This window comes from Cyprinodon tularosa, unplaced genomic scaffold, assembly GCF_016077235.1.
Source record: "Cyprinodon tularosa strain WSP-4 unplaced genomic scaffold, ASM1607723v1 ctg193, whole genome shotgun sequence".
Lineage (NCBI taxonomy): Eukaryota > Metazoa > Chordata > Actinopteri > Cyprinodontiformes > Cyprinodontidae > Cyprinodon > Cyprinodon tularosa.
In genome coordinates, this window is record NW_024038694.1 from 5,328 (window position 1) to 148,543 (window position 143,216).

General features: G+C 38.3%; 8 protein-coding genes across 10 annotated transcripts; 3 read left to right on the plus strand and 5 right to left on the minus strand.

Annotated features, from left to right (window-relative positions):
• Positions 1-5,978: 5,978 nt before the first annotated feature.
• On the plus strand, positions 5,979-8,249 carry mibp2 (muscle-specific beta 1 integrin binding protein 2). 2 transcript variants are annotated; one of them, XM_038283413.1, is made up of 8 exons: positions 5,980-6,260; positions 6,651-6,741; positions 6,916-6,964; positions 7,158-7,347; positions 7,432-7,503; positions 7,613-7,719; positions 7,813-7,903; positions 7,991-8,249. In XM_038283413.1, the coding sequence occupies exons 1-7, from the start codon at positions 6,235-6,237 to the stop codon at positions 7,896-7,898; spliced, it is 621 nt and encodes a 206-aa protein (XP_038139341.1). In that variant the 5' UTR covers positions 5,980-6,234; the 3' UTR covers positions 7,899-7,903; positions 7,991-8,249. The 2 variants fall into 2 exon arrangements, with proteins under 2 accessions (XP_038139342.1, XP_038139341.1); XM_038283414.1 differs by lacking the exon at positions 6,916-6,964 and having other exon boundaries at positions 5,979-6,260.
• A 10,622-nt stretch (positions 8,250-18,871) lies between these two features.
• bloc1s6 (biogenesis of lysosomal organelles complex-1, subunit 6, pallidin) lies at positions 18,872-25,756 on the minus strand. Its single transcript, XM_038283408.1, has 6 exons — positions 25,607-25,756; positions 25,316-25,435; positions 23,311-23,485; positions 21,586-21,673; positions 21,430-21,516; positions 18,872-21,348 (listed from the first exon to the last, which is right to left on the minus strand). The coding sequence occupies exons 2-6, from the start codon at positions 25,368-25,370 to the stop codon at positions 21,229-21,231; spliced, it is 525 nt and encodes a 174-aa protein (XP_038139336.1). The 5' UTR covers positions 25,371-25,435; positions 25,607-25,756; the 3' UTR covers positions 18,872-21,228.
• A 3,655-nt stretch (positions 25,757-29,411) lies between these two features.
• slc30a4 (solute carrier family 30 member 4) lies at positions 29,412-39,881 on the plus strand. Its single transcript, XM_038283409.1, has 8 exons — positions 29,412-29,572; positions 29,880-30,372; positions 33,376-33,522; positions 34,504-34,657; positions 34,887-35,097; positions 36,056-36,161; positions 36,244-36,378; positions 39,389-39,881. Exons 2-8 carry the CDS (start codon positions 29,958-29,960, stop codon positions 39,541-39,543), a joined length of 1,323 nt encoding a protein of 440 aa, XP_038139337.1. The 5' UTR covers positions 29,412-29,572; positions 29,880-29,957; the 3' UTR covers positions 39,544-39,881.
• Positions 39,882-51,512: 11,631 nt separating this feature from the next.
• On the minus strand, positions 51,513-52,824 carry cunh15orf48 (chromosome unknown C15orf48 homolog). The gene is made up of 5 exons (XM_038283412.1): positions 52,688-52,824; positions 52,535-52,595; positions 52,360-52,448; positions 52,212-52,272; positions 51,513-51,980 (listed from the first exon to the last, which is right to left on the minus strand). The coding sequence occupies exons 2-5, from the start codon at positions 52,571-52,573 to the stop codon at positions 51,912-51,914; spliced, it is 258 nt and encodes an 85-aa protein (XP_038139340.1). The 5' UTR covers positions 52,574-52,595; positions 52,688-52,824; the 3' UTR covers positions 51,513-51,911.
• Positions 52,825-52,955: 131 nt separating this feature from the next.
• Positions 52,956-60,816, minus strand: spata5l1 (spermatogenesis associated 5-like 1). Of its 2 annotated transcripts, none has more exons than XM_038283411.1 (10): positions 60,025-60,816; positions 59,762-59,947; positions 57,599-57,883; positions 57,320-57,505; positions 55,345-55,503; positions 55,005-55,214; positions 54,703-54,927; positions 54,482-54,616; positions 53,278-53,403; positions 52,956-53,164 (listed from the first exon to the last, which is right to left on the minus strand). In XM_038283411.1, the coding sequence occupies exons 1-10, from the start codon at positions 60,619-60,621 to the stop codon at positions 53,027-53,029; spliced, it is 2,247 nt and encodes a 748-aa protein (XP_038139339.1). In that variant the 5' UTR covers positions 60,622-60,816; the 3' UTR covers positions 52,956-53,026. The 2 variants fall into 2 exon arrangements, with proteins under 2 accessions (XP_038139339.1, XP_038139338.1); XM_038283410.1 differs by having other exon boundaries at positions 54,700-54,927.
• A 3,769-nt stretch (positions 60,817-64,585) lies between these two features.
• Positions 64,586-85,746, plus strand: LOC119782425 (NAD(P) transhydrogenase, mitochondrial-like). Its single transcript, XM_038283389.1, has 21 exons — positions 64,586-64,715; positions 65,409-65,638; positions 65,736-65,935; positions 67,889-67,976; positions 68,061-68,149; positions 68,247-68,434; positions 71,767-71,900; positions 72,010-72,201; positions 72,698-72,848; positions 73,922-74,083; positions 74,164-74,274; positions 74,374-74,519; positions 76,738-76,933; positions 77,381-77,614; positions 79,427-79,587; positions 79,752-79,931; positions 80,016-80,175; positions 83,465-83,546; positions 84,784-84,902; positions 85,242-85,357; positions 85,448-85,746. Exons 1-21 carry the CDS (start codon positions 64,586-64,588, stop codon positions 85,592-85,594), a joined length of 3,216 nt encoding a protein of 1,071 aa, XP_038139317.1. The 3' UTR covers positions 85,595-85,746.
• Positions 85,747-88,716: 2,970 nt separating this feature from the next.
• On the minus strand, positions 88,717-97,476 carry dtwd1 (DTW domain containing 1). The gene is made up of 5 exons (XM_038283390.1): positions 97,440-97,476; positions 92,020-92,341; positions 91,711-91,848; positions 89,262-89,547; positions 88,717-89,121 (listed from the first exon to the last, which is right to left on the minus strand). The coding sequence occupies exons 2-5, from the start codon at positions 92,335-92,337 to the stop codon at positions 88,892-88,894; spliced, it is 972 nt and encodes a 323-aa protein (XP_038139318.1). The 5' UTR covers positions 92,338-92,341; positions 97,440-97,476; the 3' UTR covers positions 88,717-88,891.
• A 21,323-nt stretch (positions 97,477-118,799) lies between these two features.
• fgf7 (fibroblast growth factor 7) lies at positions 118,800-124,772 on the minus strand. Its single transcript, XM_038283417.1, has 4 exons — positions 124,504-124,772; positions 123,565-124,195; positions 120,687-120,793; positions 118,800-120,571 (listed from the first exon to the last, which is right to left on the minus strand). Exons 2-4 carry the CDS (start codon positions 123,848-123,850, stop codon positions 120,362-120,364), a joined length of 603 nt encoding a protein of 200 aa, XP_038139345.1. The 5' UTR covers positions 123,851-124,195; positions 124,504-124,772; the 3' UTR covers positions 118,800-120,361.
• Positions 124,773-143,216: the final 18,444 nt, after the last annotated feature.

Sequence of the window (143,216 nt, forward strand, 5' to 3'; positions counted from 1 at the left end):
GCATTCAGAGATGCTCTTCTGCCCACCATGGTTGTAACGGGTGGTTATTTGAGTCACTGTTGCCCTTCTATCAGCTCGAACCAGTCTGGCCATTCTTCTCTGACCTCTGGCATCAACAAGGCAATTTCACCCACAGAACTGCCGCTCACTGGATGTTTTTTCTTTTTCGGACCATTCTCTGTAAACCCTAGAGATGGTTGTGCGTGAAAATCCCAGTAGATCAGCAGTTTCTGAAATACTCAGACCAGCCCTTCTGGCACCAACAATCATGCCACATTCAAAGTCACTCAAATCACCTTTCTTCCTCATACTGATGCTCGGTTTGAACTGCAGGAGATTGTCTTGACCATGTCTACATGCCTAAATGCACTGAGTTGCCACCATGTGATTGGCTGCTTAGAAAGTATGTGTTAAAGAGCAGTTGGACAGGTGTACCTAATAAAGTGGCCGGTGAGCGTATACTCTCCCTCTGCTGTCACTCCTTGGTGGTTCTTTGTTGTTGCTGGTTTCTCAATGCTGTTGTCTTCCTACCACGTCTCTCCCTGGTTCCTTGTGTTTGGTTTCCTCTGATGTCTCCATGGTTCTGGTTTGCTTTACATTCTAAGTTGGATTTTGGATTCATACCTTTTGTTTACTGTTTTCATCAATGTGACGTCCAATGTGGAGCCAGATCTGAGGTTGGGATTTGTCGACAAGCACCTAGTGATCAGGCTCCTTCTCACTGAATGTATGTGGGCCCAGCCCAAACAAGAAATATTAGGCCATCCCCAATAGAGCCCACCACCCGCAAGGGATTCCATTAAGGACCGCTATTAAGATGACTGGGCAGCAGTCAGAGGTGGAGGCAACTTGTTCCACAGACGCTAAATAAAATAACATCTTAAATATCATCTAACACCAGAAATGCTTCACAACACCAGCAAAAAAAAAAACAAGCCTTAAATTAGACTGCATTTCATAATTTTTTTTTTACCTTTCAAGTTTCCCATTCTGATTCTTATTTTTTTTTACAACAGCCAAAAGTTCTGCTTTACTTCTTTTCGTTTCAACCGCATTTGAGGTGCACAATGGAGCGTAATCACAGCTCCTTCTTCCCAGCAGCTGTTAGGCTATGAAACTTCTCCAAACAAACTCAGTTACTGTATTAATTTCTGCTGTTTTTCATTTTTATTTTCACACTTTTCAGTTACCCCTTTATTTCGTTATTAATACTTTTACTTATAACTGTGCAGCACTTATCTTATATTGTAAATTTGTCCTCACTCTACATTCTCTGCTTATACATTTTTTTCTCTATTTTTTTTACCCTAGTGTGTATCTGCATGCTTCCATCTGCCTTTCACTTTGATGCTGGTTATTTCTTTTTTAAAGGCTGTCATTTATGAATACAATAAATCTGTTAGCTGATAATTCTATAGCAACCTGCATCTAAAATGAAAAAAAAAGGTTTTGTAGAAATTATGGAGGACAATGTGGTGTGTCCATATAAACAGTTGAAGTTGAAATAACAAATAAATCTTTGCCTTAGTTGTTTTGGTATCTAATCCCAGACACTGTCTGCATTAAACTGGCAGAATAACAGTCAGTAAATCTATTTATAGAAATCCTACAAACTGAGCTCAATCCCTCATTTGGCCACTTCCTCCTCATACTTGAGGGCTGTGGAGGGTGTAAACCCCAGCATGGGCAATACTTTGGTGCAACCTCAGGAAACTGGGTCATGGAACTAGAAACATCTGAACAAAGCAGAGAGAGGTAGGCATGATGCTTGTGAAACAAACACCATTGCAACAGGAATGTGCTCAGAGATGCTTGTTTATTTTGTGTCTGGCAGCACTGACAATGGCATCTTATACATGATGCTTATAACGGGGTGTGTCGTGGTTTATTGGATGTTATTTCCAGTTTTTCCAGTTTGATCCAGAATGCTGTTACATTAGTTGCATTTGCCCTGTAACAAATTTTTAGTTGGTTTGATTAGTTTAAAGTTTTCGAGAAATATTCTTAACACCTTCTGTTCGAAGTCTCATGACTGTCACTGGGGTCCCAACCTCCATCTTGCTTAGAGGTGGTTTGGAGAGTACAGATATTATCATGCTGCATGCAACAACAAGGTTGACAGAAAGTCAATAAGTGTGAAAAACTGCGTCACGGCTTAGTCAGCAGAGATCATGTCTTCGTTGATTAGATTAGTATAGTAGTAACCATGACGTCCAAATGAAACACTCTTTATTTGGTTTGGTTTCTGAAATCTAAATTTTTTTGCATAAAACCGACGCTGTCTTTTGAAACCTCTGGCAGAGTTTCCTCCAGTATTGTGCTGGTGAAGATTCTCAGTCATCCAGGTCATAGTCCTTCCAAAAAAGTAAAAAAAATAAATAAATAAAAAAAAATCCACTGGACTTTGTTTCCAAGCTTAAAGACATTTTGCTTCCCATCCAGGAAGCTTTTACAATTCAAAATGTCAGAATTAGTAGCCAGACAAATCCTTGTTTTTGCTTAGACATCATGGAAATTGAAACGGACAAACGGGTCCATATCAATTTGCAGATTGAAACAGACCCCAAAGGGTGGACCCGTTCGTCCAGTTCAATTTGCATGTTTTCTAAGCCGAAAAAAAGGCTTTGTTTTTGGTCCACTCATAAAAGACTAAACGCTATTTGTGACATTTTAAAGCAAAACCTCTTCAAACTTGGAAACAAAGTTCAGTGGATAATTTTTTTTGCTGTTTTGGAATTTCTTCCAGTATTGCCTTGCATTTAGCTCCATGCATCCTTCTTAACCAATTTACTGCTCTATCCCTGCTGAAAAAACCCTACAGTATGATGCTGCAACCATAGTATTGATGCTGTGCTTGTCTACCTTCAACCTTGATGATTTCACCCCCAAAAAAGATTTATTTTGGTCTCATCTGGGCAGGGCAAACTTTTCTACTCATTTGCTGGGTCCTTCGTGTGGTTTGTTGCAAATTACAAACAAGGCTTTCACATTTCTGTCTCAGCAATGGCTTTGTTCTTACCACTCTTCCATAAAATACATTTACCCAGCCCATGAATGATTGTTCAGATGACAGATTATCCTATTAAAGTAGTAGATCATTGGGCCACTTGGATGTGTCTCTGATGAATCTGCTCCTAGCCCAAGCTTTGTTTTTAGGTGGACTGTCATGTCTTGCTAGGCTTGCAGTTATACCTTGACATGATGGATTGAAGAGTAGGTCTACACAGTTAGATAGAGAAAGTTTGGTATTTATTTTTTTCACCTTGTCCTGTTTTAAACATCATCTCTATTTAGCTGTATGGTCTGTCTGCTGTTTTCCTGTCTCTTTATCTTGCTGTGCTTCACTACAGTTCTCTTACAAACCTCTGAGGACTTCACAGAACAGCTGTTTATTTCTGAGATTAAGTTATACACGTGTTGTGTCTGCTCACCAATGAGGTAACTTCTGAAGGTAATTGGTTGCTCATGGTTTGTATTTAAATGTATCCGAGTAAATGAGGCTTAATAAAACCGCATTTTAACACTTCTTCAGATATTTATTTGTTCAATAATATGGATTCCTAAAAACAGGTTATTTCAACCAGTAGCGGCTCTATGTGAAATTTACAAAGGGGGCCAGGGTGGGGTCCATTGTTTTTTCAAGGGGCCACAGAACAAAAGACTAACAAGCACAAAAAAATCCAAGGCAAGATCATATTATTTTGTATATTAAGTGAGCCAAAAAGCCAAGGTTTCGGACCCCTGATGTTACAAATGAAACTGTGATCGGATCTAAATATAGCTGGAGCTTAAAGCTGACTGTAATTTCTAAATAATGACTAAAGTACATCAAAAAATAAAGTTAATAATAAAGTATGTTATTCGAAATAAGAAATTTTCCAGCAGAAAAAATCAATTATGGTCTCTTCTCTCAGCCAATGTCATCACAAAAAGTTGATTTAGTGTCATACAGAAAGAACTGATCTATATACCGGTAGGTAGAAACAATTTTAAGAAGTGCATTTACCCTTGAATCCAACAGATAAATAAAATGATCTGCCAACAGAATGTGCATTTTTACCCTTATAATAGGATAATTACAATATATATGATAGACTTGATATACTATTAGATATTAAAGTTGTTTTTTTCTTATTTTTAATCTAAATTACCTGATTCTATTGGTTAAAATGTCTTATACAACACCTAGGAAGAATACACTTAATTCAAGAAAAACTGGTTCACTAATATTTAATTTCTGTTACAGCACAGGGGCCATGGCCGGTTCTACAACCCCACTCCTGTAACTTCACAACAATTAACAACTGTTTGTTGGTGTGTTTCAAAAGAACCCTAAATGAAAATTATATTGAAGCTTGTGGCAGGGACAAACTGTCGGCAGTTGTTGGTTGAATACAAAAGAAAACTAACGTGCACCATGACGTTAGATTTTTTTTTTTGTATTTAGAAACTATGTGCTGTCATAAAACATATGGCATCATAATTTTCAGTCATTACAAACAGATACATTTGGAACATGTAACAATTACTTTATATCTGCCCATTACTTACGTATCATAACCATTTTAGTTCGTTATATAAAAAAAGATTTGTTAATACTTTAACACACAACTAATGTGATGCATCTAAGACTTCCAGGAAGATAACAGCATAAACATTCAGATTAAAATCAGCATACAGTATGGTTATTTACTAACAGGAGGGGTATTAAAGGCAGGCTTGATGCAGATATCTTAAAAGTAAAATAATAAATATTCTTGTATAATCTTCCACATATATAATTGAAATATAATAGCTTTACTTGTTAACCTCTTACTACTAATGATTCCCTGGTCACGTTAATTAGCTGACCATATGCATCACATCATGGTGGTTTTTAAGAGAAAACTTCATTTGGAAGCAAAAATTTCACATGACTGGTTACTGATGCCCAGGAACTGAAAGGTTCATTGCGGCCTGGTCTACTCATCTTTGGTTTGCTCATGTGAGGCACAAGATTTTGTTTGAGATTTGTCAGAACTGTAGCTCACCATTCAGGGGTAAAATATCCTAAAACATCAAAGGACCAGTCTACAGAAAAACTGTAGTTTTTCTATGAAATGTTTTACTCTTTTATTAGCAAAATACAATTTGTGTAAGCAGTCCTCCAGGCTGGGAAGATTAGCAACAATTCACATATTTTTATGCTGCATAGAGATGGCCAGAGTATTGGGCAGCAGCAACCATTGTTCTATAACTGATGTTTTTCCACTTTAATATTTTTTTTTATACACACCTGCATTTAAGGCCAGCAATTGCTGATCAATTATTATTTTTGTATTTTTTGTGCACATCACATTCATTATTCGGTTTTATACACTGATTATTAGTAATTTTTTTGTACAATTGGTATTAAAACAAATATTCTAAAACTCAATAAGGACCACATGGCTATATGCATGAACACTAGAATTATTTAAAGAGTTTTACAGTTACTGTATCTATATATTGACTCACATTGTGCATACTGAGCAATTTTATTATTATTTTTATCTGCCTGTATAAGACTTTACCATTTCGTAGGTAATCACTATGTTTTATCTATTCATGGAGCTCTAATATTGTAATTTCAAAGCTGCAAATAAAGATGTCTGCCTAATTTGCACAGCGTTGGGTCTACTTTCTTAAAACAGTACAAACAATGTTATCTGCATGTTATGTTATCATTGATTTCCTAGCTTCACCATGTCTCTTCTGCAACCGTTTAACAGAAAGAAATTAAGACTCAAATAAATGATTTGTTTTTATTCTTAGCGTTTTTTTCATAGTTTTCCTTCTGTTTGTTTACCAATCCACTTTTTTTGTTATTCAGTTTTCTATTTCCTCCCTAAAACCGTGCCGTGGTTTGGTAGGAGGAGCGAGCATGACCCACAGGAAAGCTCATCCGTGATTGGTTGCTCGCCAAGCCTCATAGTCTTTAAATATCCAATCACGGGCCTTTTCTCAGTATGTGTGGAAGCAACGGAACAACGAGGTTCTCTCTCGGTGGAAGACCGCGGTACGAGTGACAGCCCGTCTCTGCTCTTACCTTACTCTCTAAACTCAAGTACCATGGAGGAGTCAAGTAGTTGACGTTTCCTGCTGCAGCCTTTCTCTTTTAAGCTTTCTTCCCGTCAGATCATTGTGCTCCTGACCCGGTTTTTATTGACGTTTTGAACTCTCAACGACCGACTCAAGCCTTACCCATCCGACACCATGAAGTACATCATCGGCATTGGCGGGTGAGTCTCGATGCTAAGCTAGGCTACTTCCTTACAGGCCTTTAAAGGACGCTACACGTGGAGGCTTGGCAGATAAAATAAAACGTTGCTCTATTTGGTATGTTGGATGTATACTTCACACAAAAATACGGTAAACAAAACGCATCGGTTTGAAGTATGTTCTTATTTCCGAGTTTGATTTATATGCGTAAGCTAGCTGCTTATAAGAGTGTAACAGATGGGCCATCCGCTTCCTTGATTCATTCTTTGCACGTGATTCTATTGAAAAGCAAAATTAAACACACTATTTCAATACATTTCATGTAGTTATCGATCTTGGATTGTTATAAATGTGTATCTTTACAATGTTTTTTGTTTAATTAGATTTTTCCCCTTCATTTTTCCACACAGAGTTACCAACGGAGGGAAAACCACCCTCACCAACCGACTGATCCGAAGTCTTCCCAACTGCTGTGTGGTCCACCAGGATGACTTCTTCAAGGTGAGCACCATTCCCACAAATCTCCATGTTTAGTGAACCAAAGGGACCACTCAATGGTTTGTCTCTCCTCGGTCTCTTCCATTAATAGACCTAGTATATCTGTTAAACTTCCATATAGCAGAGTGTAGGTGTAGAAGAATGTACCTGGGTACATCTTATCAATGTATGTTTCAGCCCCAAGATCAGATTGAAGTTGGTGAAGATGGCTTTAAGCAGTATGATGGTAAGCCTGGGTTTTTATGGCGGGGTTGTGTGTGGGAGCTTGTGTGTGTGTGTGTCTGCAATTGCTTAAAAATGGAACGCAGTTTCATTTGTAACCTGCATGCAATAAGGAAAAACTTGTTATGCAATGACTTTTACTTACAATGCGACCTCTGCTACATTTCTTTTCCCTTCCCACCCACTTCTCTGTGTAGTCATCACCGCTCTGGATATGGATGCCATGATGAGCACCATCTACGCATGGCTGGAGAATCCCGTGAAGTTTGAGAAGTCTCATGGCGTCAATAACACCCTGGACTCTGAGATTATCCCGAAGTCTGACCGCAGCAAGGATGAGGAGGTTCACATCCTTATTGTGGAGGGCTTTCTGCTTTACACCTATCAGTAAGGGCATAGCTGGCATCCAGACAGGTCATTAGCTTGACCTTTGCCTAAATTGCTAATCAAATTTTTTACTTTTCCCTGCAGGCCTTTGATCGACGTGTTTAACCAGCGCTACTTTATGTCCATCCCATATGAAGAATGCAAAAAGAGGAGGTGGTAAGTGTCTAATATCATCCTGAGCTTAGTTTCTAAGTTTTTTTTTTTTTTTTTTTTTTTTTTTCTCCTTCCAAATTAAGCTTTGTTTTTGTTTTTTTTATCTGTGTAGCTCTAGGAACTACAAGGTGCCTGACCCACCGGGTCTGTTTGATGGCCATGTCTGGCCCATGTATCAGAAACACACAAAAATCATGGAGGAATCAGGTGTTGATGTTTGTAAGTATGACATCTGGGGAAGATTATCCTCTTTTGAACGTAAACCAGCTTGCAGAGGTGCCAGTTTAATATATTGTCCGTATGTATTTACAGTGCAGCTAGATGGAACCATGACGAAGGAGAAGTTGTTCAACCTAGTCTATGGTGACATCCTGAATAAAATCCAAAAATCTTTCTAACAAAGGTACTAAATCATCTGTTTGTGTGTGGTGTGAAGTACTGTAATCCATAATAATAAGTTGCTGATTATTATTATTTTTTTCTGTTTCAGGTCATGCGATCGGCTAAGGAAATCATGTACTCGGTGTGCAAGCAGAAGACCATCTTGCCTTAATATCTTTTATACCTGGCAATTAATTGTCAAGATTTTTTTTTTTATATATAAAATGCTTTACAGCATGCAATGTTGGCATGAATTTATCTTTCGTATTTATTGCTTTGTTACAGCCTACACTCCAAAGAGATCTTTTGGAATTTTTTAAGAGATGGTTGCACTATGAGGCATGTGTCAATAAATGATTCTTCTGCCATCTTGGAGTTATTTTTCATTTACTTGAAATGATTGGTCTGAAATTATGAAATCTCTCATCTGAGGCCCCTGATGGTTAAGTTAGAGGCCAACAAGGTCACTCTAAGAACATGACGTTCACTATCTGCCTCTGCGCAGCAGCTGGTGTGGGTGATAAGTGACGTCACAAGTCAACCTCGTGACCAGAAGTTATGAGTGCCCACAAATTCAGACTTGGGGCCCGGTTTCCCTAGTAGTCATAGCAGAAACCTGCAGTTTATGTAATCCTGAACATCCAAGTGAAATGGGAGACTTGCTGTTGGGCTATACATACCCCCTCTGTTAAAGAAAATGATAAATTCAGACTAGTAATTCAAATGATACAAAACTGATTAAATGCATTTAAAATATAGATGATTTAGTAAAATATAAACAAATTAAAGCACCTTACTCATGAACAGTTAACTAAATTCTTAACTAAAATGCTGTCACAGGCTCTGGGTTCTTTAAGCACACCGATAACCTATTCCTTAAGATCTGATTGACCAATTTAAGGCTTAAGGTTAATTTTTTTTTGTGCAAAACACATGAAATTCAAACTTTGCTTTAAAATCACCCTGAATAAGTGTACATTTCGTTCCTTGCAATTATATATATGTTTTTCAAAATGTGTTTTGACCTGAATCTAACTGTTCAGGCATTAGACCTATTAAGGTAGGGTATTGGATTAATGCAACACATTCTTACCTAAAGGTAAATCCACCAAATTACAGAAGTAAAAAGATGGTGTTTTTGGTATAATGGAACATTTAATAAAAAGTTCTATTTAATTTATATTTTTAACATAAGATTTTATGTGTAATAAACAATGTATACATAAAAGAACTTATGAAAGCAATACAGTATGTCATAAATTAAACTTTATTGATCTCACATTGGAGAGTGGGCTGCCATTGTAGGGCGCCCGGGGAGCAGTGTGGGGTTAAGGGTCTTGCTCAGGGAGCCAGAGTGGAAGTCTGTAGGAGCGGGCTTTGAACTCATAACCTCAGGATTCCAAGCTTAATGCCCTAACCACGAGGCCTCCATATAATGTGTTTGTATAGATGCAAATAGTATAGGTTATTGCCAGCAACAACATAATTACATTTTCATTTAGTTTATTTAGCACTAATTCACAACACATGTATCTCAAGGCACTTTACAGAGTTTTCTATCTGTGGAAAACTAGCTGATTGCATTGACTCATTGACTCTACAGCAATCTCACACAGCAATCATGCAGTGACAGTAGAGATACAGTTTATGTTAGTTCATCTCTAAATGACAACAAATAAATTGAATTGAAACGTTTAGTACAAATATGTGTAAAATAGAAAAATAAAAATAGAAACTGGATGTGTCTCTCTGGTGTATTGCTTCAAGTAAGTTTGTTCAATATTGAGCAAAGTTACTCACAATGGGTTGAGTGTCCAAAAAATGTACTCTACTGATAGAGGTGCCAACTTTTTTTATTCTGGTTAAAAAAATGGCTCCTCAATGTGAACTCATAAATATAACTAGTTACTACCCACACTTGATTATTAGGCAGGATCAACCTTTTTAAATATATATTTTTTTAATATTTAGAAAACCGGCCACAGATGTGTGCCAGCTGCCTCGATGTTCACTACGTTACGTCTTTGCTTTATTTGTGTGACAGTAACTGCAGTGGAGCTAATCTAGGCACAAATCTGATTCATACTTCCATGGAAGTCTGGAGAAATGGGCGTGTCGCTGTAGAGTGAAATCAATTTCACTTTTTTCCCTCCTCGTGCCGCTATGATAACACATTATGTAATGCAGCTAGGCATATATGGCAGTGGGTCAGATGTTTGCATTCGGTTTGTTTTAAAGCCTCCCCCTGACCTACATTTGAGGTTATTTCCTCTATGCATTTCTGCAAGATGTTTTTAATTCCTGCACTGCAGTACTTTTGCGTATCATATACGTTTATTTTCAGTTAAAATACTCCAACTATGACGTATTAAACCAAATCCTCTGCTGTTTTAAAACAAGGTGATATATTTAGTAGAATTTTCCACCTCACGTGTCTTTAGATGTTGATAATAATTCAGCACGCATGTGTGGATGTCTGCAAAACAAGCATGGGTGGATGTCTGTTATTCACACACCACAGAGCAGTTGAAATGTCCCTCTGGCTGCAAGACTGAGACAGACTGTGCACGGTAACAGCAGAAACAGATAAATACGCTGTTAAACGAGGAATAAACCTTTTTAAACAGGATCATTATGGCAGCCTTAACAACTATGGGCCAAAATTATTTTTGGGTCTCAAAACTACAGGAACATTTGCAAACGAGATTTCAAAGTGGAAAAAAACAAAACCAACACTTTGAACTCCCAAAAAAATCACTAAATCCTAACCCATTTGAGAATCTGTGGTTAGCTCCCTTTAAGATCTAGTTAGAAAACACTGTCATCAACTCAAAACCTGTTTAAGAAAAAAATTGGTCTCAAAAAGCATGATTTAGATCCAAAGTTAATGCTGGAAAGCAAAAGTTAAATTGCAGAGATGTGACAAATTATGCATATCTACATGCATTGAATGCATCGAAATTTAAAGCTCTTGGAAAATATAAGGATCTTGAATTATTCGGTATTTAAAAATAGAAAAGACAAATCCTAAAACAAACTTTTTAGCCATGACTCTAAAAGAAGAGTACCCCCCCCCCCCACCCCCACCCACCCCAATACCTCATGCTTCTTACTCTAATGTTTTAGCTCATTAATAATACAGTTTCACATATTTTCTCTAGTTATTAAACCAAAGAAAAGGCAACCTCACCGACACACCTCTGTCTGGATTTCAGATGACTATCTCACAAAGCTGACTTTGTTTTTAAGCTAAAAAAAAAGTCGGTTTAGCTGAAAAAAGCATGAAGCGCTGGGGGTTTTAATTTGTGCTTTTTAAAACTGATGTTTTGTTCTTTTGTTGTTTCGTTTCATGTCTCCTTTGTGCCCACATCCTCAGTTACGTCAAACTTTAACAGTTGTTCCTTGTAAAGTCCCACCTCCAAAACAAACAAAAGCTTTAAAAATTTATATGAAGGGGGTGTTAATTTATTTTCGGGGTGCAGCTGGGGGAAAGTAACTTTAGATCGGGGTTTTACTTGCAGTGAGCAAGCTTAGCAGTCTGGCATAAGAGATAAGTAATTATTAAACAATGACTATTGCAGGTAAACCTGATTCTTTCTGCTTAATTTTAGTTTTCTCATGTTAAACAGAAAATATCTCATAAAAATCTTTTTGTAAAAATTAGAAACAGTGTTATTTGCAGAATAAATTGCTGTACTCAGATTAAAATCTTAATATGGAAACATTTTTGTTGTATGACTGGACAATGAAAATCCCGGCATTTTTCTGAACCACACCAACCACCTCATTGCGGGTGACGAGGGAGCAGTACCGGCCCTGACTGGATCTTGTTTGCTGTTTTTCCTCCTGCCTGTGTCTGAGTGTGCGCCCGCGTGCACAAGTGTCTAACTTGCACCCATCTGCAAAGCACCTCTCTCAGTCTGTCCCAAGCAGAGGAAGCAAGAGTCTGCACTGCGGCTGACTCAAATAGAGCATATAAACAACCCTATAAAAACTACCTCAGACCTCTAACTCCATAGAGTTACGGTTTGGATTATCACATCTCCACCTCACGCAGGTCAGACAGGACATGGCCGTGTAACCGCTAACCATCCCTATGCGGCTGTCTGTCTCAAAACAATATCTCTGTCCTGCTAACAGAATCCCAGTGTGCTCTTTAACATGTTCTAACCAAAGAAAACAACAGGGATAGGGCCCATTTATTCAGGCAAAACACCCTTTCACCCACAACTCCTCATTTCCAGCTTACCAGTTGTTTCTATATTTGTCCCTTTTACTGCAGCCTTACTGGAGCCAGTTTTTTTTTTTTCATTTATAAAATGTGTCAAGACAAAAAAAATTGGCTGTAGAGATTTGTTTTGGAAAGTTTTAACATCTGTGACCCACTGTGGCAGTGAGCTGAGCAGGTCTCAACGCCTTACCTGTGTGAGGTTGAAGTAAAAATATCTCACCCACTCTGTCTGTGTTTATTCTGAGTGGACACAGTCTGGGGAGATCTGATCGCAAGGCCGACACAACAGCACACTGCATCTCCCAACATGGCATTAGATATTAAACTGGCCGCACTGCAGTGTTGTTGTTGTTGTTGCAGCTCAACAGACACTGAAAGAAGTATTTAGATTGTCATCCAAAATAGAAATAATGGCATGTACAAATGGCAGCAGAGGGACCAGTGTGCAACATGGTCTGCAAGGTCAACTCTTGCCATTTGGATACATTAAATACTATAAACTATTGTAGGATCTAAAATTAACTAACAATGAATCATTAAAGTTGAAACCAGATGTGTACCTTTTTTTTTGGATTTTCTGCCATTAATCGGGCTATTTCTGCGTTTTGAAATAGCTATAAATCTTATTTCTTTTCAACTAATATAGACATTCACTCTCCTCTAGGATAAAACTCCTTTGAACAGTTAAGGAACGTCCAGATGAGGTAGTAACTGCTTTGGAAACCCTTGCTAATCCACAGGGTACGATACATATTTGAAAAACCTTTTTAGGCTTACCTCTCCAACACAATGAAACATGAAAAATAAAAATCCACAGAAAACATGAAGGAGATTAGAAGGTGATTTGTGACCTCTAAGCTGGGTCAACTTTATCCCATAAACATCTGCTTAGTAATATGCAAACTTTATGGAAATATGTTTTGATGTGAAATGTGCATTTCAACCTCCCGAAAAGTTGAAAAAATGTCTTTGTGTTTTTAATGTCTCTCTGTCAGCAGGAAGGTTCAGGTGGACAACATTCCTGATCCCCTACAGGATGTAGTGGATGTTGCCTGGGCGGGTGCTGGCTTATTCCTGGCGGCTGCTCAGTGGGGCCTGGTCCCCCGGGGCCCAGTTGGGGCTCCCGCTGGGGGGCAGGGCACCCCTGGGGCCTCGGGATCCACTTTGGGGGGGGCTTTGGGTCCCCCGGCGCTCACCTCAGTGCTCTGGAGGGGTGCCTCTTTGGCTTTGCACAACCACTATTGAGCATTTTTTCTTTGGATAAACTTTACATGCACAAATGCACTCTCACAAACAACACCAGGTGCTTGGTTCTACATACTTTGAAATTCACTTCCATACATAATATTACATTCAATAATACATCCCATATTCTTATCTACAGCTACCACAGTGTACATGTCAGATTAAATAATACTACTTACATTTCAGCGATAGTATCAAAGTGTTACTTTATTGTATCTTTTATGCTATATCCGTTGGTTGTGCTGTTCTTTTTACATCTCTTTGCAGATGATGAAGCAGACTGAATATATTTTATCATTATCTCCCTTTTATCTCCTCTTTTTTCCTGTGTTTCTTTTCCTGTTCTACTTACATTGAAGTGTCCATAAAATCTGTACTACTCCCTGCATGAATTATATAAAAGCTATTTATATGCATAAATCAACGGGATCACTATGGCGATAGTGCTCCACTGCGAAAGTAAAATCTGTTGGGCTCTATTTGGCATCAAGACAATTATTCTTATTGCCACTTTGCCAGACAGGACCGTGTTAAAAAAAAAAAAAAGGAAAGAAGTTAGGTTCGATATAGAGCTACATTACAAATCAAATAAATCACCACTGTTTGAAAGCACAGAGACACCACGATGCTTTATTACCCATCTTCACCAAGTTGTACATTTTGATGTATAATTTGATGTATAATGAAGTATGTTTTGACCTCATTTGATCCAATAAATCACCACTGTTTGCAAGCACAGAGACACCATGATGCTGTATCGTCCATCTTCACCAATCAGTAAACTTTGATGTATAATTTGATGTATAATAATTTATATTTTGATGTATTTGATCTTAAAGGGCTATTGGTCCTCTGATTGTACGGCTTCATTTTACGCCCAGATCATCAGCCATTCATCATCATGGAAAACAGTTGGTGTTTTTGTGCTAAAAAAATGTAGCCTTTTCAGCCAAACATGGTTCCCCGCCTTAAGTCTGTATTTTTTACTCCATGTAAAGCAGTGGTCTCATACTCATATCCATAAAGCCTATGTACTGAAGTTCAAACTGTCATTTATCCTACACACCTGAAACGAATGGTTAAACTACCTCACTGACATGCAGCAAATCTCTGCAGATCTCTGCTAATTAGCTCATACTGTAGTCAGGTGTTGAAGCAGAGACATGTCTAGGAACCTGGCCCTCTAGCACTGGAGTTAGAGACTGCTGGTCTAAATGGACACTCTTTCAGAGGTTTTAAAGGTCCTGTGGTTAACATTTCTTTTTTTCTTTAATGAAAAACAGATTTTACATTTTGGCAACTTTTAAAAATAGACCAGATTTGTTATCAATTAATATGTCATGAACTTGAGCCTTTATTATTCTACCTGCAGCCCATACCATCTAAAATGCAGTTCTTATTGTAACTTAGGGATTAATGCTTTCTGCAAATAATCCCTCTCGCTATAAAGGTATAGAATATTACATATTATTCCAGAATGCTGTGCAGCAACAGATATATTTTTGAGACCATTGCTGTCCTTTTCCATTGTCATTATATAAGAATACCCTGGCCTGCTCTGAATCAGCCGACTTTGATTTTGTGGAGTTGGTTTCTTTAGCTGGTTAATGGTTATTTAAATGCATGCTCAAACTGTATTGAGGTAGTATGTTATTCAATGAGGATGCGAGTGAAAGAGAAAACATATTTCTGACCTGGAAATGTAAAATTACTGTTTTGGAAAGTTGTTTTGGTTACGTGGGGAATTGGTAAACTGTTCCATCCCATCTGCTGCGTCACAGAAACCTAATTACAAATGTTCTTCATTCCCACAGCACCCACTCATCCAGACACGAATGTGAAAAGTTACATAAGGGATGGTGGAGAAGGGAAAATCACCTAATTCACTGATGTCTTCGACAAAAACACTGTAGAAATAAGTTTTCCAGAACTGCGGGTGAACTTTTCACACGGCACAGAGCGTGCTCAATCTCCACCACTCAAACCAAATGGTAAAACCTAAAGAGAATAATAATATCATGCGTTTATGCTTAGTGAGAGCCCGAGGACCATATCCTGTTATAGAGGGTCTGGGAGAGGCCTGGAGCTGCCAGTCTGGTGCAGACCACAGCCTCCCACTCCTCACCCCGCCTGAATCACTGTTTACTCAGACTAGAAGGCTACAACATCATCTGTTTCTTCTGCTCTGTGTCTGTGACTCGCCTGCGGCTTTAGTGAGGGGAGACTGTGTTTTCCCTGACGGGTGACTTTCTAAAAGTAGAGACAAGTCTCCAACCGAATGCTTTGAGACGACGCTGGCCGGGCCTCTGAAAACATTGTGCCTCTTTAGCTGACTTCCCTCACCAGGCTGTAATGCCTCCACCTGCTGGGTGAACAAAACCCATTTTGAATCAAATAATTAGCTTCATAAAAACAAAAAGATTTAGTTTGAGATTGAACCAACAGAAAAGGGAGGCATCAATGAGTGCAGAATGAACAGATTTATACACAGTAATCCTGGTTCTAATGCATAAAGACCTTAATTTTACCTGTTGTGTTAGTACAGGGTTGAGGTCAAAGGATTGGTCAGGTGGTTCAGTTATCTGCCTGTAATGCCAAAGAGTTATATTTTTAAAACATTTGCCACATTACGAAACAAGATGAAAGTCATTTGCCGTACAGGGTAAGGAAAAACAATCCTTTCTTTCCAAAAACAGCTTTGGGTTAAAAAACACAAAACTGAGAGATGTGCTGCAGTTCAAGTTTGCTGGAATTATATTCAAACCATGTGAACATTTCATCCAGTTTTTATAACCTGATAATGAATCAACATTATTATATTGTATAATTCTTATTGTTAATTTACTTTGTTTTTATAGTTGTGGACAAACACAGTGTGTAGATAGAGAAGAAAAGACATCTTGAGGAAGATTTCAGAAAAACAACTGTTCTTTTTTCTCGGATTATCTTCTGGCTGATATGAAGTCATCAGCAAATCTCTAGTGGTTCAATACATAGTAGATATATGTTTGTAAAGTGTCCAGAAGGAATCTGAGACCCTCAGCTTCTTCCAGGTGAACCAGAGGCATTTTCGGGCCAGAAGGTGTAAGCTCTTCGCCACTTCAATGATTTGAACCCAGTTTCAAATTCCTAGAAAACCGCTAAAGGAGCCTTCCATTTTAATCCTGAGCCTGGGTTATCTCAGCTGCCCCCTCTCTAAACATGAAGGTACTGATAGGTACCAACGAACCTTGTCCAGGATTCAGAGACCCTGAATAAAACTCCTGAAGCTAAACCAATAGTGGTGGGACAGGAATGAGAACATCCAAGGCTTGGCCCAGTTAGGCAGGAAAAATCTACAGGTATCCTCTTCCATATGGGCCAAGGATCAACATAGAAGAGCAGTGGAGGGGGGTTAAAAATGGGTGCTGTGAAAACCGACAAAGACTCAGCCTGTCAGTTCCTGTCTGGCTTCTGGGAAATAGAATGTAATATTTTACTCTTTTAAAGGTTTACAGCATTTTAGAGTCATTACATGCAGTCTCCCTGTATCACCAAATTATCCATCCATCCAGTTTCTGCCACGCTTTTCCCTGCTTGGATGCTGGTGCCTATCTCCAGCTGTCTACGGACAAAAGGCGGGGTACACCCTGGACAGGTCGCCAGTCCATCGCAGGGCAACACAGAGACAAACAGGACAAACAACCATTCACACAAACTCACAGCTAAGGAGAATTTAGAGAGACTAATTAATCTAACAGTCATGTTTTTGGACTGTGGGAGGAAGCTGGAGTACCCGGAGAGAACCCACGCATGCTCAGGGAGAACATGCAAACTCCATGCAGAAAGACCCCGGGCTGGGAATCGAACCCGGAACCTTCTTGCTACCCACTATGCAGCCTCTTAAAAAATTACTATAATGAAAAAATATCATATAAAGCATATCAGCTTTAACTGAAAATAACTAGATCAAAATAACTTTTAACAATTTTTGTCGTATTATTTTATTACTTTAAAAAGAAGAAGAAATCTTAAGTGAACACCAAATAAAAGGTTTAAAGCTACACTTTTACTGTTTGCACGTGATTCTTTTATTATTTTTGCTACTTCACCTCATCCTGACCTGAGCATTTAACATTAATGGTCCCCCTGGAATCCAGTCCAAGACAAACCAGGCAGGGCGGTCAGAGTCTTGTGGTGTTTGATTCAGCTTCCTACTATAGTAGCTGAGGATAAGTTGGAGTTTAATATGAAATGTGAGCGGGTGTAGCAAGCAATGTTGGTGTAAGAATTGAGAGGAATGTAACCTGCTAAATTTCTGTTTGTGTGGCAGGTCAATGTTGCACCTGAGTTTAACAACTGATTTAAAACGAACTGTCAATTTTACCATTCAGTTATAAAAAAAAATAATTACTGTTACATAAAAGGCATCCGGTAAATACAATTAGTGTTTTGGTAAATGTGCTTTGACTGATGCAGAAGATTAAAACCCACGTTAAAAAAGCACATATGAAACTGATCTCTGCTGCCATCTTGTGGCCTAACCGCTTAATGCAGTCCAGAGTTCGTCAGGGCGTCTAGTTTTATTGGAAAATAAAACTAGAATAATACATACCGGTACATAGATGTAGATTTTAAAAAATGCTTTCCTTCTTCTCTTGCTCTAAAGAATGAGCTACAGTTGTTCAAGAGGTGTCTGAGAAAGATGCAATACAATAATGCAATGAAATTTAAAAAAGATATTTGAAGAATTTTCCTTATCAACCCCTAAGGTTTTCCTTTCTATTATTTATTTTCCTGTTCCTTTTTTGAAACTCCCTTTTGAAAATGAAAGTGTATGAAATGAGTTTTTTTTATGCATTTTAAGGGCTCAAGTCATAATTGTATGTTTATAAAATATAAACTTTGATAAGAAGTACTAAAGTGTAATAGAAAGTTTATATCAGTTATTCAAAGGGGAAGCTAAATTCACAAAGTAATGTGTTAGATTAATGTTCATTTTAAAGATCATGGCTTATAGCCAGTTTAAAAAAAAAACAAGAAAATGTTTTTTAGAAATCTAATAGGCTATATCCAATTTTCTGTAGCCACTCCAGAATGACGGACAATTTTAAATGCATCACCCCCCTGGGTTCAGGTCAGCAGAGAAAAAGCTTATTGTCTCTTCCCCCCCAGATGAAAGCATAATTAGCAGTTAGTTTGGAGATTAAAATCCAATAGGCTGAACAGAATTATATTCTAGGCTGCTTGAGGTCCAGACTTAACCTATAACACAGTAAATATTTGGTAAGCTGTGTCAGGTAGTGCAGCCATCTACCAGGAATCAGATCTGGAACTGAAGACTGCTGGCCTTAAATATCTTATAATAGCCATTTCTCCATTTATTTTAAATACACTTCCAAATAATTGCATCCATTACAATTAACAAAAAATAAATGCCTAATATAACACTGCATTGCAGAACAAACAATGTATAAACAAACTTTTCTTTTGAAATGAATGGATGAACTTATTGATCAGATTCCTGCTGGTATATTATTTTACTCAGACACATTTATTGACAAAATAAATCACACAACAAGCAGAGAAAACCTCATATTTAATTTAGTCCAAGCCAGCGATTGTGTTGCTTTTATTATTAACTCAACAACAGCGATCCCAACTCCAGTTCTTGAGGGCCAGTGTCCTGCAACTTTAAGATGTCTCCACTTCAACATACCGAGTCCAACAGCAGCTCATTAATAGAGCTCTACATAGCTGGACTGCATGCTAGTGAGGTAGTTTAGGCATCTGATGCAGGTGCATCGGAAGAGGAACAAATTTAAAGTCGTAGCACACCAGCCCTAATAATTATAGAGTTTGAGACCACTGAGCTACAAACTCTGGAATTTCAGACATAACTAGTGCATAGAAGGGTTTAAGAAAAAAACAACAACATTGAGTTTGGCAGGTAATGTTTACAGCTTTGTACATTTTACCATCTACTACCAAAGCACACAACCCTCAGACAGATTTAGTGCAGAAAAAAAGGCTTACACTTATTTTGTAACATTCAACACTAATACAGCCCAAGGAAAAAAAAAACACTTATTAAAACATTTCTCCAAGACTTATCTGTAAAAATGGCAACAGATGATTTGTTCTGCTCTCAGGGAGTAAAAAAAAAACCAAAGTATCAGAGTTCAAACAGCGTCTTTGGTTCAAGTTGTTCTTAGTCGAGTCAGAATCGACAGAATGAACCAAACGTAATGTTCTGCAAGCTTTTGATCTACTCCTACCTTTGAGTGTTTATCAAGGAAACCATTTTCCAAAGCACACTGAACAGACGCAAGCTGTGGGGCTTAAATATACAGTTCTAAGACTAGTCCGTTTAGCAGAGCTTTTTCTGTTGGATCAGATGTATAATCAAAAGGAAAAATTCATATTTTAGACAGAAAAATAAAAGAAAGGACGTAGGCATTTAAGTGATTGTAAAAAGGCTCCGATAAACAGCTGTAAAAAGGCCCCAAATAAAGCTTACTTTCATCTCGCCACCTAACTGTTCCCCTAACTATTCACACCCCTAAAAATAAAGATAAATTTAATCTTTCTTAAATTATTTTTCATACTATAAAAGGACATTTACTTACAAATCTTAGACGTTCTGTTTTTCTGGGTAATAAATATAATGAAATTCAGACCGTTTCAGCAAAAACTAGGAAACATTTAATAACAGGACATTCTGGCAAAGCATTGATGTGTTTGTATTTAGATTCCATTAAACTGCAGCATTAACTGAACAGACGGAGCAACTTTGAATGAAGTGGAAGCATATCAGATAAGGCTGGACAAGGAGGAAGTTTATCTGGCCTCACAGCAAAAACTAAAAATGAAAAAGATTAGAGAACTGAAACAATCTTCACTAACAATCTCCTAAGCTTGCTTTTAGAGAACTGCAGCTAGAGGCGGTGTTTAGGGTTCACCAATTTTCCATGACAACATCTTCAGTGTGGGTTTGTGCTGCGGTACTTTTGGTTGATGACTGAGAATCTGAGAAGATGTTGACGAGGTATTTAAATTAAGAAAAAAAACACACCAAGTATAAAAATTAGGCAAAACTTTGTGTCTGACTATTTCTTAGTTGGACCAATTATCCTTTCTTCATATTCTGAGAAAGATTTTTTTTTTTATTTCCTCTTAAATGTTGCCACATTTGTAAGCAAAATTCATGTTTTCATGGAGTTTCAGAGCCGTCCATATCATCTGTGGTCACAAGCTTGGGCACGCTGCTACGGGATGACGGCCCATTCCCCAACGTATGTTGGTCGCTCTGATGCGAACCACATTGGATCCTCTAAGTGGTCAACCGGGGTAGAGGTCAGCACTGAGAAGGACAGTCTAGATCTCTGAGAACTCTCACTTTGTAGCAGCTTTGCATGTGCATGAACCATATAATTAAGTCTCCTTCTTAACCCACCAACACATTTTATTCCCTTAGAAATAATGCATCATTTAGATGGATATAAACAGGCTTTTCAGTGGTGCAGGGTTCACTGCCAGGCAGAGAAACCAACCTTACATTTAATATCCTTTGTCTTCAGATGCAGCTTCAAGGAGAAACTAACTGTTAGAACATTTACTAGAGACGGGGAATCACAGTTACCATAACATATGAGGACGTCATTAAGTATAAATAATAACTACTACTAATATTTGGAAGGTTCAAATTTAATGAAAGGCATCCTTCAAAAACCAAACCAGGAACTAATATTAGCTAGCTTATGTTACTCGTCTGATTATCTAATTTGCACTTTGGAAAATGGTTAAAGTTTGAGCGATTGATTGGAGATATGCGGTAAACACTAAGAGCCCCTCGGAGTGGTTCTGTAATACAGCAGACATGGATGGCGGCGTTACGTTCTCTTTGCCGGTTTGGCGATGAGCTGCCTCTCCCTCTCGAGCTCCCGCTCACGCTGCTGCTCCTTCTCCAGCAGCTCCTTCTGCTTCTGCTGCTGCAGCTTCAAAGCTCTTTTCTGGAAACCAAACAACCCAGGATGTTAGCAGCTGGCATTTAAAATCCCATGGTGCTCCCCGCTGAGCGACACGCCACGTACCTTTAGTTTAGTCGTTTTTTCATGAAGCATGATCATCTCTTTTCTGATGTTGACTAGTTTATTCTGATAAACTTTGGCTTCTGTAAACTGAAGAGAACAGACTGGGTCAGTCCTCTGAAATGCAAAGTGACAGAACGTTAAAAGCCTGAACCGTACCAGCGAGTTTAGATCCAGCAAGGTGTTGCACTCTCTGAACTTGGTGACTTCTTGATCCAGGGTGTCCAACAGTATCAGCTGATTTTGTCTGGTTGTCACAAAAAAAAGAGAAATTAAATAGAGAGCGATTAAATATTTGTTAAAATATACATACAATATACAGACAACCAGATCACTGATCACTAATGGTCAAATAGAGAAATGTAGCTCAGACAGCTAAAGAATGATGTCACTTTGCCACATATAGGGATGGTTTCTATACAGATCGTTAATCCAGACTTAATACGAGTGTTCCTTTAAATCTGCTGCCCATCAGACATTTTTTAATGTTCAAACAATAACTCAGAAGGCTGCTTTAGGGATTAATGCAGACCTCAACTGCTTTCTTGGTTATCACCTTGGGTTTCTAACAGTTGTTTTTTTTTTTACTATCAGAAATATTAACGGTATAACACTGGTCCATATGACACCTGCTTAGGTAAGTTTACTTCCAGGAATAAAACCAGCAGAAGCTTTCTGTCTCACGGAAATTGATTTCATTTGCTCCTTAATAAGCTCAGCGCTCTTCCTTGCTTGCAGGGTCCACCTAAAATAGACGTAGATCAAATGTATGTCTCTATTAAGGGCCCAGAGGCATGCAGTCATGAAAATGTTGTTGATTCCTTCCATTCTTAATTATTCTTATCATTAGACCTGAAAAAATATATATATTTTCATACAAAAACAAACCCTGCATAAACTCATACATTTAGTAGTTAGATAGTTAGATTTAGATATAGTTTTCAAATCACAAAAGTTATGAGACCCAACCTCTAAGGGGAGAGTGGAGTTCCCCTCCACGTCTCTTTTACTCAAAAACCACATAGCATCCACAGCTGACCGCCAGAGGAGTGGAATAAAGAAATAACTCAAATAGAAGCTTTCTGAACCCGTCTGTCACTGTAAAAGCGATACATTTCTGAAGAACTACAGAACAAACCTGCCTCATGATTCCAGGATAAAAAGAGACTGAGAAATAAATGGCACATCTGCCAGGTTCAGAGCTAAAGAAAACGAATATGCTGACTAAACAGAGCACAAAGGAAGGTTTGCTGTTTCCTTAAAAACATTTTAATGATCCCCAAGATTTTTGTGGAAACTATTCTACGGACAAATGGGAGAAAAGTGAAACATCTTCGGAACATGCGAACCGAGAGTAGAACTAACAGGATTTTTTAAAAAGAACCTCCTGACTCAGAAGCATGTGGTTGGTAGTGTGATGATTTGCTGCTTTTTGGTGCTCCAGAACCTGGAAAAACTTTATAATTATAAAATTTATAAAACTGTTCTCTAGCAGAACCTCCTGAAAGAGATCTGCAGGCCATCAGGTTGTGGCTTTTAGCTTAAGAACATTTAAGCTGTGCAGCCAAAATCAGAAAGCACCTCAAAAAGCCTTTCTTTGATTAAAAAATTGATTTCAGAATGGCCTAGTCAAAGTCTGGACTGATTAATGAGCTGCAACAGGAACTTAAATATACCATCTAAAAATCTGAAAACTGGTTATTTATTTAATTAGTTATTTTTGTAAACTAATCATGGCACATATTCAGGTTCTGTTTTCCACCAGGATCATTTCTGACAGCTTCTACCCCTTGATAAATTGATTAAAGTAATTTCATTTATATAAACGTTATCTCCAAAAAGAGGTGTATGCATCAAAACACAGGAAAAAAAGAAAGCACTAACGTGAGCTCCTGTAGGGATCGTTTAGAGTTCTGTAGGTCTGGTAGGTAGTGGGAAAGGAACCCTTCTGTCAGTTTGTCCACTGCTTTGTGATCCACGTAGACATTCTCTACAAGCATGGAGCTGTGAACATCTGGCTGCTGCTGCTGCTGCTGCTGCTGCTGTGCTGCTTGGAGATCTGTCACAACAGTTCAGATAAAAAAACAAGTTCAACATTTTATATAGATACATGGATGATAGATAGCTAGATAGAAAGATATATGGAAGCTAGATAGAAAGATATATGGAAGCTAGACAGACGTGTATGTATATATATATATATATACAGTATATATATATATATATATATATATATATATATATATATATATATATATGCAAGCTAGACAGACAGCTAGATATATGGAAGCTAGATAGCTAGATAGAAAGATATATGGAAGCTAGACAGCCATGTGTATGTATGTATGTATATATATATATATATATATATATATATATATATATATATATATATATATATGCAAGCTAGACAGACAGCTAGATATATGGAAGCTAGACAGCTAGACAGACAGCTAGATATACGGAAGCTAGACAGACAGCTAGATATATGGAAGCTAGACAGCTAGACAGACAGCTAGATATACGGAAGCTAGACAGACAGCTAGATATATGGAAGCTAGACAGCTAGATAGATATATGGAAGCTAGACAGACAGATATATCGAAGCTAGACAGACAGCTAGATATATGGAAGCTAGACAGACAGATATATGGAAGCTAGACAGACAGATAGATATATGAAAGCTAGACAGACAGATAGATATATGGAAGCTAGACAGCTAGATAGATATATGGAAGCTAGATTAATAAATTAATGAAATAATTAATAATTAATTAATTGCTTAATGTGCTGCAATAATAAACTGTTCTACATCAGCAGGGTAGCTGTGACCCATCGTAAGGCAACCGTAAACCAGACATGGATAAATGTTTTTTAGTATGTCATCTGGTTACCAGGTCCTCATGTGGTTTATGGTACATAAATAGTCCCAGCCCTTGATCACTGCCACATTTTTAATCACAAACGATGCATTCTATTAGGACTTGGTAGTAAAACACAGACATAAAGTGGCGAAAAACTGTTAAGTTGAAGGAAAATGATACAGATAAGTATAGCAGGCACTGATATTACTGAGAATCTTTTACAAAAAAATTAATTCTTGTGAGAGGTGCTGGTGCCTATCTCCAACTGTCTACGGGCGAGAGGCAGAGGACACCCTGGACAGGTCGCAAGTCCATCGCAGGGCAACACAGACAAACAGGACAAACAACCAAATTAATGCACACACTCACACCTAAGGAGAATTTAGAGAAGCCAATTAACCTAACAGTCATATTTTTGGACTGTGGTAAGAAGCCGGAGTACCCGGAGAGAACCCACGCATGCGCAGGGAGAACATGCAAACTCCATGCAGAAAGAACCCGGGCCGGAAACCGAACCCAGAATCTCTTGCCACAAAGCAGCAGTGCTACCCACTGCATGTTAAATAATTTTATGAAGTATTTCATCTCTGAGCCTTAAATGCATGTTTCTGAGCTTCATTAGGCTTAACTAGATTCCTGATGGTTGATTTTTGTGCTGACAGCAAAAAAAAAAAAAAAAGTCTGCAAACTGTGCATGGATTTGAGCAACAGTTAGGCATTTGTTTGCACACAAGCAGCTCACTTAGACTTTAATCTGCCCTGGAATCTCACATACGGGTTAGTTTAGTGCCTGCCTTTACTTTCATGAAAGACAACCTAAAGACATGGCTACCTGAAAACGGCTATGGTGTCTTCCTGAAGGTTTCTTCTTTAGATTTACAGAAACACACTGCAAATCATGTTTTAAATTAAGCCTATTTTTTATTGCTACTTAAATCGTCATTGTTTTTTTGCTTCCTGGCCCATTCCCTGTCCTCCTGCAGGAGGAGATCTGAGGGATGGACAATGGAGAGTAACCATCATACCTGGAAGTTCACTCTGGGACGAAGGTCCTTCGTCTTCTATCCCCTCTACCTCCATCTGGAGCTGCTCGGTTGACCCAGTTTCTCTGTTTGGCGCCCAGTAGTCGGATCCCACACTCTTATCTGATGGAAATAACGAGTTAAACGCCTGCATACGAGTCACAAAGAAACGCAGTGTCTCCTGACTTTGTGTCCAGGAAGACTCGCTAGCTCACTGTGAGCCTCTTTAAACGGCTGGAACACGATAAACCATGAGTGATCCGTGAATCGGAATGACTGGAGACAATAAATTACCTGTTTAAACTTCGGCTGAATGGCGAGTGTAGGTTGGATTGTGTGTTGTGGAGATTGGACATTAAAAACAGGGAAATTTACAATTTGTTATAGCATGAGACAGCGTCATGTGACTTCTGCGTCATCACGTGATCACGTTTAAGGAGGCTAACGCGAAGGATTCGGCTCTATAGGCCAACTCATTTATAGGAACGATTAAAACCAACGGAAACAACTCTACACAGGGGAAATGTTGGCAATATTATTAGCTTTACAATGGGGACAAGATATTAAACCATTAAAAACAGTAATTTGTTCAGATTCAAGCTCTGCATTATTAACTTTAAAATATAATCAGTTTTATCTGTAAAACTAATAGGATTTTGAATTGCCCTCTTTGCCATATTATCTGCCCTCTCATTTCCTTCTACTCTAATATATGCTGGAACCCACACAAATACAACCATCAAACCCATATTTATTATTCTGAAAAATGTATTAAATATTTCTAATAGAAACTGATGAAAAAATGGCCGAAAAGGTGGGATGAAGAAAAAAAAGGAAGATGGTTTTATAAAATTCAGAAGATGGTAGGAAAAAGAAGAAATGGAAGACGAAATAGAAAGGAGGAAAGAGTAATAACAAGGTTAGATTTGGGCATAGAGGACTTAATTATATACTTTTTAAAATTCAAAAGCAAACTACTGGCAAAGCAAACTACTGGCAAATGTGACAATAAAACATGTTATACTGGAATATCATAAATATGAAAGCAAGAGAAGATATACAAGGAGAGAGTTTGAATGTATTTAGGAAAAGATTAATTTAGTAGATATTATGAGGAAGAATTTGGGGAGTAAACATATACAAATAATTATTCGATTTTTAAAGAAAACTAAATCAAGTCATAGAATTTGATTATAGAGAGGGGGATTGTGTGTATGATATAGACATGTAGAATACAAAGTTAGGTATAAGTATGTCGTTTTTTTTTTCCCTTAGAAATTACATATATACATGTTTATTAGTAGATAGTCCATCACGATCTACATATTTAGACTTATTTCAAATGAAAATCACTAGTTTAAATTTTTTTAATTAGTTTTCAAAATAATATTTGACGGATGATCCTATCTCAATATGACAATAATCTTGATTTTTGAATTATAATAAAAACAGAACCTTAATGCTAAAAGGAAATGTGTTGAAAGGACTATGTCTGTCCCAGCACAATCAGCATTAGAACTTTTTTAGTATACTAAAACAGGTACCTGTCCATGAAGATATAACAGATTATGTCTTCAGGTACAGGTACCTGTCCAGACCCCCATGAGTGCAGATGTTCTAAGATGAAGAAGATAGAGTTGAGAGTGTTGGCCCAGTGGTTAGAGCAGTGCGCTTGTGTGTTGAGAAGGTTGCATGTACCCAGTTCAGTCCAAACAGCCTGCACTCTGGTCCCTAAGCAAGACCCTAACCCCACACTGCTCCTCGGCTGTCGCACAATAGCAGCCCACTGCTCCTCAAGGGGATGGGTTAAATGCAGAGTTAAATTTCTCCAGTGTGAGATCAATAAAGTTCAATTATTAACTGTTATCCATAGCATTAGAATGTAATCATTAATCAGTTATAACTTGTAAGAAACTGAAATAATAATAATACCAAAACAACAAAGAACAACTAAAACACCAATCATAATAATAATGAAAAAAATATATCTAGATATGCTTTAAGAGTTGTACTTCATCTTACTAACTACACGTTGCAGGTCAGGAAATGCAGCATAGGTGGTGAAGACAGCACAAGCATTTGTGAGATGCTATAAGAGGTGTAACTTACACCTGGACCAATCCACAGTGCCATCATGCTTCAAGTCTGCCACCATCATTTCGGCCCCAAATAAACCTCAGGTCACCTCAGTAAATAACTACCGGCCTGCCGCACTGACTCTAATCATGATAAAGTGAAGGCCGGTTAAAGAACTCCTCTGCTCTTCACGTGAGCCTAGCACACATGGAGGAGAAGAACATCCATGTGCGGATACTGTTCCTGGACTTCAGTTCAGCTTTCAACACCATCATCCCACAGCATCTGATGGGCAAACTGGTACAGGTCAACTTCAATACACCCCTTCAAAATTGGCTGTTAGACTTCCTCACCAACAGACCTCAATCAGTTCGGGTCGGACAGAACGCCTCTGATGTCATCAGTCTAAGGACAGACTCCCCTCAGGGCTGCGTCCTGAGCCCCCTGCTGTTCACCCTGATGACACATGACTGCGTCCCCAGTTTCACCACCAATGACATAGTGAAGTTTGCAGAGGGCACCACGGTGGTGGGCCTCATCAGTGAAGACAACGACCTGGACTACAGAGAGGAGGTGGAGCTTCATTAAAGACATTTCATCCCAGAGCTGCGTGTCCCTAGCGCAATCATTGACCCCTGACACCCCCACCATGGACTGTTCTTCCTGCTTCCCTCTGGGAAGAGGCTTCACAGCATTCGATGCAGGTGAAGCAGGTTCTGCAACAGCTTCTTCCCCACCACCATAAAACAGCTGAACAGTTGAGAAAACTCTAAATCATGTCACAGACTCTGCATCAGATAACACCAAACCAAAACCCTGCCTTTTGCACCATATATATTTAATGCTCCGAACTTCCATATCATGTGTTTTTTGCACATTTTTTCCCCCTCCCACACTGTTTACATTTGATCACTGCAGCACTTTGAGAAATGGAAATGTCATGAAAGCTGTACAAAACACAATTTTTTTATAGGATCTGTATATACAAAATGACAATAAAAGTTGCCTAAGTCGAAGTCTTAATAGAGATACTTATTTAAGTACTTCAGTAGGTTTTTCAGTATCTGCACTTTACTTGAATATTTATTTGCGTGTGGATTTACGTTTACTTACTTTATTAGAACACAATTATCTGTCCTTTTTTTCCCCTGCTTTTTTAAAACTGGCTTGTTACATCCATACATGGTGATGAGGACATGGCGCAACAGTTGCAACATAGCAGAGCGTAAGCAAGAACATAAAGAGAATTGGTTCAGTTGAGCACAGTTTGTTTATAGAAAAACATTGACAGTGGACGAACATAGGGGTCTGGAACTGGATCAGATTCTGAGATCCAAGACACTCCCCATTCATTGGGGTTTAAATGTATGTGTTTATTATGTTTCAAGTTTTCTATAATGATTTTCTGTAATATAATGCTATTTTTTCTAATGTTATGCTGTTAATACCAAAGCTTTAAAAATATCAAAGTGGTCATGCAGAACCTATATGTTCAGTTCAGTCTACATTATCCTGTGTAAAATTTTAATTTAGAACAGAAGTGGACAGGAAAGACAGTATTTTTTGTGTTTTTTTTTTTTACCAATACAGCGAGTAAAAGAGGGAAACAAATCATTTTTCTATGCTTTCTTTTTTTTTTTAGGAATTAATTTGTTTATTTTTGTATAATTCAAATGAAAAGGTTACAATGTAAAACCTCTACTTTTTACATTTTAACTAAATAAATTATTTTAGTCAGTACTTGTACTAATCAGGGTTAATCTATACTATATATATAGTATATATATCTATGCATACTATATACATCTATATGTACCGTGTCAAAATTACTATATATATATACACTTTATATACAGTTCAACAAACAAACATTAGTCTTTACACTTAACAGGTAGGTAATATTAGGGTTTAACAAGCACATATGAATAATAAAAACAATCCACTCTGGTGGAAATCTGCAGAGCAACTCGGCCCTGCAGAACGACTCTGACGATCTGAGCCAACTGATGTGGATCCCAGAAAAACAGTCGAGAGTCCCATGACGTTGATCAACTGCATAGAAGCAAACCTGCGGGTCCTCGCGCGGAGCTAAGGTGGTGTCAAGACTCGGATGTTTGCTGAACATGACAGCTTTCACTTTGGCAGCAGAATAATAAGTTTGTACAACTGAAAGCAGTTCTATCGGTGAGCTTTTCTCATTTGTTTGTTTGTTTATTTTAACTAGCGGTCACTTTAGAGGAGATGCCTTTTAGTCTGAAACTGACAGGAAAGCTAACCTGTGCTCGCTAGCTTGTTACTGTTTGACCAGCTCTCTTGTTTTTTTTATGAGGGCTAATGGACTTTCTAGGATAATGTGGAAACAATAAAGATGTAAAAATGATTGCTGGTTAAGTTTATCTGATTCAGCTATGTATTTTCTTCGAACTGCCGAGTTGTACACATTTAAAACGCCTTTCAGCTGGTGTTTAACTTCACTTTTTCTTCTGGACAGGTCGGAGTAAAAATGCAGTCTTACCATCGCGGTCCGTTATAAAGATGTGAGTGATCGAAACCCCGGTGATTATTAAACATGTCCGGTGGAAAGCTCTTCGGTAAGGTTCGGTCCGCCTTCAGGAGGGATCGCAGCGGCTGGGACCTGAACGACACCGCTCCGTTTGACTTTTCTGATGACCTGGTGGAAGATGACGAGGGCCCCAAATTTAACAAACTGAAGGTGGTCGTCTCCGGAGAGATGTCCGATTACTCTGCCGGGGCTCCGTCCAACGGGGTGGCGGTGAGCACCGTGGTGGTCCCTCCAGATGTAGGCGGTCAGGATGATGATGACTCCCTGTTGGACTCCTCCAGCCTGGGCAGCCCGGGTTTGAACATGGACCCCTGTGATAACTGTACGAAGAAGAGGGAGAGGATCAAACACAGGAGGGTGATGAAGAGGCTTATCATTGCAGCTGTGTTGTATTTCCTGTTCATGACAGGGGAAATTATAGGTAAAAACATTAAAACCCACATTTCTGTCTGATTATGTCAAACAATGCAGCCTACATTGCCATTTAATTTGTTCCTTAAACCAATTAACTCTTTATTTCCATCACATTTTCTTACAAATCATTCAAACTGCTTCCCCAAAGTTTATTTAACATTTAGATTGTTAACTTAATATACTGTATGCAAGCAGTTTGGACTCAAATTATGAATTATATTTGCTAATGCTTGTACTGCCCCTCCCTTCCTTATTAGCTAGTAGATCTGTGAAACAGGACACTCTGTTTTAAAGCAGATGCATCAACTATTCTTGTTGTTTCCAGTTATATAAGCATAACTTGTGCCTGTAAGCATCATATAAACATAAAGAATCCTGCAGCGGGCATTGTTGGTTTAGTTAAAGAACTAAATGTAAGCTGGGGATACTGCATGTGCTTCTAGTACTCGTATAGGTATTTAAACATTTTGCCAAAGTATTTTTTTTTGCTTACAAAATTGCATACATGCTGAAAATATTCTCAATAATAAAGTATGTTAAATAAAAAAAAACAGTAATACTATTTAAAATTATTTTTACTTAAATAATGCTTCAAAATACATAAAAATTAGGGCTCAAACAATTGGATTACTAGATTATTGAAATAATCGTCAACTAATATAGTAATCGTTTGATCATTAACTGGAGTATAGACTCTAAAATGTGCCTTTAGCTGACAGAGTGACCCACTTAGAGCACCCATTAACCAAAACTGTAAAATAAAATTATGTAAACATTTTGCATTTAAGTTTGAAATATTTTTAGTTTGTCAATATACCCTATCCAGAACTCCTCAAGTGGAAAAGTTTGTTTCATCTGGTTTAGTTTCGCAAAAAAAATCTTTAACAAACCTTTGGCTATCCGATTGTTAATTGATTAATCAAAAAAAAAAAAAAAAATCAACAAATTAATCGATTTGCAAAATAGTCTTTAATTGCAGCATGAATTAAAATACAGTTTTATTCTTTTCTTAAAATACTCTTAGTGGAGAAATAGTACAGAAATTCCTCCTGTTTATATTTTACTAACTTGGTTGGTTGGACTGAATACTGTTGCTGACTGTCATAATAACCAAACTGCCCAGAATTTTGAGTTTTAAAACAATACTTTGAATTTAAATGATGTATTATGTGCTGAATAAGGGGAGAAACCAAAAGCATATTGTTGGAAGACTTCAGTATTTACTTTTCATTGGTAGTTGTGCTATTGAAAGTTTTGCTTCATTTTCGAGTATTGCTCCAAAGAACTGAAAAAAAAAGTTTTAAAAGTCCTGGAGAACTCATATTCCTCCACAGAAATAATTGAGTTGTCCCACTACTTCTAAAGCAGTGAAGAAATGAGAATCAGGCTGGGACTGTAACAGCAAAACACAGGATGGAAATGGTGACACATTTCTGTTAGATGTTTCTTATTTTTCCTGCTGCCTGCTGAAATCATTTGAAGTGGTTATCTAATATTTGTGATCTGGCAGCCTGGAGTTCATTTGTTTGTTTCTTTTTTTTTTTTTTATTGCAGCTGTTCAAACAGTGACTTATTATTCCAGCGAACTAAACCCAGAGGAACACTGAAAGGATTCTCCCTTAAATTGTTTAAACAGGACTGCCAAAGAGATTAATCTCTTATAATCCACCTTAAAAATGAATCACATGTTCGTAGCTGTGAATAAAACCGACAAGCAAATTGGGACAGTTTCCCTTAAACAAGAAGAGAATGCTTTGTTTTGATCAAACATTAACCTTAAAAAAACAAGAGCAGGACAGTCATTTCATGCCCTGCATTTGTCATGTTTAACTTCCTGTTCAAACCAAAACTGATGCGCTCTCAGCATAAGATAGTAACATGTTTTATGCCAGTTTTGTTTAACTGTAGCTACTAAGGTTTAAAGATTTACTTTAGAGTTTCGGTTTGTCAGGGTTCATATACAGTCTGGAAAAGTCAGAAATTTGATTCCAGTTGGGACAAATGTTTGCGTTTAGAGAACCTTTTTAACCTTTGTCAATGTGGATGCCCTTTTTTTTCCTTCTAATTTCTTCCATCCTCTTTATTTGCCCCAGTTTTCCTTCTCAAGTACTTCCTCCTTTGTTTCTTTTACACTCGTTCTTTTTCATTTTGTTTCTTAATCTACTTCATTTTTTTCCCCACGTGTCAGTTTTTTTTAATTCCTTGTCTTTTCTGTGTTCTTTCTTAGCTTCCAGACTTATTTCTTTCTCATCCTTTATTCCTTTTTGCTTCCTCCCTGTTTTCCTCATTTCATTGTATGCTTCCATCATCTTGGCTCTCATCCCCCTACCATCTTCACTTCCTTCTATGCTTTTGTCCTTCTCTTCATCATTTCCTTCCTCCAGATGTGCTTTTTTGTCTCCAGTTCTTTCCTCCTTTTCTTTTTGTGTCCTTCACTCTTTCCCTTTTCCCCCCTTCCTTTCTTTTTTGCTTTCCTTACATGTGTCCTAGTTGTTAAATTTCTCTTTCATTCCACTACTCCCATGCTTCCTTACTTCCTATCTCTTTCCCCCAGGTAAACCCTGTCATCTATCCTTCATTCCTGCCGCTCATCCTTAATTTCCATGCCATTGTTTTGTAGAGTCGTTATTTAAAGTCTGACCACCGTAGCAATATCTGCCATTAAAAAAAAAATACAACTATTTAGGAGCCATATAACATTGCAGGTTGTGTCACCAAGGGTGAGACTAATTGATGTCACTTCCACATTTCCAGTTGAAACTACTACTTTATATAGAGAACCAATATGGAACAAAAACTACTGAAGTTACTGACTTTTGCTAGCTGTAGATCGGAGCTTCTTAAAAAAATCTAAACTTAAAAAGAAACTATTTAAATCGCTTTTTATATCTTGATGATTTTAGTTTCTTTGGGGATGTTATCATTAAACCCTTTAAAACAAATTCCCAGCTTGATCTGATAGTCGACATATTTCACTTTGTTTACTCTGGTTTTTCATACTGTTTTCCAGGGGGTTATGTGTCTAACAGTCTAGCCATAATGACTGATGCTGTGCACATGCTAGCAGATGTGGTTGGTATCTTGTTTTCTCTGCTTGCCTTGTGGCTTTCCACCAAACCGCCCACCAAGAGATTCACCTTCGGACTGCATCGCCTAGGTAAGTTGCAGAAGCCTTTTTTTTTTTCCCTTCCTTTTTTAGCTGCACAATCTGTGCTCTGTGCAGAAAGTCGTTTGATGTGGGATATTTTTATGTTAATTTATCTCTTCGTTGAGTTTGTTTACTTACTACAGGACTGTACTCGAAGCAGATCTTATCTCTGAGACACGGATCACTGAACATAACATTTTTAATGCTCCTAAAACAAAGACAGCCAATGCCTGGTCGTAATGCATTTGGGCCAGTAAACACCATAAAGATGTGTTTATAAAGAAGTAATTAAAAGATTAATCTTCATTTGAATTCATAGTCACTTTCGTTGTCTATACCCCCTTTATTGCAAGCTTTAGTACTTAAAACTTTTAAAGGTATAGAAACAGAATAATGAAAAACATATAAAAAACAAAATGTTGTACTTTGAACCTATTTCCCTGTAGTTAAAATCATAAAACAAAAGGTTTAAACACTTGACTGTTAACATCCACTGCACAGTCATTGGTTTCTATGTTCCTCTTGTAGTTGGATCTCTTTATTTAAATATAACCATGGGACGATAAAAAAACAAATTATTTCTGTAGAAATGTGAAGCTGAGCTTTTTCAAAGTGAAATTGCAGGCAAACTGTTCTCATGTTGATTCAGGTAACTTCTACTTTTCCTTGTTGTACAATGGCATTTTCTTCCCCCCCCCGTTATGCTGAACAAAAATATCTGATAAGAAATATACAAAACAATTTGATCAAGAGAATTAATATTTAGTGTATTAGTACTATTGATATTACTAAATGTTTCATCAAGTTAGGCTGGACAGAGTAGTTTCAGAAAAGAAGTGGTTTTTCAGTTTGGATTTTAATTATTGTAAATGTATTTGTGTATTATTTAATGTAGAAGTATAGCGTGGCATAGTTGTTCTTTTTTAATTTTTCCTCAGCTTTTCAACACGGTTTTGGAATTGACGACATATTGTGACTTGTTGTTTGTAGAGGTGGTGTCAGCAGTCCTCAGTGTGGTGCTCATCTACATCCTGACGGGTATACTGCTTTACGAAGCCGTCCAGAGGACTGTACATCAGGACTTCAATATAGACGGGGACGTCATGCTCATCACTGCAGCTGTAGGGGTGGCTGTTAATGTTATGTAAGTTTGGCCTGTTTTTATATAAGAAAGCTATAGAATATAAAGCAACCTGTCAGGAAAACATCAGTAGAAAATGTATAGGTTCAGATCAAAGTACGGCCTTTATTTAGTTTTAATCTGCAGACTGAAGTTAATGTTTACCTAAAGTCTACAGCTGATTGCTGCTCTAACGATTTAGACAAATGCGTGTTTTTTAGTGTCGGTATCTGAATGTTTTCTGTCCTTTCAGAATGGGATTTTTGCTGAACCAAGGCGGTCAACTCCACTCACATGGTCACGGTCACTCTCATGGCCCGGCGGCTCCCTCAGGTCCACAGGCTGGGTCGGGTCAGCAGAGGCCTCACGGGAGCCTGGCCGTAAGGGCAGCCTTCATCCATGCTTTAGGGGATCTCCTCCAGAGCGTCGGGGTTCTCATAGCTGCTTACATAGTCCGGTTCAAGGTACTGAAAGTCTTCAAAAATCTTTTTTTTCCCCGTAGCAAATGATCCTCTGACAAATCTTTTTATGCAAACTTGATAGATGAAAAAATAAGAAATCTGAGCATGCACAAAAACATTAGCCTATTTCCAACAATATGGTGCAATCCATCATTCATGCAGTGACAGTGGGTTGCCCCAGTTTGTATCGGCGGTGGCTCTTTGTACATCCATCTGTTTCTGTTTACACATTGCTCAAAGAGCATACCAGCAGCAATGTGGTTGATGAAGCCGAACTGAAACAAGCTGTGACATGTCTGCAGGCATAATACCATTTTCAATTGTCAGCTAAAACTGGTTTTAGCACGTTAGTTTCTTTAAAATGATTCATTCACGTAACACCATTTAAAAAAAGTTTTTGAAAAAAACTTTTTTTCTGAAATCCATTTTAAAGCACAACACACATTCCTGAGATGTGTTTTGTTTCATTCTGTTCAGCACATTCTTGCTGCAGATGGTCAGAGATGGTAATTCCTGAAGCCTTGTTGGTCACTTCCGTTCCAGGGGTGTGTTGACTGGTGGGGATGTATGGTTGATGGAGGTGCAGATGGAGATGGTCACTCTTCTTATAGTGTAGGATTCTTGTCCTGTTGGGGAACGGTTTTGTGCTTCTTCTACTTTTGTCTTGAGACTAAACTCATCCTTGCTTTTTTCTTTTCCACTTCAGTGTTTGCTGCCTTATTACCGGTAGATGTTTCCTGTAACTTGCCTTGGACTTTAGTTTAAATCATTGCAGTTTTAAAAATTAGCCAGAAACGGCTGTCATTATAGGATAAAAATTTTACTTTAAGTTTATATCTCTCTCTGTGACATTAACATACTTTTTACATATGAATGACATGAATTAAATGCTTGCTTATATTCTTATTCTACCTGCATTTAAACTGCCGACATTACTGAGTGAAATTCTCTGACTTCACAGCCGGAGCTAAAGTTGGCAGATCCCATCTGCACTTACATTTTCTCAGTTCTGGTGCTCTTCACCACTGTCCGCATCATTCGAGACACAATAATCATTGTACTTGAAGGTAAGTCCTGTACCCTTAATTTTTTTATTTGAGACTCTATCACAGCGAGAGCTCTGTGTGATGTTTCTATCCTGCCTTGCAGGTGTTCCCAGACACTTGGACACTCAGAGAATCAAGGAGGACCTCCTTAAGATGGAGGATGTCCAATCTGTCGACGAGCTGAATGTCTGGGCGCTGACGGCTGACAAGACTGCAGCTCTGCTGCATCTGCAGCTCAGTGAGTAGCCTCAATTATTCTGTAATAAGGTCAGGAGATGTAGGGATGACTTACCTCTTCATTTCCCTGGAAGAATTGTGCTCAATGTACGGATATGTGCTTTTATCAAAGTTAGCAAAACTCTGCAGGTCCTCAGTCTAAATGTGTGCAAACTCCAACTTCATAGAAGCAGAGACACACTTTACAATTTGAAGGAACTTTATTGAAGAGTTTCCCAGCTGACTTTTAGGGAGCAAACTGCAGATTGTACACTAGAGGGAGCTGTCCCTCCATCTCTGATGCCATTTTACTGCACTGTCACTCCATGTCTGACATTCACACGTTTTTGGTTCATTGGTGAAACATAAAGAACAAGCTAGATGATGAGTATCCGTGTGAGATATTTAAACACATTTTGATCATTTAATGCACAGACTTGTCTTTGGAGTAGTATAGTGGATATGAATGGATGCTGAAAGTGACAGAATAGATTAATAGAAAAAGAGCTAGTTTTTAGAGACCTGGATTATTTTCACGCCTAAGGTGATGATTCACTTCAGCTGCTGCAGGTTTCAAATTGGATCTGTGCGTGAGTGTTTTTTTTTTCTTTCTTTTTTTCTTTTCCAGTTCTAGGCTGATGGAGAAAAAACTGAATTGTTAACATTTATTTCCCCCTCATAGATGTGTTAGGGTTTCTTTGACACATGTACAGCATAGATCATTAAAGAAGTCCCTATTGTCAGACAACGATTACATGGTAAAATAAAAATAGAATTTTCAAATGCAGATCCCTTTTTATATTTTGCGAGGTAAAAGTAATTCAAAGCAGCCTGGGGTTATGTTAAGAAAAATTAAATGAAAATATACAGGATTACTTGGCTACTCTTCTCTTTAGGGACGTTTTAGTTCAGCTGTGCTGAAAGGTTTTATTTAAGCAGGAAACCGTTTCAAAACATTCATTGAGTTTTTTGAGCCATTTAGAGTCTGACTTGAACAGCTAACACATTATCTGTTCAAGTCAGAACAAAAAGCTGTTTTTGTTCCATCTTAACAGGAATATTTTCCTCAAAGTCTTTCATGTCTTTCTGATGATTTTTGGGAATTATGTGTTCTTTTTAACCAGCATATTTTCCTGAAATCTCTCATTGAGACCATTTTATTATCTCTCTCCTTCTGAATACCTCAGATTAGAGCTCCTATCCTTTCTCCTTTAACTGAGTCAAAAGTAAGACCACTGTTTTGGGTAGGAAAGGATCAGCCTTAAGCTTTCTGGACTTTAAAGAATAATCACAGAATAATATATATATATATATATATATATATATATATATATATATATATATATATATATATATATATATATATATATATATATATATATATATATATATATATATATATATATATTAGTGCTGTCAAAATTATCGCGTTATTAACGCGTTAACGCGAGGCCATTTTAACGGCGATAATTTTTTTAACGTGAGATTAACGCTATGTGGTTTTATGGTACAATTTTTCCAAGTACATCCCGCTGCAGCCTGCGGGAAGGCGGGGCTATTTTCCCCCAGTCTATGCATTTCTCATAGGCTTCTAGAGCGGAGCTCCTCAAGGGAAAAAGACGCTCATACACTGGGTGACGCTAGTGCCTTTTCTTTAAGCCCCACCACCAACAAACAAGTTGAGTGTAGTAGCAACCTGAAATACGCTGAGAAAACTGATTACTGAGGTGAAATGGAATCTCGTAGCAGCACTCTTGCCGTCTGTGTACGCAACAGGTCGGTATCGCGTGTGTGTGTGTGTGGGTGGGTGTGTCTGTGTGTGGGTGAGTGGGTGTGTGTGTGTTCTCATTTTTGTTAAGAGGCTGAAAAGTAACTTTCTAGAGAGCATAGACTACCTTCATCTAGTGATGTCGGTCTATTGATTTGGATGTATTGATTGAAAATTGTTCATTATTACCTTGGTTAATTAACATCTAATGTTAACTCTACTAAATTTTATAGCAGTAGGGTAAAATGCTTGTCTTTGTTCAAAAGACTGTATTAACTGTAAAGACTGTCTTTTACATCAGCCTGTTTTCAGGGCCTTTTTTTTGCCTACATATTTGTTATTTTTTGCTACATGCCTCCCCATCTTCTTGCCATATGTTTCTATGGCATAAATCAGTATCTGTGACCTGTTTTCATTTTAAAAAAAGAACATTGGCACAAACCTAGCCTGTATGTATTTTTTTGTATGTCATCGAGAGTATTTAAATGATTTTCAATCAGGAAAAAAATGTGCGATTAAAGTGCGATTAATCGCGAGTTAACTCAGGCATTTATGCGATTAATCGCGATTAAAAAATTTAATCGATTGACAGCACTAATATATATATATATATATATTTATATATATATATATATATATATATATTTATTTATTTTGTTAAACTCCCTGAGATGAGCTGCCACACAATCGTGGGCATCTGTAAAGCTAATGGTGGAAAGGAATATCAGAAGCTCTCTATGGTAAAGAACTGCTGATAGGAAGCATACTGCACACTTTTCCTTGTTCCTGTCTCTTTCCTTAAGCCCTGTGTCACACCTTTACGATTTAGCCAGCATATGCCTGACATGAAAAATCCGGCAAAAACTCTGGCATATGTTGTTATGAGCACGCTGAATCAGGCTGAAACACGCTGGCACACGTCAACATACTGCAATTTCATCGTATGAAAGGTTTTTTTTATATTAAATGCAAAATGTTTTTTAATTTGGGTATAATTACTCATCTAAGCAAGTTGCTCTGTCAGCTAAAAGCATATTTTACAGATTCTATACTTCATTTAACGATTACTAGGTTAAAGATTATTTAATTCTTTTACTCTAGTAATAGAGGTTAAATGCAGTGTTCAAAAGTGTAGAATTTCTTTTTGATATTTTTTTGGTGTGGAAATGCTCCAAATAAAGTGTATTAATTTTAACCAAGAGTCATTATAAGACTGTATAAATCCTGAGCTAGTTTGTAATCTTATACCTCTCTGTCTCCACAGCTCCCTCTAGTGCCAACAACTGGGAAGACGTCCAGGCCAAGGCCCGCCACCTGCTGCTTCACACGTACGGCCTCACCAGATGCACGGTGCAGGTCCAGACTCACAGACAGAGGACAGTACGTAGCTGCGCACAGTGTCAACAGCCCAGTGTCTGAGAATCCTCCTCACGCCGACACAGGCTGTTCATTCCAGTGGAGGCAGAGATGAGCGGATACGCAGGGGCCTGGATGCCTCGGTTGCAGCAGTAAGAGCTGGAGAGTACAGACGTAGGTGGAAACCAAGGGCGGTGCCAAATCTGTCATTGAAACGACAACAGATGCACGTTTCTAATTAAAGGAGAGCTGCAGCCCCTGGGGACTTGATGCCCTTGTGCTTGCATAGCTCTTATTGGGTGGAATTTGACCTTCAATGCTGAAAAAAAAAAATCTGAAAACTTGATCTTAATTCACCATTAAAGCCTACCGCAACAGGTGACTTTCTTTGCATTAAAGGGTTTGTTTTATTTCAACTGATGAGATACGGAAGTGTTATTCAGTGTGTTGAAGCTGGATACTGTGATTTCAATAATAAAAAGAGATCAGCACTTTAGATTTGATTTTGTAACTGGCCACAGTGCACGTAAGCTTAACTTATCATGAGCACAAAGAGTACCAGCCTCACATTTGTTTAATTTAGCCTTTTTTTATTTAACATTACACCTGGTATGTGTTCACACAAAGTCTGTTACCAGGCAGATCTGATTTGTTTCTGTAAAGAAAAACAATCATCCTTAAAACAATGATGGTGGCTCCAACACTTGTATAACTTGATATTTTAGTGATTGTACTGCTACAAGAAACAAAGTGCTAAATATCAATAAAACCGATATTATTAACAGACAGTATAAAGATGAGTCTAAAGCTCTGAATTTTAAGGTTTTGATTTTTCAGAGTTGATGTTGGCCAGTTACGGTGTTTTCTGGATAAATGAGGAGAATGATCTCTGAAAGTATAAAATGACTGCACCAGTGTTTTGTTTTAAATAAAGTTTAAAGTTGTTTTTTTTTGTCCATCTGTTGTGATTCTTCTCACAAAGTTATATCAAGCAACAAGGTAGGATGTTTCAGATCATTAAATATAATATCAGAATCGGCTCATTGTTGAAATTTGGATAATCAGCCAGTACTGTGAGCTGGTGAAGCTTCCTGTCAAAGGTCTCTGAAGCTGAAGTCCACAAACTGACTTCTTAATGGAGTAATCAAACTGATGCAAGATGTGTAGTCTTATCTTGACCACACAGTCTACTGACCGGTTTGCCTTTCAAACAAACTGCAGAAGGTTCAGTGAGGAAGCCTGGAAAGTCCTTCAGATGGTTGGGTTTCTCAAAGGATTCAAATAAGACCAAAATCTGTTCATCAGACCTGTACTCATTTTAAGGGTACAACCTGACAAAGACTCAACGACTTGCTGAACTGAGTTAACATGGCAGCCAGTTGAACAGTACTGAGTCCGATGCTGTTGGAGCAAACACGCCTCCTCACAGAGCTTTAGTGCAGACATGGGGTCAAAGGTGAGGGGCTGGCCCTTTTAGCAGGGAGTGAGAGGCTGTTGTCAGTTTATTTGGGGGTTACCACACTCTGAGGGTTGTATGATGTCACAGGTTAATTGAGGGTATTTGGGTCTGTGGGGGCAGGCTGTTGAAAATCAATCTAACACATACAGTCTAAGCAGACCTGTAGCATATCCTCTGTCCACTTAGTTAAAGTTCCTACCACAGGCTTATACTATAATACTTCAGTCTTCACCTGGATAACAAACTCGACCGGAGATGCAGCTATGAAATCGTCTACAAGAAAGAAGAGAGCGAGATGATGAGGAATAGGATGGAAGGCAGTGTATGTAAGGGGCCCAGATGGCTGCTTTAAATACTGTCTCTGGAAAATTCATGAGTGGCGTCAGACCAAGATTAACTCAATTCACAATTCAGTTTTTTCAAACTGCTTAATTTACATTAGCAGCTATTCAAAATGGTCCTTCCCATTCAAATGGAAACTTTCATTCAGCTCCCTGCAAAATCTCTTAACTGCCATCCAATAAACCTCCATTTTTTACTCTGGCTAGGGATAACTTGCATTGTGGTAAACCTGTTAAATTACCAATTAAGAAGATAGCCACATTTTTTAAAAAGGTGAGAGCATTCCCAGTCGCCACACCCAAGCAGAGGCTCTGCAAGACCTGTAGGATCAGAAAATGACTTAAATGCTACCTGTGTGACATCATGGAGTAGGCTATAATATCCTGATAAACAACACATCAGACCCCAAGCTGAGATTAAAGAGCATGAGAGAAATAGTAATTGAAAATGTCAATCTGTAAAGAGCTGCAAAAAGTTATTTTCTATTGGTTTGAGACTCCATAAAATCACAGTAGGAACCATTATCAATAGAAAAAAATGTAGAGGAGTAGGGAAATCATTGCACTTACACATCTCCAAAGTTTCCATCCAAGAGCAAAAAAAGAACACTGACAGCACTGCCGCCTGTCTCAGACAAGATCAGTGCTTATTACTTGCCAACAGAGAAATTGGGAGAAAAACATTTTAAAGGAAACGCCACTGGGCATTATATAACAAATATCAAATATATCCTTACAGTAGCATTAGGGGTGTGCAAAATAATCGCGATGATGATGCATCGTGATTCTAATTTTCGTGATCTACTGCATCGATTCTTGATGCCAAGAATCGATTATTAATTAAAAAAAATGAATAAATAAAATTGCATGAATGGTTGGCGAACATCAGCCAAAAACAAGTGTAATACAACTTCCAGTCCTGTAGATGTCGCTGCAAATGTGTTGATGCACGCTGCATTGACTCACAAGCATTTCCGGCTGCGGGATACTGTGCTGAGTCATTCAAAAACAAAACATGGAGGAGAAAATATTGCAATGCATCGCGATAATTCAAGTATCATGATGCATCGTGATAGAATCGCATCGTGGCCTGTGAATCGTGATTCGCATCGAATCGTGACTTCTTTGGCAATACCCACCCCTAAGTAGCATGGTGATAACCTCTAAGACCTTTAGACATAAGGATGGATCATTTTCCTTATGATAATGATCCATCTTCAGATCCAGCTTTGGACGGTTCAAACAAAAGGAAAGCAAATGTATGGTTCAAAACTGGCCTAATTAAGGTCTGGACTTAAATCTCAGTCACCATGGTATGACATTTTTTCGCCATTACATATTTCATTTAGCTTGGGGATTAATAAAGTAATTTAGCATTGAACTGATTTTAAAAGATACTTAAAACCCTCCCATTTTGATAAATTTGATGCAAATAAAGGTTGCCCCTAATCGAAAAAAATGTATCCTTCTTGATGCAAGGGACCGTTTCAAGTTACCCCAAATACTTTACAGTTATCATAATAGATAAACAACTAATGATTGGATTTAAGAAACATTTCATGTTAAGACCACTTTGTTTAACCAGAATATATATATATATATATATATATATATATATATATATATATATATATATATATATATATATATATATATATATATATATATATATATATATATATATATATATATATATATATATATATATGTATATATATATATATGTGTGTGTGTATAACGTCTTTGTCGTATTCTCAAATTTGTTTTATTTTATGTAACTATACCTGTGACGGAAAAATAACATATAACTTTTAGCAAAGCTTTAGTGCTAAAATTAGTCATTAACCTAACCATTAATCTTAAATTCAACAATTAAAGATTGGAAATGACCAGATTTAGATAAAAGAATGATGCAAGTTTTTTTTTTTTTTTTTTTTTTATGTATGGTTCGTTTATCAACACCAGGGGGCGCAGATGTTTTTTTATTTTTTTTTTATTTTTATTTTTTATGAAAAATGAAAGAGTGGAGACAAAACAAAATTAGCTTTAGGGGAGTCATAAAATGTACTCCCAGCAGGCATTTTATTGATAAACCTGCTTATCCACACATACAAAGCAGCAAATTTAAGCAGCTGTGAACGTAGCGTGGGTGTTTACAGCTGACGAAGTGATCTGAGTATCTAAGAAACTGAGGCTCTTCTGGGATTTTTTATGACCAAACCTCTGTCAGCAGCTGAAAAATGTAAGATATGTCTGTGCTCTAATGGCCTTTCAAGGTCAGCGGATCAAATCCTATAGAGTACTGCAGGGAGGTGGTCGAACTAGAGATGGATCTGTGGCTGAAAAAGTTGCAGCACATAAATGACTTACATATGTCAAAATAAACCAAAACTCTTATTAAAAAAAAAGTAAACCAAACCCCATGAAAATATAGGGCAACGCTTAAGAAAAGCTGAATCAGGAACTAATAATGCCTGATAAAGTGGACGGTGAATGTATCTGTATATATATATTAAGTAAAATTATGAAATGTCTTTAAAATATGAGGTTAATATATGGATATCAAAGAGTACACTAGCCAAATGAAAGAGCCATCCTTTGATAGCTAAAACATTCCCCATATCAGAGTAAGTGTTTAAAGTTCAATTATATAAAAGGTTTATAATTGATAGGATAGAGCTGGTTTCCAGGCGACAAGAGTGCAATAAAATCCCAAACAGTAGGTGATTATTTGTTTTAGGAGAAGGAAACTATACCCCTCCATCTCCACAGCCTTACCTTTATCATAAAACACACAAACTATTTGTTCTTTACCCTGTCTGAGAGGTTCCATCACACAGTTTAATATATTTAATATATTGTGAGTTAAGTGTAAAAACAACGATTTTAAGAAAACCACATTTTTATGTCTAATTCCAGCTATTGCTTAGTGTTTCAGTTGTCTGTCACATGGTTTGTGGTGTCATGGTCGTGCAACGCAGTCACGTACACATTATTTGAAGGCACACACATGTAGCACTGTGTCCTTCCCCTCTCATTGTTTCTGTAAATAACTTATCAGTTGAACATAGCATGATGGGTGAAGCTGTGACAGAGGTATGGCCCCTCTGTCAGGGGGTGGTGGGTCCTATTTTCACATAGGAAACCATGGTGGTGCTTACAGACATACAAGTGTCTGGGCGAGTCTGAGCTTGTCTTTCTCTTCTTGAAATTTCAATTGTTAAAATTTCCTGGAGCAGCGTGACGGCGTATGAAATATGGACAGTTAAGGAGGTGGGGGCAAGAAAAGCGAAACCAAAAAGAAGTCACACTTCCTTAATACACACAAGGAAATAAAGCTCTTGCTCCACCTTTACTGTTTGCATTCCCTCCCTTTGTTTAATAATTCATGAGACAGCCGTTCGCTGTCATGGATATCCAGCTGAACAGCAGGTCACTTACAGCCAAGGGCCGCTTTCTGGGACACATTTTCTTATTATTTGCTCTCTTTATCTCATATCTCTATAATAGGATATACAGAGGACTAGCTCTCTGAAACATAATAGCCCTGAACATCCATCCACCAATGAGCTAAGTAGATTAGTTTTTTCCTGGATGACATTTATGACTTTAAAGTTTGCCTTACTGAGAACATTTCCTGCTAAGCAATGTTTTCTGAATGTAACATGAAGCGAGATAAGCAAGCTTTTAATTCCTGTGTTTGCTCATGTGAACAAAGCAAGGAGTTTAAACTTTCACTTTTATGTCTGTGTTTCTGTTTATCTGATGTTATTAGTTTACATTTACTCAAAATATCTCAGAGAGACAAAGTGAAAAGACCTTTTCAGGATTGTTTTCTAATTTTCCAAGACAATGAAAGCAGGTCAATATAATACGTAAATGCCGACTCTATTTGAAATGAGAAAAACATTTGTCCACCTGCTGAAATAAACTGATTATTTATGTTAACAAACTTGCCTACGTAAGGTGTCACAATCAAACATGCATTTTAAATAAACAATGCAATGTTGTTAAGTCAAATAAAATGTTCAAAGAACTGAGAATCAGGATCAGATCATGACGCCAATCTGGGAATAATTAAAAAGAAAATCTGCTGATGCTGAATGTCCATGTTTTTCTTCTGAACTTGATCATCACAACTTAATAATTCATCTGATTTCACATGACTGGAAATTGATCTTCCTATTTTCAAACTATAAGGAGGACATGTCGGATCTAAGATGTGAGAAATAAAAATCCTCAGATTGCATTTTCCAAAATGCAATTATGTCGAATCCTCAGGGTGTTGGTCTGCTCAGTGTGGCTTCACCACCTCTCATTACTGGATGTGACCAGCAGCTTGTTCCTTACAGCCGTTCCTTATCACGTATAATCAGCAGGTGCGTAAAGAGGATCTGGCTCCTTGAGACAGATTATCCATTATCATTCCCATGGTAGCAAACAGGATTTGGTCGGTATAGTATAATTTATCAATGTTCCTTGGCTGATCTTCTTGCTATCTTACTTGTGGTTACCCTTGCTTGCAGTCCATTGTTCCGTCCTGTATCTCACCCTGCTGCTCTTAGCCATCAGTGTCCATTGGAGATGGATATCCCACTATTAATCCTCTTGAATTAGCTGTCAGGACTCCTCCACATCTCCACCATCATCCCTCCTCTGTCTGTCAACCGTTCAAGGCTCAAATGCTGTTTCCATCTTAATCAGGAGTCACCACATCCTACCAATCAATAATCCATTCAATCCACTCTCAGCTGTCTTTAGTTGTTGCCTGGACAACAGTTGGACTAAACGCCAACATGACAATAGCCACATGTTAGGGAGGCATTTTCCTTTAAATCAGGGATTAAATATGGAATCTGGAGCTCAGGAGCTCTTACATTTTAATTTTCCTGGGAAAAAAAAGCATTTCAATGATAGCCATCAAATCTCCTTAGGAAAAAAAATAACATGCAAACACAATCAAAGACAGTTTTAAACATGATATATGAGATAATTTGATATGTGCTGTAGTGACTGTGTGGTTAAAAAGCAAACAAATATAATTTAAAATGAATTAATACATAAATATCCAACTTGCTTTTAAATAGTAAAGATACACAAAGCATACAAATTTACCTTTGATGCATATGATGTACAACAATAGGGAGAAGATGTCGAAAGGTCAGGACTGTAAAAGTACAGGTGAATCTTAGAAAGGTGTGCAATCAAAACTTTTAGTCAATACTACCTTTTGCTATGCATTTTTTTGTATTTTAGAAAAATCGGCACTTGCTTTTTTTTTTTTTTTTCCAGAATTCACTGACTAACTGCTTGTTCTCTATGTGGGTCACTCCTACAGGAGCCAGTTCTGTGCCACCAATATGAAGGAGATATAAATAAATACCCATCAGCCAATCTGGGAGCAGCTCTACTTTTCCTAAAATAAAGATTAAATGGTCTTCCTCATAGTTTCTCTGACCAGCGCAATGTTTGGACTGCTTTTTGTATAAAGCAGTTTAGCCTCAAGATTTAACCCAATTTATCAAAAAATACAGAATTAAAGTTAACATTAATTCTCTAATCAGTATTAGAAAGCATTCTTTTATCATTTTTTTGGCTGATTGTTTTTGTGCTACACTGTATTTACAGTATCATATAGTAAAATGAACTGTGTCAAAGAATAGTGTGTATTGGCTTCCCCCGCCTGATGTTTGACAAATGCTGCAGAATCTGCCTAAACTTACATCTCCAATAAGGGCCTTGTTTTTATTGTGAACTTTATCTTCCAACTGATGAGTCAGGAAGTGAAACTGGCTAAACGTGTTACAAATGTGCTGATTCTCTTCAGATACATTATGACATTACAGCTTTTTACCTCAAACGAGGGTTTAAATATTGTGCATTCCCTGCAACCAATGTTTAATCTGAGTTTTATTGTAGCCGGCTTATTTAATTCTTGTGAATTTTAAAGCAGACTTTTGTTATGATTGTAGGTACAACATTCAGTCAAAGGGGATGCAGTTTCTCAGCTAATCTGTTCAAATTGCTAATAAATATCAGAATGAGTATTGTAGCAGAATATCGACTCTTTTCCTGTTTCAGGTCCATCTGAATTGTAATCAAAACAAAGAATGAATGAATCAATGATTATCAATGCATCAATCAGTGGAGAAAAATCAACAAACTCAACAATTTAAAGCTAAAACAATATTAGTGCAACATTATTATAAGATATGCTCTAATCCTCCCGAATCACAACATAAAAAAACTGTAGAATTAATATTTGATCGTCGGCTGATAATGTTCAGCTGAACTATTATGAAAAGAATAAGGAAAAGCGATAAACTATGGGTAAAAAAGTAAACGAAGGAATGAAGTAATGAAGAGAATCCAAAAAGTGTAACTGCCAAGGAGGAGTATATATAATAAAAAGAACAATGAATGGAGTAATCAACTGATTGGGAGCAGGTGTAGATAGAAGGATCTAGAAGGGAGCTACAGAGTAAACAAATACAACAGTGCTGAAATATTACTAGAAAATAACTTGGATGTTACGAAATGGAAATGAAACTAACTTAGAAAACACAGAATGACATAGGATACATCAAAGTGCAACTGAAAACCCAAAGTAAAAACATCCGTGTAAACTATAGCCTCGGTTTCTTGGTACCAAGGCCTTTATCATGACAGTTTGTGAATAGACCAAGTAGGTTTAGGTAAAATTAGCTCTGAAGACTAACAAAGGACAACTGCTTTCTTTTCAGAACGATTAATGAAATTTTTATTTTACAAACATGTTTCAAAAATAACTTCCTGAAATAGAAATTTATAACCTTATATATATAGCTGATTTGTAAAGTTCTATCGAATAGCTGGAGGTTTCTTCATATTAAAAGGCAGTTTTGCCTCCACTGTTGCTGAATGCATACTTGCTTTGAGGGACTACTGTCAAGCAATGATTCAATGCAATAAGCCGGTTTTTATTAGATGAGTAAATTATAACCAATCTGACTGTAAGATCTGGCTAAATGTTTTGTTTTGAGATGACAGGGGTTGTGAATTGGTGTTTCAATTCAATAAACTGAACTGAAATTGAATAGTTATTACAGTGACGGATTGAATCACTGAGGTGTTTCAGGCCCCCCACTGTGTCCTGGGTCATCCCCTGTGCTTCCTCCCAGTTGGGCGTACCTGGAACACCTTTTGAGGAAGGCGTTCAGTGGGGATCAGAAACAGCTTTGTGAGCCACCTAAACTGAGCCCTCATGATGTGGAGGAAAAGTGGCTCTATTCTGAGGGTGCTTTGGGCTTATCTCCAACTGCCCCAGCGCATGCTGTGGGTCTTGTCAGGAGAAAGCCAGCAGAACCACATCATCTGCAAGAAGCAGGGACGAATTCCAATGTTCCCCATTGAATGGGGCAATAAGATGAACTAGCAGCTCCATCCAGGCTTTACTTTACCATGTGCCACAAGACTCCGGAACACTGAATACATGTTATCTCCTGTCCTTTATTTAATCAGTTTAATAAGGGAAATCGGGTTGGGTCAGTAAAGCTGTCACTTATCAGCAAAGCAGATTATTGTCTAAGGCTGTTTTTAGGGGATGGGCACTACCCTATTTTTCAATATTGGCTGCTCCTAATGCCTCACCGTACCTCACCATATGTTTAGGCATATTTATGTCACTGCTTGTGTGAATGGTGATTATTAGATATTTTAGCAATACGGTGTAGATCAGGGCTCTGGGTGCCACTGTCCTACAACTTTTGGATTGATCTCTGCTTCAACATGCTTGCCTCTACATAGTAAATGACTAGAACTTTGCAAACTTGGTGACATCCAAAATTTTTTTAAATTTTTCCTTTTAATTTTCTTTTGCATTTTTTGTGTTAAATGTTCTCCCCTTTTTGAGTTTTTAAAATTGACATTTATAATTGATTTCTTTTAAACACTGAATTAATCTGACACGTTTTCCTTTCAGACACAACATGAATAAACATCTTAAATCTACAGGAATGTATTCGACAAAGAGAACAGATAAAAGTGACCAATGTTTCTGTCCCTTTCTCAGTAAACTGCCTTCCAGGCAAATGTGTGGCATCCAGTTTCAAACCTATTTATGGCAACAAGACCCTTAAAAGAACAGTTGAATGTGATCATGTGTGCAACATGGTGGAGGCTTTAACTGGCATACAGCTGGTTTAACCTAGAAAAAAAAAAAAAAAACATCTATAAAAGGACAAAGAATGTTGCTCTGAGAAAAGAAAGTTGGGATTAGGCCAAAAAAGGAATTCTGAGTTTCAAGTTAATTATTTCTGAGAAGGACTGTATTGATAACTCCTCTTCAATGCTGACTGATCTGAATCAGAGCCAGAGATGTTAAAGCTGTCTCTTTATAAAACAGATCAAACCTCAGCCAAATTTCCCCCTTTAAGCTTTTCATTAAAACAACAGACATTTCTGTTTTCGTTTACTAGAAGCAGGCAGTGGTCGAGGAATACCTTCAGGCAGAATGACAAATACAAGTATTTACAATAGCTGTACAAGAGATGCATGGCTGATTTAAAAAATAACCAACAGTGTCCATATTCGCTATTTGGGGTAAACACGTCCATTGTGATTTTCTGCATATGGAAAACAGGTGTCCTTCACAGAAACGCTTTTTTGATCCTTTAGAGAGAAAAAAAAGCTGTTGTAGGAAATATATATATAGGTGTTCAGGTTGAAGCATGCTGGCGTTCATGTTTTAATAACAAAGAATCCAGTTGTGGGTAACACCCAATCGTTTTCCTGTTTTTGACGAGTCACTGTGACTGAGGTGGAAAAGGCTTTCCTCCCTCAGAGGTTTAACGTTTCTGAACAAAGCAAAGCTGATGCGTCTGTTTACAACTGCCACAGCTTACATGCAATCATGATGAGGATGGACCTTAATAAATCAGAGACACTAGCTGAGAAAGGATGCTTGAGTTTAAACGTAATGAATATTTTCTCCAAACTGCAGAGGATCAGAATTAAACTTGTAATCTTAAAAACATGCATACACCTTTTGCAAAAATTCAGTTACATTCCTTTAACACGATTGAGTTTGGTTGCCCCCAAAATGCCCGTGGCATAATTCTGGGTGGATTTAAAATGCTACAGATAATTCAAAGCTTTTAGGCATACGCTATAGATTTTCACTAAGGCTAAGCGCAGGGCCATTAGGCTTCCTGAAGCTTTGTGTTAGTTTGCTTTTTTCCATTCCAAAACCCGTTTTGACTGCTGGTTGGGATGATTTATCTGTTAGAACACCCAACTGTTTAAAACCTTCAACCCTGATAGGAAAGGAAATTGATTTTATCAAGAACAAGAAAAAAGCAACTTCTGGTAAGGAGAACTCAAATGCAGATCTCCCCCTGAAAAGTCTTCCCAGGTCCCTCATACTGTAGTAAGGAAAAATAAGTTTATAATCTCACTTTGGGGAAATTTGTCCTTCATGTTTAACCCATACCTTAGGTGCTACCGCACTGAGAAGTCCTCAGGGAGTAACGTGGGGTCAAGGGTCATGCTCAGTGCCCCAGAGTGACAGTTTCTAACTTATGATCTCTGTTGCCTCTCCAGAACACAAACGCCCTGCTCTTTAACCACCGGTCTCCATCCCCACTTCAGATTTATGACCATCACACAATAGTTTGATAAGAAGTCTCTCATATTTCTCAAAGAATTGTCTGGAACATTTATAGCCCTTTAGGAACCGCCCAGAAAAAGAAATAGTCTTTAGCAGGTGAACAATTTAAATTTGTACAGTTGAATGTTTAAAAACCATTCATCTTTTTAGATTAAGCTTCTAACGTGTTCCTATATTTTAATTATATTGAAAATGTTAAGATTATAACAAGCCAGTTTGTTAAGATACACTTGATTAATTCAGATGAGTGGTCAAATATTCTCTGGATTCAATGGCTACTAATTTAGCACATCTAAGGCACAATTAAATGGGAAGGATACATACTTTGAGTCTCTAAGTGTTGGACCAAATCAAATATAAATTTAAAGTTGTGCATTTTTTTAATCACTAATGATATTTAAAGGTATAAACTTGAACAGAAAGGCTTAACTAAATAATAAAGCTCCAAGATAAAAAAGCATTCTTGTGAACGATAAGTTATCCCATAACTTTAGCTTTAAACTGGTTCATTATATGAAAAGAGATAATCTTCTCAAATACAGGGCAGCAGATTAACAACTAAAAAAAACACCCTCTGATGACAAAATGAATGATCATAATAATTTATTGACAATATACAGTACAGCATTTTGGGTCTATGATTCATTTTCAGACAGCCATGAACATTCACATATGAGGCATCTCGGTAAAACAAACCACAGCTGATACATTCAACTCTAAAAAAAACACAAACCAAAAAATAAAAACATATGACCCGTTCTAATCTCACAGAGCTTTTTTTTTTATTTATTTCCTGCTGATGGATGGATGTCTTTGTGTTGCCGCTGCAGAGCAGGGTGAAACCCCACCAGTTGAGCAGAAGCATTTCCGCACACTGAGTGTCAAAGTATCCTAGTTTGTGCAGAAAGGATTCTGTTAGACTGATGAGGGGGCCTGGCTAGAAGTCAAGACTCTACATCTTCAGAAACGATGCTTGATCTGCTCTCTATTTGGTCATGGATTTCACCATTTCCAGCGCCTCCACTGGTTTCCACTGCTGATTGATGGTGACGAGCTGCAACGAAATGTCAAAGACATTTGGGGGGGTGAAGTTTTAAGATATTGTAGACTGTAATTGTAAATATTTGCAGGATTGGCTGTGATGTCACAGAGAGCATTTGGTAGGAGTGATAGTGACTCAGCATTTATAACTAGCAGGATAGAAGGTGGAGCTTGATCAAATGAGGCTATAAAATGAACTAAATGGGTGATAAGAATCTTCTACACTAATAAAGTTAAAACACACCTTTTGGGGTTTAGATGGGTCAAGCCTTTCCCAGGGTTCTGGGTTTGAAGTCTTGTTCAAACTGCAGAGCACATTAAAAGCAACAGTTTGTAAATATTCAACTTGATAAAATGTCCTTTAAATAATAATAATAATAAAGACAACTCACATCACATCAGGCTTTGTGAACAGAAAGTAGAGGGAAGCAGATGTGGCTCCTGTTGCTGCAAAAGCCATGAATCCCACCAGAGGAATCAACTGAAACAAGAAACATATCAACACATTGTTTTTACTCCTCTCCTATCCTCTCCACCCAAAGCAGAGGAGAAAAACAAACATCTTACCTCCTTCCTCTTCCTCAGCATTTGGAAAAATCCAGACATGTTTTCAAAGTATTCCAAGCACCTACAATGAAAATAGTTCAGATTTAATCAGTTTGTTGACGTCCTCAGAGGCAACATCCCAAAGGCAGCAAGGTGCAATGTGATGCGTCTTACCTGCTGCTTCAGAGGTCCTTGACGTCTCTGAGTGCTGCGCAGCAGCAGGCAGGCTGATGTAGATCTGAGCGGGAGGGTTTACGAGGTAGAAGGCACGTAGACACATAGTGCTTCCTGTATTGTAATGTACAACTGAAGGGCAAAGCATCCATTTGGTGATGATAACTGCAAGATTTAAGTGTGTGGGGGCCCTCTAGTGGTCAGAGTTTAAAACTAACAACAATGTCATTTAAAAAGTTTATGAGACAAAAATATGAAACATTGAAAGTTTGATTATAATATAAAATTTATTTTACAGCTGAATATTTGTATAAAAATACATCTCTCAAGAGGATAACATCATTGTGGAGATAATAAATATGCACTAATCTGCTGAGCAGTGAGAGAGGGACTCATTTTGCTGATGGACTGCAGGAAATGTGTGTGTCGGATGGATGAAGCTTCCATGTTCTCCTCCAGCAGCGCCAGCAGAGCAGCCTGGAAAAATAAAACGTTTTTTTCAAATTTGTTTACTGAAAGTGTTTCATTTGGTTTCCCTAAGCTTACTGAATAATTACTTTTGATGAAAGGAAGGCAGCAGATACACGTACCTCCTTACAGAGGTTTTCCAGGTCGGCTCCAGAGTAAAGCTCGGTGCTTGCAGCCAGCTCCTCTAGACGCACGTCTGAATCCACAGGCATGGACTTTGTGCAAACCTTTAGGATGGCGAGTCGAGCCTTAATATAAAAAAACAAAACAGGGAACTATGATGGTAATATTCAATTCCAGATATCCTGTTGCGATTATTCAGGACAGTATAAAGATTTTGTGCCTTTATTTCTTTTTTTATGTTAAAAAAAAAATTCTAACTATAAAACCAAGTATCTACATTTTGAAAAGCACAATCCCCCCCCTAATTGTGCACATGATGAATAGTGAAGTCACCCTGATGTCACTGCATAAGGTTCAGTTCAATATGAAAGATCTGGACTATAACTCCTGAGTTCAACAAGCCATGATGGACGTTAACGAGGAAGCGAGTTCAAAGCAAACGCCAACACTGTTAATAATCACATTCAGAGCTTAAACTGGTCTAAGCTGCTTATAATCCTTCAACAATGGATTTTGGTCCACATCTCCCATTTGTTAACGCTACACCATGCAGTTATTGCTTCAGCTTACTATGTGACCTGCCAGCAGGACTATCAGATACATGCAGCATATGTCAAGGATCTAAAACGTGAAGCAACCCACTCAAAGCAGTAATTATACCAAATTTGTCAAAAAAATAAATAAAATAAACATTAAGCATTTAAGATAAAAAAAATATATATATATATTGTTTTTGTGTGTCAATACGCTCTATCCAGAACTCCTCATGTGGAAAAATGTTAGTTTCACCTGGTTTGATTCTGTAAAAAAGATCTCTTTAAGGAATCGTTGGCTATCCGATTATTAATCAATTAATTGAACAAATAATCGATAGATTAATAAATAAATAATAGTTGGTTGCAGCCCTAAACTGATTTAATCTCTAAAGTAAAGAAATGAATAAGATGCTGTGCTCTAAGTGTTACTGATTCTTGCCACAGTGGAAAGTCAAGCTTCAGTTGTGGAGGTTTAGGTAAGTTTGTCTGTTTCCCAAACTTCTTCCATGTGTTTCCAAATGATCCAGGAGGAAATAACAGATGTGTACAAACAAGAATACTGAGATGCTGACAAAAGCCCACAAAAAGTTTAAATGTTTAAACAAAAAACAAGAGGGTTTGGAGCAGTGTGACTGTTTTTTTAAAGTTATCCAGAGAAAACTCGAACCTGTAGATCAGGGGGTGGGACATAAATGACATGGTCCAGCCTGCCGGGTCTGAGGAGGGCGCTGTCTAAACAGTTGGGTCTGTTGGTGGCAGCTACAACCATCACATCCTTGTTGCAAACCTCCTGACACTCCAGCTGTAAAAAGGATTGAAAAAGGAAACATGTTAGTACAGCAGTCAGACTGCTGATCAGAGGCTGTGATCTAGCTAGCAGGTGACCTCCTCGTCTGCGTGACTCTGCTCCACTCCCTCTGTCTGGAGGATCCTCTCTGTTCCTCTCCTCTCCACAGTCTTCAGGCCGATCCCGTCCATCTCGTTCAGGAGCACTGACAGCAGCCGTGTCTGCACGCCGTTAGGGGCCCCGCCGTCTGAACGCGAGCCGATCAGTGTGTCGATCTCGTCGAGGAACAGAAGGCAGGGAGCACAGGCGCGGGCCTGCTGGAACAGCTGTGTGCACAGACAGAGGTAGGAGTTTTTGGAAGAATAAAACAAGATCACAGTGAGCTATGATTAAAAGAACGAACCTGAGCTAATGCTTTCTCCGAGTCTCCAACGTACGGAGAATACAGGTCGGCACCGCTGACAGAAAGGAAGGCACAGTGGGACGAGGTGGCAGCAGCTTTCACGAGAGTCGTTTTTGCACATCCTGGAGGTCCGTATAAAAGCACGCCACGGGGCCGACGCAGCCCCAGACGGACAAAGGCCTCAGGATGTCTCATGGGCCATTCGATGCTCTGTGGTGGATAATTTCAAAAGAGGTAAACTCCCTTCGTTCTTAATTTTAGTTTGAGACAAATCCTGTAATGAAACATGGACTTTTTATTCTATCCTCTATAAATTTAGCTCAACTGCTCGATCAGCTACCTGTCTTAGTTTGGTTTTGACTTCCTCCAGGCCCCCGATCTGCTCCCAGAGCACCGGGGAGAGATCCGTCCTGCCCAGGCTACCTCTCAGACAGGAGGGGCCCACCGCCTTCAGGCCTTCCTGGAAGTGTTTCATCTCCACCAACTGCTGCCCTGATCCCTGCAGAACAGGACACAGAATGTAAACATACTGAAAAAGAAATTGGATAAATGCAAAGTATCCATCAGTGATGTAATGTTACTTAAATATGATATTTCTATTGTTTTGTTTAGAAAATAAAACCGATTTCTGTCATCATTTCTGGTTTAAACTTTTCATCAAGGGAAACACAAGAACAATATTGATATAGCTATATTACAGACTCTGTTTAATAATTTCAACCTGATTTTTAATGTTGTGCCTAACGCAGAGTGTATTTGTATTTTCTTATATTGTCTTTTATATACTCATCAGTACTACGATCTCAGCCACTGTTTAGTTAATTCTAAAGTAAATTTTGTGCAAGACTAATAACTATACTTGATTAAATTGAAGAATTGATGTTAGGAATGGATCACTAAAAGTGATAAATTTCATCTAAACAGAAAAGACAAACTATGTCCCATGATTAAATGCCTTCTCAGTTGTCAGTTTTTGTATTTTTGACCTTGTTGTGGTTTTGAAGTCCAGCCCTTTTTTAAAATGAGCTTTGCATGCTTGTGTTTCTGCACAGCTCTCTTCAGGGTTTCACCTCAGAATTTCTACCAGATTGAGATCTGAACATTGACTGGAAAATTCTAATATCCTTGTTCTTTTCATTTCTCATTCTGTTTTTTTTTTTAGCTTTGATGCAGTTATTCTGCATCACTGTCTTGTTTTCTTATAGCCCAACCAAGTCCCAGCTTTGGCTCTCTCTTCTTTATTGTTGAGCGGAGATGCAAAACAAATCCTCATCCCTCCACTCCCAGGCCAAGCAGCTGATATGAGGTTGCTAGTAAATATACATTTTTCACTATTACCACTATTCAGTGTTTACTTTTCACCAAACGTGGAACAAATATGGCTGAATACCTCTTGGTCCTGACATCTGAGCTCTAAGATGATTTTATTTTAACTCCTCCTTTGAAAATGGCTGAGGGTTGTAAGAGAAGAAGTGTCTACGGAATGTACGAGAAGAAAAGAAAAACGACTAATTCATCTGTCTGAACGGTCAGTTAATTGAGTTCGCTATAAAGTCCACAATATACTCCCCGCTCTATATAGTAATTGAGGGATTTAGGGGTTAGGGCGGATGTTTGAACACAGTAAGCTTTGTGAGTGATGAGAACAGCAACTTTTAAACAGAGCGTGCACGAGGAGAAATGAGCTTGTGCACGCTCTCGCACATATTTAATAGGCATTCGCTCTCAGGAGCAGGTTCAGGGTTGAGCATTTTTTTTTTTTTTAAGTGGAGAGGGCGGGTCTTTTAAAAAAAAATTGCATAAATTCTCCACAATACCTTTAAGTACATCAGGTTCCTTTCATGACTTTGGTTGCAACAGCAGAAGTTTTACTTTAGGAAAACAAAGAAAATGAAAACTGAGCATGCTTAAAACCCCCTTAAAAGTCCAATATTACGCTAAATTCACATCATAAATCTTTTGCAATAGTAAAATGTTTCCTAAAGAACAGCTCATCAGGAGGAGGACTGTCTGCCTAATCTGAGAGGGATTTTCCAGCACAAAAATGCTCTGAGGGACTCATTGTTACTATTTTTTGTCAAATGTAGCATAATATGGAAAATTTAACAGTTCATTTCCAACGGTGACAACTAAAAACATTAATACTAAATCAATGCTCCTTTTCTAGAATCATTAATAAGCTCAGCTGAGAGTTTTATCAAAAGAAACACCGAAGTTGGACTCAGTAAACTGCTGCATTTATCAAAGCTGAGCAAATGATCATCAATGTAAACGCATTATTTATCTTCAATAATGCGTTTACATTTATCTTCTACCTTTACATTCTCTCTCAGAGCGTGCATGGCAGCTTCCCTGCATAGAGCACTCAGATCTGCTCCAACATATCCTGTGGTTATCTGTGCAAGCTCTGCCATGTTGACGGTGGGGCACACAGGCATCCTCTCACACAGAACAGTCAGGATGGCTTTTCTCTGCAGCAGCGTCGGAGCACCAATGATCACCTGCAGAGAAGAAAAAATAAACAGAGCTCAAAGGTTTGTTGTCGATCTACCAGATAGTTTATAGAATATACCACACAAAATGAAATGCTGCACCTCTCTGTCAAACCTCCCAGGCCTACGCAGTGCTGGATCCAAGCTGTTGGGTCTGTTGGTGGCTCCAATGATCAGGAAGCGGTCAGAGCGACTCATCCCATCCATCAAGGTGAGAAGCTGAGCCACCAGCCGGTTCTCCGCTGAAGACGAGCCGCTTCTCCTCGGGAACAGAGAGTCCAGCTCATCCAAAAATAAAACACAGGGACCTTCTTCTGCTGCAGAGCGGGCGTTCTCAAACACAGCCCGCAGGGTCTCCTCGCTCTCACCCGGCCGCGACCCTACAACCTGAAAAAGGTCGTCGCATTTCTTACTCACTGGGCTTAACACAGCAGCTCTGTAACCTTGAATAGCTTTGATTCATGCCATTACGCTTTCTAGACAAAGTAGCTAATTTCTTTGTTTACATTTTAATTGACCTATTTCATATTTTCCAATATTGCTATTAAGGATATATTCAATTTTATCTATATATTTTTAATTGAAAATTTGAACATAAGCTCAAATATTAAAGGTAGCAGATTAATTTAGTAGTTTGCTCCAAACTATTCTGCAGAATATTCATCTTTGTACAGTTTGGTTGTAGAAATAGAAGCAAAATAAGCAAATATTAAATGGTTTATTACTTGGGCAGTCTACTTAGATAGCAGATGTGGTCAATCGTCTCACAGACATGCTATATATAATACGCTAAATTTAGTATTAAAATTACAATACCTGCATAGATTCCTTCACCTTGACTGGCCCAAGTCTGTTTGCTAGTGTTGCAAGCTTCTTTTAGAAAGCGGATCTAAAAGAAGCCTGAGAAGATTTACAAGTATCTTTTTAATTCACAATCCTGCAGAATGCTAAAAATGTCATCATTCATAAAAGTCAGGTAATTCTTTCCTCTTTCTACATTATTGAACTATGTTTCTGGCAGGAGTGCATTCCAGAAAACAGAAAAACAACAAACCAAGTTTTTCACACTGTCCCTGAATGGAGTTTGGAGCTTCACCAAATAATTAGAACATGAACAACTGCTATTTGTATGGAGGTTCCAGGAACATGTGTAAGAAACTCAAACAGATCTAAAACTTTTGCTGTGGAATTCCAAAAAACCTGAAAAACAATCCACTGGACTTTCTTTCCAAGTTTGAAGCCCTGGTATGTCTAAATATGTGGAAATGAACGCTTAATTTAATATAACATATTAAAAACATCCCCATCAACATCCAGCATATGTGCAGTTTCTGTCCAAATATATTCTTTTAGTTGTAGACTTTTGTAACAGGGAAAACTAGGGTCATACATGTTTCTATGAACTATGTTTGTTCTCCACTTCCAAACTCAGCATCTTTTCATCCATGCCTGCGATAAGAAGTTTCTTTTGAAGTTGTGAGATTCGCTCTTGGAAGTTGTTGTGACTGGAGTTGATTAAACTTTTAAGCCTCTTGGTATAAAATAAATATTGTAATCGAGATTAGAAATCTGCTTCCTGGTACGTTGAAGAACCAACAGTTTGCATCCAATCTTTTAAATAATAAAAATTATCTGTCGTTACCATATTTTAATTTGACAAACCAAATCTTCTCTCTGTTCTTTTCCTGTTTGGTGTGATTACAATTGCGGATCTTGACCTGGCCGGACCAGACCAGAGCAAAATATAGCTTGGCTCCGTATTTTGATGGTGACAGACGGAGAAGACGTACGTGGACAGTGATATGCGGAGGAGTAGCGGTGGATGTGGAACATTTCTCATTGATCAACATGACAGACAAATACGTACTTGAGTGGAGCGGAGCGCTGACGGAGTATGTGGAATCTAGGGGTTAGAAAACATGCTGGCTGAGCAGGCGAGATGTTTTGGTCAGCCAGGCCAAAATGGGCCCAGTATCGGGTATTGCAGGCTAACAAGGAACCCAAACAACTCCCCATTCCTAACGGGTGGACCCGTTCTTCTGGTCCAATTTGCATGTTTTCTAAGCCAAAACAAGACTTTGTTTGTCTTCAAACTTGGAAACAAAGTCCAGTGAATTGTTTTTTTTTACTTTTCTGGAATGATTATGGAAAAAAAGCTAAACAACCTAGAAATGCAGTATTGAGTTACTTTTTTTGTGTTTTAACCAAATATTTAAGTTAAATTAAAACATGAAAATGTGTCCTTTGTTCGTGTGAAGCTCTCACCTCCGGCCCTCTGACCACCACCAGGCTGGCTCCCACCTCCATCACCACCCTGCGGACCAATAAAGTCTTCCCAACCCCTGGAGGTCCCACCAGGAGGACCCCTCTGGGACAGGACACACCCAGGGAGGTGAGGGTGCTGGGATAAAACAGGGGCAGCTGCAGCATCTCTCTCAGGGATGCAGTCACCTGCAATAGATAGAGGACAATAAGTGTTGGTGTGAAGCCAGTAGATTCAAACAGGAGGGATGATTCTTCAGGCTGACCTCCTCCAGTCCTCCTAAAGGAGGTGCCACCTCCTTCATTAGTAGACTCTTGTAATGCTGCATAGTCTGAACCTCGATGATCTCCAAACCAGTTTTAGAGGTGATGACCCCAGCAGCAGCAGCAGGATCTGGACCGACCCAAACTATTCTAACATATTGTATGTCCGTATTAAAATCCTCCATGTTTACTACATACTCCCTATGGACGTAAACGCCCCTCAGCATGTCCTTCACAAACTCATGAAGAAGACTGGAAGGGGTGTGTTTCTTAAAATCATGACTCTGGACTATCACGGTTACTTTAACGCGCTTTAGTTTGGAGCAAGGTAAAGGACTGAGCTGAACCGGGTCTAAGGTGAGGTGGGCGGGGAGCCCAGAGGTCAGACCGGGAGAGAAACATTTCAGGTCCATCTGAATGAAACCCTCCGCCAAGTCTGGACGGGGCCATGCGGTGCACAGGCAGCTTCCTCCGGGCAGAGACACTAACAGAGGGGAACCGAGTCTTAGACCCAGCGTGGACATCAAACCAGGGCCCAGTCTGCATCTCTGAGAGCCCCGGTCTGAGGGATCCACAGACAGCAGCCGAAGAGGCGGCATTACTTACAACAGACCCGAGGAGAGACAGGTGCACTCCGGAAACAAAAACCTTACTTTACAAGCGTCCATTGAGGCCAAGCAGACGCTTAAAAAGACGCTGGATAAAACTTTTAAACTATCAAATTCTCCCTTGAAACAATCCAATGGCAGTTACATCAGTCAATGAGAGCTCAGAGTGTTTACAAAATCCGCGTGGTGCTTCTTCTTCTTCTTATGGGGTTTTATGGCGGTTGGCAGACTAGTGAATTGTGCATTACCGCCACCAACTGATATGGAGTAAAGCAAGAAAACAGAAAACGATTCACCCCCCCCCCCCCAAAAAAAAAAAAAAAAAAAAAAAAAAAAAAAAAAAAAAAAAAAAAAAAAAAAAAAAAAAAAAACCTGTGTAACTTAAACCAACATAATACTAAATCACATTTGCCCATATAATTTTTAATTTACTCTAGGTCATCTTAACTCTGCCAGTTTCTGATGGTCCCATCGGTCCTCCCATCATACTTCCAACCATCTCCCAGTTCAAATCTTTAATGTCCAGATATTTTTCTGCAGCCTTCACTATTATTTTGATTTTTTCCGTTTTTTTTGTTGTCTGTGCAGTACAATTAATTACTTCTACCATGAAAAGAACAAAATTTGTCTTTTTAACAATAAGTGAGTCTTCATCAATTTTTTGATTCTCTAGAGGTTTGGAATTTGCCGTGTGTTGAACTGTAGGTTTGGGTTTTTCTGACTGAGATGGGATCCTTTTTGCAGCTTCAGCGTAGGTTATTCCGAGCTCAAATTTCATTTTTTTAATTTCCTCAGACCTTTTGCTTGCTTCACAGCCGCGATAAGCAGCAGTATGTTCTCCACCACAATTACAGCATTTTATTATAGCTTCTTTTCCACATTTACCATATTCGTGTTCTCCTGCACACCTTCCACACCTCTGTTTCCCTTTACAAACTGCTGCAATGTGACCGAATTTTTGGCATTTGAAACATCTCAATGGTGGAGGATTGTAGATTTTGACATTATAGCTTATGTAACCGATGAATACTTTGCTTGGTAATTGCTCTTCCTCAAATTTAATTAGCACTGATAAACTGTCAGATCTTTCTCCGTTTCTTGTTGTTTTTAACCGTTTTACTTCTTTTACTTTTGCACCGCTTATGTTTTCCAGAATCTCTTTTTCAGAAATTTTTAGAGGAACTCCTCCAATGACTCCCCTGCTGATCTTTTTGTTCTCCATTAGGCTGCACTGAACTCTTATCCCGTCAATTTTGTTGATCCGTATTGCTTTGCCTTGCTGGGCGCTGTCTCTGCAGTTAATTAGCAGGTCTCCACTGTACAGAATTCTGGCACCTCTGACTTCTCCGACAAGTTTATTGATGGTTTTTGTTAAGTGAACCGGATTCCAATTTGTAAAAGAGTCTGCCTGATTAACGACTTTGAATATGACTTTGAATTCATTTTGTTGTGCTGTGGAATGTATGGAATGATCATCACTGGATTGTTCTGAACTAGATTCCCCTTGAACTGATCTCTGTTTTTTCCGCTTTTTCTCATTTTTTGATGTTGCTATCTTCCACCCTTCATTGTCACTATTTCCCTCTTCCATCCCACAAGAATCGCTTCCTGTTTCCTCACTACTCACGGCCCAAGACATTTCTCCATAAGCAGCTTCAAAACACGCGCCATGCACCAAACGACCATCCACATCCGACCGACTCCCCTTTCAAGTTCCTTCGATGGACCTCCGCGTGGTGCTTAAAAAAAGATGGCCAACAAAAACCTTTCCCTGTTCCAAGGGCTCCTCCTCCTTCTTCTTCTTTTTTTGTTAGATTGCAAAAAACTTTTTGGTGCCTACCGCCACCTACTGTACATTAGTGTGTAGCTCTATAGTTCCACCTACTATCTTCTATTTTTTTTTTTTTTTTGTTATGTAAAAATAAAAACAATGCTTTATTAATAACCAACTTCTTCTTTTCTATTATAGCGGATTTCAAGCAACTTTAAGGTGCATACCGCCACCTACTGTATACGAGTGTGTAGCAACATTACTTTACATCAAATTCTGTTTTTTTTTTTTTTTTTTTTTTAATTCTGTAGATAAATAAATAATGCTTTCCTTAATCTGTGAATATCGTTTATGTTTCCTTCATTTCCCAATATTCCTTTAGGACTCCATTCTTGTTCGAAGGGCTGGGCAGAGTTCATTGGTAACGTACAAGTGATCTTAAACCAGTGTGAATGGGAAAAGTCAAAGCGGTCCAACCAAATATGGGTTCAATTATTTTTGTCTTGTACTCTGGTGCTACCTGGTGTACAGAAAAGAAAATACATCAAATCTCATGTTCTTCCCAAAAGTTAAAATTGTGTCAAACTTAGAAAAGTTATTTCACTACGAAATCTTAAATCAAAAGGAAGTATGCATTGTTTTTGCTAGCATTTTTTATATTCACATTTAGTGATATGTAAAGTTTTATATTATCAATGGAGCTTAAGGTTAGATAGAAAAATAAAAATAAATCAAGTTCATACACAAAAATAGTGTCAAACTTTGAAAGAAAAATGATTTCACAATAAAATCTTAAATCGATGTCATTTATCCATGGATTTTGATGATTAATTTTCAAATTTAGTGTAATGTTTTTACAACCAGTGGAGCCATAGTGTGTGCAGGAGTGGCAGCCTCCTGGTTAGGGCTTGGACTTGGAATCCTGAGGTTGTGAGTTGAAATCCACCCCCACAGACTGTCACTCTGGGTCCCTGAGCAAGACCCTTAACCCGTATAGATACTGCAGTTTAAAGACACTCTGGTAAAAGTATGTGCCCCAAAAACTACTTAATGTATAAAAGTATAAAGTAACCTTAAAAAAAAAAAAATAACAGCCAGCAGCAACTATGTGAATTGAAAGCTCAATTTTACGACTAAATTCTTTGAGATAAGGCCAAGGATGAGGGAGGACTTGTTGGTCTTTGTCTCCATCTCCTGATACCCTCTCGCCTGTGTCCGACCTTTCAGACATTTTAACATCTTTTTCTGAATCCGACATTGTAGCATGGCATAGACAATTCACGTTTGCAGTTTGAAGAACACCTGCTTGCTTCTGATGATTTCCTTTAGCTTACCAATGTTTGCCTTATATGACTTATCCAATTACACTAGTTTTCACTAGATGTGGATATCGGCAATGATATGCATTGGATGGGCGCACAATTGCAGCCCACTGCTTCCCAAAGGGGATGGGTTAAATGCAGATAGTTAATTTCTCCATTGTGAGATCAATAAAGTTCAATTTATGTATTCATTATTATTATTTATAGGTGAAAAACACAACAAAATAAAACAAGGAGTTCCTGCACAACAAGTGTGGTCTTGTGACATGTTTGGCTTGTTATAAATATATCTAAAGAGAACAGCAGTGATAGAAGGTCATCAGGAGATAGTATGTGTCCTCCAAGTAAAGCTGCCATTGAGAAAGACAAGACCCATTCACAAGATATAAAGAAATCTTTTATGAAAATCTGTGGATATCAACCCAGCCTTCATTTTCTAACTGCAAGAAGCCATGTGACAGTTTAACTGACAATTTGCATTAACGAGGAAAACCTTTGTCAGAACATTTGTTTGTTATTAACTAATTTAGATTTTGAATGGAGCAGTGCATTCTGCTGATTAATTTCTATAAACCATCTGAGCCTTACATCTCTGTGTTGTCACATTTCCAGAACTGGAATGTAATATGTAATCAACGTTGGGGCCTGGCAGAGAGAGAGAGAGGGAGCTGTGTCCTGCAGAGCTGAAATGTCACTCTGCTGTCTGTAGGCCTGCAACACAGACAGCCCGGGTGTGTGACTGAGGGAATCAGGACCTTCTGGAGGGAATCAAAATGTGCTCTGCTATCTGACAGCAGATGAATAAACGGTCTTAAAGCAGCATATCTATCTGCTTGTTTAATTTAGAGGGAGTCTTGGAGCCATGTCGACTCTCCTGCGCTGCATCTCCAGCTCCTGCCTTGTTTTGTCCCAAAGAAGGGTTCATCAGAAAATACTTGGAAGGAGGCATTTCAGAACTTTTCCTGCATTATGGGACCAACAGGCTTCCAGAGGTAGGAGCCGTGCTGCTCAAACACAATCTGTCTTGATTTGGATTTACTCCATTTCCAGGTTTAAGGTTTTAGAGCTCAATGTCACCTTTCATTTGGACTAAAGGAGGGAGAAATGATTTGATTTATTTGAAAAGGCTTTCAGAAGGTGAGCTAAGATGTTCCCAAAATAGGAAAAGACACTGTGAAGTAGGCCGTTGTTTCACTCACTGAAGTGCAGGCGCTGCTAACATGTAGGTCAGCTAAAGGTGACATGTTAGATCCTCGCTGTTTCCTGGAAGGTTTTCTGAACAGATGCAAGTTTGTGCAGAGGCTTTACTGTGGAGGCACCACAGAGTGTTTGTGTTAGTTTTAGGTTTTACTGATGGCTTTTAAAAAAGGAAATTCTGAGTGTCTCTGTGGGAATGAAGGCCTCCCTGTGAGCATGGTGGATCAGAGCCAATCACCTGCTACTTATGTCACCATGGTGGCGAGGTCACCAAGCCATGTATGGACAAAGAAATGTGCAACATGATAGTTTTTCCCAGCCACACAATGTCAGCTGTAGACTCATGCTCTCTAAAATCAGTGCAGGCAAAACATGTAACATTTAATTCACAACTTTAAAGGTTCATCTGATTTTTATGGTTTGTGTTCCCCCTCAGAAACCTTGAATGAAAAGCTGTTCTTACTGCTATTTATTGCGTGTTTGTTTAGGTGTGCCCTACAAAGATTTAGTGGTTGGTGTTCCTAAGGAAACATTGCAGAATGAACGCCGCGTGGCATTATCACCTGCCGGGGTTCAGGCTCTGGTCAAACAGGGCTTCAACGTCCAGGTGGAAAGCGGAGCTGGAGATGAAGCTAAGTTTTCCGACCAGCAGTACAAGGAAGCAGGAGCCACCATCACTGACGTCAAAGGGGCTCTCGGCTCGGACTTGGTCCTCAAGGTTTCACACATCCCTTTTATTGCTCTCTATGTTGTCTTTTAGTGATCTGTAATGCTCTAATTTACGCTGCAACTTAATTATTCCTTTTTTTCTTCAGGTTCGGGCTCCCAGTTTAAGTGAAGCGGATCTTCTAAAGCCCAAGTCCACCTTGGTGAGCTTCATTTATCCGGCACAGAATCCGGACTTGATGAGGAAGCTGTCAGAGAGGCAGAGCACTGTGCTGGCCATGGACCAGGTGCCCAGAGTTACCATCGCACAGGGATACGATGCACTCAGCTCCATGGCCAACATTGCCGGGTAAAGCAACATGTAGACAAACAGGCAAAGATATATCCATATCAGCTGCTGGTGATGGTAGACTTGACTGCAGCTTTTGAGACTGTTGACCACTCTGTCCTTATCAGTCACATCAGTGATGTCGGTCTGCGGGGGACTGTGCTGCAGTGGTTTCAGTCATATTTGACTTATAGGAGCTTCAGGGTCATGTTGAATGACTCCATTGTCCCTCTGACCCCTGGTGTGCCCCAAGCTCTGTACTCGGTCCGCTGTTTTAACTGTAATTGCAGCCATTCAGTGTTATAATTTTAAAACCCAACTTTAATTTTTACGAGGATGATCTACAGGTCTACCTACCCATCTTGCCAAACAGCTCAGTGGCATTTCAATCCATTCACAATGCCCTGGCTGACCTCAAGGAATGGCTCTCACAGAACTTTTTAAGTCTTAAAGAGAGTAAAAGCGCATTCTATTTGGACCCAAATTCATAGACTCTGTTTGGTCTGTGAGTTCTTGCTCCTTTTTCTCAAATAGTGGTGAGAAATTTAGAATAGTGGTGAGAAATTAAGTTCGACAACCACTTAAAATTTGACAAACAGGTTGACACTGTTGAGATGAGTTTTTTCTAGCTCCGTCTTTTGGTCAGAGTTAAACCAGAATGACTTTGAGACGGCTATGCATGCTTTTATTAGATCTCACAAAGACTATAGCAATGCACTTAATGTGGCTGTCAACCGGTGTACTTTAAACCAGCTCCAATTGATGCAAAACGCTGCATCTCGTCTGCTCACTAACGCTCGCCGGCGCTTGCTACACTGGCTCCCAGTACATGCCAGGGTTAATTTTAAATTCTTAATATTTCTTTTTTAAATTAATTCATGGACTTGCACCTTCTTATTTATGTGAATTGCTTGTTGCTCATCAGCACAGCAGAGCTTTGCGGCCTGCAGGACAACACCTGCTGGAGGTCCCGTGGACCAACAGTAAGCATTGGTTTTCGTTCTTTTACAGTAGCTGGCTCTGGAACCCTCTGTCTCTTGTGTTAGGAGCCATCACTGACCTGTCACTGCTTAAAGTTGGGTTGAAAACGTACTTAGTTTCAACACAATAAATAAAAAAATATATACATTTCACATGTGCACTCAGCAGTCAAAAATACGGGTTGAAAATGTTTTTATTGCACTTATGGAAAGCACTTTGGTTCAGCAGGTGTTGTTGTAAAGCGCTATATAAATAAAGATTGATTGATATAATGAGTTATTGTTGACAGAGAGGTTTAAGGCTCAGTAGTGGGTAAAACATCATTGGCTTCTGAAACACACGTTTATGATCTGTATAAAGATGTACATCCATCCATTTTCCATCACGCTTTATCCCATTTGGGGTCGCGAGGGGTGCTGGTGCCTATCTCCAGCTGTCAATGGGGGAGAGCTACACCCTGGACAGGTCACCAGTCCATCGCAGGGCAATACAGAGACAAACAACCATTCATACACACTCGCACCTAAGGACAATTTAGAGAAGCCAATTAACCTAACAGTCATGTTTTTGGACTGTGGGAGGAAGCCAGAGTACCCAGAGAGAATCCACGCATGCAAAGGGAGAACATGCAAACTCCATGCAGAGTTTGGGTGTCAAACCCAGAACATTCTTGCTGCAAGGCAGCAATGCAGCCCCTAAAGATGTACAATAGTAAATAAAAACTTTGCTTTTTTTTTTTTTTTTTTTTTACATAAATCAAGCCTAAAATAAAAACAAATTACCTATTTCCAGATTTCTAGAAGTTGGTTTGGTGGTTATTTATCGCATTCTAATTCTGCGGCTTTAGTCTGCAAATATTTTCACTATCGGCTTAAATGTTATGTCTTATTTTATTATATTAATCAATGGTTTTGAACTGATACTTTCTGTGATATGTAAAATATGAGGCCTTCTTTTTTTACAGTAAATGTTGCCTTGTCTTTTATTTTACAGATACAAGGCTGTGGTTCTTGCTGCCAACCACTTTGGCCGGTTCTTCACTGGTCAAATCACAGCTGCCGGAAAAGTTCCTCCAGCGAAGGTATTCTGCAGCCAAGCATGTCTGAAATACGAGACTTCTGCTGTCTTATGGCCTTTTCTTCTTAAACGTTTCCGCTGTACACAGGTCCTGGTTATCGGAGGTGGAGTGGCTGGTTTAGCAGCAGCTGGGGCAGCCAAGTCAATGGGAGCCATAGTGAGAGGTTTTGACACCAGGTATGTGATGAAAGGGAAGGGACACGTTGGGTTTCAGTCTGCAGACTATGTGTTGATGGCTGAGGGTTTTGACGATAAGATGACTGTTTCCTGTCAGGCCGGCAGCGCTTGAACAGTTCAAGTCCTTTGGGGCAGAGCCTTTGGAAGTAGACATCAAAGAGTCTGGAGAAGGGGTCGGAGGTTACGCCAAGGAGATGTCAAAGGAGTTCATCGAGGCTGAGATGGCTCTGTTTGCCAGGCAATGTAAAGACGTTGACATTGTCATCAGCACTGCCCTGATCCCAGGTCAGCAACAATAAAATCTTCTACCATTTTTGTCTTATCTTTGGGTGCTTAAAGGTAGGATTAATGCCAAATAACAGTCTCTTTCAGAGAAATTATTAGAAAAGATTTCTTCCTATTTTTCCTTATAACTACCACCCAAACTCATTATGTGCTATTTTTTTATTCACTCTGAGCAACAGTGCTCCCGCTGTTTTGTATTATTCATGTCAGAAAGAAGAAAAACATCTAAGCATAATGCTGCCTCCACTATGTTTGATTGTAGAGAGGGTGAGGCCGTATGGCAAAACTAGTAGGAACCTCATTGACTTACATTTGGTCTGATTTGGATCATGCACAGCTTTACAGGACTTCTAATAGTTTTTGTCAAAAAATGGCATCCTTTTTCTCACAATACCATTTTTTTTTTTTTTTTACAAAATAGGAACATTTGGAATTTTTTCTGGACTATATTTAATTGCCAGATTGCAAGAAAAATGAGAGAAAACACAAATCCAGGGTACGTTTTTTTTTTTTTAAACCACAGATAAAAAATTTTTCCAGTTAACAATAATGATAGCACTCTGTATTGATCAGTTAAATAAAGTCTAGTGTTACTTTTTAGTTTTTATTGCAGTTTACCAGGAAATGCTCCAAAGAAGCTCAATTAAAGTCAATAATGAAGCAAATTACTGTAGTCAAGAAGCAAGATGTTTTGCACTAACAAACATCAAATACAAGAAATTACCTACAAGAAGCTAAGATTGATAAAGTACCACACAGATCTGTCAAACCAGATCTCATTTTTTATTTTTAAATGGCTTATAACCAGCCAGTGTTTTGTTTTGAGTGCACATTTTAAAGTTCATCAATTCTCCTGGTGGTTTTTGGAAGACTCTCAAAGTCTGTTGTTGGATTTCACCTTCTTTCTAACAATTTCCTATCCAGACCTGATTATAACAGCACGCTATGCAGCTGCTGCCAAGAAATGAAGAAAATTGATTGCCAAAGAAAAACTACCTATAGCATGTGAACCACATAAAAACAAAAAAATCAGCAATCTTGATTCATGGCCTTAGGGTTAGCCTGTCTTTATTGCTTATCTTTTTAAATATTTAATGTGTCAAACATCCTTCTTCTTTGGTTCTGCTTAAAAAAAGGGAAACCAACTGTGTTTTTGTGCTACAAGGCTGCTGGTAACACATTGACTACAGGTCCAATTTCAAAGCCGTTTAGAAGATCAAACTGTGTTCAGCTGTAGAGAACCCAGATCCATCCATCGAGTGTAGGGAGCTTTTAATGCCAACGTGAATTTGTAGTTGATGTAAATGATATAGTGCATTTTTTTGCTCTTTAGGGTCACTCACCTCTTATATTGTTCATACATTTAAGACTGGCATACTCTTTTATTGCAGTGGGTAAATCAACCAGGCATAGAAAACTGTTATTTCACATTTATGGACCTTACAGGTGCTGGTCATAAAATTAGAATATCATGAAAAAGTAGATTGATTTCAGTAATTCCATTTAAAAAGTGAAACTTGTATATAATATTCATACATTACATACAAACTCATATATTTCAGATGTTTATTTTGTTTAATTTTGATGATTACAAATGACAACAAATGAAAATCTCAAATTCATCATATCAGAAAATTAGAATATTACTGAAGACCAATAAAAACAAAGGATTTATAGAAATGTTGGCCAACTGAAAAGTATGAACATGAAAAGTATGAGCATGTACAGCACTCAGTATTTAGTTGGGCCTCCTTTGGCCTGTATTACTGCAGCAATGCGGCGTGGCATGGAGTCGATCAGTCTGTGGCACTGCTCAGGTGTTATGATAGCCCAGGTTGCTCTAATAGTGGCTTTTAGCTCTTCTGAATTGTTGGGTCTGGTGTATTGCATCTTCTTCTTCACAATACCCCATAGATTTTCTATGGGGTTAAGGTCAGGAGAGTTTGCTGGCCAATTAAGAACAGGGATACCATGGTCCTTCAACCAGGTACTGGTAGCTTTGGCACTGTGTGCAGGTGCCAAGTCCTGTTGGAAAATGAAATCTGCATCTCCAAAAAGTTGGTCAGCTGCAGGAAGCATGAAGTGCTCTAAAACTTCCTGGTATGTGGCTGCGTTGACCCTGGACCTCAGAAAACACAATGGACCAACACCAGCAGATGACATGGCACCCCAAACCATCACTGACTGTGGAAACTTTACACTGGACTTCAAGCAACGTGGATGAAGTGCCTCTCTTCTTTTCCTCCAGACTCTGGGACCTTGATTTCCAAAGGAAATGCAAAATTTACTTTCATCAGAGAACATGACTTTGGACCACTCACCAGCAGTCCAGTCCTGTTTCTCTTTAGCCCAGGCAAGACGCTTCTGACGCTGTCTGTGGTTCAAGAGTGGCTTGACACAAGGAATGCGACAGCAGAAACCCATGTCTTTCATACGTCTGTGTGTGGTGGTTCTTGAAGCACTCACTCCAGCTGCAGTCCACTCTTTGTGAATCTCCCCCACATTTTTGAATGGGTTTTGTTTCACAATCCTCTCCAGGGTGCGGTTATCTCTCTTGCTTGTACACTTTTTTCGACCACATCTTTTCCTTCCCTTCGCCTCTCTATTAATGTGCTTGGACACTGAGCTCTGTGAACAGCCAGCCTCTTTAGCGATGACCTTTTGTGTCTTGCCCTCCTTGTGCAAGGTGTCGATGGTCGTCTTTTGGACAACTGTCAAGTCAGCAGTCTTCCCCATGATTGTGTAGCCTATAGAACTAGACTGAAAGACCATTTAAAGGCTTTTGCAGGTGGTTTGAGTTAATTAGCTGATTAGAGTGTGGCACCAGGGGCCATCAATTTTGAACCTTTTCACAATATTCTAATTTTCTGATATGATGAATTTGAGATTTTCATTTGTTGTCATTTGTAATCATCAAAATTAAACAAAATAAACATCTGAAATATATGAGTTTGTATGTAATGTATGAATATAATATACAAGTTTCACTTTTTAAATGGAATTACTGAAATCAATCTACTTTTTCATGATATTCTAATTTTATGACCAGCACCTGTATGGTCTAAAAAATGCAATAAGCATGCTATTGTGAATGTGTGATTACCTGTTATCAATATTAGGTATTTTGAAAGTTGGTGGGCCTTTATTCAGATTACTTGTTTCAATTGGCTTAAAAGTAAAAACACACTAGACAGTACTGCTGACATGTAAGAGTACCGCCAAAAGAGTTGGATTTAAATAAAGTTTAGTGTAGTTTATTTCTCTATTTTAAGGCTACTGCACCCTAAGATGAACCTAATGCAGATCACTTTTCTGTCCATGCTTTCATGCAGGAAAAAAGGCCCCTGTTTTAATTAAGAGGGAATTTGTAGAGTCAATGAAGGATGGCTCTGTGGTGGTGGACCTGGCTGCAGAAACTGGAGGAAACATCGAGACTACCAAACCAGGAGAGCTGTACGTCTACAAGGTTAGTTTTCTGACTCCATCTTAAAATAAAATGATGCTAAAGAGGATTTCAGTCACTTCACCTCTAAGGAAAATTTACTCCTCAGAATAACATTTTCTCCTCCAACCAGGGAGTGACTCACATTGGTTACACCGACCTTCCCAGCCGCATGCCCACACAGGCCAGCACTCTGTATTCAAACAATGTCCTGAAGCTGCTTAAGGCCATCAGCCCAGACAAGGACTACTTCCATTACGAGCACTCAGACGAATTTGACTATGGAACGATTGGCCATGTCATCCGCGGGACTCTTGTGATGAAGGTTGGTTTTGATTTGCTGGGAACATTTCCTGCTGGCATCTCTCTCCCCCTCTCAGCATGGGATATCACATCTTGTCAAGCTAAGCTCCAGCACCAAAGCTGGACCAAAAACCCAGTTCCAGCTGGACAAGGCTCAAACTGGATTCAGACAAGAATGTTATAATTATTTCAAAACATGCTTTTCCAGGAAATTTGGTTAGAACACATTGTTATTGGCAGTGAAATCAAGCAAGCTCAGTAGGACGTATCAGCTTACCGCTGGTTAAACCGAGCATGAGCTGAGCCACTCTGAAGTGACTCTATCTTCAAAACCACAGCTAACTGGTTGATTGCTGTTTGTTTAGCATAATCTCATGTGGAGGCCTCCCAGCATCCACTCCAGATGTTTTCAAAAATGAAAATCACACAAATATTGAAAACTCCATCTAACATATAAACTTCACAGACAGTTGGCTAGCGCTCACTCTGGTTTTTTTGTGTTTATTCCGCCTGAACAGGATGGTCACAACATGTTCCCGTCACCCCTGCCTAAAACGACCCCGCCAGCACCCGTGAAAAAGAAAACCGTTGCAGAGTTGGAGGCTGAAAAGGCTGCAGTAGTTTCTCCTTTTAACCGCACCTTGACCTCTGCAGGGGTCTACACTGCAGGTCAGGCGTCATGTACAGATTAGCTGCTGTGGAGTTCTTAGCTCCTTTTTATTGTGAGGCACAGATTGTTAATAAAAGTATAGTGGAGGATGTTCTTTTTCCAGGTGGATCATCAAAATAAGTGGTCCTCCTAATTGTCAATCATTCTGGTGATATGTTTACAAAAGGCTGCCCTATGAGGCTTGTCCCCATTTTAACTTACCGTTGGTGAGTCTGATATAGTGGAAAAATTTCAAATCTTCTTTTGCAAAGTCAGCTTGTATGAGCGATGCAAACGGCAACTTTTAAACAGAGCGTGCACGAGGAGAAATGGGCTCGTACACGCTCTCGCACGTGTTTAATAGGCGTTCTCTCTCTCTCTCTCTAGAGAGAGAGAGAGAGTGGGTAAAGGTTTGGCCATGTGCGTTTTTTTGTTTTTTTTTTAAGTAGAGAGGGTGTCTCTTCACACAAATTCTCAAAAATCCTCCACTATACCTTTAAATCAAGCCACCAATTCCTTTATTTTCCATAGATGTTTCATTGGTACACTTTAGGAGTATGCTGTTAAAAAAAGTAAAGAAAATGCATGCATTGGGTGTGTTCTAGGTGACAATCTTTAGGGTTACAAATCTAAACTCCTATTTAAATGACTGTTTATGGTTGTTCGTTTTTTTTTTTTTTTTCTCACCCAGAATTAACATTATTGCATACATTGTAAACATATTGCCTTGTAGCAAAAATGCTCCAAAATCTATAAAAGAAGGAAAACAATCTTCTATATTTATTTAATCTTATCTTATTGACTGTCTTTTCTTCCTTTTTAAATTATTATATACTCAGGTTTGCATTTATTTCATAAAGATATTTAACAAAATTTCATCTGAAATCCAGAGATGAACATCAAAGAATGATTGATAATCCACAACCTAGTAGCTCAGTACCATGTTCATCTGTTTTTAAATGTGTAAATCTATTAACAGAGAGAGAGAGAAAAAAAAACAACTACTCTGCTTTGATAGATTCATACCGTAAAACAATGCATTGATGTTCTTAGAATGATCATAAATCTGCTCTGATGTTTTTCTTTATAACAGCCGCGTCCACCAGTCTGGCTCTGGGCATCATCTCCCCCAATGCAGCTTTCACTCAGATGGTCACAACGTTCGGTTTGGCTGGGATAGTGGGATACCACACTGTGTGGGGGGTGACCCCCGCCCTGCACTCTCCTCTCATGTCTGTCACCAATGCTATCTCAGGTCAGGGGGTTCAGAGCTCGGTCTGGTGCTTTAGGGGTCTCTTTGTTCGTATTATTCAACCTTTCTGTTCTTTCTCTCAGGTCTGACTGCAGTAGGAGGTCTGGTGCTGATGGGTGGAGGTCTCACACCCTCAAGCCTGCCTGAGAGCCTCGCTCTGGCTGCTGCCTTCGTTTCCTCAATCAACATTGCTGGTCTGACTGTCATGATGAGCAAAACAGTAGAGAGCATGATTTATTACCTGCTTAGCTAAACACAGACTACTGTTTCTTGTTTCTGCTCTTCATATGCAGGTGGCTTCCTTATCACCCAGAGAATGCTTGACATGTTTAAACGTCCCACTGATCCTCCTGAATACAATTACCTATATTTGCTGCCTGGGGGTGCATTTGTTGGAGGGTACGGAGCATCAGTGGCTGCTGGATACAGCATAGAGCAGGTGATGGATCATTTATCAAGTTTCCCAATAGAAATAAACCCAGAAGCTGTCAGATCCATGCGGTAACAACACAGCATCACATTACAACAACTGTGTTTGTTTTGGTTGCCATTCAAGATGATTTATTTTCTACTTAGAGGTTTTTTATGGTTAAAGTTACATACTGCATGTTGATAATCATGATCCAATTCATCTTAAAGCAGCAATGAAAATAATAGCAAAGAAAGAAATAATATACTTAGAATATAAAAGCTGTTTAAGACGGAGCAGGAGCATATATAAACACATGTTTATTTTGTTGTGCTGCATAGTAGAGCAGTGAGTAGCACTGCTGCCTTGCAGCAAGAAGGTTCTGGGTTCGATTCCCAGCCCGGGGTCTTTCTGCATAGAGTTTGCAGGTTCTCCCTGAGCATGCGTGGGTTCTCTCCGGGTACTCCGGCTTCTTCCCACAGTCCAAAAACACCTCACTGAAGTTGCCACATTTATTCAGTCAAATTCAGTTTTTTAACCCTGCACCACTTCACTAGGTATATCTTCTCATGGCTTAAAAAAAAAAAAAAAAAAAAATCAAATGATGAATAAAAGTGGAAAGTCATTTTAGGCATTTTTGTGCATTTAGACTGATTCTAGAACTCATACAATGTGAGCAATCGGTGTGTGACCATATGCAGCAATGGACAGGAGGTCTGACAAGTCAGAGAGGGGGGAAAAAAATGGATACTGATTTAGGAATGCTTTCTATGTTAAGGAATAGCACACAGTAATAGTGGGAGTAGCTCAATAGTGGCTTTATTAGAAAAGAAACATTAGGTGAACTTTGAAACAATTTTCCAAGTCCATTGAATGAAATACAGAACATGGATGGTCACAGTATCAAACTCAGCCAAAAGTTAAAGGGTCAGTGCCAAGTATAACATCCAAATAAGGAGAATAACACTTATTGGCAGCGTTAGCTCAATTTATACCCATCTCCAGGTATGTGTCACTGCTATGCAGAGGTAAAAATGAAAGACAACATAAAGTTAAAATCTGAATAAAGAAATAATAATGGAAAAACATGACATTGAGTAAAAGTATCAAAAATATTAGATGCTTATTAGAGACATTATAAAAAAAAAGGCGCTTCACTTGACAAATTTTGATTAACAAGAAGATTCCTTCAAATAAACCTCTCTGGTCTAGCTACATGTTGCACATAAAAAATTAAAGAGTAACTGTAAATTAGTATTTACTGCGATTACTATGAGTTATTTTAATAGAAAATCCCTTGAAGAGAATGTCTTGTTGCTGGCGTGATTTTCACCCTTTCTTCCTACTTTTTAAAAAAATTTTGTGTTTATAACATTGTGATCTTCTCTTTTTTTCATAGTTGTTTTAGTTCATTCTGCCACCTTTATTTACCAGTCCTTATTTCATTTCTGTTATCTGAGATCATTATCTTCCTGAAAAGTCATCCCTTGATTTTCTGTGTCCCTGTATATTTTTTCATCCACCTTTCTCAGTTATAGAAGTTCTAGTTTAAATTCTAGTGTTTTATTCAGCAGTATTGTGCAGAGAGGCTGCACTCAGTCCAGGTCTATTATTAGTATTTGTTTTATATGGAAATGGGCACCTGTTAATTCAAGGACTCTCAGTAAATAATTGTTGCTTCATGAACAACCATTGTAATCTTCCTTTTTCTCTCAGAAATCTTAGGATGAGGCTTTGCCTGGTTTGAAATAATGTTCTTTCCACTTATGAGTATGGAGATAAATGCACATGAAACAGATCATACATCTGTCTTTAAACAAGTGTCCGGCTTTTGCAACTTAAAAGTTTCAAATGTCAGTAGACAGTTTTTTGGGTTTGCCCACCATGAGGTGCTTCTTGTGATACTTTGCTAAATTATAAAACCTTTTTATTTGCCACCAGATAAAGACTAAAGCAGATAATATTATGCTTCAGAGTTAAAGGGAAGAAACTCATCCTAAATACTGACAGATTTCAATTCTGTTCTTGGCTTTCCACACTTTTTTTTTGCTCTATTTTTCTTCCTTCTCTTTCAACATTAAGCTGTTGTTTCCTTATTGAATTATGTCAAATACCTTGTCAATTTTTGCTCCAATTATCATGAACATTTAGACTAATAGGAAAAATTGTGATGAGTCTGATTATTATTCCTCCTGTTATATAATCTGTGACTAGACCTTATCTTTTTCCTTTGCTTGAAATCCCTCAGATGATGTACCTGGGCTCAGGCTTGTGTTGCGTCGGTGCGCTGGCAGGCCTCTCCGCCCAGGGCACATCCCGTTTGGGGAACGCCCTGGGCATGATGGGTGTAGCAGGGGGGATTGCTGCCACGATCGGCGCCCTAAAGCCTACACCAGAGCTGCTGTCTCAGATGTCTTTAGCCATGGCCACTGGGGGAACCCTGGGTATGTAGGTTCACTTTAAAGTATCTTCTCTAGCACAGATTATTACGTTTAACAGTTCTACTAACCACAAAATTTTTCCAGACTAGAGCACAAAATATGTGCTTTAAATTAAACATTTTTACCTAGGAAAAAAGATTCAGCTGTGGGTATTTGTCCTCTGAAACACAAACGTTTATGTAGATAAGAAAAAAATTAAAAAAAATCTGAAAAAATACAATAATAAATGATATACATGTGCATGCATCAGGGAAACGGCTTATCTTGTTAATTTTATCAAAAAATGCAATTAGATAATCACTTTAAATGAAATGTAGCTAGCTTTGCAAAGCTGGCTTTGTTATAGAAGCGGGTGTTTAAAGAAATAATTTAGTAATGAAAAAGAGGTGATGGTTTTCATGCATTCATGTTTTAATTCTCCAATGGTGGAAAACCCCATCTTCACTGCAGGCCTCACCATCGCCAAGCGTATTGAAATCACAGATTTGCCACAGCTGGTGGCAGCCTTCCACAGCCTGGTGGGGCTTGCCGCTGTCCTCACCTGCATTGCTGAGTACATGATAGAGTTCCCTCACCTGGACACCCACCCAGCAGCAGGTGTTCTGAAGACCGTGGCCTATCTGGGCACCTACATCGGAGGCGTCACCTTCAGTGGATCTCTGGTGGCCTACGGAAAGCTTCAAGGTTTGAGCTGTTGAAAACATTTTCAGCTTCTGAAGGTTTCGAGTGCGTCTAGCTCCTGTGTGTATAGGAACTGAGAAAATGCAATACAGAGTTTTGCAAGGTTAAACTTCAATTTCCATATACGTATAAAAGAAACAGCAATAAACAATTAATATATTTTTTTGCCATGTTATAATGGTGATTTGTTAGCTAAGGAGCTATATATTGAGGGACTGATTTGCGTCTAAATAGCACTTTTGTTTTATTAAATATAGTAGTAATTTTGACAGATCAACACATTAAGTTCATAGAGTTTAAGGAAAATGAAAACAAGCTTTCAAAATGTATTATAAATGAAAGATTTTAAAGGGTTTTGTGCTGGTATCTACAGCCCCAATTGTCAATACTTTTAACAATAGAACATCCTTTTACTGCAGTTGAAGCTACAAAGCTTTGGAGATATCTTTCTACCAGCTTTTTATATCCAAAGACTGAATCCTTTTTGGAAATTCTTCTGTGCTTATTAACTGCCATTGTCACAGAAATTCAGAATGAATTCAGATTTTACACTAAAATGCTGTTTGGACAGTATGCGGGAGCTAGAGTACTTACAGAAAAAAAATGGAAATGCAGGATAGACAACATGCAAACTTGCAGGAACGAATCTGTTTGTTTCCCTTTGACAGACGTTACTGTCCCTGCTGAAGAAACAAATACAACAATGCAGGCCTCTGCCAGCAGTTTAGCTTTTTCCTAGTTGGTTTTCTACCGCATGTTGGCTAAAAAGTAATTTGCACTCATTGACATCCTTACTCTTGTTGCTGTGTCCCTTTACATGGCTGGTGAAAAACTGCACATAGTGGAAAAACTATGCTCTCTCATAGGATCATATCCGTAGAGGCTATTAGTTGCTCAGACCCTCAAACATTACTCATGGCCTATTGGCTGCTTTATGCTATTAATGCCACCCAGCTTGAAAGTTTAGGTGCACACATGTCTTGGTAGGTGTGTAGTTCTGTCAAATTCTTTCCATAGTAGAGAAGAGTGTGCTATGAGTAGAAACTGCTTGGGATTTATCATTTCATAACATAAACCTGCTTTAAATTACTTACTTTTCACCCTGACCTGTCTGCTCTGTTCCTTAGTCTTTATCATTATGGTTTGAAAACTTAAACTTCTCATCCAGATCACTCCTCAAGGCATTCGTTTTTGTTTTGATTTTTTTTTTTTTTTTGGGGGGGGGGGTATTAACGTAAAGATGTAGAATACATTAGCAAGACTCATTCTCGAGATTTTTTAAAACCTTTTGAAAGGGAGGATTTTTTTTTTTGTGTTAATGCATTATTATTTAATCTTTTGCTATTTCAAAAGTTATTTGTTGCAAAGCTGAAAAAGCGTAAAAAACTATACCTGATTACCTTTGCAAGACAGTGAAAACACAATGAGCTATACATCTGCTTGCTCTGTTTTATCTCCAGCGTGTGGTTAAAGCAGAAACTCTCTGTGAAATCCAGAACAGGACCAAGGCTTTCATTGTAGCATCAGCAGCCTTTCATTTAAAATGTTGTGCAACTGACGTGTGGGACCACATGAGAAACATTCTGGTAATGAACGATTTATTGGGCACAGGGTAGTGGCTGAAAGGCTGTGGTTGGGGGTTTGGTTGTTGTTGTCTTGTATCAAATTAGAGTCCTCTGCAGAGACATCTGGATCTCCAAGGGGGCACTTGAAGCTAATTAAGAGGAAATTAAACTTTCTGTTTTATGTTGTCGATTATCCCAAAAAAGTGTCAGTCATCGCTGGCTTTTCGAACCAAATGTTCTTTGCTTTTAGGCATCCTTGACTCTGCTCCCCTCCTGTTGCCTGGCCGACACATGTTGAACGCTGGTCTGATGGCAGCATCCATGGGAGGCATGGTGCCCTTTATGCTCAGCTCCAGCTATGGTACTGGGATGGGTTGTCTGATGGGAGTATCCGGGCTTTCAGCCATTATGGTGAGATTTCATACATTTTTGAGCAGCAAGCAGATCTGTTTATCTGAGAATGCAATAAAATCAGTCTGCACTAGATTAGAATTTTGTTTGCACCTTGTGTTGTTTAACAAAGTGAAGCATCAAATGTAGATGCCAAATATGGTTAAACTCTGTTTTTCTTACAGGGCGTGACGCTCACAGCAGCGATCGGTGGCGCAGACATGCCAGTGGTCATTACCGTGTTGAACAGCTACTCAGGATGGGCTCTTTGTGCTGAAGGCTTTTTACTGGAAAACAATCTCATGACTATTGTAGGGGCCCTGATCGGCTCCTCTGGTGCCATCCTCTCATACATCATGTGTGTGGTGAGTAAATGTGCTTGGTTTGGACTGCTCACTTGAATCATAACACTTGGACAATCTGAGATGAAGCACTCTCTTTTCTCCAAGGCTATGAACCGGTCGTTACCTAATGTGATCCTGGGAGGGTACGGCACCACATCCACGTTAGGTGGAAAGCCCATGGAGATAGTGGGAACCCATACCGAGGTCAATGTGGAACAAACTGTGGACATAATCAAAGAAGCTAACACAGTCATCATCACACCAGGTAGGTAGACTATAGTGTTTGTTGCTTTAGCATATTAACAGCTTTTATCAACAGATTTATCTAAACAGTTTAATTTGAGTGCTTGAAACTTCTACCTGGTTTTAAATATTAATCCGTTACTCCTGTCCCTCACTTGTGAAGCCCTTCATTTCACATCTAAAAGCCAATTTTCATTTTGAGTGTATTTCTCCTGTAAGGAAAAGGCACATAAGTAACATTTTATTTTTAGTTATATAACTTATTCCACAATTATTGACACCCATCCTGTTTATTTTCTCTGCTCTCTTATGACAAATAATAAAGCAACCAGTCTTCTCCAATTAACAAGGTTGGATCAAACAGAGAAAGGGAGTTTTTGATCATTCCTCTATGCACAATCTGTGCTGAACATTCTGGCTGCACTCATGGCCTTCTCTGTTCAGCTCACACACAGGTTTTCTACAGAATCTTTTTTAGGAAATGAAGGCGGACATGCAAAAAGGTTAATTTGCCCTATGTTTTAGATCATTACCCTATTGAGAAATCCAATAGCTACCCACTGCAGGTTTACTGGAAAAAAATAATAAAAAAAAACATATAAAGGTTGTTTAAAAAAACAGTACAGAAACAATTCAAGGTGCTTTACATGAATTAAACAATATGATAGAAGGAAAATGGAAGCAGAATAAAAGTAAGTAAAGATAAAAGCAGGTACTAAAACACTAATAATACCTCAGTTAACAGTTTAAGGCAGTTCTGAACCTTGACTTAAAAGAACTCGGGGTTCGAGGTTTCTGAAAGTTTGTTCCAGATCAGTGGAGCCACGGAACTAAATGCTGCTTCTCCATGTTTGGTTCTAGATCTGGGTGAACAGGGTAGACTTGAACTAAAGGACCTGAGTTGTCTCGGAGGTTGATACCCTGACAAGACATCTGTAATGTATTGAGGTGCTGATCTATTCAGTGATTTTTAGACCAACAGAAGGATTTTAAAGTCGACTCTGAGCTACAGGGAACTAGTGCAAGGACTTTAGAACCAGGCTGATGTGCTCTACTTTCTTAGATCTAGTGAGAACACGGGCAGCACGAGTTTTGGATCAGCTGCAGCTGTCTGATGGACTTTTTAGGCAAACCTATGAAGACATTTTTGCAGTAATCAGTTCCTAGGCCCACAGCATCATGGATCCTCATTTTTATTTACCAGTGTGTAGGAAGATCATTTACATATATTCCTCCTTTGAATTTGAAAATCTCAGCCTTGATCAAATTGTACCAAATTATTTATTTAGTCCATATCTACATATCTTTTAAAATTGTGATTGTAGGACAGAAAATACATTTTTACAGGCATGGTTCCCTAACAACAGTGGCTAATGGTTGCAGTCGCTCCTAACAGCAGTTCTCGAACATTAAACTTTAATCTTTAAATATTCCTACTGTGCATGATGACAAGAATACCCTTGCTCCTAGTCCATCAAGCTAGGGTTAAGGCTAAGAAGTGTAATAATAGTGGGTAATTACATTTTTGTCACTTAAAAAGTGGATTCAAATAAAAAAAGTAAGGTTTGTTCTGCAGGTCTTTAGCAGGAGGGTCAGTAACTCTTGAGAGGACTGTATCTTTACTCTGTGTGCTGATTTCTACATTCTGTTAACAGATTAAGATCTAAATCCTGCCAGGTAGAAGAATCCAGTTGATCAAAAATATATGCACTTCTACTAATAAAATATTTCCGTTATCAATGAACCTGCAAATAAAAAAACAATTTGTGTTCTAATTATAAAATTCTTGTAAGAAAGCCTTGAACATCAGACCATTTATGTAATTTTTAAAAATGGATGTAAGCATACCGTTACACCAACAGCCTAAGTAACAAATTGACATCCAAAATGCTGCCAAACTTTTGACCAAGTCATTTAAACACCATCGTAGCGTGTAAGGTAAAAACAACATTTTGATAAAACTTTTTGGAAGAGTTCACAAGTATTGCATATCCCATTTGGGAGTGTTTCAGTTTTTTTTTTTCTCTCTCCTTTTCGTTTTGATATTTTGATTAAAAATTGGTGCAAAACAGATGTGACCACATTGCAACATCCAAAGAAAGGACACTCCAAAAAAAAAAAAAAAAAAAAAACAATAAAATAGACATAAAAAGACAAGAGCTTTTGGGAAACGCCAAGCTGTAACTATAAACCCAGCCTCAGTTGATGGTCGTGGGGCACAGCTGCAGCGTGGGATGATATCAAGACTAAACAGATTGAATCCTGTTGAGTCACGCCACGCGATATCTTTTATTTGATCAAGTTTACCTGACAAGAAAAAGAGTTTAAAATAGTTGCTCTACTAAAAGCAGCAATTATAAAAAAAAAGTTAAACATTTGAAAATGTCCAGAACTGTGTCTGCTGGGGATCAGTTCATTTGTGAGCAACAAAAGAAGAGATCAGGGACCACAAGGGGGAGTAGTTTACTTACCAATGAACTCCAAATTAATCTGTCAACCAACAGTGATAAATTATTGTAGAGATAATTACCAGACTGTGCTTTTTTTTTTTTTTTTTTTTTTTTTTTTAAAGCCAGATTTCTCTGACAAATGACTTGTTTAGGAGCCCAGCCTAGAGCAACCATTCTGAAAATCATGAATACTTGTCTTGCTGTTATTACCAAATGGCCCCAGACCAATGCGAGGACAACTGTGTGGTCCAACACGCTGGTTTGATTACAGAAACAGGGGAAAGTCGAAGGAAATATTGAGTCCAGGCTCGAAACTTCTCCATGTGGCTGTCAACAACAAAGAAGGGCAGTGAGGAAACAGAAGGCTCTGGCTGTCTGGGGAAACACTGGTCAGGTCATGATAGCCTGCCTTCAGAAGAGCACAGAAAAAATAGAAAGAAAGCTCCATGAGGGGTAATACTGATCTCTGTCAGGGATCTGACCAATAGGGTTAAACAGGGGTAACGCAGACTCAGGCGAAACAGCTCTTCGCACGCAGGGGTCCCAGATGCATCGCAAATAAGATGAAATTTCTCAGAGAAATTCATCTCAAATGATTGAACTGTAGGGAATTGAATAAGAGGTAGATGCATGTGGGGGACGAGGACAAAGAGGAGGAGAGGATTAATAAAGAACAGATGATTGATGGTTTTGGATCATGGCTCTTCTATTCAACTATGAACAAAAGCTCTGATGTGCCTCGAATCCAAAAATGTTAATGTTTTGGATGATAGTCACACAGCTGGAGGAGGGGGGGGGGTTCCAACATTCACTAAGGAGTCCTATTTACTGATTAATATTTTACCTTTTTCATCCCTTCAGGCTGGGGTCTGTGTGCAGCCAAAGCTCAGTACCCAATAGCAGATATGGTAAAAATGTTAAGAGAACAAGGCAAGACTGTCAGGTGAGTTCCTCTATTCCTCAGTAGAACACATGAACTCTTTCTCTGCTATCTCTCCCCCCAGTTTCTTTACTTTTTCCCAGGAGGTCAAAATTCAAAGTAGTGCATATCTCTCTACCTTAAGGGGGCATATCTTAAGGGGTTAGGACAGTTATGTATGTGGTACAGATATGTATTAATTCTTCTAAAAGAAGAACATCCACCTGAATATTCTTCTAAAGTCAAATATTTGTAGATGGATTTTTCCATCTGTTCACATTAAGACACCGAGTCAACTTTCCTTAAAAAAAATAAAAAACTTAATCTCAGTCAGATTGGATAAATACAGTGTTAGCAAATTTAAGTTTTCCTCAACATTTTTTATAGGAAGTTTGCTTTGTACTTTGACTAGGCCGTTTTAGCTCATTAATACATTTTGATCAGAACAGCACAATAAAAAAGATACTGAACACTGACAATATTGGATTTGATTAAACCTCATTTTTTGGGCTCTTTTTTTTATTTTCTGCTTTATCACAATGTGTCCCCTTCAAACTCGGGTAGCTTTTTCTATTGTCCACTAGAAATATATCGAATGTATACCTAGAGAGCACTGAAGCAAAGTCTATTCAGCAAAGGACACCTCATTGTAACGCAGGTTTTGGATGCATGACTTAAAACATCAAACCACAAGTTGTATCCAGTCTGTTGCGATTGCAGTTTTGCAAACATTAATAATGTGACGCTGCGTGCAATAAAAGCTATTGTCCATACAGGAGAATGGAAGAACAAAAGGCTAAAACTATTAAGTTTGTCATTAAGAATTTCCAAGTTTATCTTTACTTGGAAGCAAAATATAAATAAATGACGGATGCTTTGTGTGTATCTGAACTTTTTCAAGATTGATCATGACCTGGATGACTGAGAATCTTCAGTCTAGGCAGATATATTACTATGCACTTTGGGATGGATACCCTTCATCTGGTGCGGTTGTATGATAGAATTTCCAGGAAACTTGAAGACTACAGAACCCACTTGCCTTTATGCTTAAGATGCAGACACCACAAAATCATCTATTCCAGTTGCCTAGACTGAACTTCTTCCAGCATGCCATGTGTGTTTGCACAATATGTGTGAATGTTTGTTTTTTAAAGCTTTCATCTAAAGGCACTCACTTAGAAAATACTTCTTTTTTTTTTTTTTTTACTCAGAGCACTAGTGTGGATCGGTGTGAATAACGTTTGATCTTTGCCTCTGACAGGTTTGGCATCCACCCAGTGGCTGGTCGTATGCCTGGCCAACTGAACGTTCTCTTGGCTGAGGCTGGCGTTCCCTATGACGTGGTCCTGGAGATGGATGAGATCAATGACGACTTTCCAGGCAGAGTCTTTTTAAAAAAATAAATGAAGAAGACAGAATATAATATTTATTGAGACACGGTTATCACCTTGGCAGGACAGTATAGGATGAAATTACGATATCAGCCTTTTGTGTATTAAACATGTCCACATTTCCTTTGACACTCACAGCTGCTGCGTATGTGTGTGTGAAGATTCAGACATGCCATGTTTTTCGGACAACAGCTGGTGTTTTCTTAGCAACCAGCCTGCTGTCGAGGACACATGGTTCTTGTTTAGGAGGGAGCAGGATGGGCGCGATAGCTGAGCTTTAGGCGTAATCTATCTTGTAACTAAATGTGTAAATGTCTGTGACCCACAGAGACAGACCTTACGCTGGTCATTGGGGCCAATGACACGGTGAACTCTGCAGCGCAGGAAGATCCCAATTCTATAATTGCTGGCATGCCTGTCCTGGAGGTGTGGAAGTCCAAACAGGTTTGTTTAGGAATATCTGTTGAACATTGTAAAATCCACCTGGATATATAGTCTTGCTAAAAGAATTGACTTTATTTATGTTTCCTACAGGTTATAGTGATGAAGCGCACACTGGGAGTGGGTTATGCAGCAGTCGACAACCCCATTTTCTACAAACCCAACACATCAATGTTGCTGGGAGACGCCAAGAAAACCTGTGATGCACTGCAAGCCAAAATCAGAGAGGTCTACTACTAGTTACCTTATTCTTTTTTTTCAATACAAAAAAAAATCTTCAAGAAAGCTGTTTTCCAAGTAAATGATTTAAGGATCTGGATATTTTTGGAGATTTATTTAACATGCAAGAAAGGAAGCATAATTCATTCTTATTACCATTTCACTGTCACATTTAAAATGATGTAATCCAGTAAGTGCAAATGTCAACACCACTTTGTGTAAATATGAGATTGTGTGTAGGTGCCAACAGTTCTTAGGTTTGTTTCAAACATGAGGAAAGTCATAAACTCACGGACAAAAGAGTTTTGAATTGTAAATAAAATATTCAAATGTTATGAAGTGTCTTTTAAGAGCACAAACAAAACTATCCACAGCACTGAAATACATATTTCTTGACTGCCGTTTGAGAAAATGTTTTTGTAGTCTGAAGTATAGTCTGAAGTTGATCTATCTCTTTTGTAGCTGTTAAAGGTAAATATGAACAGTAACTTACCTCCATTTAAATCTATTATATTTTTCATTTTATTGTTATTTTTCTTTTATTTAAATCATAGATTTAGGATTACTCCTTCAGGGAAATTCTGGTACCAGTAGCTTATATAGTGTACAAAGATTTAAAGCAAGATGCCATTAAAGATAAAAAAAAAAAAAATGACAGACAATAAAAAAAAAATAAAAAAACGAGTCCATAAAATTAAGAAAAAAGTTGTCCTGGAATATGTTTTCTTTATATATAAAAATATCTGCACAGCTACACAGTAGTTGACTCAGATTATTGCACTTGCACTGCAGAGATGTACTGACCTTATAAGGAAAAAACTTACACATGCTACACAGTAATTGGCAGGTGTTATTACACAGTGAGAGAGAATATTGCAAGAGTGACAATGGGTAATGTTTTGCATAAGATGTCCAAGGAGGGGTTGCTGACCATTGTCCCTCTTCCTATCACCTCCTCCTTCCCCCAAGTGAGGAGTTTTACTGCTTGATGGCTTGAGGAACAAAGGAGTTCAGCAGTCTGTTGGTCCTACATTTGGTGAGGAGCAATCTCCCACTGATCGCGGCTCCTCTGAGTGGTGAAGACTGCAGAGGGTGACTGGCATTGTCCATAATATCCAGCAGATTAAGTGTCCTTAATTCTAATTTATTTGAATTAATTTAAAATCTAGTTTTTCTAGTTTGGAAAGTGGTGTATTCTACACTGTAATACAGTGACCTGATTTCAAACTTTACACTTTAAGCACTAATTCAAGGACTTTATTTTTATAGTTTTTTGCTTGTAGGAAATTAGACATCCAGTAGAGAATTAAGAATGTAAAAGTAGTATAAACATAATTTATCTCATTCCTGTTTTTTAAAAGTAAAACTGAATTTATTTGCCGGTAAATGCAATAGAAAAGTATTTATGGAAATTACTGCAACAAATCCTGCCTTATGTTTAGCAGTGTTTTGAGTGCTTGGACAAATTTCTTTTAACATCAAGCTTTCAGGATCTTATCGCCATTACTCCACTCTTTTCCTTTCTTCAATTGTATTTATCAGATTCCACCGTTTATCTGTCCAGGTCCCTCTAAAGGACTTATCAGTTTTAGTCAGAAGAAAAAACTAAGCACATAAAAATTTGCCAGTCATGGATAATTTTGCTCTTAAATGTGAAAATTTCACAAACGGCCATCTTTGAGCTCTAGATTCTCACACATCACCTGCGGCAGCTCACAGATACAAAGTTGTTAAAGGTTAAACACATATAACCTTTATTTTCCCAATGCAGATTGTATCGGTAGCAATACCGACCAATTCAGATTTGTCTTCTCTAGCTCAACAGCACGTAATAATTTGAGACCAATTTGAAAATTACTGATAAAAAGAACTGTTGTTTATGCATTAAAATCTTATGTTTCAAAATAACGCCTCATTCTAACTAAAATAAAAAAAAAAGCCTTAAAACTTGCATGAAGTTGGGGAAGCATTTATAGATAAAACACAGATTTTTATGATGCATTTAATGAATATAAATTATTTCTAAGATTCATTACTTCCCAGTGATGGACTGAAGCACTGAAGGGGAAACTGGCTGATACAAAATTGTTATAGATGATTATGAACAATATCAACAATGTTCAACGTTTTTATAAATTTTACCTCAAATATGTTGCTTCTTCCAACACAGCTTAAAATGTAAGACTTCAGTTTAGACCTTTCCCTGAAAATATGACCTAGTGTCTAACAGTTCGACATTGAGCTTGTGTTTAAAAAGATTTAAAGGTTTTCCTTCAATACAGTGATATTTTATTCATTGTTTTGCTTGTCCGAGATGCGATCGCAGGGAAAGAAAGATTTCTCCTCTTTTTGGAACATTTCCTGGTCAACAGAGATATATCTCTATTAATCCTCTTTTAATCCCCAGTATGACAAACCCTGATCGAATGCTTCTAATTCTCATTAACCACTGAGCTTTCTTACTCCAATCTTGAACCTTGTCCCAATAAACAAAGGGCTCATTCAACCACTACATTTTAATGTATTCAATCTCATGAATAAACTAGAAAGTTGGAATGTAGATAAGCTGTAACTCCAATATTGGCTCTTTACTTTCTCCCCTGCAGCAGATTGCAGTAACACTAATTACAGTAAATGAGGGCCTGATCTGTATATGCATCCCCTGCTCCACTTTACCATCAGTCCCGAGCAAGATACCGATGTACCACAAAACTATTGCCTCAAACTTCTATCCCAGGTCCTCAACGCACACCTGACATGATGGCCTGGATATGCAAACCAAAACACATCCCCAGCATAAAGCAGAGACCTGAAGACAAGTCTATAAATATTAAACTGTGAAAAAATAAATAAAAGACATTTCTGAATGATTAAATACCTGATGAACTCAAGTCGTTTCCTTCTGAGCTTTAATCAAATCCCCTGCTTGCTTGCTGGTCGAGGTTTTGGACATTTATTAGTAGCATAAAAGTGAAAGTTTTATTCACTTAAGTTGTTTTTTTTCAGTGAAAATTATCTTGACCGTCAGACCTTTAATGGTTAGATGGAGAAATCTTGCTGTTTGTCTCTTGTTTTACTTTTTGACAATCTTTGTTTTTCAGATCAACAATACTTCTTTAATATAATAACTCAAAAACTCACTTGATTTTGGAGCCTGTTTTATTGAATACTCCTGTGCACGTGAAGTTAGCTTTTCTGATTAAATAAAATGATAAAGTGATGAAAATAATATTACATAGACAAAGGCTTTTATACAAGTCTTCACTTGGGCTTCTCAATAATTAGGAGCTTCGATTTCTTCTTTCCAAACATTTTCGATCAGCACTTTCCTTTTAAGGTTTTAGCTTTGTTGACCAGTGAGTGCAGGTAGGAGTAGAAAAAAAGAAGATTATCATATTCTCCAGTGTATTCCTGCAACAGGCAGTGCTGATGGAAGTCTTTGAGGAAATAATAAATAGCCTCAATAGTGGCAAGGTAAGTGTCTGGTTTTCCTTTCTGGGTCCTCCAGAAACAGGTTTTTCTCAGTTTTAGTTCCACCTGGAGTAGACCTAAAAAAAAAAAGAGTAACATTAATGAACAAAAGACAGTACACAGAGATCATGTAAAAGCCAAATTACATGTTATCATACATTATGGACATTCCATGTCAGCGCACTTCCATAAAAACCTACAGAATTAGGCTTATTACCTTGGAGCCTTTCGTCTGTGCTGATTTTGTTGGTCTGATTCCATGTGCTGTCAATGAAGACCACCCTCTGTAAGGGGTAAACCTTTGAGTCGGATGTCTTAGCTTCATCTGGGGTTCCTAACTGCGGGTCACTGGCAACATCTGTGGAAGTTTGACCCTCAGTTTTTAGCCTCTTTACGCAGGGTTCATCAAAGGGGTCTTCAGACCTGTTTTTACTCCTATCGCGTAAACACTGGATCATGTCTTGAACTGAAACAGCCCCGGGGCCTGGAAACACCAGCACCACCTGCAAAAAAAAACAAAACAGAGTTAAGTAGAATAACATTACCTCCATGTCGACATTGCACAATCAAACAGGTTATTTCTGTAGTTCCTTAATTAACATACAGCTAAACCTGTGAAGAGTAAAAAAGAAAGATGGATGGGACTAAAGTGGAAAATTAGAAAGACAATCACCTTGCATTACAATGGCATTTCTGCTTCAGTTGTGCACTTTCTGCACCTTTGACGTGATTATTTCTAAATTAATCACACCACCAACCAATCAAATACTGGTCTTTTTCATCCAGTCATACACCTTTTTAATACATTGGATGAGTAAAAAAACAAAACATACATTTCCATCCATTCAATGGCGGACTTCCTTCCTACTTAGTCATGAACAGCAATGCACCAGACTGTAAATAATATATATATATATCTCAAGGGTTGGCAACCCTCGGCTCTTTACCGCCCCCTTTGTGGCTCCTTCCGACTTTTTAAAAATTTTATGAACATTTAGTTTTTTGTTTGTTTACTTTAATATGGTGTGCAGAAGGTCAAAGAAACATTCATTATGTTTTCCAATGCTTTAAACATTTTTATAATAAATTAATTTACAATAAATGTAAACATTTCTTTCAACAAATATTTGTGTCATAGCCATAGAGATCAGCGCGGTGTCAGGTAAACAAAGTGGCGGGTGTATCTCAGACCATGTATCCCAAAGGGAAAGAAAAGAAGATAGCTGATGAGAACAGAGGATTCAAAGAAGAATGGACAGAGTCATTTGCTTTCATTATCAATGCGGAAGGATTGCCTGCAGTTTTTCTTTGTAATGAGAGGTTGTCAAAAATTAAAAAAGTAATTTGGACAGGCATTTTCAAGGTGAAAGCATGCTGTAAATTTAGCCGATCGCAAAGCTTGGAGTGAGGAAAAATTGTGATTGCAGAACTTCTGGATAAATTAGAGGAGAGCAATCTAGATTTAAGAGGTGGATTGCATATCCAAACTCCACCACTATTGCTGCTAGTTTTGGTACAAGAATGAAAAACTGTTAACAGATCCAACAGGTAGCGCTCTGATGCAGGTATGTGAATTTTCTTCAATCCCCCCCCCAGCACTGCTCTGACGGATGTCAGTTACTGCTTGGTTTCTTGTGACTCAACTTCTCCCAACAGAAACACATCAATGCAATAAAACGTAACATGCGAGATGAAGGGTAGTGCAACGGCGCGGGGTGAATTCCACGCAGTGAGAGCGTTCACTGCTCCTCCCTCACCTCATGCTACTATGTGACATTCGCTAGATAAACATTTAATCATGAATGCGTATCATACCTGTAAGCTCAATCCTTTTTTGTGATGTCATACGCGTATATAACACTTTTACATATTTGCGGCTCCACACCAATGTTTCTTTGATCCAATATGGCTCTTTGAGCAGTTGGGTTGCTGACATTTAGAGTGTTAATCTCTAATGATTATTGTGTCAATTGGAAGCCGCTGCCCCTGACCTAGCAACCTCAGCTAAACCTAGCCTCTTTTCTGACTACATTGAACTACAGCTGAAGAAGTAGACAAATAAAGGTAAATTTATACCTCTGACACATAGCCTCTGCAACCATAAAATCTGTCTATGTGCGCGACCACGCCCCCCACGCAGAGGCTTTGCAACTGTTGTAGTGCACCTCAAAAAATTCCTGACTACACGTAGGATGGTTACAAACCCGCGCAGACCTCAAGTGGAAGTGCGCAGACAAAAAGCAGCTGTGATTGGTCCTTGGTATGCCTTTCCGGCTGTCTGTGTGGTCGTCCTTCTCGATTCGCTTTGACAGGAAACCACTTTGCGTCCCTAGAAATTCTAGAACGACTTTGCAGAAGCATACCACCAAAACTGGTTCGCGACCAGACGCAAGCGACATTTGATGTGTGCAGTTGCAGAAGTATAATCCGCCCTTAAGGGTTAGCACAATTTTCACAAATTCATCAGATCTAAAAACAAACTAAATGCCTCCTTGAAGTATGTTACAAAAAGAAATTTTTGTAAAACCTATAAAACAGAGACAGGTATTTTAAGCAGGTAGAAAGATATGACAGGACAGTTTACATAAGTAACTAGCATGATGCTTATTTGCTAATTTTCTCATATTTTAAATGTATCCACTATTACTTATTGAAACTCATCTAACCTTATCTTTTTCATACTCAGGGATGCAGGGGTAGGTGTACATTGTGACATCATTGGGTGCCAGAATCTTGGCATGGACTGCAGTGCTCTTCCCGTCTGTTTCATTTGGATGCTTGATGATGTCTATTTTCACAGGAAGCTAAGCACAAAACAATAACATCTAGAGTCAGGTCAACAGGAGAGTTTATCCACATGATTTCGTGATCTTGCATAAAACTCATTGAATCACATCGTTAGAAATAACATTTGAAAAAAATCAATGTTCCAGAGGACACATAAAAAATTAATGGATTTTTAAGATCTTACTAACCTTGATTACGGGAATTTCTTGCATGCCGACACCCACTAATGAGCAGCATGTGTAGCAGAAGAACATCCTTGATCCTCCACATTTTGAACACTTCAACCTGCCTCTTTGTTGGGCTGAGTCCAGCACTACATGTGATGCCAATTTTAGCCCCTGGAGAGGCTGTTTGGTGAGCTCATGGACGTCTGATGAATCGCTAGTAATCGTGGGTTTGTCACGGCAACCGGAGTAGAGTCCCTGGTATCCTTCCAGGCTGCTCATTGCTGCCTGTTCAGATGGGGATGTATTTGTCTTGGAGTCGGGTGACTCTGCAATCATCATCAAACTAAATGGGCAAATAAAATATTTGAAATATAGTACAGAAATAAACAGCATAGCATTTACATGACGACTGCAAAAAAGAAAAAAAGGCTGACAGTTAGAGAATAATAATGTTTATCTAGCTGGGAGTAATCGGACAAGAAAAAGAAGATGTTTTTAGACAAATAGACTGAAGTTGTTGGCAGTTATTGATTCAGACATGTGATATTAGCTGTCAGTGAAATCCTTTTTCATGTCAGTAAAATCTTTTTTCAAAGCAAAAACGTTCTATTGAGACATTTATGAGCTGCCTCCTACCAAAATGTATTGTCTTCTGTTAACTATTAACAGTAAAACAATTTCAAACCTTGGATTTAAACACTTAGTCTCAGTTACTAAGCACCAAAAGAGCAATAATAAAGTGTAGTAATTTATGTACACATGAAAACACGCTGTTAGCTAAATATGCGAGCAATTAAAAAGTTAAATAATTAAATTTGTTATAGATTATATAGGCATTTTGATATTTATGTTGTTTTTCCTGTGCTACAGTGTACTATAAAAATATTTTAATTGTTACTACAACAGGTCACATGTAGGTATCTTCTGATCTGATATTGACTTTGGAAAATCGCTCCTATATCTGACATTTCAGATTAAGGCTGACCCATAGATTGTCAACCAATCTATGGGTCAGGTGTCCCCATACCCATTATTTACTGTTTACTGTTGTTCTCCCGAGTGTTTTCGAATGTCCTCCTTATTACAAATGAAGCAATGCCACACTACAAAAGAAGCAATACAAGTATGTAGGATGCATGTGGTGCAGTTTCTAGAGCAGTTGCCTTGCAGCAAGAAAGTTGCTGGTTTGATTCTTTCTGAATGGAGTTTTGCTGTTCTACCCGTGCATACGTGGGTTCTTCCAGGTACACCGGTTCCTCCCACATTCCAAGAACAACAATTAACCGTTAGGTAAATTAGCTTCCCCAAATTGTCCTTAGGTGTGAGAGTGTGTGTGTGAACGGCTGTATGTCTGTACGTCTCTGTGTGTTTGAATGTTGCCGCACAGACTGGCAACCTGTCCAGAGTGTACCACGCCCCTCGCCCATAGAATGCCCGAGATAGTCCCCCGGCCCCACCGCAACCCTGACAGAATAAGTGGAAGAATATGGATGGAACACAAGTATTTCTGATTTGTGCCGATATCGTATCAAGTAGGGGTGGGTATTGCCAAAGAAGTCACGATTCGATTCCAATCACGATTCACATGCCACGATGCAATTTTATCACGATGCATCACGATACGTGAAATATTGCGATGCATCGCGATGCCTTGTGATATTTTCACTGAACACTGTAATAAAAAAATATAGCTATTACCAGTGGCTGACTGGCTGTGTATGATCTGGATAGTGTCTTCAATTGATACATAACTGAAAGCAACTTAATTCATACATAACTTTATTTATTGAAACAACTATCGAAGGTATTGCCATGAAAACAAATACTGGACACAAATATTACTATTACTGGAGTGGACACACTGACAAAAAGTGCTTAGGATTTATAAAACTTAAAATAACAGTGCCGTTTACATGGTCTCAGTGGTCCTTTAAACCAAATGGAAACATTCAAATGTTTGACATTTCCCCTTTTACAAATTACGTGTGTTATATCAATTTCGTTTTTACATTCTTTGTTTTTAAAGCCAAAATGCATCCAAACATCTGACTTGGAATGTGATGGAGCTGGGCGAATTTTCTCAGTCTCCATGTTTTGTTTATGAATGACTCGTCGCAGTATCCGCAGCGACATCTACTACAGCCATACTACAGCAGCCATTAGCCAGTTATTTTCTGTTTTTCTTAATATATAATAATATTTATCCCGCTCTATATTTCAAATATAAAAAGAAAATCTAGCAGAAAAATAAATTCTCTTTGTGTTCGCCCTCATTTTTCAGCACTAAAAACAGCAAAATAAGAAGTACCGTAATCTATTAATATATTGAATTTAAAATGATATGGCCTCCAGTTGTTTATACTGTATCCTGGACAGCTGAGGCGCATTGGGTCACCTCCAGCAACCTGTATTAAAATCTGTGTCAATATTCAAAAAGTTTGTTAATGTTTATATTCAGATTAAATTACAACCATTAAAATACATCTATAAATTTTGATCATTTTCATGAGCAGCCAGAAAGCACATAAAGAATACATGTTTATTACACGTATACATGAATGAAAAATATGCTCTCAGGATATAAATAATGCCCTTTAATAAAGCTATAGTGAAACCTAAAAGGAATATATTTCCACAATCTAAAACCTATTTCCTTTTCATGTGTACATAGATACAGACATTGGTTTTAAATAAGCTCTTATAATTTTGATAGGGTGCTTTTTAATGTAAAGTTTTAAGTTAATGTATATTTAATTTAATGTATATTTTATTTAACTCTTCAGTGAATCTTTATAGCAGTTTTAAAACTTGCATATATTTTGTATTAGAGGGGTGGGGGGGGTGGTATCAAAGTCTTTCATGGGGCCCTAAACTCCTGGTGGTGCCCCTGGTGGGATGGATGCATCGCGATGCCTTGTGATATTTTCACTGAACACTGTAATAAAAAAATATAGCTATTACCAGTGGCTGACTGGCTGTGTATGATCTGGATAGTGTCTTCAATTGATACATAACTGAAAGCAACTTAATTCATACATAACTTTATTTATTGAAACAACTATCGAAGGTATTGCCATGAAAACAAATACTGGACACAAATATTACTATTACTGGAGTGGACACACTGACAAAAAGTGCTTAGGATTTATAAAACTTAAAATAACAGTGCCGTTTACATGGTCTCAGTGGTCCTTTAAACCAAATGGAAACATTCAAATGTTTGACATTTCCCCTTTTGCAAATTACGTGCGTTATATCAATTGTGTTTTTACATTCTTTGTTTTTAAAGCCAAAATGCATCCAAACATCTGACTTGGAATGTGATGGAGCTGGGCGAATTTTCTCAGTCTCCATGTTTTGCTTATGAATGACTCGTCGCAGTATCCGCAGCGACATCTACTACAGCCATACTACAGCAGCCATTAGCCAGTTATTTTCTGTTTTTCTTAATATATAATAATATTTATCCCGCTCTATATTTCAAATATAAAAAGAAAATCTAGCAGAAAAATAAATTCTCTTTGTGTTCGCCCTCATTTTTCAGCACTAAAAACAGCAAAAATAAGAAGTATCGTAATCTATTAATATATTGAAATTAAAATGATATGGCCTCCAGTTGTTTATACTGTATCCTGGACAGCTGAGGCGCATTGGGTCACCTCCAGCAACCTGTATTAAAATCTGTGTCAATATTCAAAAAGTTTGTTAATGTTTATATTCAGATTAAATTACAACCATTAAAATACATCTATAAATTTTGATCATTTTCATGAGCAGCCAGAAAGCACATAAAGAATACATGTTTATTACACGTATGCATGAATGAAAAATATGCTCTCAGGATATAAATAATGCCCTTTAATAAAGCTATAGTGAAACCTAAAAGGAATATATTTCCACAATCTAAAACCTATTTCCTTTTCATGTGTACATAGATACAGACATTGGCTTTAAATAAGCTCTTATAATTTTGATAGGGTGATTTTTAATGTAAAGTTTTAAGTTAATGTATATTTAATTTAATGTATATTTTATTTAACTCTTCGGTGAATCTTTATAGCAGTTTTAAAACTTGCATATATTTTGTATTAGAGGGGTGGGGTGGGGGGTATCAAAGTCTTTCATGGGGCCCTAAACTGAAGAACCAACCTATGCAGCCCAAAGATAAGATTTTAATATCCTGGCAGATACCATAGCAACCCCCTGCCTACAGATCAGGAATGTTTTGACAGTAATGGAGAGACCAAAAACAAATGACAGCAGGACATAATGTTACAGCTAAAGCCCTTTCCTTTTTTTAAGTTCCAACTTGGTCTTTTTAGATGTTTTCAGCTGAATTGCTTATGGCTAAATTCTGAAATAATACCATTTTGTTCAACAACTGGAAGACTGTGAGTGTGATTCGTGCCTACTGCAGATAGTCTTTGTTATTTCCCATTTTAACCCTTTATAGGGCACTCAGGGAAATACTTTGAAAATCCAAATTTCAAGCCAATAGTGTTATTGGAATCAGGACAAGACCTTATCACCTTTGTAACATTCAAAAAATATTGATGGAAAGAAGGATTGTCAATGTAATGACAGGAAATGCAAACTTGCCCAAATATATTAAGAAAAATAACTAAAGTGCTTCTATAGGAAATTAATGAAAAACACTCAGAGTGAAAGAAACACATTTTTTGGTACAACCTAACATTAGAGGCATTAATGCTGATACTTAAATTTTTAAGTTTATAAACCTTAATATAATAGTTAACTAGGCTTAATAACTTTACAATTCGCTTTTTACCTTTTTTATAGTTCATTTTATCATTCAAGGGCTCATCTAATTAGTCAAATGCCAAAACAAGATGTACAGCCATGTAGCTGCATCTTTACTGAATGGCCGGATATAGATCTTGTGCTTCTAGACCTCACCGTGGGACAGGGGGGGGGGGGGGGGGGGGACTACATTTATAAGGGGTATGCAAAAGATCAAAAACTCTAACTTTGCCTATAACAGGTTAAAATGAACAGTTTAGAGTATTCAAATCTACAAGAACGATACAATGTATATATATATAAACAAATCCTGGGTTCGGGACAAAAATATTAGAGAGGTGAAGGAAGTTGCTGAACTGCTGACATACACTAAACCGCGGGTAGCGTTAGTTAGCTACAGTAAAATAGCCCAAAATAAAATAAACAAAAATCTGTAAGTGACAGTAAAACAATAAAACGCGATAAAAAAGTCTGTTTCGGCGTATCTGCAGTCAAATCTCTTTCGCTTTTAAACTGAAGCTACATTAATCTATAAAGCTAGCTACTGTTAGCTTCATATTTACTTATACACTCGGCCTAAAACATATAATCAAAAACCAATTCAAAGGAGAAACATTATTCAAAACTAGATGTTATACACAGATAGGCTAAATACCAAGTGACAAATCAAACATGCCTACCAGCAGCAGCTATAACACCGGAAGTGCTACACCGGAGGCGGAAATAGAATTAAGAACGCCGTTACTAGGCAACAGTCGCGCAGTAAGATTGATTGCGCCCCCAATAGAACAAGAGCTGATATTACAAGCAGAATGTTATCAAAAAGAGGAAAAAAAATAGGAAATAAATCGATCTATTGAGCTACATAGCTATGTTTAGCTATTAAAAATAGTTAATGATATTTAACCAGTAAATCACAGAGCAGTGTTAGCAGGGGAGGGGGCTCTGGGTCGTTTTGTCAAGATTATAATACTGTAAATGATTTAATTGTTGCTGTAAGATGTAACAACATAGTATTAGGATTTGGTTTGATAAACTGAAAGATTTTAGATGTGTATTCAGGCTGAATACATGTGAAAGGTTAGGTAACCCAGTGCTACTCATTCTGTCAGTTTTTAAGGTTTTGTAAATTGATTATATCACAGGATGATTTCTCTTTTTGAAGCAGTTATCTGTGAACTCTGAGAGCTGGTTTTGCATCACAGCAGAAAAGCATTTTCTGAAATGATCAGACCATCTTGCATTAACAAAACATTCTGTTCCAAGTCCTTTAAGTCTCATTTCACATTTTCATCCTCAGCGACTCATCTTCACCACATACTTAAATGCACTGACTTGATGTAAGGGTATTAGCTAATTTCATACTTATTTTGACATACAATTGAACATGTGTAGGTTTGTCTAGTTTGTTGAACCATCTTTTATGTACCTGATTTTTAAGCTTTTATGTCCAGTAGCTTTTATGTTTGCATTTTGTCTTTTTTGTCTTTTTTTTTTTTTTTGAGTATTTTGTGGAGAAATTGTTGAACTATCATGACTAAATGTCTCAGCCCAAAATGGGTTCATGATTATTTAAATTGAAAATGTTTGGTTTACTTTGCCATGACATTTATGGATTTCCTCTGCTACAGACATATGGTCAGGTTGCTTAGCTAATTTACTAAACAATCTATAACTTTATGAACACCATGTATCCATTGAGATCCAGAGGAAAATAAAGGTGACCTGTCAAAATTATTTGTTACATGAAAAAAGGTTAGGTTCCCACAATTTATATCTCATATTTCACTATTTCAATTATCAACTTTATTAGTAACTAAAAAATGGCAGCCTTCATTTTTATGCAAAAGGAAAAGCATCAAGGATGTAGCATTAAATCGTTACCGTACAACACAGATCTTAATCAAACCGATCACAATTTACTTTTGATGCTTTCTCAGTTAGGAGAGGCGGGGTAAACCTTGACAGAAACAGAGGTTGAGGAAACTCTTTGTGAACCACAAAAGTCAGGGTTTACCTGTTTTCAGGTTTAGATAACTTAGAGTTTTCGGTAAACCTGCTTCACGAAACCGACCCCAGACCACCAGACAGAACACATGTAGGACCCACTGGATGAGATCCTAGGACATAGGCCTGCAAGTTTAAGCCCTCAACACAATTAACACAGTTTTCTGCAAGAGGGCATGCACAACTTCAACCGAGATTGACCAAAGGTCTATTTTAGTCAGACTAAACAGCAAGTAAGTGGCAATTTCATGGGTCTGAAAGCAAGAGAGAATAAGTTGAAAAGTTAAACACCCATGGTGCACAGATTGTTAAAGAAGTGAGGCTTTGCTTTTTAGCAGCTAAGGGTGGGTTTTTTTATTTTGTTTTTTACTTTTAATAATCTGCCCCAGTCCCATTTTTTTAATTTGTGAGGCTCAGTGACAAAAGTGAAGAAAAGTCTGCACGGATCAGAACCTGTTAACCAATGCGTAGTAGGAGCCTCTTTATATGCAATGCAGTGAGTGTGTCATGAAAATATATTTGGACTGTATAGCAAGCACCCAGCCATCAGGAAAATGCAGTATTATATGTTTTAATGAAACATGGCTGTAGGATCATAATCCCCTCCTGTGTCTCTTTGCCTTCTGACCATACAAACAGACATAGATTTAGAGGCTTAATAACTTTAGATAGATGGGTTGGCAGTGCTTTTTAACAGATGGTGTGATCTAGGAGATGCTAAATTAATTATTTATCTCTAAAGCCCAGACATTGTACTGTTAGTTAGTGTTTGTCAATATAATTTACCTAGAGAGTCACTATTGTTTTGGCAACTGTTTACATTCCGCCTTCTGCTGTTGCCAACATTGCTTGTGATGTTAGCATTTTTGTTGCTAAACTACAGACAAATGCATTTGTGTCAATAACTGGTAATTTTCATTACACCTCACTGCTTCCAATAGTTTGTCAGCTGCTTTACTTGCCATGGCTCAGAACGGTTAAAGGGACAAGAAATCGAAGCAGACAGATAAATGTGATTCACAAAGGCGTTTAATAATAAACGTCCGATCTGCAAATCAGAAGCTTGGGCGTCAAACGCTGGAGGGAAAATCTCACTTTAGTAACAATGTAAATCTGACGGAGGGAGATAACAGGCATGTGGGTCACTAACCTGTTTTTTGAGTTCAGTCTGTGCCCAGAAGAAAGTGTGGAATCCAGCTATATAGCTACCAACAGCACACGGCGAATGCTGCCCAGAGAGTTCCAGGAGCCGAAGCCTTCCATAAGATGAAGCCAAAGCCGGTGTCGAAGAGGTTGACAGGAGTCCAGGCCAGAAGATCAGAGATCCGAAGAGGTATCAAGGGGAAATCTAAGTCAAAGTCAGGAGGCAGATTCAGGTTCAGTCCAAAAGAAAAAACCAGCAGAAATCCAAAGACAGGTCAGTCAAACAAATCCAAAACAGGAACAGGCAGGCTCATAGGTCGGAAGTCAGAACTGGTCAGGATCAGGCAATCAGAACAGCAACAGGTATGCTGGAGAACTCTGACAGAAGGCTTGAATTATCTGTAACTGATGACTGGGAGCAAGCAGCAGGAGCAGGTGAATAAGATGAACAGTGATGAGAAACTGCGTGGAGCTACGCAAGTCAATGGAATGAAGCATTAAGCCAGTTATCAGAGCCAAGGTCATGACAGAACCCCCCCTTAGGGGCAGATTCCTAGCTTCCCTCTGGGCTGGCCAGGACGATCCCTATGGAAAGTTTTAATCAAGTTCTTGTCCAGAATAAGGCATTCTCTTTAAAAGACTTTCAAACAACAAAATAGTGTCCTCAGTCAGAGGCTTACATATACATATCACTCCAGAAAATCTACAAGATAAAAAATATTAGGAGTTACTTTAACATTTGACTTTGCTTAGGGATCAATAAAGTGTTTTTGAACTGAATCAGATTAAAATGTTTAAAAATATCATAAAACATAAGGAAGGTATCTTGGTCTGCTGATTGACGGCGCCCATATTGATGTGTATGGACCTCCTAAACCACTAGGTCTTCTACTTCAAGCCTATTTTGTTACCCAGAACCAAACACAGAAAAGCAGCATTTAGTTCCTTTGCATGGGCATTTAGTTCCTTTATATGGGACAAATCCCTAGAAGGCTGTAAAAATGTTGAAAGCCTCAATCAAATTAAAACACCCATTTGTTTGGAACTGCCTTTGCCTGTTAAATATAAACTGTAAACTGAGGTATCATAAATGTACGTTTTTGTCCAGCTGTTTCCTACTTGCTTTACTACCTTCTTTTATCATGTTTAAACTTTTTATTTAGATTTTTTTTCTTTTGTACTGTTTCATGCAAGTGAAGCACTTTGAATTGCCTTTGTACTGAATTGTGCTAGACAAATAATCTTGCCTTGCCTTGATGTAGGCACTCGTAAAAAAAAGAAATCGGCCATGCTGTTTGCCATTTTCCAAGCATAAATCATTTTTAAACATCAAGACTTTGAACTTTAAACATCTGCTCTGCAAATACAGTAAGTTTGCCATGTTTTTCATGGCTAATATTTTGAAAATGTAAATTATTTTGGCGAAATCAGATGCTATCACAAGAAGAATTTTGACAAGAACGACAGGAGGAAGAAAAGCTTGGTGCATAATATGTTTGGTGGTTTATGTGGTAAAATGTTTGTCAAAATCATTTTAGTTGGAGTCAACTTTGGTTCTGAACTTGTTAAGCCTGGCCAACTAGACTGAATTACATGGAGCCTAATTCAGCTGTTTGCCATGATTTTGACAATAATGGTTGACTTGATTACTCATCTTATTCACCTATGTAGCTCTGTCTCGTTCCTCATCAATACTCATCTGATCCACCGGCTCCTGCTTCTACTTAAACTCCTTGGTCCCAGCCATCAGTGCCAGATTATTCTTGAGCCTTTGGTGTTGATAGTTCTCAAGTGTCTCTATAGTGTTCTGATTGTCGGATCCTGATCCGTTTCTGTATTTGGACCTTTGAGCCTGCTTGTCCTAGTCTGATCTGTTTGCTTGCCTGTCTTCTCCTGGATTCTTCTGTGGACTGAACCTGGATCTGCCTCTTGACTTAGCTGTGTGGATTATTCCTGTCTTCTTTCATCAGCTCGGATCTTCTAGGCTTCCTCGTCTGGAACTGTTTAGCAGCGTCCGTTATGTCTCTTCAGCCAACCTGCTTTAATCATCCTCATTCTCTGGGCATGGACTGAACTGTCAAACCAGGTTAGTGACTGACGCGCTCATTATGACAATACTTCAGATTATTCATATTCACTAACCTGTTTTTCTTTCTGATAGACATTCCTGCCCCAGACGCCGTAGCCACTGCAATTGCCACCACTGCAGCTCTTTTCTGTCTTTGTTGGAATAAAGGCATTTAAGTATTCCACTGTCTGTCTTGCCTGAATTCTGGGTCCAACTTTCTGAGACATTACAACGTTGACTCCAGCCAGATCTGGCTGGACCAATCACAGTGTGGGAGGTTGGACTGCAGGACTCCCAGTGCCAGAATTACCCATAATGCAGCACCACTTTTCTGCTAGCAAAACAATCAGTCTGGCTGGCACAGCTAGGGCTTCATATGAGTGTGCTGATCACTGCTCGGGTATATATATATTTTTTTATACCACTGTGGCCTAGACGTCTCATAAGTTGCTTTTCCATAAGTTTTTTCTAATACACATTTATAATTATCTCATCAGAAAAGTGGAAATGGTAAAATAAAAATAAAAAAACGCCCTCAAACTTTAGTTGACTTTCACTACTTCTGGTAAAAGATTTTAACTGACATATGTTTGGAGTGTTTGAATATGCTTTGAGCTGAAAGATTTTTTTAAATAAAAATTATAATTTTTATTCTATATATGTGTAGAGTTATCTGTTTTGTCATGTTTTGAGCTCGATTCCTATGTTATTTTTTGTTCAAACACACAGCCAGTAGGGTGTGTGCTCACAAACAATATATGGCAGTCCAAATATTATCTCATTAAATAACATATCAATCACCCTTATGGGTTGGGCAATACAATTACTAAATGAAGCAAAAACTTGACTCATTGGGAAGGGGGTAAAATTCAGTGTTACCTCCTAAAGCTAGGCATACACTGTATGATTTTTTGGCCCTTTTTGGGACAATTTTTTCAGCCATGCAAGAATTTTTTGATCAGGCCGTTTTTCAGCATAATAATGCGTAATGTAGTATACAAGGGACAATCAGCCTCTCACGACCACCTCCCGATCAGGAATTGTGAGGTTGGGAGAAAATCAAACATGTTTGAAATTCAGTCAGCCGTCATGGGCAAATAGCTGAGTGGGCATGTATAAACAAGGATTCTTCTTCTTCCTCTCAGAGGAAAATACAGAAGCATGGCGAGGGTGCGAGTGAAATCGAGTTCTTTCTATAAAATTAACAGACCCTAGTAGCCACGTTGCTCAGCCATGTCTTTGTCCAAATACATTGTTGCCTTTTCTTTTCAGGGCTTTTGGCACATAAAATTGCACAAATTGCCAAGGCAGACGTTTCACTCTAGTGAACTTCATATTCCTCTTCTACTCTTTGGCTACTCTACTCTTAGGCGAGTCCGAGTAGCGCCATCTCACCGCAGAACTGAGTCCGATGTGGTTTTTAGATGTACAGTGTAAGCAAGTTGATTGCATCAGTCCGCACAGTGTGAGAACATACATCATGAGCTGTGAACTTTAAACCCTGCTGTTTCGTTGTACGTGTGAGCTGGAGCTGTGTGCATCGATTTGAAAGAAATTGTACGGTGTATGCCTGGCTTAAGTGGGTGACCAGGATGAGGATTTAACCCTCAGGCACCTTCACAATCTTTCAAGAATGTTTGGTGTGAAGGACTGCCTTCGAGTCAATGAGTTGTTGCAGTCAGCTGGTTTTCCTTAAATAGAAAACTTTGAACCAATCTGACTGTATAATTTGCAAAGTATCTTGAGATTATGTTTTGTGAATTGGTGCTATATAAATAAACTGATCTGAATTGAATTGAATTTAACAGGGGCATAAGTCTGGGTAAGGGTTTAGGGAGAGGAAGATTAATTGGAGGGTCAAATTCTCCTGTAAAATTTGGCAGGGAGACCTTTTTTGCAGAACCCTCTTGCTTGAAACTGTGTCGTTGTTCCCAAAAAGTAAAAGTTGTCAATGTAGTTCACAGACATTGTAGCACATGATTTTTTTTAAATTAATCATTAATTATTGGAAGTTTGCTATTTTATTCAAATGTAAATTTTGATAGCTTATAATGAGCAGTTGTTATTTCTTAGGGTTAGGGTGTTTTAACTTTACATTTAATTTTTTTTTTAAAGTGCCTTTAATGGAAGCCCAAGTTTCTCTCTCAGAAACCTTTATAAAGATTTTATATTGAACAACATCATCCAAGTTATGTCGCTAATCACATATAGCAAATTGCAAACCCTGTTTTAACTTCTGTGTTGGTAATAATGTAAATTGTTCTACAGATTTATAATCTTGCCAGTGACAGTGTATAAAAACAGCACTGTCAAAGGGAGAAAAGACATTCAATTATTTTGCCACAATTTTAATGGGAAAAGGTCTACATTTTCTGAAAACAGGCTGATAAGAATGGTCAGCAAAAAGAGTTGTCCGTTTTTAATTAGTAGAATCAAGAATTTTATGGTAGTTTCTTTAAATACTTTATATGTCTCTTTTTTATTTCTGCAAAACTGCCAGTCACTGAGCATGGTCATATGCCTTGAATGAAAGTATCTGTTTATTGTCTAAATCTATTTGATAATGATGAAAAAAGATATGCAAAAAACTAAATTTTTTACAGTTATCATTGATGCTCTGCATTACTTTAAATTGGTATACTATGTTTTTGTTGGCTTTGTCAAATCTAGGTATTCATTTACAATGAAATTTAGGTTTAAAGGCCTTCAGGTAATCTTGATGGTAAATGGTAAATTGCCAGTTATTATATTTCAAGTCAAAAGACATGACCAAAGTGCTTTACACTATGTTCAGTCATTCACCCATTCATACACGCTGATGGTCCCTTCCCTGGGGCTCACTGACAGAAGCGATAACACTTTGATAAAACAGTTTCGCCAACATGAATGGCAAATGACCTTCACTTATTTTCTTTTTAAGCAAGAGGACTCCAACCGGCATTACATTATGTAAATGACCAAGTCAGAGGGCATGAGGAGTCACAGGTATTATTAGAAAGATATTTTTTTTATTTTAGCCCAAAAAACTAGATTTACGAAAAACATAACAGACCAAATAAACAAATAACACACAAGTATATATTCCCATTGGCTGATCAGACCCTTATCACACAATAGATTAACTAAACAATACAACAACATAAACCTTTATTGCAACAATCAAAAGTTGAACGCAAAAAGAAACTTAAATTGAAGAAAATTAAAGAGGAGCAGGTAGTTTAGTCCAGTGCTTGTGCAGGTGCGCTGAGCCGCTAATTGTCAGGGTAACTCCCATGGATTATAGAAAGTAAGACTCGAAAAAGGAAACTAGACTTATTAATGATCCGACCAAATCAAGAATTGAGTGGATGAAAATACAAAAATGAACTAAAAGTCCATGCTTATAAATAGAACTTTTTAAACCAGACTTATTGCAAATCTATGCAGATGTGTCATTTGTGCCTAGATTAATAAATAAATGTAAGCACATAAGAATGACCCACTTTCAGGTGTGGTGGTCATGGTTTTGGCCAGCACACACTACCTTCAATCATTACCCCATTCACACACATTCACACACGAATGGTGAACAGATCCTCCAAGGGGTTCTCTGACCGCCATCAGCAGGTAATGCAGGTGAAGTGGATACAATAACGTAGCTATGGATCGAACTGGCAACCCTGCAGGGTGAATTCCTGCATTATATTCCACTGTCACCCCATCGAAACAGTCTGCAAATAGAATAGAATAGAATAGGAAATCCCTTTATTGTCCTACAATGGGGAAATTCTGAAAATGTATCCCTGAATTAATTTAAAGTGCAAGTAGTGCAAATTCTATGTTCTGTTTTGTTGTTTTCTTAACTAGGTTTTGCGATCAGAACAGGTCTGGGATCTCAATAGCATATACCTTGTTAAGTAAAGGCAGTAAATAAACAAAATATGGATATTCTTTAGGATGCATATTGTGTTTAAACATTGAGAAAGTAACCATCTGTTAATTTCCGTTGTACAATCATGAACTCAAGATATCATCTGTGTCAACGTTGGCACAAAACTATGTTTTGTTTAAAAGTACAATAAGAGTATTCCTTCTATGACCTCATTCAATCTTTTAGAAGTGGTTCACTACATTCAGGCAAGTGTAACGCTATCTCATGGGTAACATCTTTAAAAGCTGTAAAGGTCCAGATCAAATGAATAACACATGTCTTTACACTTAGCAAAGTTAACAAAAACCCTTACCGGTCAGGGATTTGTCTGGGTTTAAATGACTCCTAGATGTTTCTAGCTTTTTACAAGGTTTGCTCAGTGTTTTGTTCCAGTCTTAAAGAACAGAGGAGGTAGTGTGCTATAGAGGCATTGAGTCACGACATATTTACACTTTGAGGACAACTGTTCTCCAGCTGGTCATACGCTTCACCATTGCTTGGGGAGTGAAGGAAGTAAATAAATCAGTTTTTGGTCAAAGTCTCCAACATACTTAATTTTTTTCTCAATGGTTTTGCGGGGAAAAATGTTAGGACACACTGAATAAGCCTGTTTCAGGAAGTGGGCTTAATTTATTTGTAGTAGAGAGCAGTTTTCTTAAGTCAACTTATTTGAATTTAAGCTATTCATGAGTTTTGGTTTTAGAACAGGTTAGTTAAGTCAGCTCAGTTTACAGTGAGTGTGAGCAGAAAAAGAAGTCCTTATCAATTGAAGGCAAATATCAGGATTCACCATAGAAACAGCAGGAAGAAAAAAAACCTTAAAGTTCACATTTCTTTACAGTTGACCTCCAATTTTCAAGACAGCATATGGAGATTATTGAAATATGTTTAACACAGAAAGAAATTCCTACAGATAAATAGGGATATTTAGTGTGGTAGAGACCATTCAATGTGTGGTAATGTTTGATAAAGAACTATAAAGTTATATCCCTAATACAACACTTATTTAACATACAAAATAAACTGTCATTTTGATAGATTTTCCCTGGCACTGAGGATTGTTTGTACCACAGTAAAGACATTTTGCTGGTCCTCCCTCCTTTATTTGCTAGTAATTAGGTTTAGAACAAAGGTGTCAATTCAGTATCATATCTAGGGTTAAGGTGAGGTTCTGGTTTAGGACAGAGAAATGAATAAAAAATTATAATAAGTCAATGCAAAGTCACTGAGGGATAACGGGACATAAAATGTGTGTCTGTTTTTATTTTGGAGTGGGCTAAATGATAAGAGTTTTTAGCATGGTTGCCTTGCAGCGAGAAGGTTCCGTGTTCGATTCCCAGGCCAGGGTCTTTTTTGCATGGAATTTGCTCCCCGTGCTCCCTGTGCATGTGTGGGTTCTCTCCGGGTACCAAATTGTCCTTAGGTGGGTGTGTGCATGCATGTTTGTGTGGGTGGGTACCATTTTCCATAAATCTTAGCACACTGTGTGGACTGAATGCTCTAGTTGCAACAAATGTCTGGTCCCCATGAGTAGAAATGCTGTTTTTAGACTTAGTTGTTATGTTTAGGACTAACGTGTGAATTGAGTTTAGGTTAGGATTAGGGATAGGTAGAACCCTTAATTGTTAGGGTTAGGGTAAGTGTCATGATTAGGCTGTAGAAATGGGTTAGAAATGAATGGAAGTCAACTGAAAGTCCACATAAGGATAGAGAACCTGACATGTGGGGGGCAGTTTTGTGTGTTGGCTGTAACAAAATAAAACACCAGTTTAAAGATGGCAGGATGGGCAAATGCAACAAAAAAGAGGCCAGACAGTCTACCAATCGTTGCTCCTTGCCCACTCCAATAGCCCGACTAAGCAGAGCAAAGTAGAGGGTTGCTCAAAGGATCAAAGGAAAGCGTGGGTATTGCAACTTTGTTGGGTAATTCTGTATGGAAAAGCAAAATGTGATTTGAAAAGCCTGGAGCTCCTCAAAAGCTCCAGACTTTTGAGTTACAGTGGAAAAGGGGCTATTGCAGCAATCCCTCACACTGAGTAACCACACAGTGACAGTAGATAAGAAAAAACCCTTTTTAACAGGAAGAAGCCTTCTACAGAACAAAGCTCAGTGTAAGTGACCTTCTACAGAGGCTTACTGGGGGTTCAAAGAGAGAAGCAGGCATACAAGAGGAGCGTAGAAGTACTTAATACTTAGTATGTTGGAAAATGTAATAGTACAAAGTACAAAAATAGTACAGCCCCATACAGCAACGATACATCCCCAGTAACAGCTGAGCTATAGCAATGTCTAGGAGAGAAACACGACTGAGAACTACAAAACAGGCCCAACTATATAATCTGTAGTCGAAATTGTTGATGACGGCAACCTAGCTGATATTTTTCTCTCCAGTATGGTCAGAAACAGAACAGATCAAGTTACTGTGGAGAGAAACAACAGGAAGAACATGAAGCTAGGGGTTAGACTAACAAATATGCTAGAAGGGGAGAAGAGCAATAGAATGAAGCAAATTGATGAAAACTGGTCCCTATATTCCCTATATTCTCTAACAGCCTGAGCCTATACCTGCATTACTATACAGTTCAGGATAACCTTCAGCTTTATCAAAAAGAAAAGTTTTAAGGCTAGGCCTGAAAATAGACAAGGTGGCAGTTTGTTCCATAGGATAGGAGCCTAATAACTACTACCCTAATAGCTGGCCTAATTGCCAATTTCACTCACCTGCCCTACAGTTACTAATTATCACTCATCTTATCCACCTGCTCTTGCTGCTTTATATACAGCTCAGCCCTGGTATCGGGGCCAGATCACTAGCTACGTTTACATGCGCAAAATTTCCCCGATCCGATCCAAACCTTGGTTGATCGGAAATTCAAAATCTCCGTTTACATGGACACTAAATGAAATGATCCGATCATGACGTGTGTATACATGTACCAAGCGTTGGATCAGATTAAATCTTTTAAGCATGCGCAGAACTTCCTGCCAAACTTGGCAGTTCTGTCTGCATCTGGTTTTTGGGAGGCCTGACTAACGATGCGCTCGGAGCGAGCGGAAAGAAAAACGGAGAGAGGAGGAAAAAAGCGCTTGGCAGTGAAATGTCCGAGAGAAAATGTAGAGAATGAGCGATTGAACCGGCGTGGGAGAGCGAGTGGGCTGTGGAGAGAGAAAAGAGGAAGAGGAGGAGGATAAATTCCTGCTTCCTGAAACTTTAAATGAACTTGAGTGTATAAGTCGGCGTTCCTAGACTCCTCCCGCCATGTTGTTCACAACAAGAGCGAGAGCGACCGGTGGTTTCCTGTTGTTGAAAAGGCGGAAAAACGTCACGCTGACGTTGCACACATGCGCAGTGAAGATTATTTTACTCTTAAGATCCGAATGGGTGTTTACATGGACGCCAATCGGAATGGCGATCGGCAAAAACCACCTCTCTCTTTCGGAATTAAATTTAGATCCGATCGGACCGAATCGGATTAGAATCTTCAGTCTGACATGTTTACATGAAACATTTTTGATCTGATCAGGCCTTCAATCCGATTAGTTGTGTCCATGTAAACGTAGCTATTGTTGCTGTTTCGGACATTGTTGCTGAGATGACCTGCAGATCACTGCTTCTGAATTCTGACTTTCATATTCTTGTTCTCTGAGGTCAGTGGTAAGAGAGGTTTATAGTTTTGTGTTAGACCGGGCTACGGACTCCTGGATCTAAGAACCTTTCTGTTCTGAACTTTTTCCCTGACCTAGCTCAGACTCCTGCCTGTTCACTACACTGAAAAAAAAATAGAGGTTGACAGAACTTACATTTTCTAGGCAACGTGATGCATTTGGTTTTTTGAGTTTTCCTTACTTAAATTCACTTTGGTTGAGTTTACAAAGATTTTTGAGTTCTGCCAACTTAGGTTTTTGGAGTGTTACATAGAAATTTTGAGTTCTACCAACTTAGGTTTTTGAGTTTCACCTTTAAGTTCTGAGTTCTATCAACTTTGTTTTATGAGTTTGACATATAGATTTTGAGTTCTACAAACTCAGATTTTGTAGTGTTATCTGCAAGTTGAGTTCTATCAACTCAGTTTTTTTAGTCCTACCAATCGTCTTCACTACCAATCATTCAACACACAAAAAATTATGTTAATACAACATTTTTATTGCTTCAAGCCAAACATTGCATAGATACAGTATAAAACCATGTTCAACAACATAATCTTAACTGCACAGATCAAAGTAACATGACACTGGACCAGAATGTTCTAGATTCGTAAGAGTGATGATGAGGGAAAAAACAGTAAGACACCATTTTAGTAAGAGGAAAACACACAGGTAATTTTTTGTGAAGTAAGTGTATTAACATATATGAAAAAATAACAGTTTTACAAATTTGGACGGCCTTCAGTTTGTTTTTTTCAATTGTAGTCTCTTTAAATTGGGTGCACCCTTTTAAAAAAAATAAAATGAAATAAAATGTCTTGTTTCCCAACGGAAAAAGAAAAAGGTTTTCCCTTTTTATCTCTGAGTTTTTCTTTTTAGTCCTACCACTCCGACAGGACGATGAATGCAAAAAAAGAAAGTCCTCTTCAGTCCAAATCCTTCTCTTCAATCCAAATCCAGATGTTCACACGGTTGGCTCGCCATCTCCATTTAAGGAGAGAATCCAGAATCCAGGGTATCCAAAAAACCCAGCCTGCATAGCACAACAGGGCTTAGTTAAATCCATTCACTTCTTGTTCTTAACTGTACAGTTTATATCTCTCCAAGTATGATAAATTTCAGTGTGTAATGTAACTTTTCTAACTCATTACGAATTAACTGCTGCATTACAGGGTTAACATATAAAATGTTAATGTCACTGTTTTTCTTGTAAAGCAAATAAAATCATGAAAGCAAAAAATCCACATGTAAATAATGTAAATAACAGTAAATACCCACATCGGATTAAGAAAGTAAAATAATGTAGTCTTGTAATATTCTGTGCCTGAGTGCAACAACACTGCACTACATAAAACAATTTAGAAATTTAATAAGTTATTACACTCAACTTAATGTCTCTTTTCATTTGTACAATGAAAATAACAGGCACACTCTTTTCTCTATGCATAAACACTCACCCGCACATGCGCGGCATAAACACGCACGCGCACACGCGCATTATACACGTGCACGTGCGCTGCTTTTCCTTTCATCAGAACGTGAAAAACATGTGAACTCATGCTTCAACTCGGTGGCAATACACCACAAGGGAATGCTAACTCACGGAGCTAACCGCTAACTGTCTGTACTTTGCAGCACTCACCGGGAAAACTGGTAAGGTCCCAGGGTCGTTCCTCCGTGGTTCTCCAGATGCATAAAATCACAATGTCCGCCAATCTTCTCAAACACGAGGGAAAAAGGCTGTGTCCTTGAAGAAAGGGATAAACCCCGTACCGTAGTGGGCGTGTCCATGAACATAAGCAGTGCGCATGCCCATGAGTTTACAGTTGAGGGAACTCAAAAAATCTTGTATAGGCGATTTAAAACTCCTTGTTAAACCAACTTCTGAGAATTTGAGTTGGGCAAACGTGTATTTATTTGTTAGATGTCAAATTTATATTTCTGAGTCGGATTACAATACAATTGTGTGTTAGAACAACAATTGCCATTTACTTTTTTAACAGTGTAGGGCTGCAACTGGTTTCATCTGGGCGGCGTCTGCTGCATCTAGTTGGCAGTCCATCAGCTGCATCCTACTGCGCTCTAAGGAATTGGACTGAACTGTTAAGCCAGGTAAGTGCCTCACATAGATAATCATTTTACGTCAGATTGTCATGGTCATTTACCTGTGTTTCTCTCTAACCAGAGTTGCCACTGAATGGTAGTGCCCCGCCTCCCCCCTCGGCCGCTGCAGATCCACAGCTCTGCGTTGTGTTCTGATTTTAATAAACTTTTTTAATTTTACGACTGTCTGTCTCACCTTGAATATTGGCCCCTAAGTTCAGAGTTCTTGACACTGCCTCCCATTCTACCTTTAGAAATTCTTGGAACCAAAAGTAAACCTGCAAATTGAGAGCAAAATGCTCTGTTAGGAACATCAGGAAAAACCTTTTTGTCTCTGCCTACAGGAAACCTGTTTTTGTCCTGTAAGCTCTGGATGAGCTTAACCTGTCGAGCCTGCCCTCTGAGCCAAACCTGAAGACCCTTCTCTGGATTCCCATGCTGCTCTGGATTAAGAGCTGGAAAACCAAGGTCTGTCCAAACGTTAGATGCAAGACGCTGAAGCTGAAACTGAACTCTGCTGAATCAAACAGTCTCTGGACCCAACAGTGCCTCTCTCAAAGCCAAACCCTGATTCTTCAAGGTAGATCTCAGAAGATAACATCTCCACATTCTTCTGCTACGTGGCTAACTGAACTGTCTCCCTTTCAGTATCCTGTGAACCAGATCCCCAGACGTGAACCAGTACCTGACTCTTTACATGTGCAATTGTCAATAAACTCATTTGAACCTTTTCCCTGTTTCCCGTGGTGTGCTGCATATTGGGCCTCTCTGAACCAATCATGACAAAAAATACTGATCCCAAGAATACCTTCAAAGAACCAAGAGGCAGATGAGATGGGCTACTTTTTTGGTAGTTTCAAAGCTTCTCTTTCTTAAAGTCCTAGGACCAAAAATCAAAAACCAGGAGTGCTTTTCAAAATCAGTGAAAATGCACAATCTGAGACCAGATTAATTCATTATATAAAACATAACCTCTAATCTATAACCTGGTTGGATCGAGGGAAGAAGCAGCGGCGTAGGAAGCGGGGGGGACGGGGGGGACATGTCCCCCCCAATATAAAAGCCAGGTGGATATGTCCCCCCCAAAAATTGTACCGCAAAATATTAGATTTTGACATTTTTTTAACTAGCGTGCTTTTATTTTGAAGGCGCAGCATAGCGTTACGTCACTGTACTCCCCCTCCCCTCTCTGAACTGCTGAGTGTTTGAGCACTCAGACGGGAGGGAAACGGCGACACAGAAATCAGAAACTTGTGAAAGAGGTAAAATAGTCTGTCGGGATGCTGCTATGAATATTGCCTATTTATAACGTTTTGTTTTTAGTTCACTTTCATATATAGAAACTGAATCTTTTTGGTTTAGTCATCTTAGTCTTGTACGGAAGAGGATTAGGGCCACTGGGAAAAAAAAGTTACCGGTAACTGATTTTTACATTTTTTTTTTAGTTTAACATGGGGAAAAAAGTCAGAATTCTGACTTTTCTCAGAATTCTGACTTTTTTCTTCTGACTTTTTTTTTTCAGAATTCTGACTTTAATCTCAGAATTCTGACTCTTTTCTCAGAAATCTGACAGATGATTAATATTTCTAATCAATTTACAGTGTTTTTATTTTTTTTCGGGGGGTACTTATACAGATACATAAAAACAAGTAGGTCTAACTAAAAAATAACCAGAATATATGTTTAGAGTAAAGATTGACTACTTGTGTTTACACAAGCACACAATTTCAAATCTGCTGAGCTTGAAAATGTAAAATATACGTATAAAGAAATATAACAGGAAGTACTGCTAAAACATAAACTAAATGTTAAAAAATGTAGATATTGGTTTAAAAAAATTCTTTAGATTTGGAAATTTGGAAGGAATACATAATTTTGAAATTAATCAACAAATCTGGTAAAAAAAAAAAAAACAACAAAAAGAAATAAAAAATAAAAGTTGCACTTTTTTACTTGAGGAATTTGTTGAATAACTTCATAATTATGAGTTTAACTAGTTGGAGGTAATGCTACACTTCTCTGCTTCCTGTCCTGCTCATAAATGTTAAACATTATAAACCCACCATTAATTTTCTACATTATTTGGAAAACACAACACAAATGTAATATAACAAAAGTATGTTTAAAAACAAACATGTTAGCATCCAGCCATAGCCATGTCTATTTTAGAGACTAGCTTTCTTGTTTTAATGACCTTCTGCTCCTCCATTAATGAGGGGACCCCACGGGCACGTAAAAAGTTGCCTAATTCCGTCATTTTCCACCAATGTGTCACTGGCCACCTCAAACAACTCACATCTTTGTCAGTGAAGCTGAGTGCTCCCACATCTCTGCCTTCATGGTGACCATCTACATTAAGATCCAAAATTCTGAGATTAAAGTCAGAATTCTGAGAAAAAAAAGTCAGAATTCTGACCTTTTTCCCGTATTAAACTGAAATGAAATTTAAAAATCACTTAACTTTTTTTTTTTTTTTCAGTGGCCCTAATCCTCTTCCGTAGTCTTGGGATGATCACTCATCCAATATTTAACTGCTAACTTTCTCTAGACGTTTGCCACGCTAGCCAAAATGTTTTTTTTTTTTATATATCTCATTTCAGTACAATGCCACCACCAACTAAAAGGCTGAAACAGCAGTAGGACTTACTTTAAAAAGAGAAACGTCAGTGTGAGTAACAGTCACCTAACACAACTTGTGTTGAAATTAGCCCGGTCTGGGCGTGAGTTTTACGAGGATTTTTTTATTTTTTGCGTGGTTTTGATTCGCCGAAATTGACAGATGTTATACCTGCCGCGCTCCTGATCGTTAGTTAAAACCACAGGGAGAATTAATTTTAATTCTTAGCAGCGGCGGTCGCATTGGTTGTGCAGCAGTCCACTGCACAACCACTAATTAACCAACTAATTAACTTCTGCACCTTTATTTCCTCAAATAAACTGCTGGCTCCTCTTTTTAGACGATAAACAGATTAACACAACATTGACAACTCTGTAGTTTTCTCAGTTCTGTACTGCAAACTGGAATTAAAGGCGCCATTTCTACCAAAGGTCTGGACAGACTGGCCACCTGTCTAGGGTGTATCCCGCACCAGCACCTCCCGACCCCACTAAGGAACAGGGTGTACAGAAAATGGAAGGATGGATGAATTTCTACCAAAGATTTAGAATGCGTTTTTGAACCAGATGCTTCAAAGCACCCTGTCCATAATTCTTCAACATACTGTCAGCTCCCTCTGTCAGTCAACCTATATAAATTCATTTTTGACCATTATTGCAAGTTTGACAAAATAAAACATATCAAACTTTGCACATGTGTGGCTTAGTGAATTGTTTTTAATCAAACTGAAATATTTGATTTTCTAGTGTTATGCAGACACTAAATATGCTAAGGGTTGAAGCCCTTGAAAGACATCTCCCTTTGCTTAATAAAAGACTCCAGTCATTTTGTTTGGTGATATGCTCACATCTTATGAACAAATGCATTATGTAAATTTTAAATGCATTATTTTTGCAAGACACATTTATAAAGGAATAAAGTAAAAGATTAAATAGCCTTTTTTTTAAGTAGCATACTTAAGATATGTTTCTGTTGAATACGAATCTCAGATTTCCGACATGTGTCCCCCCCAGTAGTAAACATATTCCTACGCCCTTGGGAAGAAGTGTGGGGCCACCACCCGCAAACATCCCTTTCTTCTTCCCAAATAATCGCCCATTCTTGCCCATTCAAGATGTTCTTTCCCATTTTTGAAGGGTATACCCTGACCAAGGACATTAAGTGGTTTGTTTTCTTATGACCTCACTGTCACTAGACCAAGCCATCTCATTGCAAACCCTCAGATTTTTTTTTACAGTTACTTCCTGTTCTGACTTACCCTTGGTCCCGTCTCTCTATGTATTTCATCACAGGTTTGTCCTCTTTGACTGCCATTCTTACCATTGCTAAAAGATTTTCTAAAATGGTTCAGCTCATTCCCCTGAAGAACCTCCTTTCCACCAAAGGGAAGGGTAAATTCTTGGCCAAGGAGATTTTTCCTCTCCATGGGATTCCATTAGACCTTGTGTCAGACCTTAGACCCCAGTTTATTTCCCAAATGCTGGAGAGAGTTCTACTCATTGTTAGGCATTTCTGTCAGTATGTCCTCCGGTTTCCACCTCCAGTCTGATGGCCAAACTTGAAAAGGGTAAACTAAACGATTGAGACCAATATTTGCATCCTGTGTTCATCTGATCCTTCTAAGTGGTCTAACAACCTCCCCTTGGTAGAGCAAGCAATCAATTCCCCACCTTCTAGCACCACTGGCCTCTTGCCCTTTTAAATTGTCAATGGGTTTCAGCCACTGGTGTTCGTGTTCCAGGAGAGGGAGGCCATCTGCTGAGTTTGGAGGAAGGCTAGAAGAGCCATGATCAAGATGTCTGGAGTGCAGGGTAAAAATGGTAATCATCATCAAATTCCTGCGAGGTCTGCCAGAATGTCTGGATGGAGAACCACAATTTGGCACTTCCTTTCCCATCTCAAAGATTGTGAACCCGGTGACCATATAACTCTAACTACTATACACCACCAGGATTCTCCTGACCTTCCATGTTTCCTGAGTCAAGCCATACATTATAAATAATGTCTGACCAGATTTTTGTCATCTGGCTGCTGAATCTCATTTCCCCCTCTTTTACCTCCCCCTAATTCCAATATCTCAGCTCTGACCCCGTTTCTGTCACCAGGTTCTATTTTCACCAAGGATTTTAAAAGAAAGAATCTGCCTCTAAGTGAGTTTCTTATATCCCTGTACCCCTATATGTTCTTATTAGCAGCACACTGTCCCTCAAAGTGATTTGTAAGTAGGACATTGAGAAATAATTCATACATCAACTTTAGTAGAATTGTAAAATGAATTACTCTAATGGTGCTTTTACATGTCTGCCAATAAAGTTGATCAGACAGCTGTAGTTGATCCATAGTTGTACTGTGCAATTCTTCTGTTAGTCTATAAGTCTATTCCCTAATCCAAAACAGTTAGGTTATCCTGAGCTATTTTCTATATTTATGCTGCTATATTATAGGCTGCTGGAGGACATAGGAAACACTTTCCACCATTCTGCTTCATTCCATCTCTATTCTCCTAATCTGCAGTATCTGTTTGTTCAGCGCATAACTTTCTGTTCTCTCTGCTTATAGTAGCATCATCTGGTCCGTTCCTGTTTGACTGTGACTCCACCCTGGATTGAAATATCAGCTGGGCTTGTGCCAACAACACCTTTGTTAATAGATGTTGGAGTTTGATGTATTATTTTAGTGTAGTCTTGTTTCTTATACTGTCACTAACTGTATGTGCTCTCTATTATCCTTTGATGTCAGACCTTGCTTAGAGCTTGTCTGCCTCGCTGTGTCTTTCCTGGACTGGGCCATGAGTGGATCTATTTAACAATTACCTTGTGCATATTTGCTTATTTTTGTATGGCTGTTTCTGTCTCCTTGAACCCGCGTCGTCATCGCTCACACTGATCCTGGTTCTACCTGGTTAAAGGAGTTTTTCCTCCTCAATGCATGCATGCTCTGTGTGAGGGATTGCTTAAAATTCAACAACAAATATGGATGCTAAAATCGCTGCCACAGACTCATCCAGGAGGAGCATATCTTGCAAGACAATGACGTGATGCCATCAAGTATATTGCATATTTCTAAAGAAAAGGATATTATTATAAACTGCTAGATTTCCCCACCCCCTGTTCCCTCTTGTCTGGTTTTCTGGGGTCTCCGTGCAAAGGGGTGAAAACACAGAATACCCCAGGTTTCATTACAACAGATTTCCTTTGGGAAAATAAAGGTTTACAGCCACAAGATTTATCAAGTTCAGCTGCTTACACTAACCCGCCACCCCCAAGGCCTCTCCTATCTCCTTGTGCCCCCAAACCAGCCTGTACAATGCACGAGACTCCCCAGCCTCTTAATCTGTTCCTCCTCATCCAAGCTTTGTTTTTAATTCTCTTCCTAGCTCTGTTGGTAACAACCAGACACAGACCTCACTGTTCTTGCAGACATTCTTTCTGTCTGCACATGTAACCTGTAATATGGGACACATGTGGTTTTCTATGTTTATGCTTACATAAATGCAATCCGGCTGTAATAAGGCATCATAATCAGGAGTAAATCACTGTTATAGAATAGTGTTTTTCATCCCAAGAGGTTCATCACACTGCACAGTAGCTTGATACTTCTTTGTACTTTGTTAAGGGAAGAATCATATTTAATTAAATTTTTTTTACTCCTAGTAAAGAAATTGCTTCATGCTGTGTTTTAAAGCAGGTCGACATCAGCTAAGTAGATTATAGAGACTATTAGTTATTATCTGAGAGTTTACTGTTTGACTGGATTTGGCAAGAATTAAATAGCAGTTGAATATTAATAATACGAAAGGAAAACTGTTTAGACAAACTGCCTTAAACAAGGCATTACAGGCATTTATCCAGAGGTGGATTCATTAAGCAATTCATTTCAAAATACCTTCTATTATTCTTTTGAATCTTTATTTCAGAAGTTATATAATTATGTTTAAATAAAACCCACACCTTTCTTTAGGAAGTTGTTAGTTTTAACAATTTGCGGCTGGTGTGTCTGTGCTGCATCCTTTTGTTGGAAGCCAGCAGATTCACGTCTGAGGGTTCACTCCGTTGTTGGTTGGTTCCAGCCCCATGTCGTTCTACTGGGAATACACGGCCTTGAGCCTGAAATGTGTTTACGTTTTGAGCATGTTACAAATTATCTGCTAAGACTAACTTTGCGTGACTTGGCAGAAACCCTCACCTTGCTCAGATGTTGTTTGGGTCAATCGTATTTCATAGGCTTGCTCTCTCAATTTCACTGTCTCTATCTGACAGGGGTTTTCCAAGCCAGATGTGAACCCTGGCAAAACATGTTTTCTGTGTCACTGAGCTTTTTTGGGGGAATCCACACTTGTGTAACTAAATGCGTATGTTGGCAAAGTGCCTGTCAGTCTGCAATTTTCTTTCTAAACTGACATAACTCCACTTTTACTTTATATAATGAAAAATTTAACCAAGATGATGAGTTTTCCTCAGTATATTTATATTCATGCCCTTGAAGTGAAATGCATGTAATCCTCTTGTTCTGTGCTGTTTTCTCAGGATTGTCCAAGGACACAAACATCTTCCCAAATATTTATTTGCAACATGCAAGTAATCATCTGAAAAAAACAAAATAAGCATTTCAATGTGATACATCGGTATTGCTATAGGTTTTCTCAAGAGGATAATTCAAATTGATGAGTTAGAGTACATTAGGTTACCAAAATAGTTTTTGCTATAAGATTTACATCACAGCAAATAACAGATCAGACCTCTTTTATAAGTATGGGTATATCACAGTGGCTAGTACAAACATGCAAAAGGTTTGAATAAATACATTTTTCTAGATAATAAACAGAATAAATAATTATGAATTTTATCACAGTATATAAGCGACACCACCTCTGTCTTCAAGTTCCCCTAGAGCCTTCTAGGCCTAATTTCAGTTCTGTTTATGGCAGGATAAAGGCCAGGTTCATAAGGTTCACAGGCAATCGGGCAAAAGCAATGGAGAAGATGTTCCAAGCAACATATTATGTATAGCTATGTGTTTCTGTTTCAGTCCGATGTCTTGTTGACAAGTTAACTAAGGACGTTTTAAAAGCATGGCCACATGACTTAATTTAGAGGTTTATTATACCCTCTAGTGGAGAAAAAAACCTGAAAAGTGAAGCTTCTCTTCAGCGTAAATTATCCAAGTGGAATTTTTTTGTTTTTAAGTAAAGAAGCCTATATCTGCCTAACAGAAAGGAAAAGAATTAGAGCAAGTCATGAAAAATCCTGCAAGTGCTGCCAGAACTCTTCTACTAATCTTCGTGAAATTAGTTTCAGATACTGAAGTTGTGAGTAGATTTCCAAACTAATCTTCGTGAAATTAGTTTCAGATACTGAAGTTGTGAGTAGATTTCCAAACATAATTAAGTATAATAGGGATGTCTCCAAAGAAAGTAAATGTAATTCTTTTACAGATAAATATCTACAAGTGTAGACATCTGAGAAATGTAATGTTCTATATTTTGCTATTTATTTTCTACTGTATTTATGTCTCAATATCTGTTCAGCAGCAGCAAAGCATTTCAAAATAACATCTTGATATTAAAAGGGAATCAGCAAGCAGCTACAGTGTATTTGACCAGTCAATGCAGAAAAGACAAATGGGTCTCACACACACACATCATTCACATTAGCTTTACTTACTTCTGTTTATTCAAATTTCATGGATGTATATGGTAGTGGAAGATCTAGACAAGCCCAGCTTGCCTTTGCACTTCTTGATCAAACCAACTTTCCCCTTTGACTTTGGTTTTTATTAAATATATCACATCCGGCAGCTTGGTGGTAAATAATACAGTCCAGACTGTACTGTATGCAAATCATTTCATAGTTTGGTAAGAAAATACTTCTGTTTATATATATATATATATATATATATATAAACTTAAAAAAAACTTTTGTCATGCTTCTAGTCTCAGTATCTTGCATGATGAAGATTGTAGTAGTTTATGATACATCATCAGTTATTAATATTACTGTATATTAGAACAATGGAGAGTGATGCCGGTAACGAGAGAATGAAGACTACAGGTGTCTGATCTGATATACATATTAATGAGTTCATTCAAACTGTTGGCGACAAAGTTTGTTCACTCCACTCTCCTCTCCTCGTCCAAGCATTTCATTGGGATGAAGTGAGACGCCTTGTGTGACTTCTTGGTCCTATTCCCTTTCATTGGCCTTCCCCTCTGAGACAAAGCTATGAACATTTCTTTAGCAGTCCACTCTGCAGAGGAATAGGCATTGTAGTGGTTCTCTAGGAAACTCTCTGTAAAGTCGCAGTTCTTACTGTAGGCCCTCTGTAATGAAAAATATGTAAAACTTTTGTTGTAATGTCCTGTACATCTTCCTTTGTGACTTCATAATTAGTTATCGACTAAAACCAATAGATGAACACAGAAACAAAAGTATTACCTTGGCTTGCAGCTTTCCTTTCTTGTTCATACATATATAATACTGGCTCTTTATAGTTTTGATGGCCAGTTTGGGGCCCTCAGAAACCGTTCTGATCTCCAGGATACCTGCCAGGCAGAAAGGAAAATTAGATAAGAAACTGTCTACATCCATCTTTCAGTCCAGCCCCACACTGACCTGAACATTCATCTTCATTAGCAAACAATATAGATTCCTGCAATTAATCAGGCTGTGGTCTCTCTGGGTTAGTTCGAGTCTTGTTAACTTGCCTGGGTGGTCATTACACAAACCGCAACCTATGCCATTGCACATATGGGAGACAGATTAAGCCTCTCTCCCAGTGGAATTGAGACAACTGCCTCCTTACACGTGCTTTGCACGCTATAATTTAGCTCTGCTCTTCAAATGTGTGGGAAGGTAAGATATTTATGCGTGCACAGACTTTATGCTTGGGAATTTAAGAATATTAGCTACAGATTTTTTCCCCCCATCATTATTAAGTACAATCAATCTAAAAACTTCCAAGATTGTGCTTAAAAAGTATCAATTTAAAATGAAATACATAAATGTTTAAAATAAATTAAAAATAAATGATATACCTACTACATGATTGAACTAAGATTGAACTAAGGGTTTATCCACGAAATTAGACTTTAATTCTGTTATCCTGATAGGCTACTTGATATAAAAAACTACAAAACTTACATCTTTTATTTTAGTAACAACAAGGTCCAAATGACATATTTTTGATAAAGCTAAAGCATTACTGTCACTTTCATTAATCTGTGTGAAAAATTCTTTCATTTGACAAGCACAGAGAGGAAAAAAAGGAAAACCTTCTGAAGTTCTTGAGTGACATTAAGCATGCATGCATCCTAGCATTTTCAAGATCACAAACAGATGGTGGCGTCCCAATCTGGGAATGTTGTTTGTGCTCTGCTTGCTTTTTTAATATGTCTTCATAATTCTGACCTTTGACTTTTTTGCTTCCAATTATACTAACCCTGCCCTTGATTAAAGGTATAGCTTACCATGAATCCTTGTTAAGTTCAAAGTCAGTCAATCATTTGTTTAAAACAAAACGTAACTGCATGATTTGCTCTTAACATTTGGTAATTTAACCCTCTAGCTAGCTAATGTTCTATATCAGTTCCAGTCGTTAGGTGCATCAGGAAAAGTTGAAGCACATTTTCAAACACGCATGCATACACATATTTAAAAAATGTTGGCTCTGCCTCTAAGGCAATCACCAGCTCAAAGAGATTTCCATCACTTGCTGCCTATGGCGAGGCAAACAATCTTGTGGGCATAACCCCAATTCTGCTTTCTCCCTGCAGATTGTTGAAGTTCAGGTTTACATTTACTTACTAAGATTACAGCATGTAGGCTTTAAAGAACAGGATGTAATAGAGTTCTTTCTTGTCACTGACACTAAAAGCAAATCTATATTCTAAGACAAACAGAAGCACAGCTTTGATATGTTAACATATGCTGTAGGGTTACATGGGGTTTTCCTTTGCGATTCAGCTCTTTATAAACAACCCAGATTAAAGATTGTACACTTTCTAAACAAAAACTATTAGATAACAAAAAAAATAATGTCAGTGCTGTGGCCTTGCCTGTCCATTGGCCAGGTATTTTAGAATTACAGTCATTTATTGAATAACTGAAAACCAAGTTCTTCTTTCAGAGCATGAAAATCTTAAAAAATTCTTTCTTTTATGTTTCCTGTTGAGAACAGCTATCTATTCCTATTCTGTTGCATTTAAAGACTTAGTGACTGCTGTTAACCATTTTAAAATATAAAAAACATTTTTCATCTTATAACGCTAAATAGCAGTTATCTTAAGATAAGTGATTTACACACTGTTATATATGTTCTGCTAAAAGACTAATAATATTTATTAGTCTTTTAATATTTGGGATGTAATATTTCATAAGTTTATATATATATATATATATATATATATATATATATATATATATATATATATATATATATATATATATATATATATATATATATATATACAGATTAAAGAGAGAGTTTCAAAGATAAATAAATCAAATATATTATGCAGAGTGAAAGATAAGATACATATATTGCACAACCTCATCACATCGTTTTTGTTCTGTTTCAAGACAAGAAGCCAATAAGCTACTTAAATATCCAGTAAATCTTATAATAAATGACACTGTATAATGTGAGTCTAGTATCAAAGGATTATTGGAAAAAAAAAAGTGCCCTTTGCGTGCAAGTCTGAGCCACATGTGGGTGCTTCATATTTTCAGTCTTTCATTTTCAGCTCTTGCACAATATGTCTTTTTCATGAGGAAACAGTTTTTAAAGCCAACATTCTTCCTTCAGCCACACTGTCAGATAGGATGAAACGATAACCAGGCTAAACATCCTAACCGGAGTCACATCCGTAAACATCAACGTCCAAAGAATTTAGTTACTCAGCACTAATTTAAGCAACTTACAGTGTTTAACTATTACTTTTTAGTTATAATAGTGAAAAAGAAATATATGCTCATGATTGTTATTTTATTCAAGTATACATTTTAGTTTAAATGTATCTTTCTGCTTTATATCATGTGGCTTTAACATGTTAATGATCCCACCTGCTTCACTTTACTTCTGTCATTTGAGTTACTCCATGCAACTAAAGAACACTAATAAAAGATTTATACTAAATCTGAAGAACATTTGGTACATCTTTCTCTCACACTAACCAAAGTACCAAACTTTCAAAATACAATTTGAGAGAAAATGACCTTAAACATTACCTTACTCTTTTTACTTGTTGGTTATAAAAGTGAAAAACAGAAGAGGTTGCATTTAGTCGTAACAATCAAAATAAAACCACATCCTTACTGTAGCAGTTGGTAGGATCCTGAGTTCCTGTAATGTTGCCAGAGTCATCAATCGTGAGGAACCACTGTGTGCGGCTGAACAGCTGTCGAATACGCACATCTCCTCCCTCCATGTAATCATAGTTCCTTGTGTGGCGCTCATGTTTAGAGCAGTTCATGATGGCGGCACGTTGCTCGGGGGTGCAGTCACTGTAGACCACACACACACTGCCAAACAGAAAGATTGCATGCAGGTAGAGTCCTGATAACAGATTTTGAAGGTTCCAGGTCAGCATCCATTTGCGCATTATAATGCAATGCTTTGGGGATCAATGAAAAACATGCTGAAAGCAAGCTCAAGAGCTGAGCGCTGTTCCTCAATCCAGCAACCTCCTGACCCCTGCTTTGTAAGCTTTAGGCCCTAGTTCCACGGACTCCTGGCAGGATGTTTAACAGCACAGTCGGGAGGGAGAATTTTAACGGCTGGGCTGGGTTCAAAGGTCAGTAGTTTCATGAAGAAAATAGCTTGCAGAAAGTGGATGTTGTTGTATTGTTGCACACATCCAGAGCTCATCAACTGCTTGATCCACTTGAGATGATAGTCCAACAAGCTATGTAATTATCCAGATAAGGGACCGTTGTGCTGGTCGTCGCTAGAAAAAGGATTAAGTTGGGAGATATTTTATCAAATAAATATGGAATAGTGCAAATAGAATAAAAAGTGCAAATAAAAATAAAATGCTTGAGTTCCAATTATTTGTACAAAATTGAAATGTATTATTGCAAATATTTTTCTAATATGTCTTTGTACTAAGTCATTGTTTTAGCGCGATGATTTAACATAGGGATTGCAGTCATGTATCCAACAGGTTAAGATAAAGTATTCTAGATAGCTTTATAACTCTATAATCTCTCCTTCTTTAAGCAGATGTAGATTAAAAAGAAAAGGCTGATGACTTACCTGTGTTCTAAGTGCTGTCAGACAAAGGCACTTTCTCCAGGCTCTTTGGGTCTGAGACTCTAGTTTAAAAGGTAACCCCAGTTCATTGATGAAATAAGGCCAAGCAGGAGGTAGGATCTGCTGTCAGTCCTCATCTAGACTTCCCTGTTTCTGGCAAGCTGACTCTCTGCATCTTCCTTTTGTGCACCCTGCTTAGATAAATGCCTGTTGCTGACCTCACTTCAGAGCAATTAGATCCCAACCAGTCAGCTGTCAATGGCTGAGATGTAGTGGAGAAACACCCTCTCTCTGGCTCTCTCTGCCACTCACCCACCAGACATGAGAGGGAGCTATAAACTCTTGAAATTACCACACTTTGCTTGGTATGAGCACTAAAGTGCTTAGAAAACACTAACATGCACACTCATTCTTGGAGTATTTGCCACAACACCTCTTAAAAACATCCTAAAAAGCTTTATTCTGTGCATATCACAGATCCTACTCACTAATTTTCAAAGGATAGTTTGGATATGGACTATAATGACAAAGATTTAAAGAATTTATCTCCTTTTAGTTTAGATCTCATGATTAGTAGTGCTTTTACCTGGCACACTGAATCACCGGTGAGGGTTTACTGGCTCAAGTGAAATCTTCAAAGAGGTCTTAAATGTCTCATTTTGATCAAGCATGGTAGTGGGAAGCAATAATATATGCCCGGAGGGTTTTTTTATTCAAGGAGAGAAAAACAGAACGCATCACTGCTTAGAAATAGTCCTCTTACTGCCAGAGGTCATGAAATCTTTTGCTTTATGTGTTTGTATTTAAAGTGAGAGAATATATACATTAAAACGTCCGGCAGCAGATTCTTTGATGTATAGTGTTTCTCTTTGGTTTGTTCAGCTCACGTTTTTATCACTACAGGGACCGTTTATAGTCTGGTCTTGTACATTAGCAAAGTAAACACTAGCTAAAAATCCAAACAACACATGACGTCTTGCACTTGCATCACAATTCAAAGAGTTTTAAATAAAACCTAACATTTTTTAACAAAGTACATGTAAAAGCTTGTTTCCCCACATTAAAGTGGTTTGTGAAACTCCTGCAGCCATGTCCAGGGGTCCGTAGCACCTGGTTAAGTCCCTTGAGGCAGATTATTGCAACAAGAAAGGCCAGACCCAGTGATTTCCAGAACCGTATGAAATTAATGCTCTTGCCTGAAATTTTAAACCTGAACCCAACCCCCTTCTTGCAGACAGGCTTGCAGGAAAATGCAGGTCAGGCTAAACTACATTTTATGAAACAATACATTTTGTCCCTGCAGGTTTTACTTTATAGGGGAATCTGTGTTCGTTTATAACAAAATTCCAGTTGGGTAAAATAGATAAAATAAAAAAGATAAAATCCCTTACTGTCTGACGCCTGGTGAGAATTGACCTATAAATGCTGTAACAAGGTAGAGCTGGTGGTGTTACATGGGAAGGTGCCCTTAGCCTAAAGACTTCACCACTTCACCAGTCCTTTTATAAAAAAACAAACAAATATCATAGATACTGGAGAGATTGAAAAGGCTTTCATAGGATCACCCAGAGTATTGCTGCTACTCCAATTATCTGTTAGATGATTAAGGATGATTGAGTTGGATATCTTTTAAGAGGAAAAACTGACTCACTTAAAACCACTTTGTTTTAGTGTTGAATGATCTGCCTTTCATCTGTTTCTGTGCACTAAAGAAGTGTTGGAAAGTACCCATAGCTGCAATATTTTTGTTTTTACACTGAGATGTTAAAGATAAGGCACTATAAGTGATGTTGGCTTCAAGGAGTTTCTGTGAAAACAATGATCTGGCTCCCCTCATTTCACGTCTTCTCCTAATCAGGAGGGTAAAAAAGACAATAATTACTATTAAGGAATAGAAATAGCACCTGTCTATGTTCTACACAATCACAAAAAAAAAAAAAAAACTACAGTGCTTAGCTTATACATATGTGGCCTACATGAAAGTCATTTCTGAAGTTTAGATAACAGTTGGTCAGTTGTGCTTTATTAGGTTTTTCCAAATCATAAACATGGCTTTACAAATTCTTCAAGAAGTAGTGCATTGTGCTCTCCTAAACTTTTGGACTATCTGTACCAGAAATGAACCTGTTTTGGCACAGTGACAGGGCAAATCCCCAAACATCTGGTGATTTGAGCTTAATCATGTACCCAGCAGTCACGATATGAGTATAGTAAAAGAAAGTAAATAATGTGTGAATTTACAGAGCCTTTACTTTTCAGGATTTTAATTGTTTAGGCTCCATCTCCATAAAACACCTACAGGCTTTCTGGCAGCCGTCAGCTGTGTTACACACCTCTAATGTCCATGTTGCTGTGAGTAATGAAGTGATACAACATGTGCAGCTTTAGGGCTCACACTATAGAAGAAATGAAAACTAGTCCACCCATTCAAACAAATCTTCATTAAATGAAGACAGAACGTCTCGTTTTAGTTACAATTCCAAACAAGTCCAAAGTTTAATAAAAGTTAGCAAAAACTTCAGTTTACGGTAACTATTTCTAGTGTTCTGCAAAATATTCTAGCTTTAATGCTGATGTTACTATAACTAAAGATTTAAATTAGATGTTTTCATAAACCTCATGAAAACATATTATTTTCTTTTTAACCAGTCTCTGAAATAAAATAAGACATTTTTTTCATGTTTTAGATCAAAATGATTTTCTATGTGATCAACACCAAACTTTGAAATGATCCCACTATAGATGTAACCGTACTCCTGTCCCTTAATGTTTTGTTCAGTTCTTTCAGGACATTCTCCCAGGGTTAATAACATTCTGGATGAAAGAGTAACTTTTGTATTTGTTATGCTTTACGATGTTAGTTGAATTATTTGGCATTCCAAGAACTGTAACTTAAGCTTAATTTCTTGGCCATGATCAGAAAAGACTCGTGCCTGAATGTTATATTATGTTGGTGCACACATTCCTGCACTTAGTTGTATGTGTGATTGCAGGTAGTTTGGTTTTATAGGCTAAATGGCTGCCTGCTGTTGTTGGATCAAAGGCCCAGCACTGTCTGGGTTTACAGTAGCATAGGAAGTGCAGTGGCCGTGAGGCAGAAATACAAGGCCTGCGTGAGTAAAACTCTTTAAATCTCAATGACTAAATGTCTTCATTCCCATCTTTCCTTTTTTATTTACTCTTCTCCATTTTCTCTCTTTATCTGTCAGGTCCTTGCTCTTGTGACTAACTGAGGTTAACATTTAAATTCTTACAATTCTTTTTAATTGATTCCAATTGTTGGATGTTATGTTGAATGTTGCTAAAGCCAGCAGAGGGTTTGCGAGGGTTTGGATGATTGCAGTGTTACACGCAAGCATGCCAGCTCACCATGAACTTAAAACCCATTCTGACTTCAGTTCAAGACAAACCACCAGTTCTAGTTCCTTACTGTTGAAATTTGTCAGCCAATTGCTTTCAATATAAATTTACAGTGACTTAGAATGAAATCCTAAAATATCCTGTGTGTGTAGTTTTGAGGGCTTTTTTTCGACAATTTTTATTTCTCTATGTCATGATGGGTGTCACAGAGAGTAAGCCCAAGATGCAGAACACACACGGAGGCACTGGTAAAAGTCCAAAGAGTTTATTAAAGTCACAAGCACAAGAATCACAGTTCAGGCAGGGGACTGATTCACTGGGGTCTGTGCGGGGAAAGGGAGATGGTTGGATTTGAGCTTCCTGCTCACTGCAGGGAAACAACAGGGGAAATCCACATGGGAACCTGTTAGGTCTAAACACCAAACATTTTATGCAGTAACCTGTACAAAGGAAAACACAGAGAATTTTAGTATGATTTACTTGCAAGGAGAGTGATCAGAGACTGTTCAGTTACAATTCTCCAAAACCACTCTGAAAAAGTCTCCGCTCTACCAAGCTTTTTATTAAGGAAACGCCCTGGCTACAATGTGGTTCCGACTGCTAAGGGGAGGGGGAAGGGTGAAGCCAGTCGGAACCAGAAGGGAGGGGGTGAAACCCAGTCGGTACCAGAAGTTCTGCATCACATCATACAATATCATGAGATAAGAGCTTTCACTCCTTTCTCCGGTGTTAGTGAGTGCATTTCCCCGTGTTTTCTCCTTGCTGACCTTGAGCAGCCAGCACTCCATCTGCACACACTAATAACAAGCATTAGAAAGACAGCAAGTGAAACATTTCAACACTTTGTGTAATACAAGTATACAGGAATATGCAAATGTGTAAATATGAATGTATAAGTATGATATGATTAAAGTAGAATAACTTGTACAATTAATCCAACATTTCCCCCCTGTTTATTCACTTTAAGCTATTTATTTTATCATTCAGTAGTCACTTCTTTTCAGATTTTCAACTATGAAATCATGTTTTAGCTGTTAAAGGGTACACTCAGAGGTACTTTAAACTGGTGGGTTACTGGTAATATCATTGGAATTAGGATAAAAGTCAGGAAAATGCAAAGAGATTTCATCCTCTGCGCTGTCTTCATCATCAGATGGGTATTTTTCAGTGGGCATGAGGGCATACATTTCTGCTTTCATGGGTTGTATTGCTGTGGTAATCAGTCTATTTAGCAGCGCTCTAATACATGGAATACAACAACATCCACATAAGGTCAAGATGGCGGCAAATACAGCTATAGACATTAAAATAGAAAGCACCAATTGTTTGTATTTACCAAAAATGTCTCCAAATCCATCCCACATTTTTGTGTCAACTCCAGAATGGTCTTTCATTTTGCTGTTAAGAGAGCGAAGGCCTTCAAGGGCCTTTGTGAGGCTGCCATCTGCAGCGGTGTTGTTGGGAATAAAGGTGCAACACTGATCTCCAAAAATAGAGCACACACCACCTTTTTCAGCTAACAACATGTCAACAGCAATACGGTTCTGGAAAGCCATTAGAGAGGTAGCTGACAATTGTTCATGGACGGCGGAGAAGCCTTGTTCTGTTTTATTTCCCAGCCTCTGGACGTTATAATGGATGTAGTTGATTCTGTCTACATTTTATTTAGAGTACACCACCAGCATAAAAAAGATTCAAATCCTGCAGAAACTTGATTGGCTAGTTTATACTCATCAGGAACACCTCTTGGTACACCAATGCTATCAATATAAGTAGGGTCATCTCCACTCCATGCATTTTCAGATGCCCTCCTCCTTCTAGTATGCTCTGTATGAGGTAAAATGCTGTTTGCAGTCGTTAACAATTCATCCGTTGTGAGTGATGTAACAGAAACAGGTAAAATCAAAGTGACAGCAGCACATAATCCAGTGGTGTTACATGGAAGTTTGTCAAACAATTTGTCATCTCCACACCACCACCAGATGTCGCTGCGGGATTGAGGTTTAAAAAAGGTGGATACCAGTAAAATACTTGCACATTGTGTTTTATTTAGTGTGCCTAGTTTCGGGCCCGCTCCGGTCCTGTTTACACAGGTGAAATTTGCCACAGCTACTTTTTTCAAAAAGATTGGTTTCTTTTTCTCAGTTGTGGTCAGGGGATAGATGTTATCCCAAAAGGTGCAATTATCAGATGGGACCGTATAATTCATTATATTTAGAAGACATTGAGGAGTTATGGTAGCAGGAACCACACGTAACAGCGGTCTAGCTCCCATACACACAAGACAATCATTAGACACTGTTTTAGCTGCTTGTTCTGCCATTAAAAGCCAGTTGTTTGTTTGCCCAGAGATTCCAGTGATGACTCGAAACAATTCATACCATTAATATTTTGAATTTTTATCTGTTCACCTTGGGCAGAAGTAAGAATCCCTTGTATCTCATCTCCTTCTTGTGTAATATTTACGGGGCACAAATACAAAGGCCAACATGGATCGGTTCCACTAGACCGTGCACATAGAAATGAGGAAGAACAGCCTTCCTTCTCAAGGGGTTCTGCTGTGGAGTTTATTGTCAGAGTGAAAACTTTGGAGGCATGGTTAACAGTGAACCCTGATATTCTACTCATCTATTTCTTAGCTAAAGGTGTCCATTCATATGATCCCTTTTTCCACTGTCCAGTGGTTCTAAATACGTCTCCCCAACCATTATGAGTTCTTTGAACTACGCGAGGAAATAGGTAGAAATCATAACCGTGCCAATTTCCTGGGTCATGTTTAAATCTTTGCGAGAATGTTTGAAAAAGAATAGTCACCAAACTGATTACTCTAGTAGAGTTATAGCAGAGATAGACGTCCCTTTTACAAATAGCTGGATCATGGGGGCAACAATAATCCTTGCCCTGAGTGAGAGCTAAAAACAAAACTAATATGAATAATCGCATCTAGGTTCAAACTTCAAAAAGTGTTCTATGGATAATCTTTTTACACAATGGTCTACTTCCTATGACCTCTCGGCAGAGTTGTTGAACCTTCACCAGTTTGAGATGGTTGTATGCTAAAAAATACAACCCCCTTTGTACGATGGACTTCCTCTGGAGGTCGGTGAAGGAGACCAAATGTGTATTCTATAACAGGTACCACAGTAGAATTACTAGAATGCTAAGCAGTACGGTCAAGTTCCACAGAATAATTAAGAAAGTGATTTTACTTATTACTCATCTGATCTAACTATCACTTTCTTGCAATCCATTTAGAAAACAAATCTATTATAACCAAACAGAATTGAAAGGATAAATAGGTTTAGGGAAAGCACCTTTTTTAGGTCTTAAATTTCCTTGAAGATTATGTTTAGCACATATTAGACATGCTTTACAAAAGTTTTTTTGCATAAAATATAAATCCATATGCTGTATAATGATGCTCAATGCTCAATCAATCCTACAATCCCCCCGTTTGAGACATGAGTAAAATCATGACTCAATATAGCAGCTCATTCAAAGAAATTTTTTATTTGGAAGGATTGGTTTATGTTCTGGTCACATATAGGGGCCATCATGGATTTTAAGATAATTTGGCTGATTAACATGTTTGTTTCGTTGAATGTCATCCCCATTTCACATGTTTTTAATAAGAAATTTTATGTTTAATACAATGTTACGATGAAATTAGGACAGCAACTAACAATTATTTCGTAAATCGATCAGTCTATCGTTAATTCTTTCGATTAATTGGTTAGCCAAAAGTTCTGTAAAGAAGATTACTAATGACATTAAACCAGGTGAAACCAAAACACCTCCTCCTGAAGAGCTCCGGACGGAAAGTATTGACAGACAAAAACATTTTATAATCGTATTTGCAAAATGTTTATAAATTTATTTTACAGTTTTGGTATGATCACTGATCCAAGTGGGTTACTCTGTCGGGGAAAGCTAGATTTTACATGTATATTATGTGTTAGAGTCTCTATACTTCATTTAATGATGAATCACTAAATTTGTTTACAAATATGCAAATAAACAATGAATTTGATTCAGGTTTCAGCCACAGATAAAATACATGAGATGGGCAACACAGAGTAACTACAGCCCAGATGTTCAACTTTCATAGTGAAGTTATTATTTTTAATGAAGCATAGTAGGTAAAAAATATAAGAGTGGGGTTTAACTCTGCACGATTCTATATATTCAGAAGAAAGTACTGTATTTACCGTCCGTCTCAGTTGTTCAAATAAAATAATTTACAAAGTGGAAAACAGTCCTAATTCCACATTCATCAGAGCCGGTGATACTCCAACATTGATAAACAGCATCTAGTTAGTGTAGTGCTTAAAAATGTTTATTAATGTAGCAAAATGCTCCTTTTTTCTTTAAACAATGAATTCCTCTCATCAGTACTGATGCTCATATCAAGCATAAAAAAAAAAAAAAAAAGGCATGCATAATGCATAGTACCAATGACACCAGACCAATAGTGTCCCTACCAGGGATGGGATGCCCAGCCTCTGTCTAAGCAAAGCATAGAGCATCCCTGCCTAAGAGGTTAACTGGACATTCAGGTAAAGTCAGTACAGACAGTCGACAGGAGAGTCCTTCAGGGTCTCTCAACCACACAAGCTGGATCTCCTGCACAGCCTTTAAATGACCTTGAGCTAATCGGACTATGACAGTCTCAGGTCCTTGGCCAGCACCTGGAATTTGTTGTTTAACAGTTGTTCTGCATGCACCACTGTCACACAGGAAAACTGTTGGGGTGCTATTCACATGTATAGTTAATACAACTAATCCTTATTTGTGCATATTAATTATGTTTTTGATAAAAATGCTTTTGCTAAAATGCCATCAGAACGCTGATAAATAGAGAGGAAAAAGGAACAAGAACAGAGGGACAAAACCTAGAACAAATAATGAATGTCTATTCTATTAACATTTCTCTATCTGTAGAATGGGACTGTTTTATAGGTTTTCTTGTCAGGGGGGGGGCCCTGCCCATCCATGCCCAGGGCCCCAAATTTCCTAAATCCGCCCCTGCCTATAGATCATGACAGGAAAAAATGGATTTTCAGCTGGCCCCTGACCCGCCAAAGGATTTAGCAGCTCAATTAAAGGAAACACTCAATTTCAGGTTTGGGTTCAGGGGCTGGCAGTGGGGAGATTAAGCCTCCCCCCATATCTTTTGACCAAGCCCCCACAGGTCCCCCAGAACGGGTAACCCTTGTGGAGGTGCTGGGCATAGGAGAATAAACCGGTGGATTTTCAACTTTAGGAGCTGGCAAGACTGGGGCTGAAGCAGAAGCAGCAGCAGCACCAAGTTCATTTGGGTCTTGCTGTAAAGCTGCTTCTGCAGCTGCTTGTGCTTGCTGTAATAATGCTTTTCTAACATCTTCCTGTGTCCAGGTTCTGTATACCATTACTGTGGCTGGTTATTGGGCATTCCCCTCAACCTGGCCTGCTAAGGGGTTTGGTAATTCTATTAAAGGAAGCGTGAGGACTGCTCCTTCACCTTCCAGGTTCACAGGCATCACTCGGGGTGTCCGTGGAGACAGAATGTCATTAAATGTTGTCGCTAAAGTTTTTGACCAATCCCCTACAGAACCTTTGGACCTAGTAATATATCCCTGGGAGGTATCAGCTTGTGGAGGGGCTATTTTAATTGATGCTTCTACATGTTGTGGGGGAGTATATCGTGGAGGATCCCCCGTGGGTGAGAGAGCTGAGGGATCGGCTGCAGCGGCAGCACCTCCCATTGGTGGGAGATTATGTATTTGATGTATCAGGTTAGAATAGGGCCCTGCGTACTCATCATCCTCCTTTCTATGAAACATAACTGATCTTTCCTTTTTCTTTTTTCTTTCTTCACTTTCCCTTTCTTCCTCTTCTTTCTCTTTTCTTTGTCTCTCCTCTCTCTCTCTCTTAACTCTGCGCTCTCCCTCTTCTCTCTGACCTGCCAATTTCATCCAGACCATGGTTTGCATGTAACCTTCTTTTGCCATCAAAGTGTCTTTATTTTTGCTTTTTGTTTTTATTTTTTGTTGCAATTCTTTAATGTTTGTGGTGCTCAATTTGCCTATTAAAACCGTAGTTTTTTATCCAGTGACACAATGGCTCTAACGCTGATGGGTCATCATTTTCGACTGCTTTCCAATCTTTGCACTGGAGTTTCTCTAATAACTTCTGTTTTTCTTTACTTTGCCCTTTTCCCATTTTGAACTAAATTTGGGCCCAGTGGGTTTTTAACACCTGTCGTGTTCTAAACACTGGGGCTTCAGACAAGATGGTGATCAACTACTTTTTGTGGTAAAACTCACTTCAACCTTTACAGGTGGAGTTTTCTTGTCTACAAACATCCACAAAAGCTCACCATTTAACCCTTGTCTTTTTGGTATGAAATACAGATATCTAGTGATATCTATATTTCCTTTCACACACACACACTCACACACACACTGCGCAGTTAACTTTTACTTTATTTTAAACACAGAGGACGCCGCTATCCTATGCAGAATTTAACTAGTTTACAACTCGGGGAACCTGCCCTTACAAACTAGGGGAGCCTGCCCTCCCGCGGACTTTAACTGTTTTAAAATTTCTGTTTTACCTGATAGAGTCTAGAATTGTCAGGGTTTTAGTACAAAAGGGGAATCTCGTGACCCCACGCTGAGAGGACTTCAAAAGGGGAATCTCGTGACCCCACGCCCTTCACTTCTATCTTTTTTTTTTTTTTATATTATTATATTTTTATAAATTTTTTATATTTTTATATATTTTTCTTCCAATAATTCACTCACTCCTTATTAAAAGAAAAACTACTCACAATTCTCTGCGTCCTCGAAATGCTTCAACCGTCGGACCCCAGCTTGTAAGGGAGAGACCAGTCCCGTAAAGGGTCTCTTTGCTGCGGCCGCAGGCTTATCTGGGTCTCACTTACCTGCTGGGGGTCGTCGGGTATCTTGCAATCCGGCTCGAAGGACCAATTAATGTTAGGTCTAAACACCAAACATTTTATGCAGTAACCTGTACAAAGGAAGACACAGAGAATTTTAGTATGATTTACTTGCAAGGAGAGTGATCAGAGACTGTTCAGTTACAATTCTCCAAAACCACTCTGAAAAAGTCTACGCTCTACCAAGCTTTTTATTAAGGAAACGCCCTGGCTACAATGTGGTTCCGACTGCTAAGGGGAGGGGGAAGGGTGAAGCCAGTCGGAACCAGAAGGGAGGGGGTGAAACCCAGTCGGTACCAGAAGTTCTGCATCACATCATACAATATCATGAGATAAGAGCTTTCACTCCTTTCTCCGGTGTTAGTGAGTGCATTTCCCCGTGTTTTCTCCTTGCTGACCTTGAGCAGCCAGCACTCCATCTGCACACACTAATAACAAGCATTAGAAAGACAGCAAGTGAAACATTTCAACACTTTGTGTAATACAAGTATACAGGAATATGCAAATGTGTAAATATGAATGTATAAGTATAATATGATTAAAGTAGAATAACTTGTATAATTAATCCAACAGAACCTCTTAGGGAAACTCCACAGGGGAAGTCGTCAGGTAGCATCCACGTAGAATTCTTGGGTTGGCTCACCAGGGCAGATTAGCAGGTTAGCTTTCCTAGAGCGTCAGGCTTGGGACTGGCTTCCTATGATGCAACTCTCCCAGAGCTGCAGGCCAGAGACAGGTTGCCAGAGAGACAGTTCTTCCAGAGCTTCACAAGGAAACAGGAGGTTAAGCTCATCCAGAGCTTTCACGAGGAGACAGGTGGCTAAGCTCATCCAGAGCTTTCACGAAGAGACAGGGGGTTAAGCTCACCCAGAGCTTTCACGAGGAGACAGGGGGTTTAGCTCATCCAGAGCTTTCACGAAGAGACAGGAGGTTAAGCTCATCCAGAGCTTTCACGAAGAGACAGGATTCCAACTAAGATCAACACTGCGGCGTGGAATCAAGGACAGGCAGGAGCTTATAAAGGAGAGGTCTTCTGATAAGAGGATTAGGAACAGGTGTGCAGGAAGGTTCCAGCTCCAGAAGACCCACAGCGCATCCTGCTGGAGACAGAGGGTAATCTCCAGATCCCCACAGTAACGCCAACCCTAAGGGAAAAACAAAGAGAGCAGAAAAGGATCCTCGGCGCCTTCTGGTGGGCAAGCCTGAGGATCCCAACACTTTGTTTTTTTGGCAGGAGTTTGGTTGTGCATTTATTTTTAAAGCTAATGACTTTTACCTAATTAATACCAACAAATCATATAAAAATTTGGAAATTCAGGTCACTTATGTAAAAACATAAAAGCTGCTCACCGTGCATTGTGGATTCCACCTCAAAGCTGGTATCCACATACTATACAGACTATACACCAGGGGTAACCAATTGAAAATCAGCAGGGTCTGAATAAAGAATATCAACAACCAGTAAAGGTTTGGGGGCATTTTTAATTATAATCCATTATTTTAAGCAGCATTTAACACTGAAATAAAATGCAAGTGTTTATGCATCCAAGTTATACATTGACTTTTTCAATAAAAAATCTATAAAATAGGATGTTTTACCATTTTAAGATCTGAAGTGTTTTTTTAAGTAGAGAACAACAATCTTTCAGTTTGGTATATAAACAATTTCCTGCCTCACTTTTTTTCTAAAACACATGAACTGACTGTTTGTTATTTTCCTCTTTCTTTTTATGGCTTATTAAGAGAACTGGGCTTTACGCTGCCCTGCAAGGCTTTTAACCTGGGTTTGATTGCAACAAAGCCATTCTCAATTATATATCAAGGTGCTCATTTTGAGCCTGGATTGATATTAATCTTTGAATGTGTTCTTGGTGGGGAATCCTGCTTCACAGCAGTAGGTTAAACCAAACATACTCAAAATGTGCAGGGTCATAGTTGAGCACTCAATCTCACTTTTCTTTCACTAGCACTTTTTCCACCATTCTACTCTTTCTCTGCTCTCTTTTTCTCATCGTCTTTTCCTTTTTTCCCACTGCCCGGCTTGCCACAGGTTTGCCTGCTGTGTCTAAAAGTATCCAATAGCAGCAACTCTGACTGACACAGCTCATTGGTTAATTTGTATGTTGTGTAGCCTGGTGCCGGAACGCTACGAATGGCTTCTCCATACAAACAGGAGAAGCGGCGCAAATGACGTTTAGACACTGTCGTCAGAAAACAAGCAGGAGTTTATCAATGTTTTAAGTCAGGTTGGGTCTGGATTAGCCAGTGGATCTGGATCCGGACCCTGGTCCGCTAATCAGTGATTTCTGCTCTACACTAAGCACTGCTAAGTGATTGTCTCAGACAATGGACGATGGAAGAGAAGGAACTGAAAGAACCATCATGCGATGAAAAAAAGCCTGCATGGGATGTACCACCACATGGCTGATAAGGCCAAATCTTGAACAGTGCACAGCTGCACTGATCATTGCAGCACACGAGCAGGCCTTGAGTACCAGAACAATATAGGCTCAGATCTTCAGCACCAGGCAGGATCCAAGGTGCAGGCTATGTAAAGTTACCTTTCAAGCAAGATGAATGTTAAGACTCAGAACAGAGGACCCAGTATTCAGGCAAGACAGACAGTGGGATTATTCAGTAGCAGCGGCTAGGCTTAGTCAGGAAACTCTGGAGAGAAGAAAACACAGGTTAGTGACCGCGTATTCAGTCCGTGCCCAGAGAACAATGTAGGATCCAGCCAGTGGGCTGCCAACAAGGTGCGGCGAGTGCCATCCAGAGTATCCCAGAAGCTGCAGCCCCAAAGAAGCAGCAAGAGTCCTAAGACAGGTCAGACAAACAGATCAGAACAGGAACAGGCAGGCTCAGAGGTCCAGGAGTCTAAAACCAGGTCAAGGCAAGCAGATCAGAACAGGAACTGGCAGGTTCAGTGGTTGAGAGGCAGGTCAGGATCAGGTAATAAGAAACACTAAGGAATGCTTAAAAACACTCTCACCACAGCCTAGACAAAAATAATCAGGCCCTGATGACTGGGAGCTAGCAGCTTATATAGAGGCAGGAGCTGGTGGATCAGATGAGCAGTAATGAGAAAACGGGCAGAGTTAGACAGGTGAATGAAATTAGTATATAAGCCAGTCATCAGTGCCAAGATCATGACAATGAATTGTCATTTTTGAATTCATAAACTCGCTAAAATACGATGCAATAGCCTCGATACAGAAATGATTTGGACATAATGAAATGCAGTGATGTGCATGACCTCAACACGTCAAACACAGGCGGAAAGCTGAAGCGAAATAAACATTGCTGCGCCAGTTTTTGCTAAATAACTTCTATTTTGAAAAAAAACTAGTAAAAGGAATATTTTGCTTTTGTGGATGGGAGAGATGTTTGCACATGCTCCCAGCCAAATTTGGTAAGAGTTTGATCTATCAGTTATCTCCGCCACTTGAGAAATAAATCGAGGATGTGATACATCACTGCTGTGATTGGCTAAAACTTGACATCAAAGGTATGTACCACTTGATTTACCCAGTCAGCTTGAAGAATTGTACCGAATGTTCCATCCTGAAGCGAATGCTCTCAAAGGAAGGGTTTCCAGATGGATACTATGTAGAACTCAAATAGAAGTGCACATATCAATCCGGATAATGCCAGGTTATATGTAATAAGGCCCCAGAAAAAAATTATCATATCACTGCAAGGTGATATGCACAGTACACTTTACCAGCCATAACCACATGGCTGGTAAAGGGTACAGAATAAAAACAGGAAAAACCCATGTCAAAATGGGAGCCATTTTCCAAGGTGGTGGAGAATGACAGAGCTAAGATCCTTTGGGACTTCCGGATACAAATAGACAAAATGAGCGTGGCCAACCTACCACACATTGTGATCATTGATAAACAGAAGAGGACAGCTGGAGTGATCAATATGGCCAAATTATGTAAACATCAGGAAAAAAGAACATGAGCAGTTGGATAAAAATATCAAGGGCTCAGGGAAGAACTAGAAAGAGCCCAGAAGGTGAAGGCACGGTAGTACCTGAGGTGACTGGAGCACTTGGGGAAGTAACTTCCACACTAGAGAAGTGGCACCAAAAGATACCTGCAGAAACATCTGACATCTCAGTCCAGAAGAGCGCCATTCTAGGGAAAGCTAATTTACCACAACAAACCTTAATCTCCCCGGCCTCTGGTAGAGGACCCAAGCTTGAATTGAAGAACCACCCACCCTGCCCAGGAGTACAAGGGGTGGATAAGAGAGTTGTTTATATATTCAGTCACTAATTCTGTTGTGCCATCGTGGAGTTTTTAATATCTAGTACTCAGTAAAGTGCATACTTCCAAATATCACACAATTCATCTGGTTTATAGAGGAGAAGTTGTAAATATAAACTTTAACTTGCTCCCAGCCCAGTGGTGTGTATGGTTATAATCAAAGACTGCATAGAAAAAGACAAAAAAGGCAGCTGGGAAGAGATGTTCAGGCCATCTGAGATGATTGTTGATTAGATCCCCTTTAAAGGCTTAAGAATTACTGGCTCATTGGTTACAAGGTTTAAGGAAAAATTCAATAATATTCTATCTTCAAACAGTCATGCAAAAAGGAAATACTGTTCTATAGCAAGCTATTTATATGATTCCTATGAGTAGAGTGGGAATACTGCTGATTGAATCCCTCTTTTATTGTATGTCTAAAGTTCCTGTTTGCTTGTTGGCACCTAGAGTTTTTTTTAATTTCCACTGTCACTAAAAAAAACAGTCTGCTGTCCGCACTTTAAAAGCATTCCTGGAGAGAGAAGAGCCTTGGATTATCCCTGTGTCTGTGCTCTGTACCCTGACTTCCACCTATGTCTGCATTTATATTTGGAGAACAAATAACCACCTCTAAGGTCGCTCTATTCTTAGCACAACTTTAGACTGTTTGGGTTTAGCCTTTGCTTTCTAAATTCCACAATAATTGGGGATCCCTTGGGATAGAGCCTAACAACATTAACTTCAGCTATAAATAACTTCAGTCTAACAAACACTGATTCACAGACATTCACTCTACGCATATGCAAACAAATAAAAAGCTTGAAAGGTTCCCTGCATTTTTGCATTATTTGTACACAGTTTAATGTGCAAAATTAAACCGTAATGTTTTCGAAAAGATACGGGCTGTACTCACTATTTTATGCACTGCAAAACAAAGAGTTGTTAGGTTTTGTTTGTGGTAAGGGGCTTCAGTTCAACTCTGCTTTGTGCTTTTTAGCCTTCTCTAAGTGGGTCCTGCTCATTCTCTGAGTTTGTGCTGCGAAATTCAACACATGGCAACAGGATGTACCCATTCCCTTTGTCTTGTTTGAAGTGTGAGATTTAAACTTCACGTTGCTTGGTGTCTGTCAGTAAATATTATTCCCCACTGTGTTTTTGTCTGAAGTTTGAGAAACTTTAGATAAGAAATATTGTTTCGGGTCACATGGAGTTTGTCTGTTTTTAATACAAAAGGTATGGTTGAATTCATGTGTGAACAAAAGTAGTTCTACTAAAAAGTATTGATTCTAAAAGTTCCCTATGACAATACCTCTAGATTTTGCATTTTTATGCCGTGTTTCAAGGCCTTAGTAAAGCTGATTAGTTGTGACAGTAGAATTTGTCTGAAGTTTAATTAAGATGTTCATCAGTTTTTCTGCATTTTTCTTTTGTTGTGGCTCTCAGTCTGGGGAATACACTGATTTCAGATATTGTGGGAACAGCTGTCAGGAATCCCAGTCATAACCACTCACCCCCAGAGCTGGTATTTCAGAAAGACACAGCTTTCCTCTAAAAACACATATTGAAAAGTTGATTTTGTTCTAAGTGGTTTCGTTCTAAGTTTTTATCCAATTCCTTTCTAAGCAAAGGTGGATAGGAATCAAGAATCCATACGTAAATTTATGCAAAGATTTAAAGATTTGAAAAATATGCCTAATAGAGCGTTATATGGGTTCTGTGTAAAATGTATTAAAACAGTTTTAGTCAAATTTGGAAAATCAGCACGGTTTATTTGAGCTCATTATGAGTTGCTGTCTTTGCTTTACTAAATTATCTTGTAGATCTTTCCTTTGGAAAATCCACATACATTCTCTTTTAATAAAATTTCTGTGATTAAAAATACCTCTCAAGGTCAGTGCAAAGAGGACATTTTTAGAGTTGTAACAACTGTAATATTAAATAATGAAAAGACTATAAAAAATTAGCATTCAAATAACTGAATATTGTGAACAGTACATGTTTTTTTCTTGTGCTAACAGTCTGTACTAGTTTACATTAATTTCCTCCTTTTGAATTACTTTTTTGTCATAAAAAACAGTTTTCAGTTTAAAACATAAAACAAAGTTTAGAATAGTTTTCAGGGATCTTCTTAATGCTTTATTATTTTCATATTCAGATTTTTTACACTCCTCAAGCATTCTTCATTCTTAGGCCAATTATGTTGGCTCAAAGTTTGCTTAGTGCTTAAATACATCGCTTTACAAACATCAATCTTTCTTTCTTTCACAAATAGATTTGGATTCTGGAGCTTGTAAACAGATTAGGAGCCTGGCTTCAACCACGAATGAGCCGAAAGGAGATGCATTTAAATAATTATCTTAAATCAATATATCAGGTAACAGCTTGTACTTTAGGAGACTCGTGTCATTAACAATTTCAGAACCAAAGTTTCCTCTCTAGCTAAAAATGCTCCCACATGGGTATCTAAGTTACAGCTTTTGTTTTCCCCATTTTATTACTGATTGGCCTTTTTACATTCGCAGTGTCTAAATCTCTGTGACCACGCACCAATACTTAAAAGGATAAAACACCAGCACACCATGACTTTTAAATAAACTGATAAAGAATAAAGAGCTAATAAAATATCACGGCTCATCAAGGTACAGCACTTTATGTTCTCATCTCATAAAAACTTGTATGATGGGGTTTCAAACAGCAGGGTGCGGTGATAATACCATGAAGAAGGTTGAAACACTGCATGTGTATTAACTTCATAAAAGCACACAGAACAGGGCTATATGCCAGTAAGCGGGGGACCTAATGAGCTTGTCACGAAGCTTCACATAAAGGTTGGTGGGTGTGGTGGGATAAAACTGTTATGGTTTGAATCAACAGACTTACAGGGTTTCTTTTAAAATCTTTTGAAATCCTGATTGCACAGTAATGTGATGCAATTTTTTAAAAATAACTTTCATGCTGATAAGAAATCTTCTTTGTCCTCAATAATCTTAAACTTTATAATACTTCATAATATACTTGAATGCTTTATAGCACTAAAGCCTTTAAGTGTTTTGATGGAGAGGATTCTGTTGTAGGCTTGGCTTTATTTCAATAGGATCTGTCTGTTTCACCTCAGCACATTGTGAGCCAGGAGGACCAAACCCATCGATTTTTACTACAATCCAGACCACATTTAAAATCTCTACCAACCAAAAGCATCACCATGTAATGTTATCATTATTAATATCATCATATTTTATTGTGGAGATACTGCCGCTATGCTGAACACCAGTACAGGTTTGGCTCTAAGCCGTTTGTCTTTTGTCGAAAAATGTTAAAAATTTTGGTCTCACCTGACCATCTCCACATGTTTTCTATGTGGCTTGTGGCACACTGCAAAATCTATGGTTTCCTTACAATGACTTTCTTCTTGTCATTCTCCTATATGGGTCAGAATATATAACCAAGAGCTGGCCTGTCAACAGTTTCTTCCATCTGTGCTATTAATCTCTGAAACTCAACTTGGCTGCTTTTCTGATTAATGCTCTATTTGCCCAGTCTGTTTGTTTGGATGTTGAGTCATCTGTTGGAAGGTTTGTAGTTTTGCCAAACTCGTTCCATCTGCAGAAGATTAATTAAAAAGTTCATAACTTTGAAAATTCTGATAATAAAAAAATTTTCTACAATATTTCATATACTTAATATGCTTTCAAATTTTCTGAATTTCTGCTTGACCTATCTGCTGTGTTCCTTGATCTACACAAGTCACTTCACTATTTTAGGTTGAAAACAGTGAAGACTATAAATGCAAAGCATTCGCTTTAGATTTGATGTTAAAGAATTCAATAAACCATGTTTTCTTTTCCATCAGCTTGACCATCATGCACTATTTGGGTTGGTTGTTCACATGAACACCAAACAAATTATCTAACTAACTTTTCTAAGTTAATTTTAATAATTTTAGTGTCAAAATCAGGAGGACCTCTCAGAGACTAGCAGGTAAGCAACACTGTATAGAGTAAAAGTTACACTCCATGGCTGTCAAATTTTTCACTACTAAATCTGACCTTGAGCATATTTACAGTCAGTATAGTTGTTAATACTGTATATAGAGTAAAATAGGTTGACTCTGAATTTTTAACACCCAAGTTTTTACTGTGTAGGTTTTAAATAACTTTGTA

Excerpts from the sequence above, each read along its gene's own strand:
- mibp2 (XM_038283413.1), top strand. The coding sequence starts at position 6,235 with ATGAAGTACATCATCGGCATTGGCGG. Across the intron at positions 7,504-7,612 it reads GAATGCAAAAAGAGGAGGTG|CTCTAGGAACTACAAGGTGC; the intron begins GTAAGTGTCTAA and ends TTATCTGTGTAG. Across the intron at positions 7,720-7,812 it reads GGAATCAGGTGTTGATGTTT|TGCAGCTAGATGGAACCATG; the intron begins GTAAGTATGACA and ends ATGTATTTACAG.
- bloc1s6 (XM_038283408.1), bottom strand. The coding sequence starts at position 25,370 with ATGGAGGTAGAGGGGATAGAAGACGAAGGACCTTCGTCCCAGAGTGAA. Across the intron at positions 21,517-21,585 it reads TGCTGGATCTAAACTCGCTG|TTTACAGAAGCCAAAGTTTA; the intron begins GTACGGTTCAGG and ends TGTTCTCTTCAG. Across the intron at positions 21,349-21,429 it reads AAAAAACGACTAAACTAAAG|AAAAGAGCTTTGAAGCTGCA; the intron begins GTACGTGGCGTG and ends TTTGGTTTCCAG.
- slc30a4 (XM_038283409.1), top strand. The coding sequence starts at position 29,958 with ATGTCCGGTGGAAAGCTCTTCGGTAAGGTTCGGTCCGCCTTCAGGAGG. Across the intron at positions 34,658-34,886 it reads GGGGTGGCTGTTAATGTTAT|AATGGGATTTTTGCTGAACC; the intron begins GTAAGTTTGGCC and ends CTGTCCTTTCAG. Across the intron at positions 35,098-36,055 it reads CTTACATAGTCCGGTTCAAG|CCGGAGCTAAAGTTGGCAGA; the intron begins GTACTGAAAGTC and ends CTGACTTCACAG.
- cunh15orf48 (XM_038283412.1), bottom strand. The coding sequence starts at position 52,573 with ATGTCTGGATTTTTCCAAATGCTGAGGAAGAGGAAGGAG. Across the intron at positions 52,449-52,534 it reads TGCTGAGGAAGAGGAAGGAG|TTGATTCCTCTGGTGGGATT; the intron begins GTAAGATGTTTG and ends TTCTTGTTTCAG. Across the intron at positions 51,981-52,211 it reads ACCCATCTAAACCCCAAAAG|CTCGTCACCATCAATCAGCA; the intron begins GTGTGTTTTAAC and ends ATTTCGTTGCAG.
- spata5l1 (XM_038283410.1), bottom strand. The coding sequence starts at position 60,621 with ATGCCGCCTCTTCGGCTGCTGTCTGTGGATCCCTCAGACCGGGGCTCT. Across the intron at positions 57,884-59,761 it reads TGGTGGTCAGAGGGCCGGAG|GTTGTAGGGTCGCGGCCGGG; the intron begins GTGAGAGCTTCA and ends GACCTTTTTCAG. Across the intron at positions 57,506-57,598 it reads CTGGGAGGTTTGACAGAGAG|GTGATCATTGGTGCTCCGAC; the intron begins GTGCAGCATTTC and ends TCTTCTCTGCAG.
- LOC119782425 (XM_038283389.1), top strand. The coding sequence starts at position 64,586 with ATGTCGACTCTCCTGCGCTGCATCTCCAGCTCCTGCCTTGTTTTGTCC. Across the intron at positions 76,934-77,380 it reads GGCCACTGGGGGAACCCTGG|GCCTCACCATCGCCAAGCGT; the intron begins GTATGTAGGTTC and ends TCTTCACTGCAG. Across the intron at positions 83,547-84,783 it reads GAACAAGGCAAGACTGTCAG|GTTTGGCATCCACCCAGTGG; the intron begins GTGAGTTCCTCT and ends TGCCTCTGACAG.
- dtwd1 (XM_038283390.1), bottom strand. The coding sequence starts at position 92,337 with ATGATGATTGCAGAGTCACCCGACTCCAAGACAAATACATCCCCATCT. Across the intron at positions 91,849-92,019 it reads AAGAAATTCCCGTAATCAAG|CTTCCTGTGAAAATAGACAT; the intron begins GTTAGTAAGATC and ends TTTTGTGCTTAG. Across the intron at positions 89,548-91,710 it reads CTGAGTATGAAAAAGATAAG|GTGGTGCTGGTGTTTCCAGG; the intron begins GTTAGATGAGTT and ends TTTTTTTTGCAG.
- fgf7 (XM_038283417.1), bottom strand. The coding sequence starts at position 123,850 with ATGCGCAAATGGATGCTGACCTGGAACCTTCAAAATCTGTTATCAGGA. Across the intron at positions 120,794-123,564 it reads GGATCCTACCAACTGCTACA|GTATCCTGGAGATCAGAACG; the intron begins GTAAGGATGTGG and ends TCTGCCTGGCAG. Across the intron at positions 120,572-120,686 it reads AAGGAAAGCTGCAAGCCAAG|AGGGCCTACAGTAAGAACTG; the intron begins GTAATACTTTTG and ends TTTTCATTACAG.